The sequence below is a fragment of the Phocoena sinus genome, chromosome 7 (genome assembly GCF_008692025.1).
Source record: "Phocoena sinus isolate mPhoSin1 chromosome 7, mPhoSin1.pri, whole genome shotgun sequence".
Lineage (NCBI taxonomy): Eukaryota > Metazoa > Chordata > Mammalia > Artiodactyla > Phocoenidae > Phocoena > Phocoena sinus.
Window position 1 is genome coordinate 67689873 of NC_045769.1, and position 144179 is coordinate 67834051.

The window sequence follows — 144179 nt, forward strand, 5'->3', positions numbered from 1 at the left end:
CATGCAAATGGAACTCAAAAGAAAGCTGGAGTAGCAATATCAGAAAAAATAGACTTAAAAAAAAAGACTATTACAAGAGACAAGGAAGGACACTACATAATGATCAAGGATTCAATCCAAGAAGAAGAAAACAATTGTAAATATTTATGCACCCAACATAGGAGCACCTCATTACCTAAGGCAACTACCAACAGCCATAAAAGGGGAAATCGACAGTAACACAATCATAGTAGGGGACTTTAACACCCTATTTTCAACAATGGCCAGATCATCCAAAATGAAAATAAAAAAGGAAACACAAGCTTTAAATGATACATTAAACAAGATGGACTTAATTGATATTTATAGGACATTGCATCCAAAAACAACAGAATACACTTTCTTCTCAAGTGCTCATGGAACATTCTCCAGGATAGATCATATCTTGGGTCACAAATCAAGCCTTGGTAAATTTAAGAAAACTGAAATCTTATCAAGTATCTTTCTGACTGCAACGCTATGAGACTAGATATCAATTACAGGAAAAAAATCTGTAAAAAATACAAACACATGGAGGCTAAACAATACACTATTTAATAATGAAGAGATCGCTGGCGAAATCAAAAAGGAAATCAAAAAAGACCTAGAAACAAATGACAATGAAAACACGATGACCCAAAACCTATGGGATGCAGCAAAAGCAGTTCTAAGAGGGAAGTTTATAGCAATACAATCCTACCTCAGTAAACAAGAAAAATCTCAGATAAACAACCTAAACTTACACCTAAAGCAATTACAGAAAAAAGAACCAAAAAAAAACCCCCAAAGTTAGCAGTAGGAAAGAAATCATAAAGATCAGATTAGAAATAAATGAAAAAGAAATGAAGGAAACGATAGCAGAGATCAAAAAAACTAAAAGCTGGTTCTTTGAGAACATAAACAAAATTGATAAACCATTAGCCAGACTCATCAGAAAAAAAGGGAGAAGACTCAAATCAATAGAATTAGAAATGAAAAAGGAGAAGTAACAACTGACACTGCAGAAATACAAAGGATCATGAGACATTACTACAAGCAACTCTATCCCAATAAAATGGACAACCTGGAAGAAATGGAAAAATTCTGAGAAATGCACAACCTTCTGAGACTGAACCAGGAAGAAATAGAAAATATGAACAGACCAATCACAAGCACTGAAATTGAAACTGTGATTAAAAATCTTCCAACAAACAAAAGTCCCATACCACATGGCTTCACAGGCGAATTCTATCAAACATTTAGAGAAGAGCTCACACCTATCCTTCTCAAACTCTTCCAAAATATAGCAGAGGGAGGAACACTCCCAAACTCATTCTACGAGGCCACCATCACCCTGATACCAAAACCAGACAAAGATGTCACAAAGAAAGAAAACTACAGGCCAATATCACTGATGAACATAGATGCAAAATTCCTCAACAAAATACTAGCAAACAGAATCCAACAGCACATTAAATGGATCATACACCATGACCAGGTGGGGTCTAACCCAGAGATGCAAGGATTCTTCAATATACGCAAATCAATCAAGGTGATACACCATGTTAACAAACTGAAGGCAAAAAACCATATGATCATCTCAATAGATGCAGAGAAAGCTTTCGACAAAATTCAACACCCATTTATGATAAAAACCCTCTAGAAAGTAGGCATAGAGGGAACTTACCTCAACATAATAAAGGTCATATATGACAAACGCACAACCAATATCGTCCTCAATGGTGAAAAACTGAAACCATTTCCACTAAGATCAGGAACAAGACAAGGTTGCCCAATCTCACCACTATTATTCAACATACTTTTGGAAGTTTTAGCCAGAGCATTCAGAGAAGAATAAGAAATAAAAGGAATCCAAATCGGAAAAGAAGAAGTAAAGCTGTCACTGTTTGCAGATGACATGATACTACACATAGAAAATCCTAAAGATGCTACCAGAAAACTACTAGAGCTAATCAATGAATGTGGTAGAGTAGCAGGATACAAAATTAATGCACAGAAATCTCTTGTATTCCTATACACTAATAATGAAAAACCTGAAAGAGAAATTAAGGAAACACTCCCATTTACCAGGCAACAAAAAGAATAAAATACCTAGGAATAAACCTACCTAAGGAGACAAAAGACCTGTATGCAGGAAACTATAAGACACTGATGAAAGAAATTAAAGATGATACAAACAGATGGATATATACCATGTTCTTGGATTGGAAGACTCAACATTGTGAAAATGACTATACTACCCAAAGCAATCTATAGAGTCAATGCAATCCCTATCAAACTACCAACGGCATTTTCCACAGAACTAGAACAAAAAATTTCACAATTTGTATGGAAACAAAAAAGACCCCAAATAGCCAAAGCAATCTTGAGAAAGGAAAACGGAGCTGGAGGAATCAGGCTCCCTGACTTCAGACTATACTACAAAGCTACAGTAATCAAGACAGTATGGTACTGGTACAAAAACAGAAATATAGATTAATGGAACAGGATAGAAAGCCCAGAGATAAACCCACGCACATATGGTCACCTTATCTTTGATAAAGGAGGCAAGGATATACAGTGGAGAAAAGACAGCCTCTTCAATAAGTGGTGCTGGGATAACTGAACAGGTACATGTAAAAGAATGAAATTAGAACACTCCCTAACACCATGCACAAAAATAAACTCAAAATGGATTAAAGACCTAAATGTAAGGACAGACACTATCAAACTTTTAGAGGAAAACATAGGCAGAACACTCTATGACATAAATCACAGCAAGATCCTTTATGACCCACCTCCTAGAGAAATGGAAATAAAAACAAAAATAAACAAATGGGACCTAATGAAACTTAAAAGCTTTTGCAGAGCAAAGGAAACCATAAACAAGACGAAAAGACAACACTCAAAATGGGAGAAAATATTTGCAAATGAAGCAATTGACAAAGGATTAATCTCCAAAATTTACAAGCAGCTCATGCAGCTGAATATCAAAAAACAAACAACTCAATCCAAAAACGGGCAGAAGACCTAAATAGACATTTCTCCTACAAAGATATACAGATTGCCAACAAATACATGAAAGAATGCTCAACATCATTAATCATTAGAGAAATGCAAATCAAAAACACAATGAGATATCATCTCACACCGATCAGAATGGCCATCATCAAAAAATCTACAAGCAATAAATGCTGGAGAGAGTGTGGAGAAAAGGGAACCCTCTTGCACTGTTGGTGGGAATGTAAATTGATACAGCCACTATGGAGAAAGTATGGAGTTCCTTAAAAAACTAAAACTAGAACTACCATACGACCCAGCAATCCCACTACTGAGCATATATCCTGAAAAAACCATAATTCAAAAAGCGTCATGTACCACAATGTTCATTGCAGCTCTATTTACAATAGCCAGGACGTGGAGGTAAGCTATGTGTCCTCTGACAGATGAATGGATAAAGAAGATGTGGCCCATATATACAATGGAATATTACTCAGCCATTAAACGAAATGAAATTGAGTTATTTGTAGTGAGGTGGATGGACCTAGAGTCTGTCATACAGAGTGAAGTAACTCAGAAAGAGAAAAACAATTACCGTATGCTAACACATATATATGGAGTCTAAAAAACAAACAAAAAGAATGGTCATGAAGAACCTAGGAGTAAGACAGGAATAAAGGCACAGACCTACTAGAGAATGGACTTGAGGATATGGGGAGGGGGAAGGGTAAGCTGTGACAAAGTGAGAGTGTGGCATGGACATATATACACTACCAAATGTAAAAGAGATAGCTAGCGGGAAGCAGTCACATAGCACAGGGAGATCAGCTCCGTACTTTGTGACCACCTAGAGGGGTGGGATAGGGAGGGTGGGAGGGAGGGAGACGCAAGAGGGAAGAGATATGGGGATATATGTATATGTATAACTGATTCACTTTGTTACAAAGCAGAAACTAACACACCATTGTAAAGCAATTATACTCCAATAAAGATGTTGAAAGAAAGAAAGAAAGAAAGGTCTTAATCTAAGTGTTATGAGTTCAATTGTTTCCACACACTTTCAGAAAAGAAATATGTTGAAATCCTAATCTCCAGTGACTCAAAATATGCCCTTATTTGGAAATGAGGTCTTTATATAGGTGAGCAAGTTAAAATGAAGTCATTAGGGTCAACCCTAATCCAAAATGACTTGTGTCATTATAAAAAGGAGAAATTTGGACACAGAGACAGGTGTGCACAGAGGGAAGACAATATGAAGAGATGCAGGGAGAACACTACGGAAAGACCAGAGACAGAGATTGGAGTTATATTGTCACAAGGAATGTCTGGGCTATCAGAAGCTTGAAAGACACAAGGGAGGATCCCTACAGTTTTCAGAAGGAGCATAACCCTGCTGACACCTCGATTTAGGACTTCTAACCTCCAGAACTGTGAGACAATAAATTTCTGTTGGTGTGAGCTACGCAGTGTGATACTTATAGCAGCCCAAGCAAACTAACACATTATATATAAGACAGGAAAGATTTCAGAGGAAAACTTGTGGATTCAGTTTACTACTGGCACAAAAGGAAGAGAGAGTCAAGCTAAACTCTTTGGGCGCTGGAACGGAAGCTTGTGAAGAAGCAAGGGAACCCAACCCAACTGGGGTCTCTAATAAGGGGACCCTACATAGCTTGCTGCTCAGTAGTAGCTAAAAAGGCAGAAAGATAAGAAGTTGAAATATTCTAATGTAGCAGGGGTTGTGCCTCATTTGTCTGAAGCCCACAGAACACATTATGCTCCATGGGATGGAAACAGTAGAACAGAGATGGCCATGTGGGGTGCCCGGGACATGGGACTTATGTCAGCCAATTACAACCCAGAGTGACTCTGGAAAGTCGCTACTTGCTTGTTTTCCCTTTTCCCCTAAGCACAGGAACACAAGTTACCTGAGAGAAAGAGCTGACAAAACCTGAGGTAACTAATGGTCATGAAGAGGGGATGCTGCCATGCAAAACTGAATTGATGGTGTTTCTGGGGCCAAACAGGAATGAAGCCACATTGGTAGATGTCTGCATGGAGGGATGACGATGCCCAGGGATCAGAGAGAATTCCACACGTCACTGGATTCCCACATAGAAAAGTGGGAGGCTGGGGATCAAACTCTGCTTTTCTCCATACGTATTCCTGACTGAGATCAGTCCCCGTGAGAAGAGTATAAACCTGAAATCACTGGAGAAAGCCTCAAGTGATTCAGTCCACCTGGAATTGACAGGATTTATTTTTCTACCATTAGGCAAAATGGGTGCTAGAATTTAAAAGCTAAGTAAATAACACTCCTTGAGCACATGGCATAAAAATACGGTACCCGCTATATTTCTCTCTTCATTATACGTAAGTTCCTTGATGACAGGCACTGTGTGTTTTTATCTCTGTCTTTTCAAAGCTAATATAATGCTTGACATATACTAAGGTGCTCCATCAATATGAACATATTTAATTAATTATTGATAAACTAATGAAATTATAGTTGTTTTCTCTAAAGTAAATTGATAGTCAAATGAAATGCATAGCACTTATAGTTAAGAAATCTCTTTTAATAAACTGATAAAATCATTTTCATTTTTCTTATGTATTGTGAGCTTCAATATCCTTATAAGCCACGTTTTCTTAAGTATTTTAGCTACATAGATATAATAGTATATAACCTTTGATTGAATTATCTTATGTAAGATAAATTTCACCTGTTCCTTGTGTCATATACAGACCAAATAATCCATAAATCTAAGTTACATAGGCCTCACTTAAGTTTAAAATACTTTCCCAGATATTATTTCTCATAAATGTTTTATCAAAAAGCAATACAAAATGACTATCAGTTTTACACTGTTCTTTAAGGAGTCAGATTACTCATTCAGAAAAGAATTCATCCTGTGCAAAGATAAAGTTTTCAGAAGGCTAGAGCAGGCCACAAGAGAGATTTTACAAAATTCTACATGTAAGGTGTAAGGTAATCTAAAAACCTAATTTTCAAACAGAAATTTGGAGGGTTTTTAATTGTAGTCATTTATGGTTGAAACAACTTTGTAAACTTATAAAATTTAGAAAAATATACAATATTAGAAAATGTGCATACTCAAGTAATTTAGTATGCAAAAGAATATTTTTGTACATACTCATATGCAGGGGATAGGTTACATTTTACCTCATGATAAAGAATAATGGGGATGTTTTTCCTTTCATTCAGTTTTATGTGTCTGCCAGTAGATGGCGGTACCATGTTGAGTGCTGTCGGCTTTTTTTTTTTTCTCCTCAAAGCTGTTTTCTGATATATGTTGGGTACCACAGAGTGAATCTCAGAACAGGAAGCCGAGGCATAAGCAGAGAGGATTCTGGAAAGGTCTCTTTGTTTTCTTGTCCCCAGAGAAAGCAAAGAAAAAAAAAATTGTAGTTAATATGTAAACCTCTGTGGCCAAAAATCTGAACAACTGCAGGAGGCTCATTATACTCTAACCATCTTGGATGCGGGCTTTGTTACGCTGTGATCCATAAGGCTCTGGTTTATCAGGTAAGCTGGCAAAACATTTAATTATCTGAACCATAGAATCTAGCCACCAGATCATTTTTCTTATTTTAAAATGATCTTCATGCTTCTATTTTTAACCTAATGTTGTTTTAATGTAAATTACAGGAACCAAAGGCATCATCTGATGTGTAAACTGCTTACTATTCCTTTATCTCAAAGGAAATAGAGCCTCTGTCTAGAAATGGTGACTTATGGTACAGACTAGGCACTACTGAGCTTGTATTTTTGAAACATGTAGATGCTTATGATCCATTGTAGTCAGAGAAAATATTTTTTTATTACACAGAGCTAGCCTAATTGATTTTGTGGCTGCACCTTATCTATTTAAATGTCCAGTGTGCCAAGTATTTTTTAAACATAAATGTATAGTGAAATTGGAACTGTCATTCTCGTGCTTTGGTCTTTTTTTTTTAACAGCTTTAGAGAGGCCATGCCTATAGGGAGTGATAACAATACAGAGGTATATAGCTGTTTGAAAAACATTATCATTTGTCTCTAAAATAATCTATTCGCACCAATACCAATCATTAAAATGAGATTTAACCTTCTAGTAATAAAATGATCCCTATATACTCCAGTATGTGTTGTTTCTTTATTTTAATATATACATTTTATATTAAATATTTACCATTCTATTTATTGATGTAAAGGGTACTGTACCTTCTATGAGTTGTCTCATAAGCTTCATATATTTCTGTATTTTTTCTGTGTGTATTTAATACCTGGTTATTATTATTATTACTAATTATTAGGGAGAGCCACTTGGACAAAAAACATTTACTTTATCTATAATCTGTATTTTCTGTAGTTTTCTTTAAAATATTGTATAGAATAATCATAAATGTTTTATTCAATTAGCAATCACACAGTTAGAACAGGAAATTATTGGCAGAAAATCTATAGGTATTAATTTAAAGAAGAGTTTTAAAAATCATAAAGCTTTTTAAAAAATACAACAGGTGGTGTAATGTAGCATACGGGGACAAAGATAAAGGCATACGTGCTTATAGGAATTTGCATGAAAACATTTCATCACAATCAGTCCAAGTAGTGAGTGCCCTGTGTGGAATAAAGACCTCTGATTTCAACCTGGGTTTCTAGTTAGTACTGGTCAAATCAGCCTAAAAACAGAACTTGAGGCCTCAGCTTTAAAAGCAACTGTAATCTCTAATAATATGGAAAAATATTGATTTCTCACCTAAGATTTTACCATGGGTAGCAATAATACTACCCCTAAAAATGTTACAAAATAGCAGTTGCCTCAGAGAAATGCCCTAGGTTTTATGTATTTCAGGAGATCTCCTACCATAGGATATAGAGAAAACTGTTTCTTTGAAAGGGGTTCCCAGAAATGGATGCTAATTGGCTTGAGCATATTGTACACTCCATGTTTCTTTACAGGGGACTGAATATAACTTTGTTCTGTGTAAACACCAGAGCTGGTCTTTCAGAACTGTTTTACATTTATGAATGGATGCTTACATTTTGGCCCTGATAATTAGCAATATTTTTATCGGTATAGTTGCAAGAATCTCTTAATTTTTGTCTGTATATGTAGTCACAATGTGAAGAACAAATGTACACAGAGTTCTTCACTAAATGTGCTCTTTGAAAATTTTTAGAAATCAAACCTGTTTTGATTAAATGATATATCAAATAAGTTTGGTATCTTATTCTTTTAAAGAACTAATAGTGACTTCATTTGTAAGGTCCAGAATAATAACTATAGTTTATTGGTGTGACAGAGAAAAATAGGTTGGACACTGAGCTGGAAGTCTTGATTTCTGATGCAAGTTCTGCTACTAATAAGCTTTGTCACCTCAGAAGAGATACCTGTAAAAGATGGGAATTGGAATCAAGGATATATAAGGACACTTTTCATTTTAAAATTCTATTAATTCTAATTTATCTGGATTTTCACCAATTTATTTCTCCGCTTAATAGTAATCTGATGCATCTTTGACTTTTACTGAGTTGTTTGTTACCATTAATGGTGTGCTAAACATGAGGATAGAGAAATAGAGAGGTTTTAAAGGTCCTTGGCCAGCTTCTCTGTGGTGGAAACAACCAGAAAGCAATATGGAGAAGTGGTTAAGAGAAAGGTCTGGCAGAATAAATCCTAGCTCCACTATTAACTGACAAAGATTGAAACTTTCTGAGCCTCTATTATATCACCTATAAAATAGGAATGATGATGCCTATGTTGAAGGATTGTGTAAATAAATATTGTCTGTCCAGTGTTTATTATATATCCTGGGACATGATTAAATGCCCACCCTCCCCTCCTCCCCTGTTCCCCAACCCCTGACAAAAGGAACAGATATCATTTTAATACTGGTGATGGTAATATATCTTCCACCACAACAGGAAGAACAGAGTGAAACTGCCAAGAAATTCTGTAGTTGAAAAGGGAATAATTCTCATCCTGGAAGCATGCCCTTGCTGAAACAACAACAACAAAACATGTGCTCCCTATAATAATATCAATTAGTGTTAACATCTGGCCATTTCCTGGATTGTTTATAGAACTCTCATAATACCTTATAGAAGACTACTCTTTTGCCCAATGATATATTATCACAGACCCCACTTCAAAGGCTTGCTTCTTTTTAACGAAAATAGGAGCAAAAGACTTTATTTCACTTGTACCTTAAGAGATACACCTATTAGACAAAAGGCTTTGTGAAGATTCACAGAGAAAATCTAGATTTCACCAAGAACCACATTTATATGCCAAATAATTTCTACTATGACCATCAAATTACAGAACCTGAATCCCAGAAATCATTGCATGTGTTGGCTATGCAATCAACTCACAAACTGTCTACTGTTTAAATCATATTGATGGTCCAATGAAAGGTGGAAAGTCAAATTGTGCCTGATGAAATTGTTGACATACGGCAAAATCCCTGCTTCCCTCCAAAGGGTTTCTCTACATACAGCTTCGTGCTCTTGACAGCTGTGTGCTACTGGGATCTTGGGGAGCTAGAGCTGGGATGTCCTTTCAGCACCCCAGGCCTCCTAAGCCTTCCCTTCAACCACCCTGGGCCTCTTTAAACTGACTCAAATAACTGTGCTGTCAGTTTCATCTTCATGGCAGCCAAGATGACTTAATGGGCTCATGATTAGACAGATCTGAGATGGCCTTGAGTTTGAGAGTCTTAAAGACATGAGCAGAAGTTTTCTCAATTAGACAATGCTCTGCTTGGAATTTGTAACTAGTCCATCTCCCTGACTCTGGCTCACTCCCAGCTCTTCTGATTCCTTATTTTTAGGGGTTAAATGAAAGCACCCATGAGTGTAAGCACATAAAAACAAATACTTTTTTTCACCAAGGAATGAACATGTGACTAGACAGTGAAATTTCTTTGCATGGGTGGCTGTGCAGATTACTTTTTTCTCATCATCACTCATGTATAGGAACACTATGAACTCACTGAAGGCTGGGAATTAATGTTTAATTTGTCATCTAAAAATATTCTTTCCACCTTAATATTAATGGTTATTTTACCAGTTTTCCAAAACTATGAGGATTAATTTATCCACCTACCCCTGAAATATAATTTAAGGTATTAACAGTACACTTCTGTACTGGGGATCTGTTTTTAAATTTTTATTAACTTCAATCCTAAATTATCTTTACTTCCACTTAAATTTTATCCATAAACACCTTTAATGGCAATTCAGTGTAGAACCTGGTATACAAACTACTAGTTCTTGAGGTAGATTGTTCTTGGAGGTAGTTATAAAATTTGGGAAGGATAAAAGCCAATTTTATTGTCCCTTGGGTTGCAAGCTCACATATTTATCTTTGATTAGGAAGCTGCCTTTTCAGGTCAGCTTTACCTGATAATATTTTTCACACTGGGGTGAAGTTAACACATTCTTTGGATGCATTTTAATGGGATATAACAAGGGTAGATTTAAAAGCAGAGTAATGTTAATTTTCTGTTAATTTTACTTGAAAATAAGTTAATGAAGAGAATCTTGCTCTCTTGCTAAGCAAAGATGTGCTTTGCTCTGTGAACTGCCTGATGCGCATCAGCTCTTTGGATATCTGAAATTTGAATCTACATTCAGACATATAATTAGCCACAACAGAAGAGTTCTTTAAAATTTATATGCATACCTACTCAACTGGATAACAGAAGTTTTAATATGTATTTACTGAGTGATTCTTATAATCCTACACCTCTTTTTACCAGGGTTTGAAATGATAAAGGACCTTATAGAGAGAATATTAAAGAAATTTCTGCCCAAGATATATGAATAGAGAACAGCGGCAAAGTAACTTATAAATTTGCTTACAAATTAAATATACATATTAAACACAAATACAGTGCATATAACATATGCTAGGTGGTTGTATTAGGGAATTCTCAGGGGTTGTTTTAGTTCAGAGAAACCTTTTAAAAGTCTGGAGTTATTTCTGTAATAACTGAATTAGGTTTTCACCCTTTTGGAGCCTGCATATAGGGAGCCCTGCATGTGATTAAGCTCTGAGCTGGAGGAAAGTGAAAGAAATGATGGTCCTTAAATTTTTAAACAGTGGTTTAATATTGTTTTATTCAATGGGTGATTTCAAAGATGGGAAGTCACTCTTTAAATAACTTTGGCCATTTTCTGCCAAGAAGCTAACTTTGGGGAATTTTAATCTCCTAATATTCAGAAGATACTTTATTCTTACTTGGGTTGTACAGAACACTTTGTCCTTTTCTTTTTCCAAGAGCTTGAACTGGAATAATTCATTAAATCCCAGCTCTTGTTGTTAAGTGACATTGTGCTTCTGAACCAGAACCCCAAATATTCTTGCACAGAGCTTATTAATAGGACACGTTTTATGGGCTCAAGCCTTTATTTGAGAACTGATGACCTGTTTGTTAGCTTCTCTTTGTCCTTGATGTTTTTGCTTGTGACATTTATTTTTCTCTTTATAGGTTACTTTTGCTGTACCCAAACAAAGTATTCTGATGAGATCAGGAGCATTCAGGGTGGTATGGCTGTAGACTAAACAAAGTATTCTAAGCAATTTCTTTTCATGGAACTTATATCATGGTTGGACATAACCTTAAGAATAAATTCTCCAAGAAATAAGCCCAAATTCCTACATGCACAAAGCAGGTAAGAAAAATGAGTAAAGTTAGTCAGGCTGGGACTAAGGAACTCCATAGCCCATGTACTTTCTAAAGAGGGGCTAGGAGACTGTTGAATCAAATGATTTTTCCAATGAAGCTTAAAATCTAGATTTTTATGAGAAACCTCTCTGTTGTTAAATGTTGTCATCTATTTCAAATTATTTACAATACTGGATAGATTCAACAAAGCATACCTACAGGCAGGATATGGCCAAGGGATTTTTGGCCAGGTATTTTTTCCTTTTGCCAATCCAACCAGAAGTTTTACCAATGAAGGAAAATAAACTTCATGGAGAGGAAATGGCTTGACTGTATTTGGAGGAACTGCTACACTAGAGCTCAGATTTCTTGTCTGCTCCTCCAGGTCCAACCAACTGCCCACCATTTTTCTATCTCTTTCATTTCAAATCCTTGAATGTTCTACATATTCCCTCCCACATTTCTGTTTATAGTGCTGCTAATTACATCACTGAACTTTGTCTTCATAGATCTTTTTTCTCCCCCTTTTTGTTGCTATTAATGCTCCCCTTGCTGTGGATATCTTGTTACTGATATGTTATTTGATGAGGTATGTGATATTCCCATTTCTGCACTGTTCTGAAATGACTGAAATTTGTAGGGCAAACATGTCCTTTAGCTGTGAAAAGATAAAAATATTATTAGTAGGATATTTATATGTCCATATGGTCTCAAAGTTTTAAAATATCTTATTAAACTATCTTTAATCATAACCAATACTGATTACAGTTCAAGTAAATCCATTCTTAATATTATTTTTCAACAATTTTATTGGGCTCTATTATCAATCTTTATATATCTATAGCAAAAATTAAAGTATATTATTATATTAGCATTGGAAGAACAGACAAAAGTATTATTCACAAATATATTGCATTCTCTTTCATTGATATGAAACTTGGTAGTATTAGATAAGAATAAAAATCAAATACATGTGCCTAGAATGAGAACTTCTTGGCCGTTATGGAAAATCAGAAAGAAAAAGGAAAATGAAAAAAGTCAGATTTTTTTAAACTTCCTAATAAAAATGACAGGAGAAAAAAAAAAAACAGTTGAACGGGAATAGATATGCAAACATCTGAGAGAAAATGGAAAGAGGTAAAACATGATGAGCTTATTTAGAGAGTGGCCCACAGCTCTGGCTGCACATTAGAATCACCTGGGAAGCTTAAAAAAAGAGCAAAGCTGGCTCCACCTTAGGCCAATTCAATTAGATGCTCTGGGGCTAAGCCTGGGTATCCATGTTTGTTTAAAAGCTCTGCAAGCATAGTTCAAATAGGCAGCCAGGTTTGAAAAGCAACTGACTAAAGGAAGACAGAGAAAAATAAGAGAAGCTAATGAAAGCTTGGCCAGAGAAGTGAAAGACAACTGAGAAATGACTTTCAGAATAATTTCAAAATTCTAACAAGTGGGTGCATGTTAAGTAAAAAGACTATTATGCAAATACTTAAAATAGCAAAAAATGCATTTCTCCCTTGGTTGAAAAGGGTGGTATTTATTCTATATGTTTAAGCAGTTTTATATTTCAAATTGTTAATTTCCTACCCTTACCTCTACTTGAAAGTTGACCCAGCTGCTGGATATGGTATATTTTGCAAACTAACAATATAAACAATTGTGCACACTCAGAAATAAGCATCCATTAACTTCAATTTATACAACCAGAGATTTGCCCTCTTTTTATTCTGTACCTTATAGATTGCTCCTTTGAAAACTGTCTTAAAATCAAATAAGAGGGCTTCCCTGGTGGTGCAGTGGTTGAGAGTCTGCCTGCCGATGCAGGAGACACGGGTTCGTGCCCCAGTCCGGGAAGATCCCACATGCCGCGGAGCAGCTGGGCCCGTAAGCCACGGCCGCTGAGCCTGCGCGTCCGGAGCCTGTGCTCCGCAGCGGGAGAGGCCACAACAGTGAGAGGCCCGTGTACCGCAAAAAAAAAAAAAAAATCAAATAAGAGTGTCCATTGAAAGATACTCTTTGAATGTCCAGGTCATTCAGCTGGAAACAAAACATTGATTTGTAATTACTGAAACTTCAATTGTGGCAGATTTAGAGGAAAAGCAGATATGTAAACCAACAAATTTTTTAAAGCCAAAATTCAAGTGGCATTTCTGAGGAAGAAATGAATTAACCTAATAGCTAAGTGGAATTAATAATGAATTGAGTTTCCAAAAAGGAATTCCATTACTAAGGTGAGTCTGCCTTTTCAACTCTTTAAGGAGACATTTGCTGGGTTAACACCACAGTTGTTTTTCCATGTTGATTTCCCACAGTCCTTTCCGCGACTGGGGAGAGACTGTGGTAGCCCCTACTAAAACAATCCTCTACATCCTTCAGAGCAGATTATATCCTAAAGTCTTTCCTCTGGAGAAACATCCTTTAATATTACTACCGAACTATGCTTTCTTTGTGACCTCTACCATTCTGTCAACCAGGTCACCACAATTATCACCATGTATGAAAGATCTGTTAAATCTCAGGATAAGAATATACATATTTTGAATCAGGAGGCTGGTGATTGCACAGTGAACAGAAGGAATACTATATTATATTTGAGGCTAAGTTTATGATGGATGTCTATGAAATGGTGCTTGGGTTCTCAAACTGGGATTGGATCACTGACTTTCGAAAAAATTACATCCTAGCTTTATACACAAAGTACTTTGGTAGTCTACAATGAAAATATAAGTAACAAACCAGTAAAATACTAATAAGTATGAAAGCCTGAACCAAAAAGAATGTTTTTTGATGAAGGATCACCTTAAATTAGTCAGTGTAGAGAGCAAAAAATTTACTGTTGACCAAAGCATTCCCTCCACCAACACAGTGACAACTGTGAGAACTAACTTGATTCTTTGGGGAAAAGAATTCCAACTTGTTATTCAAAAGCATCAAGTATATTTTGCAAAGGGAAAAGGTAATGCTTAGGCGTAAATGAAAAGTGGCAGAGCACATCCAAATCATGATGCAGATCTCTATGCAAATTAGCACAAGAGTTAAAATACGCCACGGAAACCACAATAGCAAGCTATCTCATACATTTGTTAGGTTTGTTTACTCTGTCTCAAAATTATCCTGAGTCTGTGTAAGACACATTTCTTTTAAATATCCATTAAATGTACTATAATGGTGCTAGGTTTCAAACAACACTCTTTGAGACCAATTTAACCATAAAATAATACTCATTTTTTCCAACAATCCATATCCCTCAGGAAAGCTAAATTTGGGCAATTTTTATGCATGACAAAATATTTTCTATTTATTCTCTTAATTTCTTCCTGAACAAAAATTTTAAAACTAAATATCTAAGACATAAAAAGGCACACTTGATTTAGAAACTCTTTGAATTTTCTTTTTCAACATTTGATAGATATTTTATTTTTTCTATGATTTTTTAAAATTGAAGTATAGGGCTTCCCTGGTGGCGCAGTGGTTGAGAGTCCGCCTGACGATGCAGGGGACACGGGTTCGTGCCCTGATCTGGGAAGATCCCACATGCCGCAAAGCGGCTGGTCCCGTGAGCCATGGCTGCTGAGCCTGCGCGTCCGGAACCTGTGCTCCGCAAGGGGAGAGGCCACAACAGTGAGAGGCCCACGTACAGCAAAAGAAAAAAAAAAAAAATTGAAGTATAGTTGATTTACAATGTTGCGTTAGTTTCTGGTGTAGAGCAAAGTAACTCATTTATATATATATATATGTATGAATGCATATTTTTTTTTCATATTCTTTTCCATTATAGATTATTACAAGATATTGAATATAGTTCCCTGTGCTATACAGTAGGACTTTGTTAGTTTATCTATTTTATATATAGTAGTTTGTGTCTGCAAACTCCTAAATTTAGCCCTCCCTCCCCTTTCCCCTTTGGCAACTATAAGTTTGTTTTCTATGTCTTTAAACTTTCTAATCAATTTTTTGGTAAACCTAGAAATGCCCTACAAAAATAAAGTCTATTAAGTTTTTTTAAAAGGGGAAAGACAATTGAAGAATAACTGAATTCAGTGCTCAACTTTGCACAGGCAATTTGATCAGAATCCTAAATTATCCATGTCCTTGAGGAGTTAGTTCAGGTTGCACACATGGAACATTGTAGAAATGCCACAAATTCCAGTTCTGTCCTTCCCAGCATCTTCTCTATTCAGCTCTTACTTTTCTCCTCATGATCGCTGCCCTCTCTAGCCGTGGTCTTACTTGCTAGATCCTCCATCCTGGGAAGGGCCAGATAGGCTATGCCTGTCTTTTCTCTAATTAGCACATTGGTTGCTGCAATCTGTCAGAAATAAAGTTTTGCATCAAATGTAATTTCCTCTTACCTGTGGCATTCTGGCTTTCCTTTAGCCTCAAAAGAATTGAGCACCGAACAGCATTCCTCCTGCCTTTCCATGCAGAGACCCTTCACTGTGTGTTCCCGCTGCAATAAGTGGCAACATCTACACCTAAATCAGGGCAGTACACACAGGCCCCTGCTCTATTTTGGTGCCAGTGATGTGCTAAATGGCTGAAGGAAAAACATAGACTCTCTGAGTCCTGAATTCAGATCCTAGGGATGATATTTTCAGTTTCTTTAGCGACTGGTCATATTTCACTGAAAACTAGACTTCAAGTTTTGTCATTTTTTAAAAAATTATTATTTGTATAGAATTTCTCAGATGAGAAGATTTTTGATATTACCAATTTCATGAAGAAATCATGTATACAGAATTGAATATCTAAAGCTAGAAAGGATTCAAGGGATAGTTCTTTTCAGAAACCAACTCTCTGGCTATGCTCTTCTCAAGCCATTCATAGTGTTGACTCATCAAAAAACATAGTTTGAATTTGAGCAGGCACATAGTTCACTGAAGTATTCTGAATATGAAGGCAGACTTTAATAGGTATAACACAGCCAACTCCAGTTACATCACTAGTCCAATATTCAATGACCCTTTTTGTTCAGAGTATAAGGCGACTGCTATACCCTTAGATCACTGTCTCTCAGAAGGGATGAATGTTGGAATACACCGAGTGCAGAGTCCCTGCGCTTCTGAGATAAAAGAGGCACTACAAATCAACTAGTCACTTTCCTCCACTCCCTCGCTATAACAGATGTGGACACTCAACACCAAAGACACTGAGTGTTCAATATGTCACAGCAAGTGATGTCAAAGATAAGCCTAGAAAACAGGTTACCTGAATCGCAGGTACATTCCCCTCTTTCTGTTTTCCTCCCTCTCTTCCTTATCTTTTCATTAAACCTTGTTTCTAAAAAGATGGGGCAGGGCATGCTTTTCCATTATATTACACTGTCTTCTGCAGCACCACTTCAGGGTAATCAGACTCCACAGCATTATAACCACTAGCGAGGGAAAATGCTTAACAGAGAAGCCACTCAGGTGGCTGGGTTCTGGCTGGTGAAGAATCACGTGACAGCCGAACTGCAGCCCCACCTAAATCAGTCTGTGCTCCAGTGGAGTTTACCACTAGCACTAATCTGAGAGCAGATTTTACAGCTTCCCTGCTCCAGGCTAGATAAAGCTCAATCCTCTGTATTTTAAGCCTCAAAGGAGTACAGGTAACATGTGAAGTAAGCACCACCATTTTGAAGTAATGCAAGTTGTACCTCGAGTTCCCTGAGGTTGCCAAGTGAAAAAGGCAATCAACTCTTAACACCCTGTTGTGAAAACAGTGCACTGTCATTTTGATTACAGTAAATAAACAGTCTGTGGTTGCCTGGAAAGAAACTGGCTAAAGCACAAGTCACCAGCAAGCAGTAGGAGAGACGTGGCTGAGGGCAACTCAGAGGGCTCTCTATTATGGCTGAAGCAAAACTGATGTTACAATAGGAATATGGATCAAGGGTCGTTTATTGGGCTGAAAACTTTGCTTTCTATTTTCCATGATGCCAATTTACTTCAAAATAGAAGGCTTCCTATAATTCTGGTTATATTGTGATTTAAATGTGGTTTCTGCTCCTGAAACACGTGCATGCATTACACACACACACACACACACACACACACACACACACACAATGCTCACATTTGTTTCTCAGCCCAAAATCCTAGGAATTAATAACAAAATCTGACCAAGTAAAACAGGAAAATTGTCAATCCAGAGAGAGCCTGCCCCTCCCTTTTAGAGCATCTCACAACGAGGGATTTGCCCCCTTTCTTAATTCACGCATTTGTATATGGGTTTGATCACCTGGTGGAGGGTGAAGGAATAGGGGAAAGGCATACACTAGACAAGCAGTAGCCAATATAAATATAATGAGACACTGAAAATTTCTAGATGCTAACATAAAAAAAGACAAAGAAACAAGTGAAATTAATGTTCCTAATGCTTTTTTTTCAAATAAATTTATTTTTGGCTGTGTTGGGTCTTCGTTGCTGCGCGCGGGCTTTCTTTTTGTTGCGGCAAGCGGGGGCTACTCTTCATTGCAGTGCATGGGCTTCCCATTGCAGTGGCTTCTCGTTGCGGAGCACGGGCTCTAGGCCAGCGGGCTTCAGCAGTTGTGGCTCGTGGGCTCTAGAGCGCAGGCTCAGTACTTGTGGCACACGGGCTTAGTTGCTCCACGGCATGTGGGATCTTCCCAGATCAGGGCTCAAACCCATGACCCCTGCATTGGCAGGTGGATTCTTAACCACTGCGCCACTGGGGAAGCCCACTAATGCTTTTTTTTAAGCCAATATACCCAAAATATTATTTCTGATTTGGCACTAGCGACATTTTTAGTGCTCAATTCTTACATGTGACCAGGGCTACCACATTGGACAGGGTATTTGCAGAATTTGTTTTAGGTAATTATATTCAACAGATATCTAATAACGTCCTGCTTACTATGGTAAGTAAGCAATAAAATCCTTATCCTCAAGGAATTTAAAATGTAGAAGCAATAAGACACATCCTTAATAAAAGCAGAAGCCAGAATATTATAATTAGTATATGAATTCTTAAAGCAATATGTGCATGTTGTTGGAGTTCAGAGGAAGGCAAAATCACTTCTGACTCAGAATTTGGGTATGATGAGCCTTGGAGTATAGGTAGGATTTTTTTTTTTTAATTGGAGTATAGTTGTTTTACACTGCTGTGTCAGTTTCTGCTGTACAGCAAAGTGAGTCAGCCATACGTATACATATATCCCCTCTGTTTTGGATTTCCTTCCCTTTTAAGTCACCATAGAGCACTGAGTAGAGTTCCCTGTGCTATACAGTAGGTTCTCAATAGCTATCTACTTTACACATGGTAGTGTATATATGTCAATCCCAATCTCCCAATTCATCCCATCCCCCCTTCCCCCTTGTTATCCATACATTTGTTGTCTACGTCTGTGTCTCTATTTCTGCTTTGCAAATAAGATCATCTTTACCATTTTTCTAAATTCCACATATATGCGTTAATATATGATATTTGTTTTTCGCTTTCTGACTTATTTCACTCTGTATGACAGTCTCTAGGTCCATCCACGTCTCTGCCAATGACACAATTTCGTTCCTTTTTACAGCTCAGTAATATTCCATCGTATATATGTAACACATCTTCTTTATCCATTCATCTGTTGATGGACATTTAGGTTGCTTCCATGTCCTGACTATTGCATTGGGTTGGCCAAAAAGCCATTTGGGTTCTTCCTTAGCATCTTATGGAAAAACCCAAATGAACGTTTTGGCCAACCCATAAATAGTGCTGCAATGAACATTGGAGTGCATGTGTCTTTTTGAATTATGGTTTTCTCAGGGTATGTGCCCGGTAGTGGGATTGCTGGGTCATATGGTAGTTCTATTTTTAGTTGTTTAAGGAACCTCCATACTGTTCTCCATAGTGGCTGTACCAATTTACATTCCCACCAACAGTGCAAGAGGGTTCCCTTTTCTCCACACCCTCTCCAGCATTTATTGTTTGTAGATTTTTTCATGATGGCCATTCTAACTGGTGTGAGGTGATACCTCATTGTAGTTTTGATTTGCATTTCTCTAATAACTGGTGATGTTGAGCATCTTTTCATGTGTTTGTTGGCCATCTGCATGTCTTCTTTGGAGGTGAATGATATTTCAGGAAGAGGGAATGTTTTTGAAAGCCAGAGGCCAGAGACTAGGGGCTTTCAGGGAATGGCAACTAGATCAGTTTGCAGAGGAGCATACATGTAAGATGAAGCTGGAGAAGCAGATTAGTAAAATACTTTTTAGAGAGAGTCTCTGATTATTACTTTTTCTAAAGAAAAAAAGACACTGGATTTGGTGGCATGATTTACCAGCCATGTGACCTTGGACATGTTACTTCTCCTCTCTGAACCCTATTATTTCCTTACCTACACAATGAGGACAATAATCACCATTATCTCATAGGGTTATTGTGAAGATAAAATGAGCTAATCAGTGCCTGGCACAGAGCAAGTGCTTAGTCCGTGTCCTCTATTATCACCACTATTACTTCTCTAAGATATTTTGAAATGGGAAATTCTTTTAGTAAAACATTCAGTCCTCAATTTGCTTTGTTTTAAAGAGAGTCTGGTAAACTTAGCTTACTTAGTCAATTATCTTTGAGGTAAACAGGACCTGAATGTATGTATTTTGGTCTAGGTTAAATAGGACAACATAATTCAGAAATATTGTACCTATAGAGAATTTAGCTTTTGTTGTTCTTTTATGTGTTATCATCTTCATGGCTGTATGATACAAAACTGAGTTACTTTATTTACCTAAACAATCCCCTATTAGTAGATATTTCAGGTTTTTCCCAGACTTTGCTGTTATAAAATATGCTGCCTTGGGCTTCCCTGGTGGCGCAGTGATTGAGAGTCCTCCTGCCGTTGCAGGGGACACGGGTTCGTGCTCCGGTCCGGGAGGATCCCACATGCCGCCGAGTGGCTGGGCCCGTGAGCCATGGCTACTGAGCCTGCGTGTCCAGAGCCTGTGCTCCACAACGGGAGAGGCCACAACAGTGAGAGGCCCGCATACCGCTAAAAATAAATAAATAAATAAATAAATAAATATATATATATATATATATATATATATATATACTGCCTTAAATAGAATACAAGACTTTCTAAAGAGTACTTGTAGGCTGAACTTCTAAATAGTAAGTCTAAGTAAAATGTTTAAATCTTTTTGAGAAACTAAAATTAAATAATTCATTTATTCAGAAAATGTCTGTTGAGCACCCAGTATGTGCTATATGCACTGTTCTAAGCACTTGGGATTCATTGGTGAACAAAATGGACCAAAAAAGGCAAATATTCCAGCCCCTGTAAGTCTTATGTTCTACCCAGGAGAAATAGAAAATGAACAATAAACATTATAAGTAAGTAAATTACATAGTACATAATAAGGTGATAAGTGCTTTGGAAACAATAAAGTGGGATAAGCAGCTGGAGGGGAAGCACAGTAGGTCTCTTTGAAAAGGTAAACTTTTGACCAAGACTTGAAGAAATGAGAAAGGCCATCTAGACGAAAGAACACTCATGGGAGAGGGAACAGTATATGTGTGTTTGGTAGGTGCAGAGGACAGCCAGAAGCCAATTTGGCTAGGGAGGAGTGAGAAAGGAGGAGAGCACAAGATGAGTTCAGCTAGGTAACTGGAACGCCATATCATAAGGTCTGAGAGGCAATTGTAAGGAGTTTGGCCTTTTCTCTGGGTGGCTCCTATAGGCTCCTGCACAGAGGAATAACTTGATTTGCTTTCTGTTTTTCCCAAATCACTCTGACTTCTGGGTGAAAATAGGCTATGTGGGAATCAGACTGGAAGCAGGGAGATGGTTAGGAAGTTATTGCAGGCTTCTGTGAAATACTGCCATAAATCATTTCAAGGTTCCAGGTTCAGAAGAATTACACCACAGGACATTAAACAAATGAACAAATGACACTGAAGAAGCTATGACTGTCATCGTTGAGAAATCATAAAAATGAGAGCAGTATGACTGGTACATATGTTTCTAACTTCAAAACAAACAAAAAAAGCACTTCTGGAGTCTACAAGCCAGTCATTGTCAAAATGTGATTCCTGGGCCAGCATCATCAGCATCCTCTGTGTACTTACTAGAAACGCAGAATTTGGGGCTTTACCCATATCTACAGAATCAGCAACTCTGGGGTGGGGCCTGGCAAGCTGTGTTTTAATAAAAGCCCTACAGGTGATTCTGATGCTAAATTTTGAGGACCACTGCTATAAACTCTAATGGTGAAAACCAGATGGCCTGAAAGATCCTTTTCAATTTTGGGATACTGAGCTTTCCAAGCTCAGTGTTTAACATTTATTTTCATTGTAAAATTAAGTATAGTCCTTGAGAAAAGTGATTTGTTTACAAGAAGCATAGACTTATGATTAAGAACAAGTAAATCTTTTAAATCATGTATTTAGAGAAATTTAACTTTTATTTATTATATTCCATCTCTTTATAAAAAAGTTAAGTAAAGCGGTATATTATTTTTTCAAAATCCACATGCACTAGGCAGTTGAAGACAAGGAAAATGGAGAAAGTGTAGATGATAAATCTGTTAAAGATTGTGCATTAATGAAGTTACTGTTTTAGAATGTACATTTAGCTCTGAGCCTCCTGGACTCAACATTTTTAGAGTAAGGCAGAAATGAATTTAATACAACTCAAAGAAAGAAATCCCAGCTATTAAGTCAACCTAACCTAGACCCCCATTTAGTCTTCTAATGGTCAAATTTGCTCCAGGAGAATCTCTGGAGTACACAGAGAAGTAGATGCATGGTTTTGCTTCCTAGACAAATTTCCAGTTTTTCACTTCACAATATCTTGATGATTTGACCATGTGAAGTTATTTCCTTGATAAGAGTCTCAAGACTTAAAACCAAATGAGCAGCTGGTAGGATAGGGCTATTACAGACATTGAAGGGCCAACCAGCGATCCCATCCAGATGGAAGGCTGCCCTTTCCCCATGGGGAAACGCTGCCAGGGACCTGCTGGCAAAATCTGTGAGCTACTCAGTGAGCGGCTTTGGATTTGCTTCAACCCTTGCACAAAGAGCTGAGTCCCAGAATTTTACAGCCTAATGCCTTCCAGAAATGGTTTTGATCTGGAAAATTCTGAAGCAGTTACATCACATCAGCATAAAGGAAGATAAAATGGATTGAAAGGAAAGAAAATGGCATAAGTGGCCAAAAGTAGCTAATGGAGAAACTAAAGAGGCAAAATAATGGTTAAAAACAATGGAGCTGGAGTAAGACAAAAATTAAATAAACACTGGACTTTAAAGATATTAAATGATAAATCAATTGTTAGGATAAACTAACACAAAAGGAAATATAAATAAATTTATCTCTACAAAATACATTTGTTGGCATTAGTATTAAAATTATTAATAGTAAAAATAGAAATGAGTTAACAAAAATAAAATTAAAGCAACTTTGTCCAAAGTTCCTCAGCTGGTGACACCTACCCTTTTCAGAGTAAAGCTTCTATTACACTCTTTGAACAAGCACTTCCTCATTTGTGGTATAAAGAACTTCCCCTTAATTTCCAAACTGCTAAAATTCTATTAAGGTAATTTCAAAGGTAGGCTATCCATTCTGGGGGGATCTCCAGGTCCAATACTTGTATTAAATAATCTGAAAGTATAGTTTCTGAATCATCTTATCTCATCACCATCTAAATGGAATTCACTGAGCTTAACTAATTTTAGCCATCATTAGATGTCTTATTTGATTAAACCTTGTATGGGTCTTCTGTGAAATTAAATTTAAGACATCTGCTAAGCATGTTACCTAGTGTCCCTTATGATAACAAAACTTCCCTCAGTTTAGTTCTCAGAGAAAGTTTGTCTTTTTATACATAGCCTTTAAGAATTGTTTTTGGTTTTGTTTCCTAAAATAAAATCAAATACATGTGACCCAGTGTGCTTCCACTTTTTCTTACCTACTGGGAACAACAGCGCTAAATGCCAGCCTTGACTGTATAAAGTAACCATCTCATATTCATAGTAATCTCTACTCTTTTCCTTCAGTACAAACTTCTTAACTTGTAAACCATGTGCCATCTCCACCAAATTCATTTAAGGAGCTAGATTAAAATGTAGTTCCCTGGGCCTTGCCCTAGACGAACTTTTTCAGAATCTCCAGAGGTTGAACCCAGAAATCTGCAACTTTAACAAGTAGTCCAAATGATTCTTATGCTCACTGAAGTTCAGAACTGATTTAAAGCGTCTTCATTCTCCTCTTAACTCATGTAGTCCAATTTTATCTTATGATTAATCTATAAGCCATGGTCTACTTTGAAAGATGAGTGAGATAGAGATCTTATTAGGACATAATACAACTTACAGTATGAGGCCTAAATTGGAGCTGAAATCACTATTTCCCATGTGTACTTGAGACTGAAAAAATCTCTCGCATTTGGAGCCCAGGCCATGAGATATATTTTCTCTGATCCATGAATCAGTGATTTTCATAAGGGAAGGTTAAAGAAAGAGAACTCAAGCTGGCATGCTTTCTCAAACTCCACTCTTCTGTTCCTCCTTAATTTCTTAGTTCCTCTTTGATATTCAGCCCTCCTTACCCACCCCCCTCCTTGTCCTCAGAGAAAAGACTGCAAATACTTTGGAATATCTAAATTGTTATTTTGGTTATTTAACGTCACGCTCATTATATGTCAGGCTGGAGATCACGGTATTTAAAACCCAGTTATTTATGTGCTGTGAAGGGGCGAAGTAGCATTTATTAAGCTGTGGCTGTAAAGTAGAGGGAAGTAACATTTATTTAAGGACTATAAATTTATTTAACAATTTAATGGTTCAAGCTCTGATGCACGGATCTGTCTGATGGGTATTATTAATGTAATAATAGCTATAATACTATTATTACTATTATTGCTACTTCTATTACTACTAAAACCTCCAGCTTTTATGGAAAACCTACTTTATACCAGCTATTGTACAAGTGACTTTACATGCATGTGTGTGTGCGTGAGATCATTTAATTCTAACAACAACCCTCTTTCACTGTGTATTATAATCTCCATTAACAGATGGGAAACTAAAAATTGGATTGGTTAGGTAACACGTTCAATGTCAAACAGCTAGCAAGTGGCAGAGCCAGGTCTGTGTTGTTACCAAGTGAAAGGTAAGAGAGGAGAGGCAGAGGCCAGATCATAAAGGCACCGGCACACTTTGCTAAAGTGATGATAAGTCACTGAGAACCACTGACAAATTTTAATAAGGGTAAAATGTATGTTTTAGAAAGATCACTCTGATGACAGATTAAAGATTGGTAGCTTAGGAATGAGTTCTCATCTGAAAACAAAGATGGTAAAAGACTGTGCATTAAATAAAAAGGTGACATTTAATGGTTTTTTGTCATAGTAAATTGTAAAAGGAGATTTGTTAGTGAGGATTCAGACCAGTTTGACTCGTAAGCTTTGTATAAGTGAACTGAAATATTTTTTTAAATGTCGATTGCTGATTTAAAAATTACATATATTGTCCTTTTAAAAATCCTGGTTTAACTGGGCTTAGCCATTGCTAATGGTTATAGCTGGAAGGAATATGACATCAGATATTATGCCTAGGTTTAACATGCTGTTTTTTTCACCCCTGCTTATAAAATTTATTCTTAGAAGCCACTGAATAAAGTTTATTGGTCTTATCTTAGTCAGCCAATCAAATGGGGTTTTAGGTGGAGAGGAAAAGGAGCTGAAAAGGAACTGGAATAATAACCCACAACATCCATGTGGACCACATGCTCCACTGGTCTACCTCTTCGACCTTTCTGGTATTTGAAGAAAAGAAACAAAGGGGAAGTAAAGAGGGAAGAGGAAGGAAGGAAGTAGGAGGTGAAGAACAGGAAGATGCTCTAGAGCTCCAGCCTGGCTTCAGAAGGGGTGATTGAATCAGGGCTGCCAACGACGGAAAGTGAGCCCCATGTCCACCCTAGGATCCTGACAGTGGCTCCAGGCTCCATCCTTCCTTGAGCACACAAGGGCATGCTTCTCACACGGGTCAAACAACCTGTTTTGTGTCAATCCCGCTTCCTTGATCTAGGACTGTAAGTAAACAAAATACAAAAACCCAGACCTAGAACCAGAGCACTCACATCAATCCAAATGCCAAAGATGCTGGGCTCACTTCACCTGTGTTCTCTTTCTACACAGATCATGGAGCAAGAAAGCTGATGTCAAGCCACATCAGAATTCATCAGGGATGAGATACCTGTCAAGGACTTGCGGTAGAGTGGCTTACTGGAATAAAAAGAATCTCTTGTAAGACTAGTGTAAGAACAAATGAGATAATTCCCAGAAGCGGCCTGGAGCTTTTCCAGAAAAAGGTGCTGTGACTATCTAAGGTACCTAAACTGCTAATGGGTATAAATCTGTGTTTGTGGAAGGTAAACTAAAATCTTTATTAGCTAACAGTGGTAGCAGTTTCAGGGCAAAAAGAAGGTAGAAGAGTGATTTCCTACCTCTTTGCTAGTTTGTTCCTCCAAAGAGAAAAACACTTAGAGACATGGCAGAGATGACCTCAGGGAGTGGAATGATGATAAAGGCTATTGATGGAAGAAAGAGAAACTAACCCAGCTTTTTATTTATTTTTCTTTCAAAAGAGACATTCATCCTGTGTATTACCTAGGACTGTATTTACTTGAATTTTATTATATTTATGTGGTAATTGGTTCCATAGTTCACCTCTCTGTATAGGATAAAGGACAACAAAACATGTGGTCAGAAGTTGATTATAAGCTGGCTTCTGGACTGGCCAAATTTTTGAACCTACTGAGGAGTGTTTATTTATTTGGTGTATCAGCTGCAATTAACTAAAAAAGCTCTCTAAAATTATCTAAGTCAAGAAGGATGTTTATTGAACATAACAAGCGGTGCAGAGGTTGTTTGGGTCCAAGAGCTGAGCGATCCCTCAAGAGCCCAGGGGTAGATCTGTCTCTGTGATCTGCCACCCAAAGTCTGTCAGCTTTGCCCTCACAATGGCATCCATTCTGGTTGTAAGTGCCTGCAGTAGTGCCATGTATCATACCTGGATGCTAAGGTCCAGGGGACAGAGAATTCTGTCTCCTCCTCGGTCTCTTTCTTTTTTTTTTTTTTTTTTTACGGTATGCGGGCCTCTCACTGTTGTGGCCTCTCCCGTTGCGGAGCACAGGCTCCGGACGCGCAGGCTCAGCGGCCATGGCTCACGGGCCCAGCCGCTCCGCGGCACGTGGGATCCTCCCAGACCGGGGCACGAACCCGCGTCCCCTGCATCGGCAGGCGGACTCTCAACCATTGCGCCACCAGGGAAGCCCCGGTCTCTTTCTTTTGAGTGAAGAAATCTTTTACAAACACCCACTTGGCAGACTTCCCCTCATCTTTTATTAGCCAGAATTGGACCAAGTGCCTAATCCTTAACCAATGATTGGCAAGGGGCTTGGAGGAGGTGTCAAAGTGGAATGGTCACGGGAGATGAACACAAACTCTGCTTCAGTTTGCAAACATACAGTAGAAAAACTCAGGAGCTGATGAAACCAATGATGCTGATATATCTATTACAACGTTGGCTTAATTGTTGTTATTAGTGAGCAGTTGTCTCTCTAAGCTTATAGCTGTCTGATAAAGATAAAGTCACAGGGAACTTCATCTCCTAGAAGATGATTATTATTTCCAAGACAAAAATTGTTCTGAAGACAGCGATGACTTGTGCTTTCACACTCAGCTATTTTTTTCAGAGGCATGACATTAGAGAAAGGCAAAAATAGTTTTTTTTATTAAACAGTTAGTAAATCAATAATTATATTTGTGTATAGACAATCATGTGTTAAGCTAACAGGAAAGAAACAACGGTAGAGAAAGCCTACATTTCATTTGTATTTGGCCATGGCATAGTGATATCCATACTACAGTTACTTTCTCAGTAGGTTTGTCCAAACCAATAGCAATATTGAATTCCTTGACATCACACTAAGAACAAGAGGTCCATTACACAGAAGAAGCAGCTAGCCTAAGCATTTAATTTACCTTTAAATAATTCCAAAATGCTTAACATACATGTAAGCAGGTATCTAGTAGATGGTAGTTTTATTAATTCATTCCTGCTTGTTTTGTATTCTACTTTAAAACAAAGGTGAGGACTATATTGCTATATTTCTTAGGCTGCACCACCCCGTTCCTAACATGGGGCTCTATACATAATAACCTCCTAATAAGGTAGCTGACTCATCCTAATTCCATTTCTGAAAACATGAACTAAAATTCTTCTCATTTTGCAGGCTTGGGGCCCAGCTTTTCCTAAACTATCTGGGTTCAAATCCTGACTCCTTATTACTTTTGTAACTTGAACAAGTTATCTAACCTACCTGCACCTAGGTCTTTTGATCTGTAAAATGGGAATAATAATAATAGTACTAATCTCATAAGATTAAAATGACAATTAAATGAGTTAGTGTGGGGCTTCCCTGGTGGCGCAGTGGTTGAGAGTCCGCCTGCCGATGCAGGGGACACGGGTTCGTGCCCCGGTCCGGGAAGATCCCACATGCAGCGGAGCAGCTGGGCCCGTGGGCCATGGCTGCTGAGCCTGCGCATCCGGAGCCTGTGCTCCACGATGGGAGAGGTAGCCGCAGTGAGAGGCCCGCGTACCGCACAAAAAAAAAAAAAAGAAAAGAAAAGAAATGAGTTAGTGTGCATAAATTAAATGACAGTGTCTGAGACATAGTAATCATTCAACAGATGTTTATCTATTAATATTATTTAATCCTCAAAGCCACCTGGTTTGGTAGGCACACCAACAAAGTATTATTTCAAAACTCTTTTAAAACATGGAAAATAATATTTTATTCTGCCTTGGCGAGTATCCAGTGTTTATTATTATAATGTGCTGAATGCTGTGTGTATGCCTTTGATAAAATATGCTCTTGGTCACACATGCTACCTGAGGATATATAGCAAATACTCGACAATCATTAGCCCTAAATGAAAATTCCTTTGGAAAAAATTAATAACTTTCTTTAGTAGGACAGTAGTTAATTGGTCCACTTTGTCTTCTAGATTATACCCTTTCTATAATAGTCTCTTGTTGATACCAAGAAAACACAGACAGCATCCTTTCCTTAGTAATGGACCCAGTCTTTCCCTGACAACTCCCTCCCTTGTCATCAAGAACATGAAAATACATTTGGATGTTTTTTTTTCCCCCTGATCTCTCAAGTTGCATGACACAGAGCAACTTTCTATCCTTGAAGATGGCAAACTTACTGCCTCTGACATAATTTTCTTTTCATGGGAACAGACCAGAACTAATTGATTTTGTCTGTAACATGATTATAAAAATCCCTACAGAGAGAGAGACTATTGATACTAACAGGCTATAAACCAATACAATTCAACATACTGTCTTCTGTTCTGGAAAATCAGGCAAGATGAGAATTCACGGGCTAAATGACTAATGGAAAAAATACTTTGCCTTTGCTGCAATAATGCCACTGCATATCCCAAATATTTACTGTGCCACTTTTCTTAGATTCTGATTCATTAACAATTATTAGTTTTGTATTCATTTTATTTGTTGGTTTCATATAGTTTCAGCAGCTTATGTTAGTATCATAGCATACAGATATGTGAGCCTGGAAAACTGAACTGAGGTATACGAATCAATTTTTCTGTAGTTATTAATATACAGCTTAGATCTTTAATATCAAATCCCACAATAGTAAGACTCAAGATAAAAAATGTCAACAGTAGGAAAAATCCGTCAAGAACAGACTGTGTGGAAAATGTTTTGCCTCAGAGCAACAATTTGTGTTTGTCAATAGACACTTCAGTGAAGATTACTTTGCTTCTCTGTGCCTGTTCCTCATTTATTTTAAAGGCAGGAAGTTCAACTAATTGTCACATCTAATGCATACCTTTTAATTAGCATCTTGGAAATTCCTCTTTTGGCATCCATGTAACTCTTCTAATTTCATTGTCTAATATCCTCTGTGTTCCCTCTCCTTAAAATTGGTAGTCACAAGAGTCCTGCTCTTCATCTTCCGATTTTTTCCTAAATAATGTACTGCATATTCTTCAGTTTCAACTGGTGACTGCTTAATCAACATTTTCCCAGCCCAGGCAGCTTTCCTGAGTCTCAGACCCATATTTTAATTACACATCCAATTGTCTCACAGGCATCTGAAACTAAATAAAACTCAAGCATAATTCATTATTGTGCCCTATAAACCTTCTCCATGTCTCGGTTGGGTTAAATCTGTGGCTTAAACCAGAAATCTGGAAATGAACTTAACCCCATAACTCTTCTTCACCCTATCAAATCATCACAAAATCTTATTGGTCTTCTCTTCCTAATTGTGCCTTGAGTACAGTCCTCGGGCCATGGTTTGTTTTCTCTCTAACTTACTGACTGCCTACTATTTTCCAGGCACCTGCTCACCTTTAGATGCATTTTCTCATTTAAAGGTCACATTAACTCTATGAAGTATGTGCTATCATTGCTATCATTATCTTCACTATGTAGATTGGGAGCCTGAAGATTATGAAGGATAAAAAAAATTATCCAAGGTCACACTGCTAGAATGTAGCAGAGCCAGGACTTGAATGCAGTCCTAATTGCCAAGTCCATGCCCTTAAATAATAAAGCTACAGTCAAATTCTCTTGCCCTCTGCTTTAGACCACTGGTGTCCATCTGCTTCCTTTTAAGGAAGCTGTTCTCAAAGGGTGGTTTGCAGACAATGCGGTATTCCTGAGTCCCTTTCAGAGGGGCTCTGAGGTAGAAACTATTATTTTCTTAACAATACCAAGGTGTCATTTGCCTTTTCTTCGCTGTTCTGACATTTGCATTGACAGTGCTATAGTCAGGGGGTAAAACTGCTAATGCCTGAGTGGGAATCAAGGCAGTGGCGTCATACTGAAGGAGGAGTCCTTGTTTTCTTCACCACCAAACACTTTCAGTAAGAAAAAAATACCAGTTCACATAAGAACATCTTTGATGAAGCAGTAAATATTATTAACTTTATTAAATCTTGACCCTAAAGAACACATATTTTTAATATTCTGTATGACGATAGGGAAAGAATACATAAAGCATTTCTTCTGCATACTGAGCACCATGGTTGTCTCAAGGAAAAGCACTTGTGTGATTGTGTCAGGAGCCGAATACCACTTTTTTTTTCATGGAACCCCATTTTCACTTGAAAGAAAGAACTGACAAACTATGGTTATTCAGACTTGGGTATCTGGCAGATATTTTCTCAAAAATGAACAAAGGAAAAACTTGTCATTTCAGGGAAAGCAAATGACAGCATTTGTTGCCAATGTTAAAATTGGAGCTTTCAAGTGGAAATTGGAATTTTGGAAAACTTTTATCTGACACTGGGAACTTGACAGTCTCCCAATACATTATGACTTTTCTCAAGAGATCAATGGTGATATTAACAAATGTGATTTTTGAATGTTATATAATAAAATTTGTCAAAATTTGAAAAATCTGCATAATAATGTGCTATTTCCCAAATGATCCCTGCATGATGGTACAAAATCCATCCAAAGGGCAAGATCAATCCAAAGTTCACTGATTCCACATTGAAACTAATTTAAGAGAGTACCATTTGTAGAGTTTTGGTATTTATCAAAGAATAATAATCCCAATTGTCTGATAAAGAAATTAAAATATTCCCTATTTTCCAGTTACATATATGTGAGAGGATTTTCTCCTTTCTTTAAAAAAATTTTTATTTTATTTTAAAATTTTATTTATTTTTGGCTGTGTTGGGTCTTCGTTGCTGCCCACAGGCTTCCTCTAGTTGCAGCGAGCGGGGGCTACTTTTTGATGCAGTGCGCGGGCTTCTCATTGTGGTGGTTCCCTTGTTGCAGAGCACAGGACCTAGAATGCAAGGGCTTCAGTAGTTGCGGTGCATGGGCTCAGTAGTTGTGGCTCACAGGCTCTAGAGCACAGGCTCAGTAGTTGTGGCACATGGGCTTAGTTGCTCCACAGCATGTGGGATCTATCTGGCCCAGGGATCAAACCCATGTCCCCTGCATTGGCAGGTGGATTCTTTGTGTGTGTGTGTGTGTGTGTGTGTGTTTCTTGAGTTTTATTTATCATGGAAACAAGCAGTGGGAGTCAATACTCCAGGTAATTTCTAAAATGCCATGAACTTAATTTTATACTCTGCAACTTTTTGCTTTGTATATATGAGCTCTTAAGAATAACTGCATTGGGCTTCCCTGGTGGTGCAATGGTTAAGGATCCACCTGCCAATGCAGAGGACATGGGTCTGAGCCGTGGTCTGGGAAGATCCTACATGCTGTGGAGCAACTAAACCCATGCGCCACAACTACTGAGCCTGCGCTCTACAGCCCTCAAGCCACAACTATGGAAGCCCGTATGCCACAACTACTGAAGCCTGTGCGCCTAGAGCCTGTGCTCCGCAACAAGAGAAGCCACCGCAATGAGAAGCCCTCACACCATAACGAAGTGTAGCCCCCGCTCACTGCAACTAGAGAAAGCCCGTGCACAGCAACGGAAGACCCAATGCAGCCAATAAATAAATAAATTAATTAATTAATTTAAAAATCTGTTTTTAAAAAAGAATAAATATTTTTAAAAAAAGAATAATTGCATTTAGCCGAATACAACATAAAGGTAACAGTTTAAAATATCAAATTCTTAACTTCAAGATTGTTCTTGATTTTGAATTCCCATTTTCTAGCAAGAAATATTTAAATAGTTCTCAATCTAAGATTTAAAGAACAAAGAAATGTATCAACTGCAATTATCTGAAACAGAGCTGAACAGTAGAAGAAAAACAAGAACAAAATTACAAAATAACAAAAACCAAACCACTGGAAGCCCAGGTTTGGCAGGCGGATTCTTAACCACTGTGCCACCAGGGAAGTCCCGGGAGGATTTTCATCTTGTACTTGAATCAAAACAACAAATCTCAACAGATGGAACCCTGAAGAGGATGTGAGAATCTAGGTGTATTTCATTAAGCCAGACAGGAAAGGGATTTGCCCAAATGTAAAACAAGTTCATTCTTCTACTCAATTCTTTTCCTTTGGGATAATAAGTTATTTTCATTAAAAATCTGTTTTATATGTAAACATACAAGGGCTTGTTATTAAGTTAATTAAAGCATGTTTTTTAATTTTCTATTTTAATTCTTAATACAGTAAATATGGATAGATAAGCCTCCCCTTAAACAAAAGCTCTTTGAGGTCTTCTATAATTTTAGCAGTATTAAGGAATCCTGAAACCAAAATGTGTGAAAACCATTGCTCTCGGATCACTCCCTATCTGTCTGCCTTTCATACCACCACCATCTTTCCAACCTTCCAAATGATCATGCCACTCCCCACCCACAGCTTACCTTACTGTGCTGAATGAGGCCTTTGGTGATCTATATCCTGCCTATATTTCCATTCCTTTCTCTTTCCGCTCCCTTTTGGGCAGGTTGGTCTCCACCCATAATGAACTGCTTATAATTCCTCCCAAACAATCGATGCTCTCTGTTATTTCTGGGTTCATATACATGCTGCCTCCCTGCCTACCAAGTAGGTCTCTACTGATATGTCTTCCTACCAACCCTCCCCCAACTACCACCACAACAACTAGTTGGTCAAATCCCAAACTGTCTACAAAACCCACCCCAGTATCACTTCTTCAGGAAAACTTGCCTGAACCATACCTCTCTGGGCAGAATAAATTGCTCCCTTTTATGGGCCTCAGACAATAAGCAGTTACATATAATTGTATTATAATTATTAGTATAGAAATCTGTCTCTCTCAATGGATTGTCAGTTCCTTAAGGGCAGGGACTATGGGTACCTAGTCCAAGCACAGTGTTGATACATAGTAGTCCCTCAATTAATATTTCCTAAATAAATGATCCTAAGGTTCCTTCCAGGCTTGACATTCTGTCGTCCACCCCTACAATAGGATATTTTGAACCACAGTCTTTCTTGATTAACAGAAGGATGTATTTGTTTTACTCACACACATTAACACACAAAAACACTTTAGTTTTTAATCAAAGAGATCATCTCCTCAGTCTTTTATCTTTTTTGTCCTTGCAAGGACAGTTCTGGAGAAAATTTGGTATGTTAAATTTGATGTGTTTTAATAAATTATAATGCACATATATTCATTAATAATATATATTCCACACCAAGGCATCAGTAGGAATTAATTTTGTAAAGTCTGGCCCTAATAGGAATATAAAATTATGTAAGAGCTCTGTATAATAAGCTCACAAAGAACAAGAAAGAAGAGGAAAAAAATTAAAATAGAACTGCCAAAGAACTATGAGAGGTTTCTAAACAGCAATGCTGTAGATGAAGCCCCGAGAAACTCTTGTTCACTATAATCTTTTTTTTTTTTTTTTTTTTTTTTTTTTTTATGCATTACGCGGGCCTCTCACTGTTGTGGCCTCTCCCGTTGCGGAGGACAGGCTCCGGACGCGCAGGCTCAGCGGCCATGGCTCACGGGCCCAGCCGCTCCGCGGCATGTGGGATCTTCCCAGACCGGGGCACGAACCCGTGTCCCCTGCATCGGCAGGCGGACTCTCAACCACTGCGCCACCAGGGAAGCCCCCACTATAATCTTTAATGTCTCAGCCTATCCAAATATTGAACAAACCCTAGTTCCCCTTGCAGACAAAAATCTGAGAGTCTAGAACTGGCCTGTCTTCTCAGGATTTAGAGACAGCAGCATGGGAATTTCAAAGAGACTTCTTTACTTCCTTTTGACCAAAACTCAAATTTTTTATTCTAGCCCTTGATAAGTGAACAAGAAGGTAAAGGATTATTTATTTTTAAATAAATTTCCATGATTTGTGATGGTTCCTTGTTCCATGTCATCCCAGAGAAATCAAAGTCATCTGTAAAGATTACTGAAAGATTTCTACATGTTTAAACTAATTTCATTTTAAAACTTAGGAACCAGGAGACTCCAATTAAATAAGTATAATTATTTCTTTATGGCAAAGTGTTGCCTCATACATCATAAGGTACTTCGATGACCCTGAGGTTGAGGAAGGTTCAATGACAAACAGTAACAGACGCAATACTAATCTAGATCTCTGATACCAATTGCTGCATGGTTTTCATTCCATTGTCAGTAAAGAAACCAAAATCAGTGCAAGTAAATGCTCAAATACAAAAGTAACCTTTCTTCTCCCTTAAGAAAGCAACCACGTTCCACAGAAATTTTTAAAGAAAGTTTTCTCATGCTGTGTCATTTTCATTTAGCACTGGGGAAGAACCTTATCCATTTAATTCATGACAGGTGATGAGACACAGGTGGATTACACATCCCTGGGTATTTAAGGTTTGCAGTTAAGCACAAACTCTTTCCACACTGAAAAGTATAAAAGCTGTGATTATTCCACAGCAGCCTAGAGTTTGGAGTGACTATGTCGCCATTGAAATGACATAAAATGGCTGAAACTATAATTCTACTTTGTGCTGTCTACCATGAATTTAGAAGGCACAAATAGATGATTGATTGATTTTTAAGTAAAACAGAATAACTGTTCCCAAACCTTCTGATTTATATACCGGTTGATGGAGCATAAAAAAAGAGCCTTGTCCCACCACAAATCAGAAGTTCATTTTCAGAACTAGTAGCAAAAATGGCACAATTTTTTGACAAGTCTGATAATTTATAACTTATCTAGAATATACCTTCATAATAGCAGGAAATATAATAACAATGTCATATTATGAGTATGAATTCTATGAAAAGACACAGGTATTAAAATATGTTTTGTTACTGGAACAGACCAGGGAACCAGTAACTCAGATATACACTCAAAAAACATATAATAACCTATATCATTTTTCTTATGTTACTATAAGATCTAGAGTTTCTGCTTCTCTGGAAGATCAGTATATCCATGCAATCAACTGCCAAGAGTTAGAAGGCCATTTAGGGATAAACTACCATGGAGACTAGAATAAGGGCAGAGACAGGTGGGTGGTTGCAGATAGGGAAAATGTCATAGATGACTTGGATGATTATTTTGATGCTAAGGTTGTAGATCATTCTACAAGATGACTGGTGTACTCATTGTATTTTTGTTATTTTTTCTATCTTCTATCTTGATTTTTATAATGAGATTCTTGGCACAGTGCAAAATAATATTTAACTGTTAACTTATGTTTCAAAATTTATGTAGCTGATTTCCTGTATTTTTGACAGCTCTGTCACATTTCCAGCAGATAGAATGTTTTCCCTTCCCTGGGAAATTGAACATGTCCACTCCACATGTCTGCCTTACCTCCATTCCTCTCCCAGCCAGGTGGTAGGCATGAATGAAGGTGCCCCTGTACTCTGCAATTCCCAGCCCATTCCTGAACCTCCACAGTCAGTTGTAGTTCCAGCAAGTTAAGACCTTATTTAAAGAAGAGTGGCTTGAATTGTGAGGATGCTTGAAACCACAACAGAGGAAATGGCTGGAGGAACTGAAGATAATTAGGTTATGATAGTTGACACTAGTACAGTGCTTGCTAATTCCAGAAAATAGTCTAAACATTTACTGTAAATTAATTCATTTATTCCTTACAATAACCTGGGAGGTCAGTTTTCATGTTATCCCCATTTTATAGATGAAGACTGAAGCACCGAGAGGTTACATTTTTAAAGTCATGCAGCTCATCAGTGGCAGAGCCAGGGTTTAGAACAGAAGAAGTCTAGCTCCATAGTCCATGCTTTTACCACACTACACCAAATGGAAGATTCAGGAAGAAGATGAAAGTTGTCTTGGAATACTTAAAGAGCAGCAGACTGGGAAAGGAAGTAAATATATTCTGCATTGCTTCAGAAGATACCTCAGAAGGATCCAAGGTGAAAAGCTAAACAGAAACAGTTTTGACTTCTCTGTCCCTGCTGACGGTCAGACCTTGTCTGGACAACCAGTGGTCAATGATGCTGATAATCAGAACAGTGGCTAGGTTAGGCAAAACTTCTTTTCCTATCCTGAGATTTTATGAGTCAGGGATATACCACTGCATTGTCACCAGGATTTCTTTCTTTGGAAAGTTAGTAAGATGTGATAAAAGGAGGAGGGAGAGAAATCATGGGTCCTTGAGTAATTTTATTGACAAGCATTCTTGGCATTACTCTTTACCAAACATATACTATACTTTGGTGCAAAGGTATCAGAACAGACTTTTGAAGGACATATAAAGTTGGTGTATTGAAAATTAGATTGAATGATGCTTCTAAGTTAAAATTTGGAGTGCAGCATGAAAAGCACTACTTAAAGTTTATACTTAAAAAAATTACTAGAAGAAACATTAAATGACATCTTGGTTGATTTTCTTAATCCCTCTTGTTCATTTGGTTTCCTATCTCTCATGCATTTTTTTAAAATTGTAGGATATTCTTATGCAAGAAGCTAAACGTAATTAAATGTGCAGGATGAAAAGATGGCACAGGCACTTCCGGTACCCCCAGGACCTGAAAGCTTCCGCCTTTTTACTAGAGAATCTCTTGCTGCTATCGAAAAACGTGCTGCAGAAGAGAAAGCCAAGAAACCCAAGAGAGAACAAAACAACGATGACGAGAACAAACCAAAGCCAAACAGTGACTTGGAAGCTGGAAAGAACCTTCCATTTATTTACGGAGACATCCCTCCAGGGATGGTGTCAGAGCCACTGGAGGACCTGGACCCATACTATATCAATAAGAAAGTGAGTGTTGATTTTATCCTTCCAATAAGTCTTTAATTTAACTCAACTTTAATATACTTTGCTGGGGCTCATATATATACCACACCATAATTTTTCTACTGTTAAAGGTTTTATAGTTTTTATTTCCACTTATTTTTAAGCACAATATAATAAGCAGAAACATTTATAAGAAATGACGTCAAGATCTGGCCACAGTGAAGAGATATAAAGAAATGAACAATCTGTACAATTTCATAGTAATCGATACTGTCAAAATTAAAACTGACATCAACAAAGCAAAATATCTGTTATTGCCGACATATTTAAGCACACGGTAGACAACAGAACAGTAGCTATGTGAAAGAAGAGTTATGGGGTACATATAACTATTTTTTAGTTCTTATTTGGCTTGAGGTTTCTTCACAATAGATTTGTGTTCTAGAGGGCAATAAATAAGCTTTTACTTAGCATCCTCCTATAGGAAGATATACAGTGAGAAGCATGTTCACCCAAAGATACATGTTTTTGGTCCACTAACCTGGAATATGATTGGGAGCTTCTCTTAAGCTTAATTTGTCACAGGCTAGATTCTATAACACTTACATATTGTTAAAAAATCACTCCAAGAAAAAAATGTCAAGAACAGAAGGCAAACCCCCCCCGAAAAACCTCAAGTTTTTCCATCCATATATGATTTAAATCAACAGCTATGACTGTGCCTTCCTAATACTATAATAATCACATAATTCTGTCAGAATTAGCTAGTTTTTGATGTTAAACCAGCTGTACAGTATTTTATAGGAAATATAAAAAACGGATGATAGATTCTATGCTTTCTAATTGGGTATTTTGACATCTTACAACCACAATTTATATTTCACGTTCACAAGCATAAAAACAGGCCCATGTAGAAACTAAAGATAAATTAATATCACCATGAGCCACTCGCTTACAGATTAAAGGAGATATTGAGCACTTTTACTAGCCGAAGCCAGCCCTTTTACAAGGAATGGCGAAAGAAATTGCATTCTTTAAGCAGCATACAATTTATAAGATCAATGATGGTTAAAGGAACTGACAACCATTCAGACATGGAACTAGCCCTATTGCTCTAAAGGACTGCTTCTCAAACTTACATGTACATACACATCACCAGGGGATCTTGTCAAAATACAGATTCTGATTCCATCGATCTGGGGTGGGGTCACAGATCCTGCGTTTCTAACAAGCCCTCGAGTGAGACTCATGCTGCTAGTACATGGGCCATGCTTCGAGTAGCGAGCTTTAAAATGCTTTATTTAAAGTCACAGAACAAAGTTAAATAAACAGGTCCTTTCTTCTTCCTTTTAAACTAGCTTCATGAAAGATGGCAGATAATAAATATTCATATAGTTCTAAAAATAATTTATTCCAGTACTTTACCATAGAATTGATAAAGAAAATTTTGAAATTTAGTTACTGTATTATTACACATGATGATGCTAGTGAGGCATTCCCCAAGAAACTAGAAGAAAATTCTCCTCTGAAAATTATTGATTCAAACTATATATTTGCAAAGATACCTTCAAGAGACAGGGGCATGACTGATACTCTGACATGATTAAAAGTATTTTCTACTTAAAGAAAGGAAGTGTCCTTAAGAAAGGGAACTGGTAAAATTAAGGGGGAAAAAGGAGAATAATAGAGACAAACATTAGCATTTTCCCAGGGAGACAGATCTTTAGTAGTAGCCCTGAAAGCATATTCCTCCCAGATAGTCACTTCATTGTAAAGGGGCTACACTGTACTACCTAATCAAGATGTCATCAAACATATGTTTTATTTAACTAAGTCAGCTTATTTGGACTCCACCCTCAGCAAAGAATATCTTATAATTTGTCTTCCCATAGATCTGCTTAAAGAAAAGAATGTGCTGGTTGTGCTATGGCAATTATTTCAGCCCATGTGACAGTGATATAACTGGTTGTATATAAGTAGACTGGCATTCTGATTTTATATCAGGCTTTAAAGTTTGGTTAATGTGAGTCTGCTGCTGAGAAACAGAATTATTCTCTGTGTGCTGACAAAGTCAGTTTTTATTGCCTTCCTGTCTGACAGCAAGACTTGAACCCTGATTTATTCATAATGGCCATGACCCATCTTGAGAGACATCTAGACTGTTTACTGTTGTCTGCACAGCTTTCCTTTATGAAGTGTCCATAAAGATAAAGATTGAGGTGCTATTGAAGAAAAAGGTAGTTTGTGGTTCTTAGGATAGAAGGAGCTAATATAGGAAGCTAATGGAGAAGTTCTGGAATTTAAAATACAGTATAGAGCTTGTTAATTATATGAAATAATGCAGGTGAAAGGCATTTTAAAATTGTAAAGCATTATGTAACTTTGCTTCCATCAATTAATGATACAGTTTACATACCTAATTTAATCATATGAGCAACATCACAGTGTATTTTAATGGCATTCAAATTGAACAGATAAAACTTAAGAATAGTGACAGTAATAATAACAGCTAACATTTGTTATGCCCATACTTTGTCAGGTACTGTTTGAGTGCTTTAACTGGTATAACTTATTTAATATTCAAAGAACCAGTGAGGCAGGTACTATGTTAACCTCATTTTATAGATGGGAAGGTGAAGCCCAGAGAGGTTAAGTAACTTGCCCAAAGTCACATTCCATAAGTGGTGGATTAGGATTCGAACCCAGGCAGTCAGGCTCCAGAACCAGAGCTCTTAACCACTAAGCAAAACTACATATGGTGTTTATTAATATAAGAAAAGAAAATTTTTTTTAAAATTGGTTTTATAATTTTGAATTCTCTGATGTATGCGGTTCTACTCAGAGAACTTATTCTTGCCTCAAGTAGTAAAAATTTTAGTGAACCTGTAAAATGTGCATTTACCTGGAAAAAAGAAGCAGGCAGCATTCCAGAGTAGACAATAACCAGTTTAACATACTTCCGGATATAACATTCATCATCTTAGTAGCAATAAGTAGTACTATTTTTTTAAGTCACATCAATACTTATCATTTCTTAGAGGACTGATTTTGGAATTGACACTATTTATCTCTCTTCTATTTACGTGTCATTCTGTCAATTTTCAGTTTAGATATATCTCTCAATAACATAAGAGCCCCAAATTTCAAATGCCTTTCCTGAAATTTTTTCACTATACAGGACATTAACGTTTTATTCTTAATTTCTCAGAACTCAGAGTTTTCTTTGTGTTAGGGGCTGTTCTCCAGAAATAAACTGGTATTGTGTTCTTAAGGTCTGCTTTTTCCAGAATCAGTAAATTCACCGAAGATGCCCTTGGCATGTCGTTTTTAATCCTATTAGTACTACAAAGGCCAATCTTGTGGGAAGAGAAGAGGATTCCATGTTTTAAGGGACAGTTCATTCCTGTTCACTCTATTTTTGGAGAATTTTTCAAAATAAAATCCTCTCAATGTTACAAGTGGTTTTTTCAGGGATATTGTTTCAAAAAAGCATGAGTAAATGCACCTTAAACTATGGTAAACTTTACATGTTACTGCTGTCATTGAATGTTTAAATGGATCTAGATTGTTTGGCTATAATATTACATGATTTAATCCTGTGAATTCAAAAAATCCTTTAATGCATTTGTGCTTCAAGGGCACTCTTCCCAATGTCCACTGTCCCTTGTGGATAATCTCAGTGCTAGTAAAGAACAGTTTATTTGCCCTTGTCATAGAATTGTTCAAATTTATAGAGTACAGTTCATGGAAAATGGTTGGTGAGGTCCATGGTCTTGAATACAAAAGGCCAATGTGAAGAGAAGTTGTTTTCTCTACCCTTTATACTTACAATATAAATATTTTATATTTATAAAATATAAATATTATACTCACAATATATCTATTCAAACAGAGCATGTTGTCAGTGAACATGAATGTATGGGATATAGCTCTTACTTAAAGGATAAAAACATATTATTAAGTAACTGGTTATATAGAATAGATGTCTTAAAGGTAAATGGCATCTTAAAGATAAACCCACATTTAATTAAAACAAGTGTTTATTTGCAAACCAGGCTATTAAATGCTGTGGAAAAAATGGAGAAAAAGTAGTGAACAGGCTCTTTATGTTCAATGATTTATAACAACTTCTAAGCTAGTCCTCAGTGGAATGAACTCTACATGTAAATTGCTACTTGACTCTAATTACAAGCAACATGCCAATGTGCATATATTAATGTACTAAGACTTACTGGAAAAGGGAAACAATTAGGGAGTGATCAGAAGGCAGTGTGATTTATCTGGAAAGACATGGTGGAGGAGATGATCTTGATAGCTGAGGACATTCCCAGAGAGTAGGAATTTTCAATCCTTGGCTGCATATTAGAATCACGTGAGGAAATTTTTTAACATACCATTGTATGTGCCCATCCTCCAGAAATTGATTCAATTGTTCTCACGTGGATCCCGTATACTGGCGATTTTAAAATCACCCCAGGAAATTCTAACATGTAGACAGGACTAAGAACCTTTGATATAATAGTGGGTCATTGTAGGTGGGACCTTATTGTCAGGTCTGTTACGGACCTGAAACGGTAGGAAGTTTGCATTACATGACCTTTCAGGTGCCTCCCTCCTCTAGGATTCTATGACACTCATTTTCAGAATCAGAGGGAGAAGTTGACAGTGAGTGGAACTGGCAAGTGAATTGAATTGGCTGGAACAGAGATGCTTTGGTGGGAAAAAAATAAGATGATCCTAGAGAGACCTACTAGGTAATCACTGGGTAGTACAGCTTAAATGGTAAATTGAAGATTATAGGTTTCAGGGAATGCCCTTTGAAATGATGTAGTTCAGCCTAACTCTTAATGCAGTTGTTCCTTCTCAGTATTACCAGCAGATCTATAGAATGAGCAAAACCAGTTTATTCAGCCTGTTTGAACATTTTAAACTAGGACAACTACCAGAGGGAAAATAGCCTTCATAAACCTTGGAGTTAAAAGACTTGATGCAATTAAAATATTTATAAAAGATTATTTTAATAGCAGTATGTACAGAATAATCTGATAAGTTACCAAAACTGGAGACAGATGGTAAGGCTTAGATAGACTTAAGAGTCCATAAAGTTACCTTACATCTTGGTAAAAATTTTGTGTAGGATCATCAATTTGTATCAGGAAGTTGATACCTGAGAGACAGATTAGATAATAGTATATCATATCTTTATTTGTAGCTATATGTTAATTTAAGGGAGAAACATCTAACATGTTTATAGTTATGATATACAAACTGGCTTAAACAAGTTCAAACAAATCAGGTAAAAAGTTTTTTTATGTGTATAAGCTCTTCAAATAAGCCACATGTCTAATCTAGTGATTTTTTTCTCATATTTTCTTTTTCAGACTTTTATAGTATTGAATAAAGGGAAGGCAATTTTCCGATTCAGTGCCACCTCTGCCTTGTATATTTTAACTCCGCTAAACCCTGTTAGGAAAATTGCTATTAAGATTTTGGTACATTCATATCCTTTTCATGTGAATTGTCTAAATGCTGTTTCTAGTAGTTGATTTTACAAAAAATGTCATTCTTTTTAAAATATATATATAAAATTTCTTTGGGATTAATGTAACATTGTTTAATCTGTTTTACTCATTGATTTTCTGCTATTTATAACAAGATTATTGTAGAATGACTATTATGATTCTAGAAGTAAAAACGCTACCATGATAGTGAATGTGTAAATGAAACACATTGTGTAGTAGGAATAACAGCAAATCTACTTCAAACTTTTTATTAACCTCAATTAGACCATATATAACCACGACTAAAGAAACATAGTCTATGGTGCTTAGTATTATTATCTATATTACCAAATGTTCAAACTTTTGTGCCTTAATTCATTCTGTATTTTCATCACCTGGGCCTGTCCTCGCTCCCTTCCTGCCTCCCTCCTTCCTTCCTTCCTTTCTTCCCTCTTTCCTTCCTTTCTTCCCTCTTTCCTTCCTTTAGTAAATATTTTTTAAACTACTATGTGCCTATGTATCTGATTGATAATACATATTTAAAACTCATTGAACTTAAAACTACTTACAGTGATAGTCAAAATGTATATGTAAAATGACATAATAGGGGTGGATTTCAAGAAAATTCTCAACACATGATAATAAAATAGAAAGGTGATCTTCAGATGCAGTGTTCAAGAATCGGCATCTTATACAGATTCAAAACAGGCTAACATAAAAACTAAAAGAGAGACAACAGAGACAGGGTTAACCTAGAGACAGGGGAAATAGGACTGATAACCTTTTGAAGTGCATTTGAATTCTCCCATTCTATGGTTTGATACTGTAAAGTATTTACGCTTTAAAATAAAAGATTTACCTCAAAATATGTAATCATAAACTTCCTTAGAGTGAAGTCTGGATTGAGATCCTAAGGGAAATTACCATATGTAATTCTTAGGAAGGTTTAAAAACAGTGTTTGTTTAGGTATGGTGTGGACTAGATACAGGAAGATAGCTAGGTAGTCAAAGTTCCCACACTCTCAAGTGAAAATAGAAAGTTAGAAAATAATACTAGCTCTTTAGCAAAAAATTGTCTCTCTCTTTATTCTTACGTTGTAAACGCTAAAGAAACAAGTTACATCACTATAAGACTGCTAGAGTTTCTAATTACAGTGGAATTCTCAATCAGTGTAATCCTCAAATATATGGGGCTGTTCATTCTCAAGTGTATTACATTGCACCCATTAACCTTTTTTCTGTCAGTAGAAATTGTAAACGATACCTGAAGTATAACTTTTAGACTTATACTATAAACTTACTAAAGAATGGTCATTTCCCCTGCAGTGCAGTTTCACACAACTCACTGAAATGCAAAATTCCCATTTGCTTCAAACAGAGATCTCTTTCTATTGAATTCAGTTTTGTGAGAAAATGATGTAAAATAAAAAAGAATGGACCAAGAGTATATGACAGACTTTGAAGTTTCTTATTGTTTTTGCCATTGTTTTAAAAGAAATAAGTAAGGTTAATTTTACAGGTAACTTGTGTTGATTTTTTTTTTTTTGTACTGGATCATTTTTAAGTGGCCATGACATTGTACTAGCATTTATTCCTTAACTATAATCTACTTTATTCAGCATGCTTATCATGTGCACTATTTTGACCAACTGTGTATTTATGACCCTGAGTAATCCTCCAGACTGGACAAAGAATGTGGAGTAAGTAGAAATAATTTCTTGGAATGAGAAATACACACTCAAATTCTCTAGCAATCTCCTTATAGTTATGGTCTGACTCATGGTTTCCACTTTTTTGAAGTCAGGCTAAATACTTTTAAGAAAAAGTTATTTCCATAATATGAAAAAAATAGAGCAAGTTCTTAGGGGACTTTTTCTCCTATGAGGTAGGTATTTCTTCTGACAAAGGATAGTATTTGTTTAAGAAAGATTATTAATTGTATATACTAGGTGGTAAACTAAACAATCATTTAGCATAAAAGTTAAGACTGAATCACAGTTATGCACTTTAGATAAAATATAATTACCATTTGAATAATTTTATAAATAAAATTATTTTATTCTAGTATATTACTATTATTGTTATATTCTGATAAAATAGATTTAGGTGTTTAGCTCTATATTACTATATTAGGCATTTCAGTTATATGTTATATCATTGCATTTAGGAAAAATACATTTAGGTATTTAAGTTACTTTGATGTTTAGTTATATTTCGACACATAGTTTATTTAGACAGAGGATGTGTGCTAAAACACCACAGATGTGTCCTGTAAAAAGGAAATATAGAACTACCATATGACCCAGCAATCCCACTACTGGGCATATACCCTGAGAAAACCATAATTCAAAAAGAGTCATGTACCACAATGTTCATTGCAGCTCTATTTACAATAGCCAGGACATGGAAGCAACCTCAGTGTCCATCGACAGATGAATGGATAAAGATGATGTGGCACATATATACAATGGACTATTACTCAGCCATAAAAAGAAACAAAATTGAGTTATTTGTAGTGAGGTGGATGGACCTAGAGTCTGTCATACAGAGTGCAGTAAATCAGAAAGAGAAAAACAAATACCATATGCTAACACATATACATGGAATCTAAAAAAAAAACACCAATGGTTCTGAAGAACCTAGGGGCAGGACAGAAATAAAGACGCAGACATAGAGAATGGACTTGAGGACACGGGGAGGGGGAAGGGTAAGCTGGGATGAAGTGAGAGAGTGGCATGGACATATATACACTACCAAATGTAAAATAGATAGCTAGTGGGAAGCAGCCACACAGCACAGGGAGATCAGCTCGGTGCTTTGTGACCACCTAGAGGGGTGGGATAGGGAGGGTGGGAGGGAGAGGCAAGAGGGAGGAGATATGGGGATATATGTATATGTATATCTGATTCACTTTGTTATAAAGCAGAAACTAACACACCATTGTAAAGCAATTATACTCCAATAAAGATATTTAAAAAGAAGAGAGACAGGTAAAGGGGACACTTAAATATTATTATTTGAATATGCAGTTTTCTCTTTTTAAAGTCATTTTTAGAGATGACTATATCCATTATGAAAAGTCTTAGCTTTACAAAAGCTTTTGACTTACACGGTTTAGTTGGGAAACTTTGCACAGGTTTCTGATCAATTATCTCTAGTCAGTTGACAGCAAGGCAGCAGGAAAACAAGCAAAATATTAGTGGTTACAGCCAAAAAACAAAACAAAACAAAGAAACAAACAAACAAAAAACCACACAAAAAAACAGAGTGCAATGCAAAGAGAAGTCAGTCCCGACATGAAAATAGAAGTCACTGATAGCAGAAACCGTCCCTGTACAAAGAGGTAGCATACTCAGAAGGCCTGAGGACCGTATTGTATAGTGAAGGTTGTTGTGTAAGGCAAGGCACTGCTATGGACATCAAAATTACAGGGGAAAATAAAACACCTTGTAAAATGGACAGAATCAACAATATGATTAAGAGCCTAGTGGGGGTACAGCCAAGAAAAATCAAGATCCCCTTGATTCTCACTGACCTGTTCAATCTAGTTTGCTAATAGGTACATCTGAACACCCATTCTGTGCAGAGCTGTCTCAGATGTTAAGTTCTAAGACCTCTCTTCCTTGGATAGCTATCACACTCACCATACACTCCAAATGTCCCCACAAATTTTCTTCCTTTTCCAAAACAGGAATAGGAGCAGGGACTTTAATCTTGTTTCTAGTCTGTAGATAACTTAGAATTGCTTAAGCATAAACCACAGGGCACTAACCATTAATAGGATAAACAGAACATACATGGGAGCTGTCTCATGCCTTTTGCAATGCCAGGTAACTCTCCAAACAGAAATGTCATGGTGATTATATGTAATACACAAAGATCCAAACCAAAACACAAGTAACCATAAGCTTGACATTGTAAATTATGTCTTCCCAATAAAGTCAGCTACTTCATAATAAGTAAAGATAGCAGTTATACTTACTCCTCATGAAATTAATTGAATTGTTTAAAAAAGGAAGACTTAGGAAAACTAGACGTGAAGATTTCTGCATACATTTTCCTTTGATTTCTTTGTTCCCTCATAAGAGAGAAATTTCTACAGAAAAAAAAATGCGAAAATAACTCTCCTAACTTTTTTCACATATAAAATACTAGTAGGCTAGAAAAGATAATGAATTTTAATGAAAGTAAATTAAATCTTTGTGGCTTGAGAGGAGTAATCTGAAGAACAAACTTAGATTGTACTTTTAAAAAGAATCCACTGTTGAAAAACAAGTACTCTCTCCCAACTATTTTTGGAAGAAACAGAAGTAACTTGTATTGTCAACACTCAAAGCAGAGAGGGCTAGAAATTCACTACCAAACAACAAATGGAAAAGTCTTTCACCATTTTGGAGGCTGAAACTTGAATTTGAGCATGTTTAAATGATTTGGCCCAATTGCATAGTAACTGATGAGAGGTTAGATTCAGGAATTTTGGTATCCCTGAATTTTGGTAATTTTGGTAATTGTGTAAACACACACACAGAAAATACTAATGCACTGGAAGTTTTTTAATGAATATGTATATATACATATATAGATATATAGATATATATTTGGTGAATATATGTGTGTGTGTGTGTATATATATATATATATATATATATAGAGAGAGAGAGAGAGAGAGAGAGAGAGAGAGAGAGAGAGAGAGAGAGAAAAGCAGATTTATAACTTTATGCCTGAATCTTAAGGATAAAAAGGGGAAGTAGGGCTTCCCTAGTGGCACAGTGGTTGAGAGTCTGCCTGCTGATGAAGGGGACACGGGTTCGTGTCCCAGTCCACCGGGCCCATGAGCCATGGCCGCTGAGCCTGCGTGTCCAGAGCTTGTGCTCCGCAATGGGAGAGGCCACAACAGTGAGAGGCCCGCGTACAGCAAAAAAAAAAAAAAAGGGGGGAAGTACATTTTCTAGATTAGACATGTAAAATATCCCCCCAAACTATTTTAATCATTAAGAAATCTGAGTGAAATATTTTATTATAAATAAACAAATCCAAGAAATGTTATCTCTAGAGCTATAATGTCCAATGAGCTATAATGTCCAATAAGCCACATGCAGCTATTGAAACTTGAAATTTGGCTAGTCTTAATTGTTGAAAGGATAACATTTTAGATATATTGGTTTAAATAAAATATAATATGCAAACTAAGTTTACTCATTCCTTCTTACTTTATTTGGTTACTAGAAATTTTAAAACTACATATGTAGCTTGTATTATATTTCATTTGGACAGTGTTACTCTAGCAGATCAAGCTTGATAAATATCCATAAAACACATGAAACTATTATTCTAAAACCTAAATATTTAAACAAGATCAGATTCTTTGTGGAAGATATTATCTCTTCAGTTTAACCCTTTACTCAAGCTCATAAGATTAAACTAGCAGGTTTTTTTTGTAAGTGGAAATAAGGAACAAGGCCTTAGTGAAGTGAAAAACCACAAAAGGATAGGATTTGCTATATTTTAACAGTTCAAACGAAGCAGTTAATTTTTGTTTGGATGCTTTTCCTAGGTACACATTCACTGGAATCTATACCTTTGAGTCACTTATAAAAATCTTGGCAAGAGGGTTTTGCTTAGAAGATTTTACATTCCTTCGTGATCCATGGAACTGGCTGGATTTCAGTGTCATTGTGATGGCGTGAGTATTTTTGAAAACATGTTAAGCTCAAAGGAATGAAAATAGTTGCAGCATAAATCAGGTAGTTGTGACATATTTTTAAAGTAGAGTTTGCTTATAAGCCAAATTAACTATATGCCTCATATATTTTGAGAATACATATTAGAATATATATTGCAAGGTAAATATATCTGGTAAATGAGCAATAAATGGAATTACCTTCATGCCATATAGTCTTCTACTTCATCAAAGTGAAGTTATTCATTGACTATAATTTAATACCACCAACTGTACTTTGATTAGTTTTGTAAACAAACTCGTTCATATTAGTGAAAACTGCATTGAAATAAAGCAGCAATATTTTATTCCGTAAAGGCAGCTGTTAGCACATGGCACCCTGAAGTCTATAGCATTTCCATAAAACTCAAGGGGCTCTATATGCCAAACCAAACCACTTTTCATTCTTTATTTAGTATAAACTTTTCCAAAACTATCAGTAACTCTGATTTAATTCTACAGGTATGTAACAGAATTTGTAAGCCTAGGCAATGTTTCAGCCCTTCGAACTTTCAGAGTCTTGAGAGCTCTGAAAACTATTTCTGTAATCCCAGGTAAGAAGAAACTGGTGTAAGATGGTAGGCCCCTTATATCTCCAACTTTTCTTTTGTGTTATTGTGTTTGTGTGTGAACTCCCTATTACAGATATGTGACAGAGTTTGTGGACCTGGGCAATGTCTCAGCGTTGAGAACATTCAGAGTTCTCCGAGCACTGAAAACAATTTCAGTTATTCCAGGTGAGAGCTAGCTTAAACACCGAGGCTGACTTTAAATACACTGTAATAATATTGAGGTTGAAATTACACTTATAACATTAGCCTTGTTGTTTATTGTTTGTCATCTTCAAGAATGCCAAATGAAATTGCATGTTTATTTATAAAGTCAGCCTTTGAGTTTAACAGAGAATTGCATGAGGTGTCTATAAAAAATACTGGTTTTGCTCTCTTTCTCACCCACTTTTTTTTTGCATTTACGATGCAATGTTTTCTTTTTCTTACATTCTAAAAAAGCTTTGCTACCATGGCTTTACTAACTGATTTAGATTTTACCATTTACCGCAGATCTATTTTGAAAGTGGATCTCCTCTTATAAAGGAGCAAAGATTATTATTGAACAGCATGTACATGGCATGGGATTTTTATTATTTTAAAATTCTTTCCTCCTCTAAATCATTGCTACTTGGAAGCTAGTATTAAAAAATGGTTGGAGAGAAACAGCCTCATGAAACACAAAATCTGAAGGGTAAAACAACTGCAAGTTTGCCTTTACATGTTCGTGGCAGCACATAAAACCACACATTAAGAAAACCTCCTGCCTAGATATTTACACCTTTATTTTAAACCTCCAGAAATCACACTGATCATAAATAAAATCTGCTCTTCATCCATTTCCCAAACCATCTGGCTGTCCATAAAGCTTTGGTGTCTAAAGAGACAAACAATTGTTTGTGGGGAAAGAGAATGTGTATGACTATTAAGAAGACATTGTGGCTTATGACACTCTTCCTCAGCTGACCTATCCTTCTCTCTCCTCAGGTTTAAAGACCATCGTGGGTGCCCTGATACAGTCTGTGAAGAAGCTTTCTGACGTCATGATCTTGACTGTGTTCTGTCTGAGCGTGTTTGCTCTAATTGGTCTGCAGCTGTTCATGGGCAACCTGCGGAATAAATGTTTGCAATGGCCCCCAAGCAATTCTGCTTTTGAAACCAACACCACCTCCTTCTTTAATGGCACAATGAATTCAAATGGGACATTTGTTAATGTAACAATGAGCACATTTAACTGGAAGGATTACATTGAAGAGGAAGGTAAGCAAGATTGCTCCATTGTTAATCTCAGTGTTGCTGAATGAGTTTTCAACTATAAATAGTTGAGGCTGTGGGCTTGAAGCCATCTTTGTAAATTGGTGTCCACTTTGGAAATAACTGAACTAAACAAATTCTCATTTGTTCCTGATGGCAATAGGACTGATATGAAATGAAATAGTTTATTCTTTATATTAACAGGTCACTTTTATGTTTTGGATGGACAAAAAGACCCTTTACTCTGTGGAAATGGCTCAGATGCAGGGTAAGGATAACTTTTTTCTAAAGATGTAGAACACTTTGGAAAAAAAGCAAATAGGAAAAATATACCGGGGTAGCCTTACATGTGTATAATAAAGAGTGGTACTGCCTACCTAGGAAGTACCTTCTCTGTCTTAATTGGATTGGTATCAATTCTAAACTCACAGCCATTAAAATCATCCCTTTGGGTGAAGAACTGTCATCAAGAATTTGACAGTTAGGATGTACCTGAATTATTGCTCCAAGTGTGAAGGCCCAGCATCTGTCTTGTCTGTAAACCCATCAGAGCCATTTAAGAATTACAGGGAAGGAAACATAAGATGGGTACATTTTGATTGATGTGAGGATGTATTGATGGGATAAGTTTTGCTGTGGCTAGAAATGATCCAGACTGTAACATGGTCTTCAGGGTGCAAACCCAGTTGGGAAACTGCTTTGAGAGACTTAGGTATTCTTGAAATAGCATGAAATCCTGTGTGCAAGGAAGCCACGTGGCAGATGTATGTCAAAGGCATGTTTGAGTCTGCATCTGCATATTTTACAGATTTTTTTCACATTCTACAATAAGAGATGCTGTAATGTCTTAGCTATCCTGCTAGTCTCTCATACTTAACATATTTTGCCAAGAGTATTATAAATTAATTTTAAATCAGGGTAGAGAGTGAATTTCTTAGAAGCCAAGGGATAGCAATAGTAAGTGACTCTTAGATCACAGAACTTACACAGAACATATTTTGAGTCATCCTAGAAAATGGGAAACTGGTGTGTTCATAAAGGTTTAAGAGGGTTACTGAAACCATATACCAGTCACAGAGATGGAATTTGGGGGAAATTTTTTTTCCTGATAGTTTTCTCAAACTTTGGTAGGAGAACATGGTGAATAAGAGCATAGGTTCTACAGTTTATGTATACCTGGGTTCAAATCCTACCTCCACCATTTAAAATCTCTTTGACCTTGGAAAAGTGTCCAAAGCTCTCTGTATTTGAGTTTATTTATTTCTAAAATGAAGAGAGTAATATCATCTCTCCCTTGGGGCTATTATGGTGATTAATTACTTAATACATATAAATCACTTGGACTAGCACCTGGTCCATCAAAAACATTTATTGCATGTTAGCTATTGTTTTTATTATTACGGTTAAAAACCTAGATGAAATTTTGGATAAGGTTGGTTAATGCATACTTTATCCCTACTAAACCATACTAATCCCTTCCCTTTATTGAGTACCTGCTATGGGTCAGGTAATTTACATGGTAAAATTGACCATCACTCTATTGTTAAATGTCAAATAAAATTCTAAAGAAATCTATGCAACTTCAATACTTCCTATAAGACTATAGTCATTAAGACAATATGGTATTGGGAAATAGTAGCTACAGATCAATGAAACAGAGCAGACAGCCAAAAAAATAGACCACAAAAAATGTTGTCAACTAGTTTTTGACAAAGAAGAAAATGCAATTCAATAGAGACAGGAAAATTTTTTCAAAAAATGGTGCTAAAACAATTGGTGATCCATATGCAATAAAATGAATCTAGATACAGCTTTACACCCTACACAAAAATTAACTCAAAACTAATCATAAACCTAAATGTAAAATACAAAATTATTAAAATTCTTTAAGAAAACATAGAATAAAAGCTACATGACTTTGGAATTTGTGATGAGTTTTTAAATGCAACCCCAATAGCACAGTCCATGAAATAAATAATTGATAAGTTGGACTTTATTAAAATTAAAAGCTTCTGCTCTGCAAAGACACTGTAAAGGGAGTGAAAAGACAAGCCATAGAGTGGGAAAAAGTATTTGCAAAACACATATCTGATAAAGGACTTGTATCCAAAATAAACTAAGCACCCTTAAAACTCAAAAAAGAAAGCAAATAACCCAATTTAAAAATGGGCAAAACTCTGAACAGACACCTTACAAAAGAATATACACAGATAGCTAATATGCATATATAAAGATGCTCAACATCTTTTGTCACTAGGGAGTTGAAAGTAAAACAATAATGAGTTACTATATACTACTATATAGCTATTAGAATGACAGAAATTTTTTTTAAAAACTGAAAATACCAACTGCTGGTGAAGATGCAGAATAGGAATTCTCATTCATTCATTGCTGGTTGGAATGCAAAATAGTACGGCCATATTAAAAGACAATTTGGCAGTTTCTTACAAAATAAACACAGTCTTACCATACAACTCAGCAACTGCCCTACTAAATATTTAGCTAATTAATTTGAAAATTTATATCCACACAAAATCCTGATATGAATATTTATAGCAGCTGCATTCATAATCACAAGAAACTGGAAGCAATCAAGTTATCCCTCAAGAAGTGAGTAAACAAACTGTGGTATACTCATACCACAAATATTACTGAATAATAAAAAGAAATGAGCTATCAAGCCATAAAAACATTGATGAACCTTAAATGCATATTAATAAGTGAAAAAAAGCCAATCTGAAAAAGCTACATTCTGTATAATTCCAATTACATGACATTCTGAAAAAGATACACAATAGAGATGATAAAATGATCAATGTTTTCCAGGGGTTCAGGGTAGGGCCTTGACTGGTTGATGCATAGGGGATTTTGTAGGGTGGAGAAACTATTCTGTATGATTCTGAAATGGTGAACGTTAAGCATTTGTCAAATTCATAGAACTTTACAGCACAAAGACTGAACAGTATAAGCAAAAAAAAAAATCTTACGTGAGGTTTAGGGATCCCAGGTTGAAACACAGAATGTGACAAAGGTATCTAAATATATTTTAAAATATAAAATAACCTCACTGAAGGAGGGGAATAGGTGCTAATCTAAGAAACTTTAGAAATGAATGGAGCCTGTAAGACTAAGGCAAAAGGAACTGTACTCTATTTGATAAAGCTGTTTTCCATGATAATGTGGATTAACAATACTGAAACAATTATACATGTATACTGGTACTGAACAATTAATTATATAGATAGCAGATGACAGAAGCCAGGTTTCTCACTTTTGGAGTGAGGGGTTACAGATAAGCAAAGGGAGGAGGATCAATCCAGAATGATCCCATAGTAATGAAATAAAGTTGGAGAAATGAGTATGACCATATATTTAGCTTAATCTAGGCACATACAAAAATATATACATATGGTATTAGAAAACAAGATCTGGGTGCTGTGTTTATTACCAAGGCAGTGTCATTGCTTCTAGGCCCTCAGCTGGCAGAGCGAGGAGATATATGTGTATACACAAACACATACACACACTAATCATAATTTCTAATGCTGTTCTTCAATAAAAGAGCAAGGGCTCCTTGGAGAAATGGATGATTCTAGGACTGGGGCAGAAAATATAAAAGATAATCCTGGAGCATCTTGTAGTTCCAGAATGTAAGAAAGTGCTGAAAAACAAACAAAAACAAAACACACACCTCCATGTGTTGTGGCAAAGACATACAGGAGTCAAGTGAAAAAGCTCCCAATGGCCAAAACTGGAACAATTTGAGCAAAAAATTACAATAATTATATTATAAATATAATTGTATTATAATTCAAAGTATAAAATGAATATCCATGAGTATATACTTATATAAATAACTGATTGAATAAATAGATAAATGAGAGATAATAGATAAATCTCATGCAGAAGAATTCCAAATAATTTCTGTACATACTCCACTCTTAAGAAGGTGGATCATAACTCCCTGCACCTTATGTATAGGCTGCACATAATGACTTTATTCCAAAGAGTACAGTATGGAAAAAGAAGAAAAAACAAGAGTAGATTTACAGTGGAGAAACCTGACAAACACTATCTCACCTGACAAACACTATCTCAAGTCAGGTGATGAAAGTTAGCATCAACAGTGATAAGTCATACTGATAGCATGTACCCTTGATATGATGTAAGGATAATAATATTTTACGTCTGTGGTCTTCCTCCCAAAAAATCCATAACCTCAATATCTAATCATGAGAAAAACATCAGACAAATCCCAATTGAAAGATATTCTTCAAAATACCTGACCAGTATTCCTCAAAAATGTCAAGGTAATCAGAAACAAGGAAAAGTCTGATAAACTGTCACAGCCAAGAGGAGCCTAATGAGACATGATGACTAAATGTAATGTGCATCCTGGATGGGATCCTGGAACATAAAAAGGATATTAGGGAAAAACGGAGAAAATATGACTAAATTATGAACTTTGGTTAATAATGATATATCAATTTTTTTTTTTTTTGCAATACGTGGGCCTCTCACTGTTGTGGCCTCTCCCGTTGCGGAGCACAGGCTCCGGACGCGCAGGCTCATGGCTCACGGGCCCAGCCACTCCGCGGCATGTGGGATCTTCCCGGACTGGGGCACGAACCCGTGTCCCCTGCATCGGCAGGCGGACTCTCAACCACTGCACCACCAGGGAAGCCCAATAATAATATAGCAATATTGATTGAAATGTACCATACCAACATAAGATGTTAATTATATGGGAAACTAGGCATGGGATAAATGGGAAGTCTCTGTACTCTCTTTGCAATTTTTCTGCACATCTATAATTATTCTAAAATGTAAGTTTTATTTTAGGAATTTTTATAGAAGTGACTAATGAAGTAACTCATTAAGTTGTTCCCTACCTTTTGGTTGTTTTCTGACTTTTCATTTTTAATCACTGATTCTTGCTACTTTGAAAAGAAAGGTGTCAGAGGCAAAAAAATGTGTGGTTGCTGCCTCTCTGCCATTCTAAATGTCTATAAATGATTCCTCACACCTAAGTTTTCTATTGATTTTCCTAATAAATTTCATCTGATAACAGTTTCACTGTGAACAATATCTAAAGTGTTCTGGAAATGAAGGCAAGCAAATTCATCACAGACAGCAACTCTCGGTTTTGACAATTCCTATAAATTAATATGGATTGAAATAGCTATAAATGCTCTGCTGACCCCAGCTCCATTTCTCTCTCTTGCAGCCAGTGTCCGGAAGGATACATCTGTGTGAAGGCTGGTCGAAACCCCAACTATGGCTACACAAGCTTCGACACTTTTAGCTGGGCTTTCTTGTCTCTATTTCGACTCATGACTCAAGACTACTGGGAGAACCTTTACCAGCTGGTAAGTGTATTAGTCCCTTTGGGTTGCTATAACAAAATGCCATAACAGAAATACATTTCTCACAGTTCTGGAGGCCGGGGAGTCCAAGATCAAGACACCAGCATGATCGCATTCTGACAAGAGCCCTCTTCCCAGTTCATAAACTGACATCTTCTTGCTGTGTCATCACCCAGAGGAAGGGGTTAGGGATGTCTCTGGAGTCTCTTTTTATTAGGCACTCTTTTTATTAGCCCATTCATGTGGGCTCCACTCTCATGACCTAAACACCTCCCAGAGGCCACACCTTCTAATAGCATCACAATGGGCATTAGGATTTCAACATACGAATTTGGGCGGGGGGTGGGGGACACACACATTCAGAGCACAGCAGAAAGGTTCAAACTAACATGCATGAAAGTTAAATTTATGAACATATATGAAATGACTAGTATAGATATTTGTTTATAATACTCTAGAATACAGAGAAGGGTACAGCATAAAGCAAGTGTGCCTAGGATCCCAACTGTTCATTCACTCAGTACATGTATATTGAGATTCTTTGATGACAGGCATTCTGCTAGGGGCTATGGAGGATGCAGAGAATGTTCATGACTTTGAGTTTATAATATAGTTGTGGATTTAACAAGAACATGTGAAAAGATTTTGAAATTCAATTATATAAAAATTTCAAATTAAACCTAAGGTTAATTGGAGCTAGGAGAGGAGGGAAGAAAGATGTTATCTCTAGATGATGTGGAGAGTAGTAACTCCATTGAAAGGAATTAAAAATAGTGTCCTTACTTGTAATATTGCCCCACATTATAGACTCTAAGAAAAGCATTTTAGTAGTGCTCAAATACATATCCAGTATATACTAATTTGAAATGTGTATGCTTACATCAAATGACACTACAATCAAGCCTCAAATAATTTAACTATTATTTGTGTGTCTGTCTGTGTGTGTGTGTGTGTGTGTGTGTGCATTTTAACACCAAATAAAATCTTGGTCAAAATACACTGAATGCTAAAAAGCACTTGTCTTCTGACTGTCTAATGATGCTAATCCGATCTTTATTTGGGGACATTTTATAAAATATTGTTGAAATTTATCTTTTTTTTTTTTCCCTAGACGTTACGTGCTGCTGGAAAAACATACATGATATTTTTTGTCCTGGTGATTTTCTTGGGCTCTTTTTATTTGGTGAATTTGATCCTGGCTGTGGTAGCCATGGCCTATGAAGAACAGAATCAGGCCACCTTAGAAGAGGCAGAACAGAAAGAGGCTGAATTTCAGCAAATGCTCGAACAGATTAAAAAGCAACAGGAAGAAGCTCAGGTACTAAGTGATAATAAGCAAAGCTTCTTTATTATTATCATTGTTATTATTATTTAGTTTTAAGTAGGAATATTGTTGTACCATAGAGGTCAAACTGGAACTGGCTTTTCATTTGGCATACAGGCATTGTCATTAGAAAAGAAAAAGCTATTCAAACATAAAATTGTTTCCTAAGTTAGAGTCAGAGTAGCTTTTTAGATATTATAGATAAGGAAATTAGCTCAGGGTAGAAAACATATTCAGAATAAGGTTAAATATGCAATTGTCACATGAAAACTCAGGGGAGATTTTGATTTTCAGTTTAATGTAGAAAATATACATAATGGATATTTCCAACTATTCCTGTTTTACCCCTAATTACAACATTTGAAGTTTTATTCTATAGTTGATTGATCTCAAATGTGAACAAGAAAACTTTATGCATACCTAACTTTAACCATTCTTTGGAATTTCTATAGCACAACAGGATATCAGGAAGGCATCTGCTATTAGATTCCAACTTTAAATTCTCATTAATATTAAAGGACGTTTGGGCTAGGGCCATAGTGAATGGGGCATTCATGTCTTGAGGAAATGAGAGAGAAAAACAGTACTTTATTTAAAGAAAAAAACATAAATTGAAGGTGAAAGTCATGGGAAGACAAAGCGAAATCCGATTCACTTCAGTAAGAATTATAAATCCTCTATGTCTTCACCAACATTTGGTATGATCAGTCTTATCAACCATTCTACTAGGTATTTCACTGATGTCTTATTTTGCATTTTCTTAATTATTAAGGAATCTGAGCATCTTTTCATGTTTTTATTTTCTATCTGTATGGCTTCTATTGTAAAGTGGATATTCAAATATTATGCCCATTTTTTAGCTGGGTTGTTTGTTTTCTTATTATTGAGTTTGAGTAGTTTTAATATATAAATGAAATAAGTCCTTTAGTCCTTCATGATATCTATGCTTTGCAAATATTTTCTCCCAGTCTGTAATTTGTCTTTCATTCTCCTAACTGTACTTTTCCGAGGTAAGAGTTTTTAACTTTAATGAAGTACAGTTTATCAAACTTTTTTTTCCGTTTCTTTGATCATGCTTTTGGTGTTGCATCTAAGAAATTTCTGCCAAATCAAAATCATAAATATTTTCTCCTAATTTTTCTTCTGAAATTTTTATAGTTTTATGTTTTGTGTTTAGATCAATGACCCATTTTAAGTTAATTTTTGTGTAAGGTGGTGTGATTTATGTGTTGAGGCTTTTTTTGCATATGGATATCTAATTATTCCAGCACCACTTGTTGAACGAAATATCTTTGCTCCACTAAACAGCCACTGAACCTTTGTCAAAAATCAATTGTCCATATGTGAGTGAGTCTATTTCTGGATTCTATCCTATTCAATTGATTTGTTTGCTTCTCTTTGTATCAAAACTGCACTCTCTTAATCACTGTAGCTATTTAATAGCTACAGTCTTGAAATCAGATAGTCTTTTTCAAGACTGTTTTGACTATTCCAGGTCAAATATATTTTAAAAATATATAGCTTCATATGAGTTTTAGAATCAGCTTGTCAATTCAGTATAGATAGTTTCTACTGTTATGTCTTCAAATTTATCATCTTTTCTCCTGCAACACTGGATTTGCCATTAATCCCATCCACTGTATTTTTCATCTCAGACATTATAGTTTTCATCTCTAAAAGCTTGATCTGCATCTCTTTTATATCTCCCACACAGCTAACATTTTGAACATACACAATACAGTTATAATAACTGTTTAGAGTCCTAAAGTCCTTGTCTGCTAATTCTAACATCTGTGTCAGATCTTGGTCAATTTTCATAATTTATTCTTCATTTTTAGTTACATATTCCTGATTTTTTTTTGCATTTCTGACAATCTTCAATTAAATTCCGGACGTCTGAAACTTTACCTTTTGGGGTGCTGGATATTGTTGTATTCCTATAAAAATTTTCAATCCTTGTTTGGGAACATAGTTAAATTATTTATAAACAGTTTGATCCTTTCCATCTTCAAACCTTTGAAGAATTGTTAGGAGAACTTAGAATTTTATCTAAGGCTAATTATTCCCTACTACTAAGTGAAAATCCTTCTGAAAATTCTACCCAATGGCCCATTCATATAGTGTCTTAAAAACCACTGTTGCATGTATTTAGTCTGTTTTAGTGGTTGTTTCAGAGGAAGAGCAAATCTGAGCTGTTATTATATCTTGATCAGAAGCAGAAGTCCAAATAACTTTTGTGCATAGTGATTTTTTTCAGATGGATGTTTCCAAATATTTGAAGCATTATTGTAAGATAATGAAATAAGATAGCTATTTGCAGGGCAAAGAATTTCTTCATTTTGAAGCTTAAATAAATGTTATAGGAAATAATATACATGTATACATATAGATAGATAATGCACAGTTGTATTTTAAAGCATTGGATTATTCTATTATCATTTATAAAAACAGACAAAGCGATGTGCTTGAAAATACTAAACAGACATACAGTACAGGGGTAAGAATGTACTCTGAAATTCAGCCACTTTAGGGAAAATATGGCATCAATTAAAAGAGTATAATCTTTTAAATTTAGCAGTAAAAGTGCACTATGTCTAACAGAAGTTTAAAGAACTTAATTATCTCTATCCTAATTAGGTCAGCTAAAAAAATGTCAGTTCTTTTCACTTAAAAGTCAGTTATTGGATTACAGTGATCAAATCATGATTTGACTCAGCTTTAGCTTCATACATAAAAAAAAATTATACTGATTCCAGGGTATCTTATCCCAGTGTTTTAATATTGACTGGGATGGCACAGGACTAAGTTAATTTTACTTCCTTATTGACAATGCAGTTGGTAATGACCAATAAATAGCCAGTGTTCAAGGAGAGGAGGGAGTGGAGGCAGGTGGGGGGGTGGACTTAGTCCACCCATGAGATCACTGGTGCTCCAGTGTAATGTGAGTCTTGCTAACCACCTCTGACTCTTCAAAAGCTACTATCTAGCTAATGACTTCATGAAGCCTAGCATCATTTCCATTTTTATTTAATAACTGTTAAAGGACCTCCTAGTGCTAGTCATTGTTTAGACATGAAAAAAAATTTTCATATTCAGCTCAGTGGATTCACAAACCAAGTACAACTTTAAAAGACAGAGAGAGAAAAGCCAACAAAGAAAGAAATGCTTTGTCCTATACCGTCATATTTGTGTTTGGCATTTAATTTGTGATCTTTAAACATCTAATAGTGCCCAACATAGCATATTCCATAGCAGTATATATTGGTCTGATAGGAAAAATTTAGGAGTAAGCTTTGGGGCAAAATTAGAAATAGTGGCATTTAAGAGATCCAATATAATTAGGGGTAGAATTGTAATAAGTATAGTTAATGTCTTGTAGTTTTAAAACTGGGGGATTTTAAAACTGGATCTTATGTTTACAGTGAAGTATAATCACACATAGTCATGTGGTTTTATTTTTTAAGGACACACAGATATAGTAAGTTATAGAGCCTATTTTGAATCACACAGAAATGATATAAGAAAAAGCAAATGTTATTCCCTGTGGAAATATTAGCACATATTTGTTATTTGTTACAAGAGGAATTCAGCAAGGCAGTTGTGAAAGTAACCCTATTAGTCTAAGTAAACAGGACACTGGCCATGTCACAGAGATGGGTATAAACAGGTACACAGACATGGGAGGTGACAGGAAACATCTGCCTTTGAAAGGGAATTGGCAAATCCCTGGAAGTGGAACAAGTGACAAATTTGAGTTAACGAGTGACACAGAAAATGTGTTGTGTTGGGAGGTTACCGTTGTTGCCTTACAAATCTGTATGGTTTTGAGTTACTCCAACTGTTACCCATGATAGGTAGGGAAATCATGTCTTATGCAAAACAAATTCCAGAAGTGATTTAAATGAACTGAGTTTCAGAATTATGGCAAGGGAATATTACCACCACTTCCACGTCCTTTGCTCCTGACGACAAACAAGCCAATAAATTATTAGCACTATGTGTTGTGTGTTTCTGCCTATACAAAATGGAAAGGAGAACTGACTTTATTCGGATAAAAAGAAATATATATATATATTCATTCTTTCAAGGAGTGGTGTATATTATATATCTCCTATGTATCAAGTACTATGCAACCATATTTAACTTGCTACAGATTAGTACTTCATTTATCCACTTTATTTTACACATTTATATTAAACATTCATATTTATAAAGGGCCCTTAATATTTCTCATCTTTCATTACTGATGATATTAAAAGTGATACTGATGATCAAGAATTCAATAAAATAATCTGGTTATCTGATTATATGCAATTCTGTAAGTTCTGAATTAAAGTTTGATTTAAACGTTAGGCATTGTCCTATATCGAGTCTTAGATCTGGGTTTCCATGATGAATATAGTATTCAATATAAAGATTTTATGTGTTGCTTAGCCTAACACACATATTTAGTACTATATGTAATGCTATAGTTCCCATCCCTGGTGTCATGTTAATCTCAGAGAATTCGTATCACAGCACCTTTAGTTTTAAACCTTTTTTAAAATCTTTAGTTGAGATGAGATTCAGAAATGGAAGCTACTTAGGAAGGTTTGCTTCTCAAGAAGGAGGAAACGTAAAGCACAACATGTTGTCAAAGCATTCAATATGAGTTTTATCTTCTTTTCTAAAATATGTTTCTATTATACAGACCATTCTGACACATAGTTTTTATGAGATCTTAAAAAGTCAAGTCTAAGTATGTCTTGTTCTTCCCCCACCCTCACTCAGTGTCTAAGACAACTGATGTAACAACAACTGATGTCTTTTTTTGCCTTAATTCACCAAATACTTACTGAGTCTTTTTTTATGTCAGGAGACAGAAGAGGCAATGTGCACACAGACACACACATACACATACACACACACACACACACACACACACACAAATGACAGAATTCCTAACTAGCTTAGAGTCTAAGTGGAGAAGATAGAACAAAATGGTAGCTATATTAGACTTGTTTGTATTCAGTAATGACATATGTAAAGAGTTGAGCCAATATTCTCATAATTTAATAATTTATGTTTATAAACAGGAATATACTTAATGAGAAATCAGCTTTGAGTTTCATATCTTCTCCAATTTGGTTAGATCAATTCCCATCTAAAACTACTATTCATATAAATAAAAATACAAAACATCTGGCATGCCATGTTTCACCTCAGACCTGCTGTGTTTCTTTAGTAGGTACAGAAATTCAAAATGCTTAAGTATATTTAGTGATGAAATATGAAAAGAAAGTATTTCAAGAAGTATTCCTAATCCCTTGAATGATTATTTCAGGTACTTACTGACTGCTATGTTAATCATTTGTTACTATATATAATAATAATAAATAATATATAAACATTTAAAATTTAAAGCTAAAAGTGCTATCTAATAAATTAATCATGTTAAACTGTGAGATTAATATGACCCCAGGAATGGGAACAATAACACTGAATGTGATTCAAATAAAGGAAGAGGATCAACTAGCCAATACATTCCCACTACTCCCATCTAGAGGTAAAAGAGTAGACACTTTAAATGCTTTGAGTTCACAAAAGAAGAAAAGAAAAAGACTTTTGTCCTAGATTTAGAAGGAAAAAATACCACTAGGTTGTTCACAATCACAAGTGGGAGGAATAAACCTATGGATGGAATTGGAATAGTAATCAGACCAAGAACCACCACTTAGAGAACATTTGCTTTTAAAGTGTAGAAGATATTTTTAAGAGAGCAGTTGTTCCCTGAAATGAAGCTAATCTCAACAGAGTTTTTAAAAAAAAGACTCTTCAGAAGCTGTGCCAAACCAGACTTTTCTAGTCTTAATGCATAAGCTAACATATTGCTTTATACTATTTAAAATTGTTATTAAGTAAACTCTCTTGTAGTAAAACACAATGAAATGACCAGAAGACATCATTTTCACATATAGCTAATAGTCTTAAATAGCAACATTTGTATCACTTTCAACTGTTCCAAAGTAGTATGTTCTAAATAATGCCTGGTTTTGTTTAAACAGGCAGTTGCAGCAGCAGCAGCTGCTTCAAGAGATTTCAGTGGAATAGGTGGGTTAGGAGAGCTCTTGGAAAGCTCTTCAGAAGTATCAAAATTAAGCTCTAAAAGTGCTAAGGAGTGGAGGAACCGAAGAAAGAAAAGAAGACAGAGGGAGCATCTTGAAGGAAACAAAGGAGCGGGAAACAGGTTTCCCAAATCTGTATCTGAGGACAGTGTCAAAAGAAGCTTCCTTTTCTCCATGGATGGAAATCGACTGACTAGTGACAAGAAATTCTACTCCCCTCATCAGGTATGGTTTTCTACTAAGTGCTCCAGTTTGTTTTGTCATTGTTGTATTTTGGTATATTTTTTGTAATACCTGATTTAAATGAGGGACAGGGAACTAACATTTAATACGATTATTTAAATTTATACCCTAAATTGTCTTTAAAAGGGACTTTTATTAAATCATTAATAACTTTTATTTTAAGGTAATCAGTTTTAAGCATTGCACTATTTTGAGACCATTTTCTTAATCAGCTTTTTTAGGAAGTGGGGGAGTGAAAACTATCTATCAGATTTTTTTCTTCAGTGAGAGAGTTTTGTAATCCCTTGTTTACCTTTTCCATTTTGAGACCTCAGATGAACCTACTTTTTTTGCATATGGGTTTCTGCCTTTATTATCTGAGGTTGTGATGCAAGATATGTATGAATTTTGAAAAGAAATATCTCTGGATTTTTGCTTTTATCTTTTTTTAAAATAAATTTATTTATTTTATTTATTTATTTTTGTTTGCATTGGGTCTTTATTGCCACACGTGGGCTTTCTCTTGTTGCAGCGAGCGAGGGCTACTCTTCATTATGGCACGTGGGCTTCTCATTGCAGTGGCTTCTCTTGTTGCGGAGCTCAGGCTCTAGGCACGTGGGCTTCAGTAGTTGTGGTATGCGGGCTCAGTAGTTGTGGTGCACGGGCTTAGTTGCTCCGCAGCATGTGGGATCTTCCTGGACCAGGGCTCGAACCTGTGTCCCCTGCATTGGCAGGCAGACTCCCAACCACTGTGCCACCAGGGAAGCCCTGCTTTCATCTTTTGATATGAGAACTGTACTCTCATGAGCTTCCATTATGCTGATATGGTGTCATGCCTTGATACATTAGAATGAAGTTATGACCTAAATGCTCTCGAAGAGAACTAAATTAAAGACAGTCTGTTTTTGCTCTGATTTAATGCCAAGTACCCAATTCTTCAGCATATTTTCAAGTCAAAGAGGGAAAATAGTTTCAACTCTTTGTTTATAAGTTTTATCAGTTGCATAATGAAGAGTAAATAGTTATGAAATCTGTGATAAGTACAATTATGGCTTTGAACCCTATCTGGTTCCATCAGAATTTCATGGGCTATGAATTATTAACTCTTCTAATTATATTAATCTGGGTCAGAATTATGTCCTAAAGATACTGCTTTGAGAGACACGCTATATAATTAAGTTAAATCAAAAAACTGTACCTCATCCAAGGGGTCTTATAAAAAACAAATATTTTTGAAAAAATGGAGTGATAAACACAAAATTCAGTATAGTGTTTAGCTCTTGGCTGAGGAAAATGCATATGCTAGTTAACAATGGGTGTTTATTTTATAGTTTATATTGAATATGTAAGTAAGAATTTTAAAAAGAAATAAACTCTATATTAATAACTTATAACTTGAATTTTCATATTAGGACAAAATATATATGCACACACAAAAATTTATAAGACAAAAACCATTTCCCTACAGATAATGCCAGTATCAAGAGATCCAACTATTACCTTGCATAGTACAAATATAAAGTATGGTATTACATGAGTATAATACATTTGGGATTAACCTGAGGCTCAATAGGCCAAGTTAATTTCTCAGATTAGATTTTTTGGCTTAAACTTCACTCCTGATATTTTAGCATTATTAAGACCATTAGGAGTCATTAAGATTAGGAATATTTGACATTATAGCATAATGACTGAAGGCTTATGTTCATATCTCCACTCTAAATTAGTTCTGTGACCTTGTTTGAGTCACTTGTACTTTGTAAAATTTCTGTAAAATGGGGTAATAATGTCTACCTTAAAGAGCTGTGGGTTCTTAAAGAGTTCTATATATTAAGCAATATATAGAAACCCTATGTGACAAATAGTAGAGCTCTTATTAAGTTAAAATGGGTCATTGAATTACAAATTAGGAAAACTAAAATTTTTTGAGTAGTTTCAGTTATCACAAATGTATACACATAGTAGTAATAATTACATGAACATATTTAGGTGTTTTGAAAATAGCACTATTTCCATCATTGTTTCATAATATAATGCTCAAATAAAAGCTTGTGGATTAGTTCACTCAGCCAAAAGCTTGTGGATCAGTTCACTCAGCCAATCCACAATGATCACCTACTATGTGGAAGAAAGAGTTCTAGAAAAAAATCTCAATGAACAAAACAATATAATTCACTGACCTCATGGAACTTTATACTAAAGGAAGAGATAGACAATAAACAAAATAAGTTATAGACTATGTCAGAAAGTGATAAGTGCTATGGAAAAAAAAATAAAGCGGGAAAAGGGGATTAAGAACACTAACCGGTGGTAAAAAAAGAATTTAAATAGGGTGGGTTGGGAAGCCCTCACTGTAAAGGAGAAATCTCAGCAAAGATTTCGAGGAGGCAAGGGGAGAGGCTATCTCATCAAAGAGCATTTCAGGCTCACTGAAGAGCAAGTCTAAGGCCCTGATGTGGTAATATGCCCAGAATGTTCAAGAAGCAGCTGGAAGGCCTCTGTTGAGTGAACCACAGAGAGGGAACAGCACAGGGAAGTTAGCTGAAAGCCAGAGTTTAAATACTAAAAACAGAATTGGCATATACATACGTTATATGTAGTTCATTTCATATTTGTAAATAGACAGATAGTGACATACGCAGACGTAGATAGGGAGAGAGAGAAAGAGATGATAGGATGATAGACAGATAGATAGATAGATAGATGAAATAGATAGATAGTAGATGTTGCAAAAGAAAAAGAAATCGCCTATTAGCATTGATAATTACATATCCCAGTAAAGACAGGCAGAGAGCATTACCACAACTCACAAGCAAAAATATACCAGAAGCACTTTACAGTGTCTGGTTGTATAAACAAACTCTCTAAAAGGTAAGAGAATCAGTGGAGGTAGTGGGGATAGGAAGCATAAGATGGACATGGCATAATGTTCAACACAAACATATCTTCTAACAATGTTAAAGCCAAGAAGCCATAAATAATGGGTACCCTGTCCTCTACTAACATAAACTTTACATGTTATTTTATATTTATTATATTATTTTATTCTTAAATAGATAATACATGTTCATAGACAGCATGAAAAAGTACTTAAAGGCATACAGTGGAAAGTGAATCCCCCCAAAGATTTTATCTATGTTGTCTGGACATGAGGAGACTATTTTAAACCAGAATCTTTATAGCTAGAACCAAGTGTAGCTGTTGACTTATTGAAAACATTGATAAGCTACATATATTTAACTTGAAATCCTATTAAGTGAGTATTTCCAACAAATACTCACTTTACATGCTTCTACTAGAACATCTTCAAATTCCCTGCATCTTCCATTTTGACATCCCATTCCACTTCAGGTTCAGTCCCTACATGCAGGATTGTGTCTTACACACCTAAATTCTTCTATTTTCCCTTTTGTTACTGAAAATTAAGAAAAAGAGTTCAGATTTACCTTCTTGAAACAAGGCAAAAGAAAAAGATGCCTGGAATTTATACTTTGGCACGCCTGAGGCAAAGAAAGATGGCCTTTAGGTCCTCAAAACATAAAAGCTTGTTTTCCGTAGAGAAAGAGCTGCCACAGCTGTGGGTATTCCCTCCACTCTGCTGCATCTTCTAGTGTGTTATTTTTGGTTTATTTTCTCTCAATACTATTTTTGCTATCTTCTTTTCTCAGTTTCTGTTGCCTTGAAAGCTGTGCTCACACCCATTATTATACTTTCTAAAGAGTGAATAGAAGTTTCAAATAAACCCAAGGATCTGGAACGCCTTTGAAAACAGCCTGACATAAAAACATGCAAATTAAAGGCATGTACCAGATATGTTATGGATGTACACACATACCACATACTCCCAACCAATACTGTGTATACAGATTTTCAGTTTCCAAAGACAGTATTCTAACACAGGTATATTAAGATGATTGTATTGAGCCATCCTAGGAATTAGTGTAAGACAATGTTGGTATTCCTCTTAGTGTAGGGTGAGGTCCACCTGCATTAGAATCACCTAGAATGTATGTTGAATACTCAGAGATTCCAGAGTCCTACCCCCTGTTTACTGAATCCCAATTCCAGAAAGCTGGGACCTAAAACTACACACTAAGGTTTCAAATATGAGTCTGAACATACAAATATCATATTGATCATTTAAATTGAGTCTGAAGAGATTAAAAACATTACCATTCCTTATTACTGAGGGCTGAATTAATGTCTTCACAACGTCTAATTTCTTGATCACTTTGATGACTGGAAAATCAGTCTAACTACCGACTGACATGGGGTAAACAAACCTGCTGCATGAACTGAATATCACATACACACAGTCTCAGGCTAGATAAGCTGGGCAGTCAATAATTCCTGTGAATGTTTCTAACCAAATCCAAAGCAATAGCACATTTCTCAACGAATAGTATCTTTCCAGAACATCACTGAGACAGACGGCAAAGAGATTATTCTAGTGCTTTGCAGGCAGGGAAAAGCCATAAAAATAAAACTAAAAATGGGGCCTAAGAAAATCAGCATGACCTAATTAGGCAGAGGGACCAAAAATAAATTTGAGGGAGTCTGCCTTTCTTACGTTTTTTTCCACTAGAATTATTTTCTTTGGTTTTACACCGAAGCTTGGAGGGAGAAAGGGAAAGTCCAGGCATGTTTCCTGCTGGCATATGGATATGTATACATATGTATGTGTATGTATGTATATACGTTACCCTGGCTATGCAGAGAGATAGAACAGGCCATGAGAAACTGCTGGGGGTGAGGGGAATATTGGAAATGTCATTGTTAATGAGGAAGGTAGTAAACAAAGATTCTGCAAGAGAACAGAGATGTTTTTGAAAACTCACCAAGGCTAAAATAAACACAGAATTATTTGATGCTGCTGATTTAAAGTCCATTGAAAAAGTGGAAGAAAGGGCTTCATGCTAAATCCTCATTTTCAAGTACCAGAAACTGTTTGATTTATTCACAAACAAATATAATTTTAAAAGTTTCTGAATCATCCAGTTCCTTTTAATAAAGTTAAATTGAGATTAGAAGGATAAGCTGTCTTCTACATCACCCTTATTGGTAAAGTCATGTATAAATGCCTTACTTTTTTAAGGCAGTGTTAAATTTTAAGTAAGAATAGTAATTTATACAGCAATTTAGGCATTCTCTCTGTTGTGTTTGCTATGACATATATTCCCTCAAAACAGGTGAATCATTAGTAGCCATTTGGGAAACTGTTAGCAAATTTAGAAGACAGCATCATAGGTTAAGTTTTGTGACTTTTATGCCCATGTGGATAGAGACAAGCAAGTCCAGAAAAAAAAGAGTAATTTCCTTTTAGAACTCAAAATAAGAGAATGGAGAGATAATGGTTTTGTTTTTAAATCATTATCCAAAAGTAACATATTGGTACAAATATTTTAAATTTAAGCCAACAGTCTCACTTGAACCATAACTTGTTTTCCAAGTTGTGTACCCTTTCAGACCATAGCATTTAGGAGTGAAAGCCACCTACCAAAAAGAATCATTTGTCCTCTCCAGCATCAGGTTCTGCTCCTAGAATATTACAGTAACAAAATCCACCTCACAGTACTAGAGTGAAGATTAAATGAAGTGGTCATGCACTTAGTAGAGTGCATATCAGAATTCTTAATCAGAAAAACTACTCTTTTATACTTAAATTTGCATTGTGGTCTTTAATAAAAATATCAAAACATATGAGTTCTCTGTAAACTTGATTACCTGTGTTTAAGAGCAAGACTATTCTAACCCAAAAGCAAATAGATTCTGTAATATTAAGACTTTTATTAAATAGTTGTGTCCCCCATCCCAATTCTTTTCTTCCTTGCTCTTTCCTCAGTCTCTATTAAGTATCCGTGGCTCCCTGTTTTCCCCACGACGCAATAGCAAAACGAGTATTTTCAGCTTCAGAGGTCGGGCAAAGGATATTGGTTCTGAAAATGACTTTGCTGATGATGAACACAGTACATTTGAAGACAGCGAGAGCAGGAGAGACTCACTGTTTGTGCCACACAGACACGGAGAGCGACGCAACAGTAACGTTAGTCAGGCCAGTATGTCATCCAGGATGGTGCCAGGGCTTCCAGCAAATGGGAAGATGCACAGCACTGTGGATTGCAATGGTGTGGTTTCCTTGGTGGGTGGACCGTCAGCTCTAACCTCACCTACTGGACAACTTCCACCAGAGGTGATAATAGATAATAAATTAGCTCTACTGACATTATATACCAATTTAAAATAACCAAGGCCTGGGCATTTTAGCCTGTTATACCAACCTGCTTCCCCAAACTGAAAGTCCTTAAAAATAATATATGATTTATTGAATGGAAAACAATAGGATCTTTAGAACCAACTAAATTGTGTGGGACCATTAACTTCCAAATGCTTTAGGTTAAAAGAGCCCAGTTTTTAGAGACTGGGATGAAACTCGTATCTGCAAATTCAGTCGACCTACCAGCACAAAATAATGGGCGCTTTGACAACCAAATTGCTATTATAGATGTTTGTCGACCCAGAATTGTATAATAATCTATTCATATTCTGGAAATTTCATATACTTAAAATTAAATATTGTAATGACCAATATACTGATAATGGGCACTTTTCATACAACTGTCAATATTACAGTGACTCTAAAATGTTTTGATGTCTATTAAATGACTCTAAAGTGTTTTGATTTCTTACAGGATGGCATATAGAAATAACTAAAGAAATCTCAGGAAAGCACACACATTTCATTGTACATCTGTGTTTGTGCATGGAAAAAAATTGGCCCATATATGTCAATATTTTCAATATAGCCTCAAAGATAATAATTCAGCCTGAAGACTATATAATACTATTATTTGTTTTGGGGGAAGATTGATCTGATTATTAATCATTGAGATAAGTTAAAATTCCTTGCATTTGAATGAAATGGAATAATATATGACTTTGGCATGCTTATGAAAATTTTCCCTGAAAATTCCAACAGGTAAACTAAAGTATTTCTGCAACGTAATTGCCTTATATAATTGCATCCAACTAGTAAATTCTTGTTTTAACCCTTTAGGGTACCATCTGTGATTTTTTAAAGTATTTATAACTTAATAATAAATTTAGTATTTTACTATTACTTGAAAATTGTGACTTGGGAAAACTGCATGTAGCATGCCTTTCCAGAGAAATGCTACGTTGTGTTGTATTATTCATTGAAAAGGGTTGTTTGAGCCAGCAGTGTTTGGTTTGCAGGGTACCACCAATGAAACAGAAGTCAGAAAGAGAAGGCTAAGTTCTTACCAGATTTCAATGGAGATGCTAGAGGATTCCTCCGGAAGACAAAGAGCCATGAGCATAGCCAGCATCCTGACTAACACAATGGAGGGTAAGAAGAAGGTCATGGGATAGTCAGCTTCCTATGATTATATACTTTATGGAACTATTATTTATTCCCATAGAATTATGAAAGTCAGTTACCCAAGATCAAAACTGTATAATAGACCTAAGTAGATAATATATGGAATACACTATTATCACATTGATTACAAAAACTAATATTGTCCTTATTTCTTTTTGATTCTGGTTCTCATCTGAAGAGTGATATTTCACCACTTGATACCTCATCAGTGAGGATTTATCCTTATGTTATATTATCCTTAAGCAATTAGACTAAAAACTTGCCTTTTTAAGTTTTAGAAGCACAAGAAAACATCTCTTTCAAGCTTCAATCTGTTGTCCAGGCATGGAGGTAGTGATGGGTTGGGGAGGTATATGAATAAGTTGGAGGAATCAAAACCTGTGCTCCACTTCGACAGGGACCCTAAAAAAAGATTTTTTCCTCCATCTTCCACATACACAGAAACCATTACATTCCTCCAATGAACAGCTGACACAAATATTTGTTGATTTTGATACACAGGAATGGGCAGCAACAATTATTTCCTTGTTCATTCATTAAGTCCCCATTTCTTCAAGTTCGGAGGAATATTATATTAGTACTGCAATTTTATAAATCATTTATAAGTCATATCTAATATGAATTCTTTAGAAAACTTCAATTACATGTATCTTATCCCATTGGCGTACTGGATATACAAATGGGCATATAATAATTATAATAGGTTTCACCCATTAAATTACTAGTGCCTTTTTAATATATTAAGCTAAAATTCTGAAAAATATGAGTAATTATGAATAACAGAACTAGATTTGGGTCTAAATCTATATTAAAAGGAAGGGCATACTACATTCTCAGTGTGTGGAAGATCAATGCTGATGTGGAGAGAGAGAGGAAAGAATGGGTCACACACATTAATAAGGATCACAGCTTTAGACAGTATTCTTAAAAAGGTCTTTCAAAAGAATAATTGTTTGATATATTTAATAATTCTAAAAGCTTACTTTAAAATTCTGTTTTGATAAAGAAAATACAGCAATTTAATGACCCATTACCTATTTAATAGATAAGTTAGTTTGAGGCAAAATATTAAATTCTAAGTATTTATTTTCTGTTTAATTAAAGGAGAAAGTCTATTTACTTGACATTTTTTATGAATATATTGTGAAAATATTTAATGGGATTGTCTTCTCAAGTCTGTTAAACTAATATGAACTTCCAACCCCAAGTAGAAGCATCAATTTTATCAAATAATGTATAATCTGCAACAACAATAATTTGTTTTTATTGTTATTTACTACTTTTACTCTTTATTGTTCCTCCAGAGCTTGAAGAATCTAGGCAGAAATGTCCACCATGCTGGTATAGATTTGCCAATGTGTTCTTGATCTGGGACTGCTGTGATCCATGGCTAAAAGTAAAGCATCTTGTGAATTTAATTGTTATGGATCCATTTGTTGATCTTGCCATCACTATTTGCATTGTCTTGAATACCCTCTTCATGGCCATGGAGCACTACCCAATGACTGGTCAATTCAGTAGTGTGTTGACTGTAGGAAACCTGGTGAGTTCATTTGATGTTTACTTATTTACTTTGTCAGGGATGGGGCAGATAGACCAAAGAAGAAATCCATTTGTGTGTGGATTATACCATCTTTCTTCATAGGAAGAAATATTTAAAGGAATATTGAAGGTATTCTCAATGATAAGGTATAAATGCTGACTATTGAGACCAACATCTGTGCTGACTGATCATGGTGTCTTACCCTTTGTAAACTTGTTAAAATCTTTACTGTCATTCTTGCTGGAAATATAGGCCCAGAGAAACAATGACGTCTAATTCTGGCTCCACAAGCATGCAGTTTTAGCACACATAGCTTCTGAAGAAATCATGTTCTCTGAAGGGAATACATAAGGATTGATTTCTGAGCAAAAGAGGGCATAGCTGTTTCAAATTGAACTTCTTAATAAAATGCTTCAGTAGAATTCACAGAAGAGAAGAAATAGTTGATAAAAATGCATTTGTAATTTAGCCACATTTTTGGCTCAAGTTACTTGGGCAGACATCTGTGTATGTGTATGCTGACTTGTACATTTCCTCCTAAATGTATATGAAGAATCTGAAATGGATGAACAAGTAAGAAAAGAATTTACATAGTTTATTAATCAAGACCTTTTTTGGCACAAGACAGAAACAGAACTCAAACTAGCTTAAGAGGAAAGTAAAAAGACTGACTCATGGAATGGAAAGAAAAAGATGAACTACCAAAACATATGAAGGGTAATTTTGCAATTGGGCTTCAGGATGGGCTTCAGGATATCCTTTAACCAAGGAACTGGATATAGCCCAAACATTCATTGCATCTTTTCTCTGTAGGTCAGGAACATGATCAGCCATAGCTCATTGGTTTTACATCTTGTAACCTCTGCACTGGAAAAAGACTGGGTCTCTTTTTCAGTTCCAGCTCAGACTCTCGTGATAGGATTCTATTCAGCATAACCTGGGTCAGATGCTCACCTGTGGTTTCATCAGCATTGGTGAGGGTGGAGTCATGTGAAAATGGCAGTCCTTAGGAATTACACAGGTGGAGGAACTATTCCCAACAGAAAGAAGAAAGCGCATACTGGGCAGACAGTTGCATAAATGTCTACTCCAATAAGAGAACTCAACTTCACTGCATTATAGAACACCCACCAGATTCCTGACACTTTCTTCATCTTTGACACCTGTGATACTGATTTTTTTTTTCCAATTTCTCCTTCATCGGAAGGAGATGATTTCTCCTTCATCTTTCCAATCACTCTATCTCTGCGTCCTTGTCTGGACTTCTCTTCTTTTACCTATTAAGGCTATGTTTTTCACTCAATATTACTATGTACTCAACAACTCTAGGTATTATCTACAATTATAGTGTAAGTTGTGCTCCATTCCTGTATTTCCAACAGTTACAGATCATTGCTCCAGGATAACTTTAAACACAGTATGTGACATCTGAAATATCATCTTTCTCACAATTTACTGAAAGCCCTAAAAATCTCAATTTAGTCTTGTATTACCTCTAGTAGTAGCCTTCCAACTTCAAAGAGCCTTCCAGCTTCGAAGATAGCCATTTGACTTACTTCCTCTTTATTTCTTATATATTTATACAATTTTATATGAAGATCCATTATTTCTTTTTTCCCAGGTATCAACTTTTTTACTCTTGTAACTACTATTAAAATCATATTTCTAGTACTCTGCACTCAGTATGCTTTCATCTTGCTAAAGGATCTATTGCCTATATTTGTGGTTCAACACTCTTACCTGGTTTTCAAAACTCCCTATCTGATTCCATCCTTCCTATACCAGCTTATTTTCCTTTGGTTCCTAACCAACCACCACCAGCCTTATCAGAACAGCCTTGTCACTATAACACACAAATGTTTATATGCTTACATATGGGATAGTATATCACTGTTCTCTACCTTCACATTTAAAGTACTCCAACTCAAATCACTTCATCTCAATTCTTCATATTCTTCAAGGTCCAACTGAAGCCTCATCTCCTCTAATATGATACTCAGCCCATATCAAACACACTTTTTCTTAATTCCTAATGCATTTGTGAACAGAACTTAGTTGAATATTTTTAAAAATCCACTATAAATTACTCCATGGCAGAGCTCACATCCCATTTTTCTTTTGTATCTTGCAGAGCGTTTACATGATTGTAGCTCAATAAATAACCAACTGCTTGTTTCCTACCCAAAAAGGCATCATGCAGCATCTTTTCATAAAAGAACATGGGTTTGGAGTCAGGTGGAACTGGGTTTGACCTTACTAATAATGAAGCATCTGGACAAGTTTGATAAAAAATCTGAGTCTTTGTTTTCTATTATTGAAATGGATATAATAATACTCATCTCCCAGAGTTGTTGTGAAGATCTAATGAGATAATGTGAAAACACGTAGCACTGTGCCTGGCATCTAGCACGTGCTCAATAAACAATTTCCTTCCTCTTCTGTATGCTATTAACCTTTCTTTGAAATACTGACGGAAAATAGTTCTGCTCTAGCTGCTGTATTTTTCCCAGGATATTAGACAGTTAGGGAAGTTGAACAGTTAGGGAAAATTTTGGAAATTTGTCAGAGTGAAGCAGGAAACTGAGGTTTTATAGAATTTCAATGCTGAAGCAACTGAGTATGGAGGGACAGGATAAGAGACATTGGATTATAGGACAATCAAATGGAAAAGCACTAGACTAAAGCACCAAATCTGGGTCCAAATCCAGTTGTCCATGCTAAATATCTGGGTGGTCTTAAAAAAGTCACAAGTACTTCCTTCTCATGAGCACAATGTGTTGGACTAGATGTCCCTCATTCTAAAATCTCTAACTTTGAGTAGTGATGGAGATAATGAAGTAGGGAAGTGGGGTTCTACCACTGGTTGACTGTTTGTGGTAGAACCATGCATAAGCTGAGCTTAGTGTTGGGAAAACAAGACTCTTGAAGACAGAGAGTGTAGACGACAGAGAACAGACTTAACTATTTCTAACCTTAGGAATAAGAGAATGTGTAAACTGACTGTTACTATTGGCTAAAAGCTCATTGTGAGTAGTAGTAATAATGTTGTATATCTGTAAAGTATTTCATAGTTTTGCATATCTTATTTTATACCCATAACAAGCTTTATAATAAATATTTATATATGAAAAATTATATATATATAATATATATATATACACAAAGAAAAAGAGAGAATATATTCCTTATAGCATGGGTACTTAGCTGAATTTGGATTTATATTATACTCCATGGATGGATGTTACATCGCATATTCTGTGGGGAGTTTACAGTTTTCTCATTAAAATAAATTTAAAATTTCTATGGACTAGTTTATTACTACGCAAATGATTGCATATTGCCTTATAAATAAGGACATCGAGTTTTTTGGTTGAATTGATAACAAAAGAATGTTCCATAAAAGAGTTGTGGAACTTCCAGTCTTTACTTAGATCAATGTGCCTTTTTGTTTCCTCTTTCTGGAGCATATAAAAATTACATCACTTCCTTTTGATTCGATTGATCAAATTTGAGTATCAAGAGACCTCAAATCTCTATTGAGTTTCTCTAAGATGCTCTGTTTTGCTTTCATTTTTAAATTTTGTTTTAACCATTATAAAACCCATGCACTCATCTTAGGGATTCTATAAGCAAGGAATCTTCCATCAATCATAGTAGGTTAGATAACCTCTTCATCATACAAACATTTCCAACTAACCTGTAACTTTTTCTTCAGGGAATATCGATAGAGATCTGTAGCTCCTACACTAATTATTTTTCTTACTATAACTCTCCTAACCAGTGATTAGAGGTCCATGATATCCCTTTATTCTGCTAGACCTAGATGGGAACTTAGAAAATGGTACTTGTTCTAAAAAATCTTACAGGCTATTTGCAAATAAAAGTCTAAAGAAACATAATTAGCAAAATTATTTTAATTAAATGGTGTGGTGTAGGATATGAATTCAAAATCTCAGGAAAGGGACATGATAAATTTTGAAGGAAAAAAATGGCTCGTTTATTGAAAGATAAAACCCATGGGAGCCAAATTCTAGACCTCACCTGTGAAGCCTCTCTCATCAATGAAGAAGTGCTATTTGGCCATCTAACTCCTCTCCTAGTGTAATATAAAACTGCCTTCTCGTCTCTTTCTAACAACTACTAATAAAGCTCTTGTGTAACAATAATTGTGTGTACACTACAGTTTGTAATAAAATTTGCTAAGCAATACTGATAGAAATCCAAGAATATTAAACACAGACCTGATGAATCATCTCACTATCCTCATTTGACAGATGAGATAAAAGAAAATCATAAATGTTAAATGATGTCCCACCATTTTCCTTTAAATATATTTCAATTTCATCCTTCAAAAAAGAATCAACAACAACAACAAATATTTAAAGATACAAATCCAAAAGGCATGAGGATGATAAAACTAAAACCATTAAAACAAGAAGCTAATAGTAATGGAGCGAAAGGTGGCTACAGTTATGTCAAATTCACTACAAAAGAGTGGAATGTCAGTCTGGACAAGAAGAGGTTCTGTGGAGCAAACTGATCAATATTCAAACTTGAGCCTTTAGAACTAACATTTCTATCTTTTTAATGTATGTATCAACAGAACTTTCCTCTCTAAGTAAACACTCAGTAAGGAAACTTTCTTATCCCTGAACTGAGACCTTAAGCCCTAACATTTGATCATCCAAGCCCCGTGCCCCCCAAAACAAAATGCTTGGAATTTGTTTACTCTTGGTCCAGACTCCCAGGCTGATTCTTATCCCTATCTTTAGCACTTACACTTTTGCTGATTGTCTTGTGTCATCACGTACAATAGGTTAGAAACTTTTCACTGAACTTATCTCCTCATTAAAGAAGCTGGCTTAGGAAGCCTATAGATGTATTGTCCATAAGAAATTTATCAGCCTAAATGAATTAGGTTTATGCATTCTCAGTTTGTATATCCTAATTAGTACTGCATTTTCAAAGCCTAGTACAACATCTAGTAAGTACTCAGCAATTTTTTATTAATGAATGAATGGCTACAGAAACATATAATCCAAAATTTCAAAAAACAAAAAGCTCCTTCAGAAGACAAGATATATTATAATTAGGCTAAGTCCAAACAATAAACATTCAGTATGTTTTTATTAATTGTCTTAGTCTTAAAAATTCTTCATGATAAAGAAATTCAAAGGCAGCAGAATGTATGTTTATAAACCATACACGGATTTATGTACATAACCATATACATATCCAGGGGTTGCAATTCTCTGTGTTCTTAGCATTTTTTGATGGAGTTTTAAAATTTTATAAACATAAGCATCATGATCAATAGCCTCAGTTGACCTTTGCTAGAATGAGAAAGATTTTTTCAAAATTCTTAATCATTGACAATGCTAAACTAGACTAAAATGTATGTAAAACAATCCCAATGATTTTTAGGGCCTAAATTGAAAGCATTTAAAGAGATAAATAGCTATGACATTAAACTGCAAATTATAATTAAAATGTTATTTTTAAAGAGAATTTCATGCTGGGATTAAATTTTAGATGAAAGAATGTAAGTTTAAGGTATGGGTTTTTAAAATGCAGGACATCTTCTAGTCATTTCAGAAGAGCTGAAAAGTTCACCTTATGATTTTCTGTAGGAAGAGATATTTGTAGATCATTTACCTGGATTGTTTCTAACTCAATTTAACTAATATATTTCTATAATCAGGCTGTTTATTTCAAATAGTAGCTGCTCCTAAAACTTTATATAAGAAATAAAATTCATATAAATGAGAACTTATTTTACATTCACCAGGGAAAAAATACCCCAGGGTAAGTCCTTCTATAAATGAAAAAAAACACTTTTTAATGTGCATTCCAGCATATCTGGATTTTCATATACTAAGCTTGCTTGAATTACATTTTACTTCTATTTGAGTGAATGAATGATGAACTGAAGTTAAGCTATCTTTTCTGGTATGGGTACTTCCCTTAGGTCTTTCTGTGATTGGGAAAATGAGATGCTGGCTGCAATTATACTTTGTAAGAGTAGAACAAGATTTCCTTTAATTAATATATTTTAGGAAACCAAATAATTTTGATACTGTTATTTTGACAAAGTTCCTTCAAGGTAAAGGCTGATTTACCTCGGTAAGTGGTAAGCTTGACTTTAGTCATAATATGCAGCTTTTACCTATAGTTAATATAATTGCTTTAAAAGATTTTTCGCAAGAGTAATTTCATAGCTCTTCATGTCCTTGGGCATCTTAGCCTGTGGTTTTGAATTAAAAAACAAAACCATTTTCAAATAGACATTCATCCAGCCACTCAAATAATTTATTAATCCTAATTTTGGGTGTATGCATACTGAGAATGTTCTCCTGATGCTTTCAATTAAATCTGCAGTTCCTTGCTCTACTTATCCATTAACCTTAATTCTGAGGCATAAATCCAGAAATAATTATTATAAAACATTTGTGGCAAACTCACTCTTATTTCAGGAATGTTTATAAAATTATAGAAATAAGATGGTGTCCCTTAAAAACAAATAAAAATGAAGAACAAAATATGTTTTATACCAATCTGAAGTAATTTTTGAGTGACTTCCAATAATACATAAATTGTTCTTATTGCAATACTTAAAAAAAATTGGTTGTGATTATGGTAGAAACATAGGGTACCAAAAAAGGCAATAATTCAGTAGCTATTATTTAGTATTGGATTTCAAATGTGGACAATGAAATGTTTTCAAATCAGCATTGTCTTGGAAATCTAGCAGATTCATTAACTAACACAAATCCACTTAAAATATTCCCCTGAAAAAACTGCTAAACTTGTATATCCATTTGTCACATTTCTTCACTTTAAATTTTAGATATTTTTACTCACAACTGTTTAACCTTCTTTACAAATTCTTAGAGTGTCAAAACTTTTTCAATGCTTGAAGTACTGATCTCTATTTTACTGTAGGTCTTCACTGGGATCTTCACAGCAGAAATGGTCCTCAAGATCATTGCCATGGATCCATATTATTATTTCCAAGAGGGCTGGAATATCTTTGATGGAATTATTGTCAGCCTTAGTTTAATGGAGCTTGGCCTGGCAAATGTGGAGGGACTGTCTGTACTGAGATCGTTCAGACTGGTATCTGCATAGACTATGTTTATATTCTATCTTTCATTGGCAAAATACTTATTTCAAAAATGAGTCAATGTGTATAGTTTTTATAGCTTCTTACCTCAATGATATTTTAAACTTAAACCAGTATGTGTGATATTCTAAGAAAATATATAAATGTTCTCTTTAAAGCTGAGTGTGACTGTTTATCAAGAATGATGAAAAATGGTTGAAACACTTCATAATAATTAACTATGTAAGGCACATTTAAAAACACACATGTGCTTCTAAAATTATGTTTTAAATTCATTAAAAAAATTTTTTTGCTTTAAAGTCTCTAAAGAAATATAAATAAAAACTTTATACCCAATTAATCTTATCTTTTTATCAACCTTACTTATATTAGTGGTAACTACTTTAAAGGAATATGTGGGAAAATATTTGATCCCATTAGCACTTTAGACAATGGTATAACAAATTTTTTTGAATTTAGCAAGAAAAATTATTTTAAAATATGCAAAATTTTATTGGAAATTAAGTAAAATGTGTATTTTTCAAATTGAAAAGAAGCTTTTCCTTAAGTTTATCAAATTAATTTATTTTACTTTTATATTATAAATGTCCATTAAAAATATATAACTCAGGGCTTCCCTGGTGGCGTAGTGGTTGAGAGTCCGCCTGCCAATGCAGGGGACACGGGTTCGTGCCCCGGTCCGGGAGGGTCCTGCATGCTGCGGAGCGGCTAGGCCCATGGGCCATGGCTGCTGGGCCTGTGCATCCGGGGCCTGTGCTCCACAGCGGGAGAGGCCGCAGCAGTGAGGGGCCCGCGTACCACAAAAAAAAAAAAAAAAAAAAAAAAAAAAAATATATATATATATATATATATACCTCATACTTTTAATATATCTTTTTACTCTCTAAAATATAGTTGGAGGTGACATTAGCTTGCTAAATTCACAAATGTCTGTAATCAAAGTATTAATTTGTTTTCATGGATATATCTGTTGATGAATCAGAAATGTTTTATCATTTCTGAAATATTTTCTCTCTCTTATATTTGCACTTAAATGATATTATGATTTGATTTACAATTCCAGTATTATTAACACTTTTTTCTGGATTTGAATTTTAGTATAGTTTGAGATTTTATATTCCTCAGAGGTGGGACTACAATATAGTATCATACTGATAAAATGATGTCTAACTAACTTTTAAAATTATATTGTGACTACTACTAAGAGTATATTTTCACTTGATTACAGCTCCGAGTTTTCAAGCTGGCAAAATCCTGGCCCACCCTGAATATGCTAATTAAGATCATTGGCAATTCAGTGGGGGCTCTAGGTAACCTCACCTTGGTGTTGGCCATCATTGTCTTCATTTTTGCTGTGGTCGGCATGCAGCTCTTTGGTAAGAGCTACAAAGAATGTGTCTGCAAGATCTCTAGTGACTGTCAACTCCCACGCTGGCACATGAATGACTTCTTCCACTCCTTCCTGATTGTGTTCCGAGTGCTGTGTGGAGAGTGGATAGAGACCATGTGGGACTGCATGGAGGTCGCTGGCCAAACCATGTGCCTTATTGTTTTCATGTTGGTCATGGTCATTGGAAACCTGGTGGTATGTATGTATTACAAATGCTCATAATTAAGAACAATATCAGACAGTGGCTAAGAAGGTGGCCTGATGCAGCAGACACATCTGGTTTTATCATCAGCAACCTAGACTCAAATCCCAGTACTAGCACTCTGAGCATGGGCAAGTTGCTTAACTTCTCTCAGCCTAAAATTCCCCGACTATGAAACTATAATAACAAAACTGAAATCTTATGGTTTATGTGAGGATTACATGAGGTATACCCGTGACAGTCCAGGGACAAAAATATTAGTTTTTAGTTTTCCTTCTTCAAAAAAAATGTTTTTATCAAGACTAACTTTGTCCTAATATTATTTTTTATGGCCTGAATTATTTTTATTCTATTATTATTTTGATGAGATTATGATCTCCAGTAATTCTAAACAAAAGACTATTGAAACTGTTCTTTACACATACATAGTTCATATTGTTTGCTTACTCAGAGGCATAAGTTGCATATTACCAAACTTTGAAGACAAATTTCAATGAAATAGTGCATTATATTTTAGCTATGTATTGTAATTATCCAAACATCTTGGAAATATATTCTTCCCTGAATTTGCTTTATTAAAGGAAAATAAATTATTGAGGTTTAAGTTATGCACATGTATAAACACTGACCAGATTTAAAAGACTTACTTTTAGCTCTGACTTAAAAGCACTAATATAGAAGCACAATTTGTATGTTTATGTGTTTTAATGCTTACATTTTTCAATCGTGTGGTCAGAGTGTTTCTTTATGCTATCATACTGAACCTTTCCTTTGAGAAGTACATTTCAAATGAGACTGCTTAAAAGAATGTTTGTGGGATACCTGTGGACATGCAATTTTTTCAGAATAGTAAATAAGGAAGCTCTAGATTCTGAATAAATCTGATATAAAAATAAGGCAACAAACTGGGGTTCTGGCTTAGCATGAGTCTTCCTACCATGTAACATATTTTGAAACTCAGTAACTACATTTCAAGCTAAAAATATTACTATAAATAAATTTTATTTTGCATCAGCTATAATGAATTCTTCTTCTATTATTCATATTTTATCAGTTAATTGGGTAATATTTTTCCCCATGTATCCAAATGATACACTGAGATTTCTTCATGTTTTCTGCAAAAAAAAAAGTAAAAAGAAAAGTAATTTACATTATATGGGTCCAGCCTAAACCCTGGAATAATTTTAGACTTCTCTCCATCTGTTGAACTATTTGGACACATATATTTCAAAGTATACTGATGAGAAATGTGTTAAACCTTTTATAATTCGCCTTTAGTAATTTCTGCTGCTATAAAAGTTTGTGGTCATGGGACAATGGAATTTGTATTTCAAGTATGTTGTTTTAACACATATCCATCAGGCTATTAAACAGATAAATTCATTATTTACACACATGAAGCTAGACATTCCCTAGACAAACTGGTAAAATTCAGTAAAATGACTAAAATGAAAATATCTCTTTTTTTTCTCATTGGCCAAAACCACAAAAATGGGATTTTTGTCTTTTCACTGGCAACCCTGAGTAGACACAATTTAAATCTTAGAACCTCCAATTTCCTGTTGTCCTTCTTGGTTTGAAAGGAAGGGTGCTTGTTTTACCATTTTGTCCTTAGAGCAGGTAGAAGATTTCAGGTTCTTTAAATGGTGTGTGATTAAGACAAGGTTTCTGAAATACAGTAAGCATTCAAGAAGCAGCTGTTGAATTAATTTTAGCAAAGATCTATGAGTTCCCTGTTTAAGCTATTATGTTTATGCATACTTCAATATTAATACAGCAAAATTTTCTTTTTTTCTTTTAGGTTCTGAACCTCTTTCTGGCCTTATTGTTGAGTTCATTTAGCTCAGACAATCTTGCTGCCACTGATGATGATAATGAAATGAACAATCTCCAGATTGCAGTAGGAAGGATGCAAAAGGGAATTGATTATGTGAAAAATAAGATACAGGAGTGTTTCCAAAAAACCTTTTTCAGAAAGCCAAAAGGTATAGAAATCCATGAAGGCAACAAAATAGACAGCTGTGTGTCCAATAATACTGGGATTGAAATAAGCAAAGAGCTTAATTATCTTAAGGATGGGAATGGAACCACCAGTGGTGTAGGTACTGGAAGCAGTGTTGAAAAATATGTAATCGATGAAAATGACTATATGTCATTCATAAATAATCCCAGCCTCACTGTAACAGTGCCAATTGCTGTTGGAGAGTCTGACTTTGAAAATGTAAATACTGAAGAGTTCAGCAGTGAGTCAGAACTAGAAGAAAGCAAAGAGGTAAGAATGCTTTTAAAGCTTTTCTTGCATTTCCTATAAAAAACATGCACAAGTTACTTAGTATTTTTATTGTGCTTATATGCATTATTAAAAAGTGTATTGAAAGTCATATATAAAGTAATGTTGGAAAATTATGAGATATTCTTTTTTGAGAATTCCATCCATTGAAATTCTAACTTTCCACAGAAAATCATCATTCTGAATAATTAGTATATTCATCTTCTTGATAGTTTGAAAGTCTGATTAAAAGATGTGGCCTTCAAAAAAACAGATTTTATTTAATATATTCTATTCTACATTCTATTATGCTCTTTAGAAAAAATAACAATGAACCATATTTTATTGATCATTGTTAAAGTGTTATCTCCTTACTTTCTATAATATATTAAGTTTTGCTATGATTTTTTTAATGTGAAAGTTTTGTGTACTTTTTGTTCTCCTCTAAACCTTTTATTGCCTATGATAAGAGTATTATTCATTTATTAAAATTTTACACATATTAGGAAATTAAAAGTAGTACTGATTACATTTTGCCCAGTCAAGGATGAGCAAATCTATAAGGTCTTCCAGATTAACTTGGAAATAGTAAGAACTATTTAGAAAAACTCTACTTAAGGATTACAGTTAAACTGTAGACTGGAAAGCTGTTCTTACTGTCATATTACTACTTACTTAAAAGAAAAGAAAGGAAATTGTTCCTCCTGTAGGATTAAAATTCATAGGATCCTATGATAGTAGCTTAGTGGTATTAATTCTGCAATTCTGCATTGTGCAGAACAGGACTAAATTTTTTATTATTACTTATTTATAGACTTCTGATATACCAGTAGGAAGCAGAAAGTTAAGTCTAGCACAGGCTTATAAAAGACAGGTTTTAGCATGAGGGTATAAATATTGACACCACAGGAATCAGACAAATGATGTCTGATTCTGTGAGCATATTTGCATATTTTGGAACTTTCTTTTTTTAGTAATATGTCAACGGATTTGTATAAGTAGTAAGTAGCTGACAGTGTCAAAACTGATACCCTCCCGATCCTTTTTTTCAGGCATTTCAGAGCTTCTGAGATATATTATAATGGTAAATTTGAAAATATTTTGAAAAAGGTAAAAATACACACAAAATGTGTATTCTTTCTCCGAAAATTCTTTCTTCGAAATTCTCCGAAATTCCACTCAAAGTCTACTTAGAGAGTTCAATTCTAATTTATGTGTTGCTCATTCTGGTAAAATAAGAATTCAATTTAATTTTATTTTCCATCACTTGACATAGATTTATTTAAGAAAATCATCAATTAATTAACAGGCATTTATTGAGCACTTTTGTGAATTCACCACTCTGCTGGATACTAAGGGTAAGGAAGAGTTAAAGGAGAGATTCATAACATAACCCCCTTCAGGGAAATCTCAGCATCTTTGAGGAAGCTAATACTAACTCACAAAATTATTAAAAACCTATTAAAAAGTTTAATCCTGTAGGACTGAATACAAGATTATACAAGTATTGAGAACAGCAAGAACATAGCAAATTGTTAAACGGAAGAGATAAAATTAAAGTAGGCCTCAAAATGTGGGTCAAATACATGAACAGAAAGCAAAAAGCAGAAACTTACTAAACAAAAGCCAGAGTTAGAGTGAGCTTAGTATTAAGGTGCAGTAGTGAAATAATCAGCATGTATAAAGTATTGGTTGAAAAGACTGGAAAAAATATGTATGGGTGAGTAAGGTAGTTTCAGATTATACAGTCTTTGAAGTAAGTCAAGGAGCTTGGAATTGGCTGCATAGTCAATAAAGTGCTAAGCAGGTGAAAAGCAATAGGAAAGTGATGTTTTAGGAAAATTTATTTGATAGCAATAAGTAAAACCGTTTAGAGTGAGAACTGTTATCTTGGGGAATGTGGTAACAGTCATTTGATAATAATGAGGTGACAGAATTCTGGGCTACGGTAATAAGTATGGGAACTGAGACTAACTGGCTTTTGACCAACCTAGTAAAGAATCTGAGAAATTGGGAAAATGGTGATGCAACTGTCTGAAATGGCCTTTTTAAGAAGGTTACCAGGTTTATGGGGGAAGAGAAAGAATTCAATTGGGACATACTGAATTAGAAGTGGGATATAGTGAGAACAAGAGACTGAATGAGCAGTCAGGGTTTAAAAAATAGATTTAATAACGCAGATTTCATAATTATCTGATTCCTTGAAAATAGAGGAGTTCCCTAAAGAAGTAATTACAAAGAGAAAATAAGGGAAGACTAGGGACAAGACTAGCTTGGGGTCAAGAAGAGATAGAAAAGCCAAAGAGGCAGAGAAACATTTGCTATGTTAACATCATAGGTTTCATCTCACTGCACTCATGGAAATGATATATCTTAATTTCTTTTTACCAAAAAGTTGGTTTCCAGAATACTTCAAAAACTCACTTTGTTATACAGCAGAAACTAACACAACATTGTAAAGCAGTTATACTCCAATAAAGATGTTAAAAAAAAAAAACTCTATGATGTCCACAGATATTTCAAATTATTGCTTTAGGAGAATACTACCTCATTGTCATGTCCTTTTTTTTAATGACTAAAAAATCATAAACTTGGAACAATGAGATACAATGTCTTCATTTTCAAGTCCTTGAAAACATTTTATTATCTGAACAAAAATTCTTTATTGGGTGGTTTTTTAAAATAATCATCTGTCCTCTTCCAAGCTAGTTTTGGATACATGGAATCCAATTACAGAATGTAATAAAATTGTTTAAAGTATACAGATATATTAGAGGGAAAATACTTAAAAGTAAATATAAAATTAAAACTTTTATAAAGCTAGGATAAAATTTCAAATTATTTTGCACAGTAAAATTAAATTCAGCAGTAAGTTTTATGTGGATGATTTTTTAAATTAGTACCAGAAAAACCTTGGAAGAATAATAGGGCAATTCTCACGTATGCTCACACAAAGTTTAAAAGTACAGTTGACCCTTGAACAACACAGGAGTTATGGGTGTCAACCCTACATCCAGTTGAAAATCCGAGTATAATTTACAGTTGCCCCTCCATATACATGATTTCGTATCTGCACTCCCACATCTACAAATTCAGCCAACTGAGGATCCTGTAGCTGTAGTATTTACTATTGAAAAAAATCTGTGTGTAAGTGGACCTGCACAGTTCAAACCTGTGTCGTCCCAGGGTCAACTGTACACTGTTTTCAAAAATAAAAGTAAAAATCAGCATTATAGAATAGATTTAAATAAATTCCAGCGAAGTTCAGTTTTGATCTGAAATTTCTGAAAACTGCTGGCATTGAACACAGGTCACATATCAGATTCACATTTATGTTGGCTGGGTTGTTCTTTTTTATTAGCTATTGCACACACACACTCATACACACACACACACACACACACACACATTAAAAATAACGTATCCATAAAGTGGCATATTGGTTCACACTTCTTAGTTTTTTGAACACAAGTAGATAAAGAACATTGGGCTGTGCTTTGGGGGACACAAAATATCCTTTCTCTTTGCTGACAAAGTGAAAAATCATACAAGTTAAACCTAACAGACCGATACATTTCAAAAGAAAGGAAGAAAGAAAAGAAAAGAAAATTTGCACCACATTTCTGCTTTAAGAAGAGGCAGTAAATTAGTCATTAATTTAGATAGTATTTGAAAACTCTAGCCGCTCTGTTCCTTCCATTCATTTTCAAAATATCTAGCTATACCACAGTTGGGGAGAAATGATCTCTAGAAGTTTTTAGAGATAAAAATATGAATTGCTGTTATTATATTATGTAATACATATTTTATATATGTGTATCTATTATATGCACCAGTAACATAAACAGACTGGTATGGAAATGAACATAAAGTTTTGCATGAAAAAAATTTTAAGGAAATTGAAGGCATGAATTTCAAAATAGTGATCCTTTTATTTTGTAAAACCTTGGAATTGTATATATCTTATGACAAGATATAATGTAGAATTTTGTTTTTATATAAACATGATTTCTTGACATTTTTATATAATTATGGATTTTTTACAATTTAGTTCTTGAAAGGTTTCATTGTCTTCCCAGGTGAAGGATATAGAATAAATGCTCTTAAGAAGCATATTTGAAGTTGAATTCCAAAGCTCAATCTAGGAATATCATACTGTGACCTTCACTGCTTACCATTCTTACTTCTCACAGGGGTAAAATCAAGCTGGAGCCTTCAAGAATGAAACTCTGGTGTTTTTTAACCAGCCAGAGGCTCGTGCCACCACTTTTACCCAGGTTACCCAAGCAAGTTGTACATGTACAATCACTTTCTAAATAAATTTTGACTGGCCTGCATGCTACTCAGCTACGTTCCTTCCCCTGCCATGGCAAGGAAGTGCTAGACGTGCCCAGCTGCTCTCTGCTGAATCGTGTGACACATCACAGCATGGTCAGGCAAGACGGGCAGTCCCAACACCGTTTTTGATTCTGTTAATGACTTTCCAGTTTAGTCTGTTTAGGCTTTTAAAAGCATAATTGCATGCTCTATAGGATTTATATCTATTTTAAAACATGATAGAAATGTTTAAAGTTCAAAACAGTTAAGAACTTGAGAGGATGCATTTTTTTTCTGCTTTTATTTCATTAAAATAAGACCACAACTTTTTGTTGTTGTTGATTCAGCCCTTATAAGTAAACTGTATTACCAAAATGAGCCTCACAGGGTTTGACAGTGTTGCCATTTTCAGATCATTATATTCAGATCTGTGAATATAATTTTCAACCCGTCCAATTCATGTGCTCCAGATAGAAATGTTTGCTTTCATGTTTTGGGGGAAAGCCTCCATTAAAAAAAAAAAGAGTAAGGTGATCATGAGATTTTGGATATGAAGGGCCATAGTCTGTATACATTTGGGCACCACATATCTTGGATTTTCATGTAGTTTGGGGAAGTTGTTAAGTCATGTGTCTGCCAAACCCTAAGTGATCACTGTAATTAAAAAATGAAAAGCATCATGATACAGGATAGGAAAATTCATCGCATCTTAATATTAAGTAATTGGTTCAGTGTACCCATTTTTTTAAATTTCCCTGATCCACATTAATTTCTCCCTAAATGTTCTACCCAAAACTGAGCAGGCAAAAAAGAGACTTGGAAAATTTCCTTCTTTGGATTATTATTTATTGATTATAGTTTTATGAGGAATAAAGGATATCTCCAAAAATTGCTGTAGGTTTGTGGATGAAATAAATCTTTAGTTTATTCTCTTGACTCAACTTTCTCCTGTTACTGGAATCACAGCCAGAGTGAGTGTTCTTGTTTGTTTGTTTTTGGGCACACCACACGGCTTGTGGGATCTTAGTTCCCTGACCAGGGATCAAAGCCAGGTCCACAGCAATGAAAGCCTGAGTCTTAACCACTGGACCACCAGGGAATTCCCCAGAGTGAGTGCTCTTGAAGGCAAATTAAAAAGCAAAAAGTGAAAAGTTCATGAGTATTAGCAGTTTTCAAGGCTTTTGGTGAAAAAAAAAAAAACCTAATTAGAGCTTGGGGTTTGTCTGTAGGTTTAATTTATACATACTCTCTTCTTCTTTAGGGATAACTGAGAATTAGCTGTAAAATGAAACAAATTCAGACATAAAATTATAAATAAAAAATTTTCTAAAATACAGCCCCTGGTGATTTATGTAATTTTACTTAAAATGACTTTTTAGTTTTAGGAGTAGAACAAGATTATTAGTCATCGAAGAAAATCTGATTATTTTTTCTTCACAAGCAGGGCAGAATTAAATGGTACTGGAAAATTATCTTTTACACCATGTTTATAACAGGATTCCCTCTTTTTCAAAGTCATTATGGAAACTTTGAAAATGATGCTTGACTAAGGTCCCAAGCACGTACCCTTCTAGAAAAGGCCCTGTGCTCCGTTTTCAGAATCTGGAGAGCAATGGGAGAATACCTCTAGCTTCCCATTTCTGTTACGTTCTCAGTGTCTTCCAAATGCTCTCTGAGAAACTGAATGTGACACAACTCTTTCAGAGGCACAGATGGGAGTGTGAAAAGCCATTTTAAACCTATCTCGACCTTTAGAGAAAGGTTTTGGTGCTTCAGTGTACTTCTGCTGAAATAAAAATCAAGGCAAGTTTAGATGGAAATTTTTGTATTATCTTCTTAACATAAACCAGCTTTTTCTTTTGCCTGCTGGATGTCCTTTTACCTTATTCTTCAATTACCATATAATTATTGTCAGTTTCCTATATTATGTTCGTAGTAAGGCCCCTTTAAAATAAAAGGTGCATGAGGGGTGTTACACATTTAAAATATGTTAAGGCCAAACTAAATAGAGATGGTTTATATTTTTAACCATTCAATAAGTGGTCCAGAAAAAAAAGAGCTATTGGTTTTAGTCGTGTTCTTCCTGCCTTGGATATGCAGCCCAGTGACCTCACTGTGTGGCTACCTGTCCTTCAAATGAAATATAAGTCAAGATATGGATATGCATATCCAAAAGATCAGACTAAGGCCCTGATAGATTGTGTAACCAAAAGATTTTCTTCTTTTACTTTCAAGACAAAACCCAGAAGTTTTGAAAGAAATGGCTAGATTTTAAAGGCAGTCTGTAATGGCTGAATCTTTTATTTTTGCCTTTTGAATCATATAGCAGTTTGTGAGAGTAAAACATTTGATAGCTGACTGAAAATAAATGAAATGTGAGCGCATTTCGGTGGAAGTAGGCCAGTTGCTAACATTCTCTTCCATTTCTGAAAGTTAAATTTCACTATTTAATTGGATAAAAATTGAGCAATATTCGCCATAAGGGGGGATTTCTATATAAGTTCATGTTATCAGGGGAAAATGGCCTTTCTGGGTGCTGATTCTGTCATTGCTTACAAGTAGTATTTGCAGCTAACCATGAAAACTTCACATTCATGTACCATGTCTTTGAGAACATGGTTCTTGGACCAGCGTGCGGCTTCCACAGCATTGCGCCGGGCTTCTGCTTCAGCCAGGCATGCTTCCTGTGGCTGAATTAGGCCTGGAGAATGTTGCATCTTCAAACCTGCTTTCCAGTGTGCATTTGTAGAGCATAAGTCATCATCCCTCTGCAGACTCAGTAGTTTCTACAAGGGATGGAAGAATCTAGCCTTAAGTGCCATAAAATATTGGACGGATAGGGAGAAAACAGTACAAGAAAACAAATGATGAGCTTGTACTATGTGGTTTTATATGGAAGCTTTCTACTGTTATGCCTATATACCTAATTACATTTTTATAACTACTTCAGAACAAGTATTAATTTTAGTTATTTAGTATAGTCATCAAGTTCCTTAATGTGGAAAATTTCATTTCAGGTATCTTTTTTTTTTATAATTTTAGTAGCACAGCTATGGCAATTTAAAGAAAGTAAGTTATTCTTTGTATTTATCATCAGTCACCTGCTTTTAAATCAGTTATGTGTTTTTAAATAAAATTTGGAAGTCATTTTGGTATGGCTATGATAAAATGTATGACAAACTACCCTCTACCAGAGTATGAATGCCAAAATGTTGAACTTAATTAGAAATGTTTAGATTATGAAGATAGTATTATATCCATGTATAGAATTTTAAATGCTTAAGTAGTTTTCTAGGATATAAATTTCAAAATTTTAAAATACAGCAGTAAAATTCTTTATGTTTCCAGTGACTAAAGTTTATCAGGCAGTATATCTTAATTGGTAAGTTGTTGTAACTTAATAAGAACACAGTCTAAGCTTTAATTTATAAATGTAGGTAAATTCACAACTTTAAAATGTTTATGTAGTTGATACAATATTTTTATAACTTCATAGGATAAAGTATATGTACCTTCTTATGACAAAAATGTGGCCTATGAAGATTACACCATGAATAAGCCTGACTCTCCAACTAGCAGGAATTAACTTTATGCCAACTTTCATAGGAAAAGGAGCCTCCCACAAAACACTTTCAGTGGCAGAAACACTAGCCTACCAACTATTTTTTAAACCTTGATTCATCAAGTCTCTGTCTAAACATTCCTTAAGGAGTTTTGCAGAGCATAAGGTTAATGAGCTTATCCTTATAATCAGAAAAACTCCTGGATAACGGTGAAGCAATTCCGCATGTAAAATGGGTTCTGCTCATTTGAGAAGAGCAGAATACATGCAGAGATTTTTTCCTTGTCTGTTTTCAAAAGACACGCTATGCTTCATAATGCCAGGCAGATAGAGGTAAACTAACTCACACACGGACCCTCTCTGCTTTACAATGTACATTACCTCCACAGCCATTTAGAAAATTGAAATTATTTGTATTTTAACATACTAAACACATTCACAAAAGTTTACAATCTAAAGACAGTACCAATAACAAAGACACATCCAGAGGTCAATACTTGGTAAACGGTGGATACAACTGTCATTCAGATTAATGGCTACCATCACTTGTGCTGTAAAGGATTTGCTTTAAATATTTGTATTTAAATATAAGACACTTGTGTAATACATGGCAGAGAATTATAATGCAAAACATTGAACATTTCACAACTGTATTAACAGTGGTAAAATAAGAAGTGAAGGGTGAGTATATTTTCTAAAGTTTTCAAATGGAAAAGTATATGTGTATTTGCGTGTGTATACATATATACTTATTACTTTCTTCCTTCAGATTTCTTTATTGAATGTCTGCCAATATTTTAGAGAAACATTTTGGAAATATGTGTTTTTACCACTAAAATATCATTAATAATTCCTATTCATTAAGAAAATGCATTTTCTAATACAACTAAACAGACTTCTGCAAAGACCACAATTGAGTTACATATCAAAATGAAGAGATCAAATTATCTAAACACTATAATTCTCTCTATAAGTGTAATAACAAAATGCATTCAATTTTTCATAAATTCAACATTACCATTTAGTGTCTATTCTATGCTTGAATCTTTTGGTGTATAGATGTATATTTGTGTATGTGTGTACATTTTAATATATATGTATATATGTACATAAATATACAATTTTATGTATATATATAATTTATATATATTTATGAGAATATTTGGTCAAAGCAAACAAGTATTATGGGCAAAACGTTCTATAAAATTTAGCATGGAGAAATCATAAGAAAGAAAGGCTTCATGGAAAAAGTGGATCGTGACCAGGCTCAGAAGAAATTATTCAGCTTGGATTGGCCAAAAGGAAGAAGAAACATGAAGCTTTTTATAACTAACCTCAAAATAATTTGGTTTCTTACTGGTTTTATTTATACAGTGGATATTATTGCTGCCACTCATCAAATGTCAGAGTGTCCAACCCATAAACCACCAATGAAATTGGAAGGGAAGAATTATCTAGTATTTTCTTGGTTATACCAGAAGCTGCTGCAATTCTATCCAGCAGTAGCTTTCCTGGGATTTTCTTAAAAGAATAAAGATATTCTGGCTGTAAGAAGCAGAAAAATCCTGAGAGAATAAAATATGTCTTTACCTTCCACCTTTCCAAAAAGTAGAGGATTTTAATGGTAAAAATTCTTGTACTCTAATGATCCTAAGAACCATAGGCCATAATCGATGGCCTAGTCTCTCTTTAGCATACTCCAGACTAGGAGATATTTTATTATAGAATTATATTTTGACTTAGGGTAACTTTCATAATATATTTAATTGGACATGGTTAACGTCACCCTCAAAGTAATACCACAGAAAATATCATCTGGATACTACTCTTCCATGTTCACGTTATAAAGTATTAAACTACATTTGCATGGTGAGTTCAAAAAATCAAGAATTTTGAGCCAAATTTCCTCCAATATGACTGATGCTTAAGGAGTTATCCAGGTATTTTTCAGTAACACATTAACTCTTCCAGAGGGTTAGGGCAGAGTGACCCTATCACTCAGCTACTAAAGTTAATGGGGCCTTTGAAACCATTAACATGTCCATGTTCTTTCATTCTAAAAGTTTTACATTCCCTGGGTTGTGCTGTATGTCATATCTTTGCATCACTTTTCATAAAGCATTGCACATCCATAATGTCATCCCAAGTGGTATCAGAGTACTTATTAGATATTTATTCTTGCAACACTAAAGTGGCTCTTCCTAGCCACGTGGCATATCACAATAATTTTTTTAAAGGAAAAATTCACAGCCTGATCACATGTTGAATTCGGAATATGCTCCTAATGAAAGTCTATACAGATTTTGAACAATGTCATTTATGAAGAAATTTCCATTTCATTTAGAATTCTTTGGCAAGTATTGAATTCATTTAAGCAGTTCAAAAAAGGGAGAGAAAGAGAAAGAGAGATCTATCATGTTTCTGCTAGTAAAGTAAAAAGAAAATTATGTAAGCCAGAGAAAAATATAGCTCAAAGTTGAACTATAATGACTGTGACTAATGTTAATGTGCCACTCTTCCTTTCTAAAATTACAGAAACATGGACAGTAGTTACAGACAACTGGTAATGTTCTTTGCCCTCTGAAAATTTCCATTGAAGAGTGGAAATTACAATTTGATTTGAAGCATTTTAATTAATATAATCAATAGTGAATGTCAGCATACCAAACTTTTATCAAACTATTCTTAATTTGGCCTGAGTGTTGATGTATTAAATTATTTTCATATGGCATCCATAGACAAATAGAGATCATAAACAAGTTAATCAGTAAAATCACTCCCTTCCAAATCAACCACATTGAATGCTGTCTAACCATTTTTTGTCTGAATCAACTTAGTAGTTACATTGTTTTAAACAATAGGACTTCAAGTATGTTAAATTATTAGTACACAATTATCAGTACTGTTAACAGAGTCAAATGCTATCACTACCACCATCATTTTTTCACACCATCACAGAGCATTTCCAAATTAGCTGAATAAAAGGGGAGAAAAATCACATCTTTGCAATGCGGTTTTGTTTCCAGAAATTAAATGCAACCAGCTCATCTGAAGGAAGTACAGTTGATGTTGCTCTGCCCCGAGAAGGTGAACAAGCTGAAATTGAACCCGAGGAAGACCTTAAGCCAGAAGCTTGTTTTACTGAAGGTAAACAAGCTCTAATATGGTTAAATGTAATCTCCCTTCTTTCCTTACAGAGACTAAATATACCTCATTTGAAGGAAATATTTCAAAGAAATGGTGAAGGCATATTTATCTTTGTTTTCCTCTTTTCTTCCAAAAAGTTAATTTATCTGTATTTCCTGATTACACTATAGCAGCTACTGTGCCTGGACAATTAAGATAATTTGACAAGTCCTTTTTTCATCCTCCAGAACGTGGAGAAGTGAACCCTAGAAGATAAATGGCATTCTGGAACACCATCTCATTATTGATAAAGCAATCCCTTCAGACCTCATTGGCAATGTTGTGATTTGATTTATAGATGCTGCAGTAATTACACTCCATCTCTAACAGTTTCAAATGTGGTTAATTTGGGCTGTGACCAGAGCTGTTTGGGGATATAGATGTGCTCTAGAGCCTTGTCAGGGAGACCAGCAGTTATTCTCACAGTGACCAGTACAGTGGCTAGCACACAAATCAATAAAGGTTTGCTGATTCCGTGTGATTGGACTGAATCCCATAAGTAGTAACTCAGAGCAGAAGAGTGGATGGAAGTTTAGAAATAACATGGAAGCTAAGAGCGGGAGGACAAAGGAAGAGAGATACTGACTGACAAGATGAGTCATAGGTGTGACTAAGAAAAGCACTGAGGTTGAAAATAAATAGCTTGGGAAAACTGACAGTGGATGATACCTTGGGAGACGGGAATTTTCTGTGTGAAAAGAAGTGTGTAAAAATCCAGGATCACATCAAAAAATGAATAAACAATTTGAATATGCAGTTTTTCCCCAAACCTGAGAGATGTTCTTGTCCATGATTGGCCTTGAGGCAAAGAGAGATCCTAAGCAGGGTTAAAGAATGGAACCATTTATACTCAAGCAGCTCTTTGATTCTAGGTAGCTGGCTGATATGTAAGTCTGAGAATGATTCACTATACAGGAGGGATGCTGAAGATAACTAAGGGATGAAGTAGCCAGTTGCTGTATAAAATGATGATCTGAGACTAGGATTGGGGAGGGAGGAACAAAGTTTATTTCTTCCTATTTAAGATTGAAATATATTTTTCTAATTTATTATATTTAATGTTATCTTTTAGGATGTATTAAAAAGTTTCCATTCTGTCAAGTAAGTATAGAAGAAGGCAAAGGAAAAGTCTGGTGGAATCTGCGGAAAACCTGCTATAGCATTGTTGAACACAACTGGTTTGAGACTTTCATTGTCTTCATGATCCTTCTCAGTAGTGGTGCTTTGGTAAGTGTAACGCATTATTGGCAAGAATCAGGTTCTAGTGAAATAGCTTACCTCCAAAAATACCAGAAGCATACACTTAGTTTAAGGAGCAAAACAAGAGGTATATTTGTACCTTGCAGAGCTTGGCACCCAGGGTTTAACTATGCAAAATTCATTACAGAATAAATTAGAACCATGAGCAGCCAGATGCAATTTCTCATCTGGTGCTTTTCTAACAGATGTTTTCCTTACTGAGACAACCATTTCCAGGGACATTCTGTAACTACATTACCTTCCATGTCAAATCCCATCCAGTTCTCCCAAATAATCATAGTAATATTTATGGACTAAAAGTGTATTTTTTTATGTCTAATCAATTTATTCTTTCAAAATGAGCCAGATCATTCAGAGAATTGATGAAAGTAAGGTTGGAATAGGCCAAGTCTATCCCTCGTTAACAGAACTTCTAGATATTTTCTGAGTTCATATTACTTCTCTAAAAGCATGTTTTTGTAGAAGTAATTGAGATACAGATTTGGGGGTGAGAGGCAGAGAAGAAAGCACAAACTAAATCAGTAAAGATACTGACATTTTCTTGCCAACATTTTCCATTAGTTTTAGTCTTTAGATTTCGTCTGGTTCCACATTTGTCTGATACTAGCCAATGTTTATCAAATTAGTGCTTTGTGCCAAGCATTCTACTAAGAATTTTATCAAGTATTTGGGTGGAGGCAAGCCATTCAAATAAAATAAAAGCATTCTTGATTCACAGGCTTTTGAAGATATATACATTGAACAACGAAAAACTATCAAAACCATGCTAGAATATGCTGACAAGGTCTTCACTTATATATTCATCCTGGAAATGCTTCTCAAATGGGTAGCTTATGGATTTCAAACCTATTTCACTAATGCCTGGTGCTGGCTAGATTTCTTGATTGTCGATGTAAGTATCCTAAGTGATTTTTATGAAATTATTCTTAAAAGAGGCAAGTTTGACATTTCATATATTTCTACAATTAAAACCTTGACTTTAATTAGACCTTAGTTTCACCAATTCTGACACAATTATGCAATTATCTTTTTTAAAAACTACCAAAAAAATGCAAAAATGAGGTAAGTCTCAAGGGAAAGCAGCAGAAAAGGTCCTAAAAATGTGGACAGTGGTAAGAGAAAACAGAGAGAGTTGTTCTAGGCCACAGGCAAATAGCTCTTCTTTTTCTGAAAATTAAGGATCTCAAGGTAAGGAATAGCTAAAAATCTGTTAATTGACAGATCTAGCTTATTAACAGTTCAATTGAAAAAAATTATCTCCAGGAGGCAAAATCAAGACATATTTGGGGCCAGGAATTGTCAGAATTGCACTCTAATCCCTTATTAGAGTGTATGTTACTAAATAATGTTAAAATAACCTATTCACTGTATTCATTCAGCCACAGAAACAATAAAATGTATTTCCATTCTTAAATCAGTAGTTAGATACCTCAGTAGCTAATGAAATATTTACCATGCAAAGAGATAGGTGTAGAAGCCCTGTTCTGAATCTGATTACCCTGAGGTGAATAGTCACAGGAACATTGCCAACAACAAGACCTGTCTGACTTGCAGCCTACTTTTTTATTCCAAGCAATGGAGAGGCACTGGGGCAAAATGAGAGTCAACTGGTCCTTTGTAGTCTGTGATGTTCCATTGCACAAGGCTTCTCAGCCTCCTCCACCTCAAAAAGGTGCTTTAAGCACTATCTCTAGCTGTTTCCCAGCAATTATAAAGCACTTTATTTTTAGTTCTAACGCTTGCCACTATGAATCAATGATTGTCATTATGTGTGCATTCATTCTTTTTATCGTCTTTGACAAGTGTGGGCCTATCTAAATTCTACTCCCCTTCCTCCCATACATACATACTTGAAGTTCTATAACCAAAATGTGTTCAACCCTTTGAGTTGAGACGAAATCTGGTGCCAAGTCACTATTAATAGATCAGAAATGACTTCCAACTTCCCGTGTCTGGTCTTTAATGAATAATAGAGATGAATCTCAATACTGTCCTGAAAAGCTTCCAAACAGGGAAGTTTAATATTTTCATATTCTGCAGATTGAACGGACCTTAAAGAATATCTACGCTCTATTCTACACAGTCTTCTAAACAATTTATTGTAAACTAAAGCCTCAGTTTGAAGAATTTTCCTTAGATAGCACAACTACTTAGTAACAAAGTTGAGATTAGTGTCCTAATTTCCTAATTCTCAATTCAGTGCTCCTTTACCCTACAGATTTCTTATCTAACTCGTACAAATGTTATATTTATATTTTCATACTGGCTTTGGAATTCAGCATGTATGATCTCCAGCTTTTCCCTGAAATGATGGGACACGAAACACATAATATTCTCTGGTTCGAAAAACTTTTGTCATGTATGAAGATCACTTAAAAATGTGATAGAGCTTCTCCAGAAAATTCTGAAATTTACTAAGATATTTTCATTTACTGAAAAATTTACATTCACTGAAACACTTACTACATTGTACTTAAGTCCGTGTATTTCCCTCATACAGAAGAAATAAATGTGATGCAAAAATCTGTCAAGGTTTTGTATCATGTTTGAATCCTTAGAAAGCTAATATAGACACTTAGTTAGCTACAGAATAATGTCAAAGAATGGTGCCCCCCAAATTACTTCCCTTTTAGTAAGTTTAAATTAGTAAAATGGAACTGGGTACCTTTGAGCAAGTTATGTAATCTTAAATGGATCTATCTTCTTTTCCCAAAGCAGGGACTAAAATATGTGAATTCATGTAACCTCAACTAATAACTTGTTCTCAGACCACTGGGTCCAATAAGCTAAAGTAAACATAGAGTTAAAACACTTTTTGAAAGTACAAGTAAAACATACTTAAAAGGGTTTCACAGTCCATAAGATAGATTGCTATACCAACTAAGCAGTCACAGAAAGCTCAAAACAAAACAAAGCAAAACCCCAAAAACTGAAGTATAAGTGAAGTAACTTCAAACCAGAAGAAATACACTTTTAAACCTGGAGAAATTTATCTATATAAAATTTATCTATCTTCAATTCCCTACCTAAAAATAAAGGTATTGGGTTATCTCTCCAACCTCCGTTAACATTCATTCATTGATCTAATAAATATTTTGAGCACCTAATAAGGGCCACATGCTATTTGAGATAAAGAAGATATGAACAAGACAAATCAAGCCCTGTTAGATCTACAGGATCTAACACTCTAGGAGAGACTGGGACAGTAAAGATGTAAACAAATAAAATCCAAAAATAAGATAAAAGCAGATGGTGATCACTGCTATGAAAGAAAACAGGATAACAGGATAGAGAATGACTGCAGAGTGGGGAGCAGGAGAGTTTTACCCAGAGTCTCTATGGAAGGTGTCTTTGATGAGGTAAATGATGAGAAATAGTGTCTCAGTACCTGTGGGCTGCTGTAACACAATACCATAGACTTAGTGACCTGTAAACAACAGAATTTATTTGTCACAGTTCTGGAGGCTGCAAAGTCCCAGAATAAAGCGCCAGCAGATTCAGTGTCTAGTGAGAGCCTGCTTCCTGATTCATAGGCAGCAGTCTTCTCGCTGTGTCTTCACATACAGGAAGGGACAAGCAAGCTCTCTGGGGTGTCTTTTATAAATAAGGGCACTAATCCCATTCATGAGGGCTCTGCCTTCATGACTTAATACCCTCCCAAAGACCCCACCTCCAAATACCTTCACACTGGGGATTAGGTTTCAACATATGAATTTTTGGGGGGACATAAACATTCAGTCTATAACAATGGGACAGTTATTTGAAGACCTGAGGGAATAGAAAAGAACAATCTCAAGGCGCCGAAGTATGAGCCAGGGACACTTAAGAGACAGAAGGAAAACTGTTGTGCTTGTGTGTGATGAAACACGGGCAAGAGTAATAGACATTAAATTCAGAAAGGCACCTAGAGGCCATGGTAAGAAACTCATGTTTTACTGTAATTTAATGTATATTGTACATATTATGTAATTTAATGTATATTGATTACGGTTCACAATGGGAAACTCAAGGGAGAAAGGGTGAGCAGGGATCTGTTCTACTGTTTTTAAATTATCACATCTGGCTATGGTGAAGGAACAGCAAAAAAGTCAAAGCAGGGAGACCAATTAGGGAGCTGTGTTAATAATCTAGGAAAGAGAAGATTATGTCTTAGACTAAGGCAATGAGACTTACTGATGAACTGGATGTATGACATGAAGAAAAAGGAGAATTCGATTAAACAGAGTTTCTTTCAATCTGAACAAATGGGTAGAAGATGAAACCATTAACTGGAATAGATAAGATCAGAAAACAGGCTTGACAGGGCAAGCAGATGGTAGGTGGAAGAGGGATGTACTAAGTTTGAGATGCCAATTAGACATTCAAGAGTACACGGTGAGTTTTACCCAAGTCTCGAGTTCTGAAGAGAATCTAACACCTGATTATGGATTTGGCAGTCATCAGGAAAGAGATGACATTTGAAATCATGAACCTGGGCAGAGAATGCAAGCTGACAAACAAAAGAGCCCAGACCAAACTCTGGAGACACTTCAACATTTAGAAGTTGGGCAAAAGAGAAGGAACCAGTAAATTAGATTGAGAAGTAGCAATTAGAAGAAAAAGGAAAACAAAATATACATGGTATCACAGAAGCCCAGAGGAGGATAGTTGGGTTTTTCCAAAGGAGAGGTGATCAATTTTGTGATCAAAAGGCTGCAAGGAGGTCAAGTGACATGAGTACTGAGAAATGACACTTAGATTTGGCAGAATGGACGTCATTGCTGTCATATTTAAGAGATGTCTCATGGAAGTATGGAGATAAAGTACTAGAAATATTGGTAAGATTGAGGAAGAATGGAGGTGAAGAGATAGAGACAGCAAGTATGATAATTCAGGTTGGAATCAAGTAGGACAACTTAACCCATGCCTTTGTTGTCAGAATCGCACACTAGATGGACCAACTCTGTATAATTATTTTCTCCTATCCAAAGGCAAAAGATACTATATTCATATGAAAACCAAACTATCCTGTATTATAACTATACAAGCTATACTTTAGATGCTATTATTATCCATAGACTGAATTAAGCATGTGATCATAATTTATTGAAAAAAATTCACATTTCTTATGGTCCTTATGGATTTTTGCATAAGTGTCATCCCTAAGAAAATTCATTGAGCATCTATCATGACAACTTCAAATTTGGTTCTAAATTACCCTAAGGTGCTAATGTTTCCAAAACACACTCTTGGTAAAGATTCAACCATCATGAAATATTTATTGGCCACAGTGATTTCCACTTTAGAGACAGCACAGGTTGCTGATGTGGTTGAAATGAGATGCTTGATGTCTGCTACTCAGACATCCTGCTTGCTCAAGGGCTCCTTAGAATCCTCATCAGCTGCTCTGCTGAAGTGAACAAAAGGAGAATAGGGACATTTTCTGATTCTAATATGTATTTACAATTGCCATCAACCTCTAGAATCAGGTGATCCTGGCTGTTCTTGACATTTATTTTTGACATATCAGCATCCTCAATAATGAAGCCAGAATTGTTATTAATATTAGTAGCCACAATAAGATGCCTAGCACTTCCTGAACACTTACTGTGGGAAGAGCACTAATTCAGAGCCTTACCTAATAATAAAAAAAATTGGTAACCCTGATTTAATGCTTACTGTGTACAACAGCTGCTAAAATCACTTTACATATGTTAATTCATCTAATCTTCAAAACTCTATGGTTAGAAACCATAATTATTCTCATCTTGCAGATAGGGAAACTAAGACAAAGAAAAGTTGTTACTTGTAAACACAGTAAATAAGGAAGAGGCTAAGCAGGATTTTGTAACCAAGGAGTCTGGCTCTAATGACTGTGCTTCCTAACCCCTACATTACCAACCTCATTATCAATATCTCTTTTTAATTATACAGTATTTATTAATCCTCTTAACAATCCTGTTATGTAATTCTTATTTTTATCTCTATTTTGCTACTGATAAAATGAGGTTTAGAGATGTCACACAGCTATTAGGTCAGAGGTACCTCTGTCTAGCACTGTGCTCTTTCTTTGCCCCATATTTTTCAACAGAGCACAGATATATGTAAAATGTCATGTTGCACTAGTCAAAGAGTTCCCACATTACACTCTGAAGGTGGCTGCCTTTGGTGGTGGTGAATGAAAACAATAAGATGCCTTGCTAATATGTGCACATCTGCCTTGAATTTCACCTGGAGCTCTTGTGGAAATATTTGATTAAATTTAAAACTTTGAGGTAAAGGAACTGAATTGCTATAAATTATTGTCATTTGATATCAATTTCTGATCTCTCTTCAAACATACTTCCATGTAAACAGTCTAGTATGTGCTTCGGCTTTTTCTACAAATGTCTCCTAATAGGAATGACTCACTTTGTTCCTTTTCAGGAAGAATTTAATTCTTTTAGCATTATCAATTTACTAATAAGAAAATTTTTTCACTGGCTAGGTTAAAAGAGATAATCCTGTTAATTTAATAGCATAAAGTCTATATTCCAGTTTTTAAAAGATTATGACTTTTAGCCAATACTGGTCTTTCCTTAAACCCCAATTCACATTTCTAATTGCTTCCTAGATAATACTACTTATCCTCTTCCTGACTGAGTACATTCATTACTTTTTCCCTCCAGTCATGCATTTCTTCCTCAATGTCCTGTTTAGTCTGGTAGTGGTATATTTATGAAGCTAAGCTAAATGTCATCTTCAGCCTCTCCCTTTCTTTCACCCCTCACAGTCAATCAATCAGCAAATTCTACTTCCAATTACCAACTAAAAAATGAATTGGAGGTCTGGACCCTCCTCTTCAACAACACACCAACATCACAATGACTAACTAGACCAAGCAATGGCTTTTTTTTCTTTTAACATCTTTATTGGGGTATAATTGCTTTAAAATGGTGTGTTAGTTTCTGCTTTATAACAAAGTGAATCAGATATACATATACATATATCCCCATATGCCTTCCCTCTTGCGTCTCCCTCCCACCCTCCCTATCCCACCCCTCTAGGTGGTCACAAAGCACTGAGCTGCTTTATAAATGTTCTCCCTGCCTCTAGTCATGACCTTGTTAAATATCTCCCTTAGGAAGATCCACATGTCTCTTTCTTTTTCTAAAAGCCTTCCCATGGGATATCATACCAGCTCATCACTGCTAAGATTCTAAGCAGTGACACTGAAGGCAGATAAGGGCTCTCATGTATAATATTAATAACGATTAACCTTTGCTTTAATTCATTTAATCATCACAACAACCACTGAGGTATCCACTGTTATGATCCCAATTTTGTAGATGAGGAAACTGAGACACGGAGTAATTACTTAGCTATTAAGTGACTATATAACATATGTTCATTAAGTAAAATGTCAAAAACAATTCCTATTTTCCTAGAAAAAAACAATAATTAAACCTAAGGACAGATTCACAATTACATACCCCATAAGTAATCATGCTCACTATCAATCAGACTAGCACTTTTACTAGTATTTTACCAGTAGAGTACTTGATTAAAGATGATGCCTCCATTAGTAAAGATACTGTGATTTATCTTCTCAACATGAATAACATATAGCATTATATTGCTTTAATCATCTTGAAATTACTGAATTATGGAATTCCAGGCAAGGAAGTAAACTTAGAAATCACCTGATTCAAAGTCCTCATTTTTAAAAAAATGGTGTCTGCAATATTTCAATGAAATTCCTATGGAACCCATGGTGTCTACATGCCACAGTGCAGTCCCCAGCGATGCACCACCAGAATTTACTCATCCATTCCCCAGGAATGAGCACTTAGATTATCTCCAGTTTCCCTCTGCCACAAATACCATAATTACCAAGATGCTCACTTTACATGTCTGGTGAGCATTATGAATTTTCTAATCATGTAAAAAGTTATAGACAAATAAATAAACTATAAAAGCCTAAGATAAAAGTAGGAGAATGTCAAAAGCAAAGAGGCAGCCTTGAGTTACAGACCTCCGTTACATAAAAGTGTAAGGACTTTCATTTCTGACTGACATTGCATACGAACTGCTCTTCACTTCTCAGACACTGGATGGTCTTCACTCCATTCCTACCATAAATATTACCCATCCCAGCTGATCAAATCCTGCCATCTCCAGTATCCCCAACCTCCCATCTTCGTTAAGAGCACCACTTCCATGAAAGATTTGTACCTGTTCCCTCACCATCACCTGAGCCCCATTTTAGAAGCTGCTTAGCCGACTGTTCTGGAGTAGAAGGAAGGAGGTATGCCCTTAGCAATCTGAAACTCTAGGTGCCCTTCTCTAGGAAATACTGAGTTAGTCTACATGCTATTTAAACCCTATGGTACTATTAATGGAAAACCCTCCATTGCATGATGTATTAAAGAGGCTTTTGTGGTCTCACAAGGAAACCCAACCACAATGTGGATTATTGTTGCTACGTTCTGACCTCTGTAACAAATACAGATTTTACTTTGTAAGCCGTGAAGGAGTATTACACCATTCTGCTCTCTGGCAGGGCTGGAGAAAGGTGGGTGAAGGGACTCAAGAATGTCCAGCTTTCCTATACAGAGACTTTGAATCGATTCTGTTTTCAGTGCCATCCATTACCGCCTGTCTTAGAAGAACACAGGGCCTCCATGTCCAGAGCCTTTTCAGAGTCCATTGGAACAATTTGACTTACTTCAGGCACTTGGGTTTCTGCTGCTGCTTTTGCTCTGCTGAGAAAGTAATCATTCCGGTGTGCTTTATTTTTTCAAACTCCAGAATTTTTTTAGAACTCTCTTTCTTCTTGTCTCTTCTTGCATTCTCTTTGTATTCTTTTGCTTTCCTTCGAGTTAAATTTCAATAAGGAGTATAAATAAATGTTGTTCAAACAAATATATTAAAATGAAAGTTTAGATGGAATTTGTATGTCTTACTATTTGGTTAATGACCTTTTTGTTACTGATTTGTAGGATCTCCTTTTACATTAAGGAAATTTACTATTTTGTCACATGTGGTATGACTATTTTGCTGATTGGGCTTTTGTCTCTTGAGCTTTTTTTTTGTCACGTGAAAATGTTTTCATATTGGTTTAGTCAAATTTACCAGCCTTTTTCTCCCTTTTTGGTTTTTCTCATGCTTAGAAGGCCATTTGCTTTAAAGATTATTAAAACATTTTGTCATGCTTTTTCCCTCAGCTTTACAGTTTGAGTTTTGTTTCTTCATCCATTTTTATGTTTGAATTTTGATCAGTCTGGAACTTATTTTGGTGTAGGTGTGAGGTGAGACTCCAATTCTATCTTCCTCAAATGGTTCTCATTTTAGTTGTTTCTTTCACCTCTCATTTAAAATGCTCCCTTTTCTATGTGTTAAATCTTGGTATGCCAGTATGCCTTGCGTCTAATTTGGGTTTGTTTAATTCACTTCTTTGCCTACTAATATGACAAGCTTTAATTATTGTAGATCTATAATTAGCTTTAATATCAGGTGGAATTTGTCCTTTCTGATTGCTCTTCTTCTTAAAACAATATTTTAGATTATTCTTATACTTTTATTTTTCCTTGTTAATATTTTAAAGTTTGTGTAGTTTAAAAGACACATATAAACTTTAAAAAATTAATATGAAAAAATATATTACAACCGAAAATAATATATTATTGTTTACAATAGTTTTTCACTTTATTCCCCTGATTTTTTGAGGTCAACAATAACTAATATGTAAATAATGGCTTCTTCCACTTTTCTAATTGTTATAGCTCTTATTTCTTTTTCCAGAAAGTGTTTAAATAAATAATGTTGATAGTGGACATATTTTTTTATTCTGGTTTTTAATGAGAATGCTTCTAAATTTCTCCATCAAAAATTATGCAATGTCTTGCAATGAAATGTATATCTCGATGTATGGAGGTGATCATATGGTTTAATCTTTTTAACTGCTTATACTGAATTTAAAAAATTATCTTTAGCCCATTTTAAGGAAATAAATTCATATCACTTAGTTCATTAAACAATCACAGGACTTTCCAGGGTCTTCTTCAGAACCGTCAACCTCCCTCCTGCATTATTCCCTTCCTTCTCAGTCTCAACTGCCACAGGACTGTGAAGGGTGTGGATGACAACTAAACCACCCCCTGTGGTTTCATATATTTTCTGGGTAGTAAGGTATCTAGAATCATGTAAATTTGTACTAAAAATTCAGTTTTTGGCAAAGAGTTTCTGTACACTTTGCACACATTAGGAAGAATGCCTTCTGTGTTTAGCATAAGAGACTAAGATTAAAACACTGTGTATTGAAAGGTCGAGGACAAAGTTGCTGAGATGGGAAACACACTGGACTTGAAACAGAAATTCCAGTTATGCGCTTGCCCTTGCTACCTTTCTTGGACTAGTCATTTGACTACTCTCAGACACAGATAATGAGTGAAAAAGATCACTGTAAGTTTTAAAGCACCCTACCAACATAAGGCATCATCTTTCAATTTTAAGTATGTTGAAAATCTTTAAATATTTATTTCAAAATTGCCTTAAAGCATATTAAGTTTTCACAATACTTAACTCAATAAGATGAGTTTTTGTCCTACACAAAATGACATGAAATCCATTAAAAGAGGGCAATTCACTAAAATGCAGCTTCTCTAGCAACACACAGAGCCGCCCCAGTGTGCAAGTGGTACCTCTCAGCTTTGAACCCACAACTTGCTATTCTTCCAGAACCTCCTGGTTCTGACCATTACCTTTCTTTTCCTTTCAAAGAGTGAGCTTCCTTACATCAGGGTCTTGAGAGATTTGCAGCCACTTCCCTTTAAATGCCCAAGTCTGAGGACTTGGTTGGGAAGATGAGGGAAGTCTTCAGAAAGCAGCTCCAGAAACTTAAAGAAGCTGTGAATGCTTCCGGAGGCAAATAAGCCCAGAATATAGAAGCCTGTGCGTTCTCTGATAATAACTTTCCCCATCTTTCCACTCTTCTGTAGCAGCGAACACTAGACAGAAATGAATAGCTTGATAAATTATACTGCCACTAGTGAAGTTTACCATTCAAGTCATTTATTTTTCTGTTCAATTCTGCGAGATGAATGTTAAATTAAATAATGAGGGGACAGTGGCTCCATTTGCCTGTAAAGTCTCAGTTCTGGTTTTGGTGTCACCTTTACACCATGACCCTTAAGCCATCCAGTGGATGTAGTAAATTAACCTCTCTCCGATGCATCAAGAAGAGGACTAGTAATATAAAATCCTTGCAAGAATTGAGAAGATAATCATACAAGTCATTTTCTGTGTTCTGTGGTTCAGATTAAGAATGAATTTTTGATAATGGAGGAGAAAGGTTGATATATGGTTTTGAAGTCAGATCACTTGGATTCTAACTTCACCTCTTTCTACCTGTACCTCCTTTTTTCTTTTTTTTTGAAGGGGGGAGTGTGGGGGAAACTCAACTTCCTCACTGGTGAAAAGGCAAAAGTAATAGTACCTATTTCTTGAGATTTATACATGTAAAACACTCAGAACAGAAACTAACATATAGTAAATTTTCAATAAATGTTATTATATTGAAAGAAAATAGAAGCAAATAAAGTCTCTTCCTCCCAAAAGGAAGGGACTTTAACCTTCTTTAACCTTTAACCTTAACCTTTAACCTTTAACCTTCAAAAGGAAGGGACTTTAACCTTTAACATTTAACCTTCTTTAACCTTTCATATATTTAAGTAAAATTTAGCATTTGTGTAAATATCAGAAAGATGTATTATCATTCTGAATGAGAGGTACTGTATTTTAAATTGTAAGTCCAGTAGTTTAGATAAAATATTTTTCATTACTATGAAACTATGTGGTCTGATAAAATGTTTTTCCAGGTTATATTTTATTCTTTTTTTATTTATCCAACATATATTGACTAAAACATATTCAACCAGCCATTATTAGGAACGTTAAAAGAAAAATGCTTCATCTCAGCCCATAAAAAGTTAATGTGACCTAAAAGGGGAGAGAAGATATCTAACCTATTGACTCTATTACATGGTCAATGCCTCCAATACACATAACCAAGATATTACATAAATTTGGAAGCAAAGCATGGTTTCTAATCAATGATATTAAGCCCAGATCCGTAGAGCATATGGCTTTTGAATCAAATTCCAAATCATCAGTGGTGTATGCACAGGTTGAAAAGGGCTCCATGGGTAAAATATCTAACTGGAGGGGTTTACAGATGTTTATATAAATGGGCAAAGACTCCAGTTTCACTGATACGAAAAGCAATAATATGATATGAGGCTGGTAATGTAAGATGATCACACTATGTGGAATATAAAGGCTGCCAAGGTATGTCTGAAGTTTTATTTGGTTGGCACTAAAGAATAGATATATTCTTGGTGGACTGACTGATATCTGTTCTTCTCTTAGGTTCTTTGGTTAGCTTGGTAGCCAATGCTCTCGGTTACTCAGAACTTGGTGCCATCAAATCCCTACGGACATTAAGAGCTTTAAGACCACTGAGGGCTTTATCCCGGTTTGAAGGCATGAGGGTAAGAAAAATACAGGTTCTCTGATGATTCATGTCAAATTTAAATGTAAGGACTTCCCTGGCAGTCCCAGTGGTTAAGACTCCAGGTCCCAAAGCAGGGGCACAGGTTCAATCCCTGGTCAGGGAACTAAGAACCCACATGCACACAGTGCGGCCAAAAAATTAATTAATTAAATAAAACATGTTGTTGAAAAAAATTAAGTGTAGGTAATGATTTAGATACAGAGGGCTGCCATTACTCTTCTGATATTTATTTCATAGAATTATAAAATTTCAAAGCAGAAATCCTAAGGATCACTGAGCCTAGCCTCCTGAAACTAAAACAGGCCCTCAAAATTGTTTGTGGCAGAACTAGAACTAGAATCCAAGTCTTCTGGTGACAGTTCAAGGATATTTCCACAAGTAAAACCTATGTGTTGCCATTTATTTCTTTTCATTGCTTATGCATTTTATAATTATTTACTACTGACATTCATCCTAGGAGGAGATTTTCTTCCTCTCCGTAGGTAGTCTGATTTCTAAAAAATTAGCCAGTAATGAATGAAAGATAGAATGGTTTTTGTGTGCTCTACTTCTTCAATTAATATCAGTAATAAAGTTGTTGTACAAGAAAACAACACTAATTGTAGCCTCTGACAAAATCTATATATCCTAAGCAACCAAGGTAGGGGTTAGGATAATTAACTAAGCATTGAAGGCAACCCCTGGGGTTTGTTTTATAGATCTCCCTTTTAAGTGAGCATTCTGAATGAGGTTCACTTTTTCCATTAGCACTTGTATTTTCCTCTCCAGCTCTCTTTCCTTAGTGTGTATTTTATGCATCTAACATAAAATACACACTTATATACACATCTACTTGCCACGCCCCTCAAAATACTATTTAGCACAAAGGCCAGCTTTGTTTAATCCAGCTTGCAAATGCACATGGATACTGAATTTCTTCTATGCCATGGGGCTTTTATGTTAGGAGGTGGTTTGTTTAAGCGATAAAAACACTTCAGTTTTGACTTTGAGATTCACTCACCAGGAAGAATGAAACCACTCTCCAGATGCACTGTAAGCAAAGAAATACTTGCTTTTACATTATAATTTTCTTTCATTGCTACTTGATAAAGTCACAAGACAAGATAAAATTAATAAAAATGATTATGTAATTTCAGGTTTTTTCCACACCAATCTTTTACCATCACTCACATTATTTAAGCCTTCATCTGGCTGCATGGTTTCATATTAATAATTCTTTTTTTTTTTTTTGCGGTACGTGGGCCTCTCACTGTTGTGGCCTCTCCCGTTGTGGAGGACAGGCTCCGGACGCACAGTCTCAGCGGCCATGGCTCACGGGCCCAGCCGCTCCGTGGCATGTGGGATCTTCCCGGACCGGGACATGAACCCGTGTCCCCTGCATCGGCAGGTGGACTCTCAACCACTGCGCCACCAGGGAAGCCCTAATAATTCATTTTTGAGTGGAGACAGCAATTGAACAAAATAGAAAACTTCCAGGTTTGCTCTAATCTGAAAACTATTCTAGCTTGGCATTTTTAATTTTGTCATCTGGCAGAATTAACATTCTAGGTATAAAATATGATAAAAGGTATGCATTTATTTGATGATAAGAGAACTTGTGGGAGGTCATTTTACACACATTTTAGAGCCAAGAAAACCCGGTTTCAGTAGAATATATATGACAATTTCTAAATGAAATAAGATTCAAGTAGCATAAGAAATTTTTACAATTTTGGATTTCAGGTTTTGATATTAATTTAAAAATTCTTTGGTGTTGATTTCTAAAATAATGTTTCAGTATTTTAAAATAAAACAATCGTTTCATTTAATATAAGTGCCTAACAAAATAATCCCAGTATGAGCTAGATTAATTAGATAAGAAAAGATACAAATCACTAGAGATTTGAAAATACACATTAATCTCTTCTGAATTTAGAGAAAGATGACTGAATTTCTCCTTCATGAAATAGGTTGGCCTGGGTTGGTGAAGTAAAATGTGCCCTGAAGTGAACATTTAAGAGATTTGGATCAATAATAATGGGAATACATTCAGTAATTTATGTCCAGAGATAAATTTCCTAATTTAATATACTTTTTTAAAATTAGGAATTATCAATATGGGGAAAAAGGACCTTGTAAATTCCTTATACCATTCTTCATCTTCATCAAAAGTTAACTTGATCTGGTGATACAGATTTAAGGCATTATTAATACTTGTTTATTTGTAATGGGTTTGTTTAATCATGTTTTCAAATCATCAATCATTCATGAACACACCTGAAAGTTAACAGGTATTGTTGAATGATGATTATTTCTTGTTGGTATTTAATACATTTTTTTTTCTTTTTATCCCCAGCATACAAACATTTTCTGATTCCATCTTACTATATCAGGTTTTTGTTTATTTCTTTTCACACTTTGGCATATTTTGCTCTCTTTAAATCCTTTAGCTCTTTAGTGTGTCACTGTTTGTTTTCCCCTACCGAATATGTCCTAGAAAATATCAGAAGAAACAAACTTGTCCACCTAGATTTTTATTTAACTCATTTCACACCCATTTTATATTGAATAAATAATGGAAGAAATGGTTTCCATTTTAACAATTTGTAAGCTGCCTTATCCTTATCTCCTCTTCTAGGTGGTTGTGAATGCTCTTGTTGGAGCAATTCCCTCTATCATGAACGTGCTGTTGGTTTGTCTCATCTTCTGGCTGATCTTTAGCATCATGGGTGTGAATTTGTTTGCTGGCAAGTTCTACCACTGTGTAAACACAACAACTGGTAACATGTTTGAAGTTAGTGAAGTTAACAATTTGAGTGATTGTCAGGCTCTTGGCAAGAAAGCTCGGTGGAAAAATGTGAAAGTAAACTTTGATAATGTTGGCGCTGGCTATCTCGCATTGCTTCAAGTGGTAAGTGCCTACTGTATGAGTTTTGAATACGTTTTCAAAATGTTTCAAGTAAAATCATTTCTCTGATGTTCTTTGAGTGATTAATATCTGATAGCATGAAAGTAGTTGATGATAACACCTGTACTATTAGCGTGACTTGACTAAAGAAGATGTTTTGCAATGATTTTAAAATGTAGTTTCCCCAGTGTTCAGTTGTTAATATGTTTTAATGTGATTTTATATTTCTGCTTCCTGTCTTTTCTTACTCTATTATTGAGTGTTATTGTGCTATTACCATTTTTAATTTTCTGTAGCAATAAATGCCAAAGAAGCAATTATATGTATTAAAATAATAACGTATCTATTGTAGTGATTAATTAAATGTATAGATTATTAATCTATGTATTAATCTAAGTATTAATTAATTAACACACAGATACAGATAATGTACAGATTAATGTACAGATAATTGTACCAAGATCTAAGGAGTATAATTCTACTATGTGTGGAAATGCAAATCTTATGGAGTGGATTTCAAAATGTGTAATATTTAATTATTTTGACTTAACTGACAGTATATTAACTAATCAAGAATTTAATGAAAACAGTTGAGTGTTTAAACACACAAGAGGTTTGAATCATAGAGCTTACCTTTTGAAAGGGATTTGAGACTGAGATGAGAGTTTCACCTAGTTACATGTTAGTGTAGAAAAAAACAAAATACCTTCCATGACAAACAAAGAAAAAGAGTTCCAGTTTTGAAATAAAATCTTGTTCTATTTCAATTTCATTTCTTCATTCAATCCATTTCAATCTCTTTGTAGAATATTTCATAATATTGTACAAAAAGTTATATTTAATAACACTATCATATTTTCATATGGTAAAATGAGTATTCTTGGATTAGGTTTTTATGCAGAATTCAAATATATGTTGTTTACAGGCCACATTTAAAGGCTGGATGGATATTATGTATGCAGCTGTTGATTCACGAGATGTAAGTTTCATTCAAATACTATTTATAGCTACTAGATTTTTCCATAGTGATAATTTAACTGAAAGGCCCAGAATTTTATATTAGAAGCAATCAGAACATTTATAACTGCATATAGAAGTTCTCTTTTTAAGCCAATTCACTTCAATATAAATGATATTTTGGTTAACATATGTCTATTATAGATCTAATATGAAAGGATATCTAACTGCATGGATTAGAAGAATCAGATTGGTCCAGTAAATGAGACTCTTAAGATTGGGAAAGCTGCTCAGTGGGGAAGTAATTTGTCTCTCCCTATCCCTGGAGAGTATGATAAACCAGAGTCTGTGAAACAGCTTCCAAAAATATGATAAAAGCAAGCAAGTTTCAGGGAAACTCAATTTAGAAAATAGGAATAAAAATAGTTCCTCAGAATATATCTGTTTACGCTGAATTTTTCTCTTAGAATTTGATGTTCTGTTATTAAAGCCTTATCTCCAAGAGCTAGCATTTACAAACCCAAGGAGAAAATATTGCAAAAAAAATTATAGTAAGACTAATAACAGGTTCAAAATGTTTGCCTTGTTTATACCACTGCTACTTACTCTAAAGAATAGGTACAGGTAAGCCACAATGGGAAAATAGATTTAAGAACAATCGTAAAATTACAAATTTTCATTATATTAGGTCATACTAATTTGAGAAAAGAATTGCTTTTGCAGAACAGTATCTCAGGTCAAGGCAAAAATAACTCTATAGTAAGTAACAACACTCACCAAATTTTTAATTTAGCTCAAGTATTTATTGTGTTTTTAAATATTATTTAATATTTTCAATATTATTTAGGTTAAACTTCAGCCTGTATATGAAGAAAATCTGTATATGTACTTATACTTTGTCATCTTTATCATCTTTGGGTCATTCTTCACTCTGAATCTATTCATTGGTGTCATCATAGATAACTTCAACCAACAGAAAAAGAAGATAAGTATTCCTCAGCTCTCACCTTTCTCCATTCTGAGGTTCTGTCTGTTTTACATCCAAATAACCAGGACACTCATAGTCATGACGGAGTTAGATCATTTTTAAATTGTCTTCCATTCACTATGTGGTCAGTTCAGCTGCAGAGGAGTCCAGCCTCTAACTGGTGGCTCCTCTCCAGATTCATCCTCTGCAGATCTGCTGTAATGTCTTTCTGACTCAAAAATATGACCACTGCTTCAAAACATCCAGTGGGCCTCAATGCTTTACCCTTGCTTACAGAGGCTTTTAGGAATTATCTCCACCCAGTCTTCCTGCTTCATCTTCTTCCACACCACACTTTCTATATGCACTTCCCTACTGCTCAGGTACCCACCATTAACACTATCACTTGCTACATACACAGCTACATGGATTTTCTGCCCTTTTCTGAACAAGGCATGCTCTTCTCCCTCCATGACTTCACATAGGATATTTTCTCTTCCTAAAGTGCTTTGCCTAGCAAACCCTTAATCATCCTTTAAGGTCTAGCTTAAGGGTACTCCCCTATATAAAGCCTGTTTCTGAATCTTGGAACAGATTCAGAAACAGATTATTGTTATCTCTGCAGTACTGGGTTGTTTTTGTTTGTTTGCATATAGACACTGTGTCTTATATATCTATGTAGTTCTGATACTGGGTGCACTGTCTAAGACACAGGAAGTGCTCAAAAAGTGTTGAATAAAGAAGTAAAATTGTCAACACTGAAATGACTAAGGTTTTTTTTCTTTCATGAAAATATATTTGAGACTCCTGAGCCTCCTTCTAAATGTAATATAATCAAATTAGAATCCTGTACTAATCAGAGTTTTATGTGATTATGGGTTTTACATAATGTTAAGGTACTCAGAATTTCACATAAAAAGGAAAAGCAGGATAAATCTATATGAAGCAGGATAATATCCATTTAAAAACTGAAAAAAAAGGATTAAAGGAGAGACTCAGAAATACTTTTGTAAAAGTACTGTTGTAATACAGGTTGGATTGTAACCAGTTTTATACTATGTCTTTACTTTGGAGGTCAAGACATATTTATGACAGAGGAACAAAAAAAATATTACAATGCAATGAAGAAACTTGGGTCCAAGAAACCTCAGAAACCCATACCTCGGCCTGCAGTAAGAATTACTCATCTTCTTTAACATTCCAAAGCCCTATTTCCATATGATGAAATTGGGCAGTGCTCTGCATCAGAACATATTAGGTGATATCATCAATATATAATATGACCTAATTGTAAAGTACATACTGTGTAACACAATTTGCAACTACTACACTGTAAGAATTACTAAGTTCTTAAAAATGAGGCAATGTTCTTTAGTTTGTCAGTTGACAACCTCCAAGTCAGGGTTCCCAATAACTGCTTCCAAAGCCAGGTTCATGCTCCTGCTGCCACCTACTGCTGCCAACAACACACCTGGTTCCAGCTCCTCTGATCTTGTTACATGGTACCCTCTTATCCTTTTAAGTAGGTGGAGTTTTCCAGACTTCCCATTCTACACCCATGGGCTCCCTCTATGCTATTCTCTCCATTGTTATGACTAGGAAATATTTTTAACGTTTTTAGAAAGGAAAAGGGTATATCAAAATAGTTTGTTTCAGCAAATACACCCACACACAAAAGATTTATTCAGAATGCATACTCTGTAGAGCTTCATTATAGTGGAAAGTCATAAAGATGGTGGACTATGTTCACAGAGCTGTATTCTAAATCACCTATCCTCTTAGATGGGTAAGGAATAAGGAACTGAGACCCAAAGAAGGTATACACTGTACGTAAAGTCACAAAGCCTGTAATCGCCAAAACTGGGACTTGACAAGGTCTCATGAATCCTATAAATGACTTCACTTTGCATTATTTTTAAGAGTAGTTGGAGTAGGTGCAGGCGGGGGGTGGGGAGGGGGAGGGGAAGCAGGGCAGAGGGATGATGTAAGGGAGGGCACACAAAAGGGCATATACCTACTTTACTGAATGTCATTTAAATATTATAGTTAGAAGAGGCAGAATTAAATAGAAAACAACTGACATATTTTGAGGGATGGACAGACAGAAATAAGCTATAATTCAAAATCCCTAAAGCATTGATAAATGAATTGGCATATTCATCCATCTAAAAGTCTGTCTATATTAACCTACTTTGTAAATCTTCATTATTAGTTGTCATTATTTTTTGTAAAAATTATCAGTTATTAAAATCAAGCAAAGCCCATGCACATTATCAACCAGTTGCCACCAATTTATGTTTTATTCAGCTTTGTCTTCCCATGGGACCTAAATAAAACAATTATATTTTGTTTTTGTCATATGACATTTTTCATTTATTGCTCTTTTTTTAACAAATTTGTTTGCGGTAATGTGAGAAGGGTGCACATCCCATGGGCCATACGTAGAAGGACTTCATCTGCAATTTTATGGATCAATATTTATGAAATATGCATATTAACCTTCTCCTTCCTCTCCTTCTAGAACAAATTCCAAGGAATGGTCTTTGATTTTGTAACCAGACAAGTTTTTGATATCAGCATCATGATCCTTATCTGCCTCAATATGGTCACCATGATGGTAGAAACTGATGACCAGAGCAAATATATGACTCTAGTCTTGTCCCGGATCAACCTTGTGTTCATTATCCTGTTCACCGGAGAATTTGTGCTGAAACTTATCTCCCTCAGATACTACTACTTCACCATAGGCTGGAACATCTTTGATTTTGTGGTGGTGATTCTCTCCATTGTAGGTAAGAATGGTTTATTTACAGAGAAGTGCAGTTGTTGGAAAAGTCCCCAAAGCCTATCACCTGTGTAACATGGAAATTAGATCTGAGAATCATAATGTGTATAGATCTAAAGTTCAACACTCTTGTTCATTTTCCACTAACTGAAGAATTTAACTATTCAAAAAAAGAAAACAATATATTTGAAGATTTCAGAAATAGTCTTTGTTTGCTGTTGGCACATTTCATATGCGAGGATAACTATTCATAGTAATTGGGTGTATATAATCTTAAAATGCCATACCACTATGTGAGATTATTTAACTTATAGGATTTTGCAAGAGTCCATATTGGTTTATGACATTATAGAATTATTAAATAAAACTCTATAATCTTTCACTGGTAATATTAGGAAGTGGATCCAAACAGTAAAGGTTTATACTCATAACAAATTTGTTGTTTTCATTAACCTTGCAAAGAAAAAGCATTCATATAAGCATAAGACACTCACTGTTTAGCTGTTTTCTGTATTGTTCCATAGGTATGTTTCTGGCTGAGCTGATAGAGAAATATTTTGTGTCCCCTACCCTGTTCCGAGTGATCCGTCTTGCCAGGATTGGCCGAATCCTGCGTCTGATCAAAGGGGCCAAGGGGATCCGCACGCTGCTCTTTGCTTTGATGATGTCCCTTCCTGCGTTGTTTAACATCGGCCTCCTGCTCTTCCTGGTCATGTTCATCTATGCCATCTTTGGGATGTCCAACTTTGCCTATGTTAAAAAGGAAGCTGGAATTGATGACATGTTCAATTTTGAAACTTTTGGCAACAGCATGATCTGCCTGTTCCAGATTACCACCTCTGCTGGCTGGGATGGATTGCTAGCACCTATTCTCAACAGTGCACCACCTGACTGTGACCCTGACACAATTCACCCTGGCAGCTCAGTTAAGGGAGATTGTGGGAACCCATCTGTGGGGATTTTCTTTTTTGTCAGTTACATCATCATATCATTTCTGGTCGTGGTGAACATGTACATCGCTGTCATCCTGGAGAACTTCAGTGTTGCTACTGAAGAAAGTGCAGAGCCCCTGAGTGAGGACGACTTTGAGATGTTCTATGAGGTTTGGGAGAAGTTTGATCCTGATGCCACCCAGTTCATAGAGTTCTCCAAGCTCTCTGATTTTGCGGCTGCCCTGGATCCTCCTCTTCTCATAGCAAAACCAAACAAAGTCCAGCTCATTGCCATGGATCTGCCCATGGTCAGTGGGGACAGGATCCACTGCCTCGACATTTTATTTGCCTTTACAAAGCGTGTTTTGGGTGAAAGTGGAGAGATGGATGCCCTTCGAATACAAATGGAAGATCGGTTCATGGCATCAAACCCCTCCAAAGTCTCCTATGAGCCCATTACAACCACTTTGAAACGCAAACAAGAGGAGGTATCTGCTGCTATCATTCAGCGTAATTTCAGATGTTATCTTTTAAGGCAAAGGTTAAAGACGGTATTAAGTGAGTATAACAAAGAGGCAATCAAAGGGAGGATTGACTTACCTATAAAAGACGATATGATTATTGACAAATTAAATGGGAACTCCACCCCAGAAAAAACAGATGGAAGTTCCTCTACCACCTCTCCTCCTTCCTATGATAGTGTAACAAAGCCAGACAAAGAAAAGTTTGGAAAAGACAGACCAGAAAAAGAAAGCAAAGGGAAAGAGGTGAGGGAAAATCAAAAGTAAAAAGGGACAAAGAATTATCTTTGTGATCAATTGTTTACAGCCTAAGAAGGTAAAGTTTATGTGTCAACTGGACTCCCAGAGGAGGTCTATGCCAAACTGTTTTAACAAATACTCATGGTCAGTGCCTATAACGAGACAGTGACCTCTCCATCACTACAACTCTGTGAGTCAGGGTATCAACACTGACAAGAGGTTGCTGTTTTCATTACCAGCTGACACTGCTGAGGAGAAACTCAATGGCTACCTAGACTGTAGGGATAGTTGTGCAAAGTGATCATTGTAACTACACCAAACACTTTTAGTACAGTACTTGCATCCACTCTATTTTTAACTTCCATATCTGCAATATTTTTACAAAATTTGTTCTAGTGGATTTCCCTGGTCACTACTTCATAGTTTATTCATAATACTATGTCACTATTTTTGTAAATGAAATTTAAGTTGAGAAAAAAGTATATAAGAGCCCTGTGTTCCTACTCCACAAGTTTCTCGAATAATCAGACAAAGGGTTTTGTCCAAGAGATGAAATTCTTGCTCAAAACCAGAAAGAAAAAATCTAATAACAATTTCAGGTACTTCCATTTTCTAGACGGCTTTAATTTTGAAAGTGTTTTAGTCTATGTTTGTTTATATCTAAACAGTTACGTGCCTGTAAAGTCTCCTCTAATTTTTAAAGGATTATTTTTATGCTAAGTATTCTGTTTCAGCAAGTGCAAATTTTATTCTAAGTTCCAGAGCACTATTTTAATTTTGGTTAAATGCTTTCCAAAAAAAGTAATCTAATAAATCTGTTCTAGAAAAGTATATCTAAAGTATCGCTTTAGAATAGTTGTTCCACCTTCTGATGCAGTGTTGCTTTGCCATCTTCTGCTCTCAGCAAAGCTGACATTTTATGTCAATTAAACACACCCTCTTTTATGTAAATAGTTATTTTATCCTGTGGGGCATGTTTGGGAATATATATATATATATTTATGTGTATATATATATATATATATCTCCTGATAAACAACTTCTATTAAATCAAATATGTACCACAGTGTATGTGTCTTTTACGAGCTTCCAACGGGGTTGTATCCTGCACCATTCATTAAACATAAATAGTTTGAAGACTACCACTAATGCATGTTAATTACCTATGCTGCTCTATTTTACTCAATCCATTCTTCACAAGTCTTGGTTAGAAGTTGTCACATGTTGGTAGTAGAGTGATTTAACCAGCTCTATGTCTAGTACATCAAGCAGAATAGCTTGCAGTTATTTAAAAGCACCTTTCCTTTTGCATTTTTAATTCAACTTGTGTCATATGGTGTCTCTCTAGATTTCAAGGAAACACACTGCATACTGCCTACTGTCAAAACCTATACTTCATATTTTGCTAAAATATGTCCAAAACTTGTTTAAATATAAATAATGTAAAAATATAATCAATTTTATTTGTTGCATTTTGTACATAAGAAAATTATTTTCAGGTTGATGACATGCCAATTTATTTTACTTTATGCTTTTTCTTTTTATTTTTAATCACAACTCCAAACTTTTAAATCCATAAGAATTTTCAATGGATAATTTCTTAAAATAAAAGTTAAACAATGTGTTTTGTGGATTTCTTTGTTATATTTTCTACCATTCCAGTAGGAGAACATTGGTCAAAAATTGAAACCTAGATCATTTTCTACCAACTATGGTTGCCTCAATATAACCCTTTATCCATGGAAGGTTTTTTTTTACTCAACTTTTGTAGTATTTGCTTATGCAGACTAGTCTTATTTTTTTAATTCCTGTTGCACTAAAGCTATCAGAGATATAACTTGGGCTCTGACCCTTTTAGCCATGAACATAGTGGCTAAGCTGTGCAATTACCTAACATGATATAAATTTTTGTTTTTTGCACAAACCAAAAGATTAATGTTAATTCCTTTTACACAACTATTTACTTGTAGTGTATTGATGAACTGCATGCAGGGAATTGCTATTACTAAAACGAATGGTGAGCTATGTCATTATTGAGCCAAACGAATAAATATTTCATTTTTTATTGTATTTAATTTCCTGGCTTCTGGTTTTTTTATTGTTGGAAGTTTAAAACATATATAATTAATGAAACCTGTACTTGATCTGACATTTGTATACATAAAAGTTCACATGAATTTTATAACAACCTACTGCATGATCCACCAAGCAGTACTATAGAATAAAGTCTATTAAAAGCAGTTTTTGTGAACTTTTCTGTGTGCAAAAGATCAAGCTCACATATTCCAACTTTCAAGTTCAACAACAATAATAGTAGCCATCTATAATGGTTATCCATTTCAATTAATTCCCTTGGCTATAAACATTGTGACCTCAACTCCTCTCAATGTAATTATTGTAATCTCCAAATTTCTTGGCACTAAATAAATGTTATATTACATAGTTTGTTATTTAAATCCATTTTATGAACTCCTATTTACATATAAAATATTAATGATGCAGTGATTGAAAATTTATATTAACTTTTTTTTCAGGGTCCCTTGGATTTATGTCAGGTCAAAACCAAATGTTTCTTCTCAGTAGAAAACTCCAGTTATAATGCTTATATTTTTGATGAATTGGATCTAAATACGCATTTCATAATTTCCCCAACATAAACGGTATGAGGTGACTTAATTGGAATTTGTTGCCTTCTTGCTGTTCAGGTAAATTTTCAGATCTTGCCAACACCACAGAGAAGTCAAGTATTACTCTGCAAAGTCCTTAACCTTTTTATGCATCCTATTATATAATCATTAGCCAAGCAATCTATTAATTGATATGCATTATATCTAAATGATCTTATGTTCAGAAGAGTCTCAGCTGCAAAAAAAAAAAAATACTTTAAAAAATATACCTAGCTAAAGGATATTCGGAAAAATGTTCAGAATACAGGGTTGCCAATACAATTTGACAGATTTTTGAAATAACTACTTTCACAAGAAAAATCCTTCTATTATTAAACTTCATGATAGAATTTTGTAAAAAATAGAATTAATCAAGTTGGACATAGAAATAACAATACCATGAAATTAAAGAAACTTAAATTCACCAACAAGTGATACTAAATCAACAATAAGTGATACTAAATTACCAATAAGTGATCCTTTAGTAAAGAAAAACCATTTGTGTGGAGAGAAAAATGAGAATTCTGCATTTCAAATAATGTAGCTGAAAGATAATGTCTATATAAATTTACGTGTTTTACTAATTTTCAAATAACTAGAATACAATAACTTGAAAATCATTCTTGTGCATTTCAAACTACTCAATACTAATCATAAAGAAAGTTCTTACCAATTTTGTGGAAATGAAAAATGTAAAAAGAACTGGACCAAGAGTTCTGACACTTGGCTTTTAGTTTCAGTTCTGGTATAAAACTAGCAGTGTAATCCAGGCAAACCAAATTCTGGCCCCTCAGATTCCCCCTTTATTTGAATGGGGATGCTGGATTAGGTATGCTGTCTCTAGTAGTACTTTAATTCTAAAATTCTATGTTCAAAATCAAATTGCCATTCAAAATGAGTAATTTCCTTTATATGAATAATACTTAATTTAAAAAAATGTGCATTGTCAATACACCATTTAAAACATTACTCAGATAACTTAAAATAGAAATGCAACATTTGACCTTGACTTTAGCCCCACTAATGAAGAAGTCTTCTTATCCTCAAAGATTTTATATGACAAAGTTGAAGAATGTTTTAAATAATTGAAAGGATGGCTATTATTTCTCTTCTATGATGTTACAGATTTCTAAAAGACAACACCTGATATATAACAGAAGAAATTAAAACAAAGAAATCATTAGTTATTTGTAAAATTGTCTCGAACTACAAGAGTACTTACTCCTTCTGTCATTAACATTTGCCACAAAACTTAAGGAAGTTGGGCTTAAGTCTTATATTCCCTAGAACACTATTTTTACTGAAAAAAGAATAAAAGATGTACATCATTCTCTTATGATAACACCTAAAATGTTTTATTCTTTCACAGAGAAAGACATTTATGATTTGATGCAACCAAACTTTTGTTGTAACTGTCTCCTTCCTATGTGTCCTTCCATCTGCAGTATTTCTCCTCTCCTCTTCTCTCCAGAGTCTCTCCAATATTCCGTCCAGCTGGCATACTGAAATACACATCTGAAATCTTCTAAACCTGATGGCATCCCATTATTCAGAGAATCCATTTCCCTTTCTTATGACAGAGTTTAAAAAAAAAAAAAAACCCTGAATAACCTGTCCCTCACATATCCCACTACTATCCTCTGTCATTGGCCATCACTCCACAACTCATGCCTCCTCCCCACGGAGTCACATAGTCTCCAATTACACAATTTTTGGACATCTCTCCTGTCTTGGCACATGCTACAGTCTTTGCCTGAAATGTCTTTCTCTTTTTTTCCCTGACAAATTGTTGCTCATCTTTCAAAAACTGGCTCAAATATCATCTTTTCAAAGCTTCCTCAGATTTCCCCAAAACATTTCTCCTCAGACTTCTTAATGTACATCTAGGATTTTATGTACCCTACCGTGCTGTATTACCTCCTTTGCACTTATCTCTTCTAATAGATTGTAGTATATCCAAGGTATGGGATGCATCTCAATAATTTTCTCACTCTTTTATCCTTTATCAGCAATGACTAACAGGGTATGTGACTACCAGTTTTCAGATACATGGCTAGAATTGAGTCTTGCAGGAAAACACAAAAATACTTAAGTGCCAAACAACACCACCAGTAAATTTTTTCCAGTACTTACTGAGAATGACTCTCAAATTTATTAGCATCTAAATTCAGATAAAGCACTACTATAATTACAAAATATCTCAGAAATACAGTACACCTTGTAACTATAGTTTACAAGCAATGCCTATTGCCTAGCAAAAACTACTGAAAAAAAATAATTTCATTTCATTAATTCTGCCAGTGAAAGAATAGTTTTACTTAGTTGTCCTCAATTAGATGTATGCTGCATGGATAAAAAAACATAATCAGGTTTTATTTCACTACCTTAATCATGTATATATTCTTCACTTGAATAACTCATAGGTACACTGGTAATACACTGATAACTAGGATTTTGCTTGATGAATGTATATTTCCAGCATATAATGGGACAATTATCCTAAAACTCTTGTCACAAAATATCTAAAAACAGAATAAAATATTTTTAGAAGATCATTTTAATGTACGGTTAGCCTTACCAGAAAACAAGGGAAATTCCTTAGGACTGATAGTGAAAGGTAAGCTAGCACTAAAGTCAGAGGCTATTCTGTGGGCTTCTATTGATCCCAGTGACCTATAGCTTGGTTTTAATTGCCTGCGTACAGAAAATAGAAGACAAAGATTAACCCAATATGGGTTAGAGATCCTGAATAAATTCAAGATCCACAAAAAGCTACACACTTAATGAAAGCATTTTTAAAAATCAACCTTGCAAAAGCAGATAGAAAGAAAACCTTAGCAAGGGAACACTGTCTTGTCTTAGCTCTAGTTTACAGAAAAAAGTCTCCCAAGATTCATAGTCATAGACCCAGAATTCAGAGTCTAAATAAAACAGAGAGATCATGCGTGGTAAAATTCATTATTAGAAAGTCATATATACAAACTGAGATATATATTATCTCACATATACATATAATGTAAAAAAAATTACATCATACACATGTATGATGTAATTATTTTCAATGCAATCACAACAAAAATCTCAAATCCAAGCAAACTTTTCCTTTATAGAAACTGATGACCTGATTCTGAAATTTATATTGAAAAGCAAAAGACTGAGTAAGGCCAAGATAATCTTGACATAAAAGAACATAGTTGGAGAATTTACACTGCCTGAAAAAGAAAAAACAAAGACGATGAGTGAGAGATACAAAATTATGAGGCATACTTGAAGGATATCATGCTATTTACAGAAATAAAGAATGTAATGATTGAAATCAAAACAAAATGGGAGACTTAAAATCCACCTTCCTGAAACAGGGCAGAAAAGGCACACTGAAACTGCACTTCTCCTACCATCCCAGCGCATGCCCTGGCCTGAACTGAGCACCACTTAGACCCACTTGCTTCAGGACACAACTCCACACAGGGCGAGGGCTGCTGTGGCCGAGGGGTGTGTCGGCTGTAAGCACAAAGATGGCTCAGACCCAGAGCAGTGTCTTAGTAGGGCAGGGACAGACATTACAGGCACTTACACAGGCAGCACATCAGAAGCAGTCTGTGTCCCTGACTGCAGCCACATGGCCACAGCCCATGCCCCAACCCACACCTACCCCACCTGCTCTGCAGCACAGCTCCACACTACCACCAGGGTAAGTCCTCTATGTTATCACCTATATGTGGAATCTAAAAACCAAAACAAATGTATATATATAACAAAACAGAAACAGACTCAGATACAGAGAACTCGTGGCTACTGGTGGGGAGAGGGATGAGGGGGCAAGAAAGAGGTATGGGATTAAGAGACACAAACTACTGTGTATAAAGTAAATAAGCAACAAGAATATATTGTACAGCATAAGGAAATACAGCCATTACTTTGTAATAACTTTAAATGGAGCATAATCTATAAAAATACTGAATCACTACATTATACATCTGAAAGTAATACAATATTGTAAATCAACTATACTTCAATTAAAAAAAGAATTCTAAGGTCTTCGTATTGTTCAGGAGTTTGGTAAAGATATTAACTTTAAATTTTGCTTAAAATGCTTACTAAAATCTTAAGGATATACATGTAAAGACAAAAAATGGAATAAAAACATTAAAACTATTATAGGAAGAAAATGGAAAACTTGATATTTAAGAAATTCAAAGGCACAAGAAGGAAGATAAAAGTAGGGAAAAATAAGACAAATAAAACCTACAAAACAACTTGGTGGAAATTAACAATACTCAACATGTAATGACTGCTTATTATGTTCTAATCTAGTCATTTTCAAATACTTTGCATGGTAATCCTCATTAATCCACATTAATCCACATTAACCCGATGAAGATAAGAACTATGAAGAGATTGAGATACATGTAATATTCTTAACTTGCCCAATGATGCATTGCTAGGAAGAACCACAATAAAGATATTTATCCAGGAAAACTGGCTGTAGAGCCAATCTCTTAATCACTGCAACATACTGCTTTATTATCCAGGATAACTGTGTTACACAACTCCAGGGGAAAAATCACACTGTATTCTATAAAAATGGTATACTCTAGAGAAAAACTCCAGCATAGAATACAATATAACACCACGGCATTGGTGATATCTATAAAAATATGTCAGTAATATGTTAGTAATTACCAGTGAATACATTGAACTGCCCAGTTAAAAGGCAAAGAAAATCATGTTTATTTTTACAGTCTAGTTATTTAAAATAAATAAACCTAAAACACAAAAATACAGAAAACTTAAAAGTAACAGGTTGAAAATTATCAGGCAAATACTAACATAATGAATACTCACATATTTGTATTATTAGAGACAAAATAGGTTTAAAACTCTGAAACATATACACTACCATGTGTAAAATAGATAGCTAGTGGGAACATGCTATAAAGCCCAGGAAGCTCAGCTCAGTGCTCTGTGATGACCTAGATGGGTGGGATGGGGGTGGGAGGCGGGAGGGAGGCGATATAGGTATACGTATAGCTGATTCACGTCATTGCACAGTAGAAAATAACACAACACTGTAAAGCAATTATACTCCAATTAAAAAAAAAACTCTAAGACATAACGATTTTAAGCTGGATGCACTTATTGAAATTATCTTTAAAATATATAAAGCAAAAATCTATTCAATCCCAAGGAGAAACAGACAAATTTATCATACAATGAAAGATTTTAACATTTTTGCTGAATAACTGATAGCTCAAGTGGACAGGAAGACCTATAAGGATATGTAATCTTTGATTACAATTAGCTTTACCTATTAGACCCATAAAGAACTCTGCAACAACATTTGAAAAAGTCTCAGTTTTTTTTTCCAAGTGCAAATGTTGCATTTACTAAAAATGCATTAAATGACAGATCAAAAAGCAAGTGTCAAAAAACTTCAAAGTACTGGTGTCATACAGAGCACACCACATTTTCTGATTTGGATACAATTAAATTACAAATTTAACTTTTAGGAATATATTTGAAGGCTTAAAAATGAACTTCTAGTTTCCTCTCCTGGAAATGATGAGGTAGATAATATCAGACCAATGTTCTGATAAATAAAAACTGTAGATCTTGAACAAAATACAATTATCTTTTGGTATAGGGAGTGACTCCGAAAAGCCAGAAAACTGGAAAAAGGAAATGGCACTGGATGAGTTTCCTGTTTATTACTGTTTTCATCTGAGTTCAGGATCCAGTCAGCACTGAGCTGAAATCTTGATAGAAATTTACAGTCTTACAATTTGAGAAATCAGAGCATAGAGTTTGAAACAACCACAGCAGCTGGAAAGTGACAGAACCATACAAATCTGGTTGAACCCTTAAATTTGCCCATGTGCAACAGATTTAGAGCTGCCATGCTAAGTCTTAAACATCCAGGGTTTTCAGCTGTTGCCCACTGCAGGGAAGATAGTCTGGAGTTGAACTCATCTGATATTTTTCAGAGGAACAGAAGAGAAGCCAGAGAATCTGCAAGATACCTTTCACAACACTCAAAAGGAAAAGCAGGGCTTCCCTGGTGGCGCAGTGGTTGAGAGTCCGCCTGCCGCTGCAGGGGACACGGGTTCGTGCCCCGGTCCGGGAGGATCCCACGTGCCGCGGAGCCTGCGCGTCCAGAGCCTGTGCTCCGCAACGGGAGAGGCCACGACAGTGAGAGGCCCGCGTACCGCAAAAAAAAAAAAAAAAAAAAAAAAGATGAATCTTCTACCATGGCTGAGTAAGAAACTCAGAGAACTCTCTCATCAGTAAAACAACTATTTAAGTGGTCAAAATTATTAAGACCAATTATTTAAGGTCTCTGGAAATTGTCCTAGGGGCATACAACAAATGGAGAAACACTTCTTCAAGAAAATCTACTAAATATCAGGAAAAACAGTAAGGGTATGTGGCATTTGAGCCACAACTCACTGTCTTCCCCTGCTGCCAGTTCCATGTTACAGGAGCTTTATCCTGGGCACTCTGAGAACGCAGGACTCCCTCTGCCCCTAGTGCTCAGTCCCAGGAGAAACAGGCTGCCTTCACTTCTCATTCTCATCCCCATCCCCACCCGCAGCCACATACTGCAGGAACTCTATTCCAGACAGGCTTTCCTGAGAGGACCAGGTGTCTCTTGCCCCACCCAGTCTCCACTTGCATAGCACAAATTCTACCCACGGCCTGACAAATGAAGAGTACTTGGGGCCCGAACTACACCCACCTCAGCTCACTCAGAGGTCAGAGTTTCCACTACAGGAATGCCATGTCTAGACCAGGGGCTACCACCCACCATCGAGTACCCACTCGAAGGATGTCACTGAGGGAGAGGCAGGACTCTGATTCGGTTGCAGTGGTGTGGGGCTCCTATCCAGAGAAGGCAGGCCAAAAGGAGAAAAAACTCTAAAGCAGTTCGTGAGAAGACTGACTTTATTTGGAACAGGAAGTGCAGAACTCCATGTCTAAGGATGTTTTTGAAAACAAGAGTGATCTAGGTGGACTTTAGTCGAGAGGAGGCTAGTAGTTCCACAATACAAGCAGAACAGCAGAGCAGTCATTAGTTTAATAGAGTGAACTAACGAATGAGAAAGGCAAAACAGCCCTGTTGAGGTCATAGCCAATTCTATGGGTCAAGAGGACTGTATACACGCACTAGGCTTCATCCACTCAGGAGAAATCTGAAGAAGACATGGGGCAGACATTAAAGCACTCCTTGAACTGCAGGCAAACCCATCAAAATAGGACAGAAGGCTCACTTGCATGAAAGGCTTAAACCCCACCTCCAACTAAACACTGACTGAATAATAAACTTTTCTGACCCAGAGGTGACTCCTAGGTGGCCAGGATTAAAAAGAAATTCATACTCATCCCCGGCAGTCTGAAAGACTGTGTTCATGTCCAAGACTGTACTCCCTCAGGAGCAATCAGAGAGGAAAACTCCAAGCTACTAGTTCCTGGCTGAAAACCAAAAACCAAAATCCCTGGCCTGGGATAACAGCCTCCAAGCCACACACACATCCAATGGCAAAGTGTAAAAAAATTAACTGGCCTAGAGGGCTCAAGCAGAACCTTTGACAAATTAAGTAGCTAATGCTGATCCCAGGGTAATACCAAGGTATCCAGGCTAAGAAAGAAAAATAAGGGAAAATAATCTGAGCAGGGAAATTAGAGGCTGCACTAAGGAAATAGACTTTCCAAAATTAGTTCACCCAAATCACTAAATAAATAAAAATTAAAAGTTAAAAAAAAACCAAGCAAGTAAATAACAACAACCTAGAGTTTAAAAACACAATAACTACAGTGGAAATTTCATTACAGGGGTTCCACAGTGAATTTCATCTGACAGAACAAACAAGTCAACAAAGCTGAGGACAGATCAATAGAGATTACACAAAACTGAAAAACAGAGGGAGGAAAAAATGAAGTAAAATAAACAGCCTCAGGGAAATGTGAGATACCATTAAGCACACCAACATACGTGTAATGGTTGTACCAAAAGGAGAGAAAAAAAGAGAAAAAGAAAACATCTGAAGAAACAATGGCTGAAAACTTCCCAAATTTTATGAAAAGCATTAATCTACACATCCAAGAAGATAATAAGTACTGGCAAGCATGTGGAGAAATCGGTACTCTTGCACAATGCTGGCAGGAATGTAAAATGGCGTAGCTACTATGGAAAACAGTATGAAAGTTCCTCAAAAATTAAAAATAGAACTGCCATATGATCCATCAATCCCACTTCTGATTATTTATCTAAAAGAATTGAAATCACAATCTCAAAGATATATCAGCACTCCCGTTTTCATTGCAACACTAGTCAAAATATTCAAGTTATGAAAACAAACTAAATGTGCAATGACACATGAATAGATAAAGAAAATGTGGTATGCACATACAATGGAATACTATTCAAGAAAGAAGTTATGCAATATGAGATAACATGGATGAAACTTGAGAACATTATGGGACGTGAAATAAACCATTCACAGAAAAACAAATACTGCATAATGCCATTGATATGAAGTATCTAAAGTAGTCAAATTCATAGATTCAAAGATTGCAATGGTGATTGCCAGGGGTTGAAGGAGGGGGAAATGGGGAGTTAAAACAGGCATAAAGTTTCAATTAATCAAAATGAATAAGCTCTAGAGATCTTCTGTACAGCATTGTACCTACAATTAACAATAATGTTTTGTACACTTAAAAATGTGTTATGAGGGGCTTTCCTGGTGGTGCAGTGGTTGAGAGTCCGCCTGACAATGCAGGCGACACGTGTTCGTGCCCCGGTCCGGGAAGATCCCGCATGCCGCGGGGCGGCTGGGCCCGTGAGCCATGGCCGCTGAGCCTGCGCGTCCGGAGCCTGTGCTCCGCAATGGGAGAGGCCACGGCAGTGAGCGGCCCGCGTACCGCAAAAAAAAAAAAAAAAAATGTGTTATGAGGATAGATCTCCTTAAGTATTCATGTAATAAAATAAAATTTTTTAAATAAATTAAATAAAATCTTGCTGAGATTTACTTCAGAGATGGCATATAGTCTTTTTCAGTAAATATTCTGCATGTCTTTGAAAACAATGTCTATTCCGCAATTGTGAGGTACAGGGATCTACATATTTAGTGTTTACTCATCTCTGTATTGACGTTTTGTCTGCTTATTCTATTAGTTACTAAGAAAAGTAAGCTAAGACCTCCCATATAACTGTGGACTTGTCACGCTTAAATTTGGTCGTGCTTCACGCACCTGGTCCAGGATTCAAAGAAGCCAAAAGCGAAGATTCCGAGAGTGGGTAGCCTGCCAGAGAGGCTGGCCCCCCGCAACGCGAAGCCGCACGCCGGCCTGGTCCACGACCCAGGTAAGGAGAAAAAGATCTGGCGGGAGCTAGGCGAGTCGCAGGCCCCAGTGCTGCCCACAGGACAGGCAACCACAGCCACATTCTAGCACCTGACTTGCGACCACGCGCCACCTCAGAGCGCAAATATGGCAGCTGCTCCGGTTCTGCGTGTGCACGTCACTAAGCCGAAGTCGGACCGCAAAGGGAATTCTGGGAAACGTAGTTCCCGCTTATCTGAATTCGGTCCACCTGCAGCCCCCACCCCAGGGTAAGGAAGGATCCAGCCCCCAAGACACTCTTGACACAGTAATTCATTTGATTCAGTATGCTAGTTGAAGCCACAAACTGGAAGAGACGCCTTGAGAGAAAACGTAGAGAAGAGAGGGAAGGTTATTGTACCAGCCCAGTACCATTACCAGATAGAGCCACGGGGCAAAAAGAATAATTTTTTTTAACTCATTTTCTTGGAACAGAGCTTATTTAAGGGAATAAATATATATGTTAAATATTGCTGAAGATTTGTGGCAAATGTAAATCAAATGCTCACCCCCTAATGAATTAATCTGGTAAATTTAGATTTGCATAATGTATATGGCACACATCTCTTGTCTAAGGATGAAATGGTTTTTTTGTTTGAGCTACATTTTTAAATTATACTAGTAAGTCTGTTTAAACAAAAAGCAAAGAAAGAAACATTTTTTTCCTTTCAAATATTCATAATGTATAGCAACAATATTCCCAGGCTAAGGCAGTGTTTGGCTTTCCAATGATCATTAATATTTAAATCATTTCAGGGAATTGGGGAACTAGAGATAAAGTTAACACAAAACGGGAGAAGAGGATGTGAAACTATATGCCAGATGCTAGAAAAATCCCTGTGATATGGCCCTTTGTTTATGAAATAAGGTTTTGGGTGTGTGGCTTTTGGGTACAGCGTTATGCAGAGACATAATGCGCTGGTAAGAGGGTAAATGAGGTGAGATTTTCCTCAGAAACGGCCCCTCTCCCAGCTCTCAGAAGGTCTTTAGCTACAAGCAGCTTCCCAAAGGACACATGGTTGTCATGGAGACAGGAGAGGCCTCATCCTCTGTCCTCGGAGTAGAAACAGCAGGGCTGGTTGGTACTAGCTTGGGAACACAGTGGTGAACCCTTTTGCTGCTTGCTGTGAACATCAAGCAATGACCTAGTACATTGAAAGAGAGAGGGAAAAAAAAGGAATACAAACAAATCCACCCCCTCCTTTACCCCTGCCCCACACAGACCCAACACAATGATATTAGGGACAATAAGGATACTCTTTGATCACCTGTATACTTAGCTAAAATTTAAATAGATCAAAGAGCTGATTTTAGAAAAGCCATTTATTTCTTCTAAGGTTTAATAAAGGCAAAGCTATTACTACTCTAATGAAATTCAATCTCATTGGAGTAGTAATAGTTATTACTAACAAGATAAATAATATAACAGAAATATACAAATTCTCTAAGAAAGTTATATACCAGTTTAGTAACTGGAATCTTTCATTAAATACCACTAATGTGTACAGAAAGATAAGCACAAATAAATATTTTTAAATTTAAAATGACTAAGACAGACATAAATAGAAATATGAAATCTGGTACTTATAAAGAACCTCTTCTTTTATAAAAATGTCCTATTTATATTATAAAACAGAGCAAATTAATTCAACTAGAATTAAAAAGTAAAAGTGAAAATGTGAGTCAGTGATATTTAATAGTATTCTTTATACATCAGCTGTCTGAACAGACATAAATAACATTTCTTCCTTTATTCTGTAGTCATTAAATTCTAAGCACAGCTACTTTGTCTAGAAAATCTACAGTCACGTCTTCAGTTTATGTTGACATCCTGTATCCGTTAGCAGAGAATGCAAACCTGAAAAAGGAGTATGTAAATGAAAAAGGTAAATAATAAAATGAACAATAAATTTACATGTAAACTATTTTATTATTTAATTACTGCAAGCTACTTCCCTTGAATAAAATTCTAAAAGAAAATGAACTCAATCACATTCTTGGATTTTAAGTCCTTATATAAAAATGCTGTGAATGTCTTGTTTCATATATGGTTCATGAACTATATATAGTACTAAAGTTACCAATGTATTTTTTTTAAAACTTAGATGGTGGATAATATGGATAGAGTTTTTGACCTTTAAATAAGGAAACAGATATTTATTAAAAAGACTTTATCTCTCTAGATTCTGAGAGCACAATCAAGCATGTAAACACAGGAATTTATAACATAATTCCACCCCAATCCTTTCTGGAAAGAAAACATGGAAAAACAAACCAAAAATGGATAAATGTTATATGCAAATGGATCTTAAGCTATATGAAAAGGCAAAATGCACTTCTCGGGGGATACCCATACTTGCCTTACTTTCTGAAAAATGATGTCATGATCATATTTAAGCTCTTCATGACTTTGGGGACATTACATACTCTGACAATAATGTTAATCATAACAAGAAAAGATCAAAGATAAATAGAAATAATTATGGGAATTTATCTTCAGTAAATTAGCTGATGTTCCTGGACTTTTATGACTACTCTGGCTTTTCACTTTGAAACTTGAAACAATTGAAAAATTTCCTTCTGTGCAGTACGCCTGAAACTAATACAACATTGTAAATCAACTATACTCCAATATTAAATAAAAATTAAATATAAAAATTTTTTTTAAAAAGAAAAATTTCATTCTAATTTCTCCTTATTCTCTCCTTCCCCCTTTCTCTCTCTCTCATAAGGAGTATGTGTGTGTATGTATGTATACATACATACTTATGTAAACTTTAAAGATAAAAAGATGTGTGTATGTATACATATGGAGAAAGATTAAATTAAAAATGTATTAATAGTGTCAGGCAATATAACATACACACGTACACACACACACACACACAAACACACGCTCCTCATGTTTTCATAGAGGAAATTTCCAACCCATTCTCCCCAAGGGCAAAGTGTGGAAAGAATATTTCCAGGCTCTGTTCACCTCCTTACTCCTCCCAGGGGAGGAGAAGTAATGTCTCTGATAGGGGTTTTAGTAGAAAAAACCATGAAAACTTGGCTTCCACCTGCTGGGGTCTATTTCTGGGTCTTCTTGCCAGAGAGACATTCAGATTTGCTGTGAGTGGCAGTAACCCTTGTGGGCTGGCTTTGCTCCAGTAAAGACCTGAGATTATGCAGCTGTGTCTGTGTTTGAGCAGAGTAAATTTGGCTTCCTCCAAATCTTAAATATATACATATAATGTGTGTGTCCCTTTCTTACTTTTCAAATTTTACTTCAAGAAGTTAACCCAGATTCAAATATACAATGATTTCTCAATTTGTAGTTATCATACAGAGAATAAAACAGCAGAACTTAATCAACTCTCCCAGACCCTATTTTTTAATGAATTCTGAAACAAAGGATGTCATAGAAATCTTAACTCTAGAATTAGCCTACATTTTTTGCATGTACTATGTGCAAGATTATTTTGAGTTATAATTACCTCATTTGCATGTAGATGTAATGACAGTTCAAGAAACAGATTTTAAAACAAGTCATTCCCAATTTCAGTCTCTACTCTGAATAACATGATTTTAATACTGCTTTTACAAAAATAAAAATACACATTTTAAAAGATTTCTTTTCAAGTTTAATATTGTGCTTTGAAAAGCATATCACAGGAGCAATCATTTCCTTTAAAATAAAGTGACATATCCTGCATTCCAGTTTAAAGTGGCCAACTCTCCTTAACTTAAATAAATACTTTCTACAACTCATTTTGGAATTGGCATTTTTTAGTGGCCAACTGATTAAAAGCAGGCTCTATGCAGAATTGTATCCTCTTCACACTCTGGTCCAGTCTCCAGATTTCTCCATCTCTGGAAGCTGCAACATAGAATTCGTTTGTTTACTGCAGGCACTCCTATGTACCCACAATTATAAAGACCCAGAAGCTTTTACTTGCACTTAAAAGTATGTCTTTTTTTGTAGAAGAAAAGAGCCAATAAATATGCAGGCATAATATACAAATGTAAAGAATCTCCTATTTATCTTAAGAAGCCTCTTAAAGGTCAGAAAGAAAATAGTAAAACAACTATAGACCACTGTACTATGTGCCTGGTGTTTATCAAATTTTATCTTATTTATCCCTTGTAAGACTCTAATTAGATAAGTTTTATTAATACTTTATAAAAATGGAGAGAGAGTCTCAGGACCACAAAGTCAGTGGCAGAGCCAGTGTTCAAATCCAGATCTGGCTGGTGCCAAACCTGTCCAAATGCAAGCCCTATTTAGTATACTGCCTCTCTAAAACTATCAGACATGTTAGCTATTCCACTGCTATCTTTAGTCAATATTTTCTCTGAAATCACATTTCATATTACTTAATATTTATTGAATAGCTTTTTATATAGAGAATCAGAAGGTGTGAGAGAATGGAAAACTCTGTAGTTCCTGCCCTTGAGCTTAAAATAATTTAATTTCAGAACAAGTTATTTCAAGTCTACAGCCTTGATCACATGAACTGTTCTGTTCTGGACATGGAAAAAGATTGATTAAATAGACAGTGTCTTACCCAATTAGGGTCAGGCAGCACTGACACACAGAGAAGAAATAATTAAACACAAGCACTAAAAAGTGAAGCAAAAAATATAAATAGGAACAATGGAGAAGTCAAAGCAAAATTCAGGCAAAATAATCATTGATTCATTTAATATATTTGTTGATAACCCACTATGCCTGGCACTGTGCCTGGCACTGTGCTAACTACTGGGGAAACAACCTCAGCCAAGAATATACACTTCTATTGGTGGAGTTAACCAGCTAGTATGAGGCACAGAGAAGCAAACAAGCAATGTCATGCTGTGTGATAAGTCTAAGAAAAGGGGGTCGTACGGGCTGCTAGGGGAACAGAAAAGTGGGCACTTAACACAGTCTTCACTGGTTTCCTGTACAAAGGGATATCTAAGTGAACCTGAGGGACAAAAAGGAATTAACCAGGTGGCAGGCTATAAGCCACTTGAAGGAACTGACCATATAATACCACAGGGCCTGGCAGATTCCCAGCAAAGAGTAGATAATAAACATTTTGTGACTCACTAAACTGACCGAATGAATGAATGAAGAGGGAGATAATCTTGAATCCAACCAAGGAAGGAATGATAAACCAGTGTTAAAAGCTTATGTTTAAGGAGAGGCTCCTAACTCTACTTTTGATATTTTAAATTCAAAATAATTAGCTACCCCTTTCTTCTATTACAATGACACAATGATTAATCTTGTACATATGTGATGTTCTTTTGCAGAATATCTGTAGAGTAAATTCCTGGTAGCAGATACTGTCAAATAAGAAATGGCAGGGTATAAATTAATATTACTGTATGATCAGTGTCTGGCAAACAAGTGCACAAATAATTTATGCCTTTGCATCATAGAAACATATGCACAAGTATAAACACACTTGCATGTAAGGATATTTATGGGTAGGAGTTTAAAAGATATTGGTAATATTAGCACCAATAGGTTAACAATGTTTATTTCTTTATTTTCTCATGTTTATTTCATGTTTCTGATTTTTTAAAATTCCTATAATAAGGTTCCTTAAGAAACACACACACACACACACACACACACAGAATATATATTCAAATATACATGCTTAATTTGATAAATCATTATGCACAATTTGCTAAGGAAGAAACATACTCAGGGCACTTACTTTTATGGTTTAGTTAAATTAAGTAATATACATGCCTCTTGTTCTGACAATGATTATTGTAATTGGTATACAAGAAAGAAAAAATTACCCCTTACAACTGTGTAGAATTGGAGGTATTCCACCTTTAACTTCAAAATATCTGAGTGTTTTAATTTTTGTAAGATAAATATCCAACATTTATAGGCCTTAAATTCATATACTTTGTGCTTTGCAAGAATTATGTCAGGTAATTTTCCCAACAACCCTATTAAAGAGGCCACTATTTTTAGCCCCCCTTCACAGATGTGCAGACTGAGGCTTAGGTTTAGAAATGGAACCAACGTCACACAGCCACTAGAGGGCAGGTATTTAAACCAAGGTGACTCCTGAGCCCACGGTTTTAAGTACCAGGCTAAACTGTACCTTTCAACTTTCTCATAATGCTGTAAAATTTATTTGACAATATATAAGGTTAAACAAACTATGCTTGGAAATGCATAATTTATGCCTTCTAAGATAACCTCTGCTTTTATTTCTAGATCTTAATGAATGTACATTAAAATAATGCTAATTAAATATGAAATTTTAAAGGGAAATATAAGATAAAATTTAGTATTTTTAAACAAAGACTAAAATTCTGATTACATCAATTTGATTCAATCAAATTGTCCCTGTATGTAGAGTACATATGTAAGGTTACTATGCCAACAAAACAAGATTTTTTTCCTTGGTTATTTTCAAGTACCTAGTCTTAGAAAACTGAAGTTATCTGAGGTCTGTTATATATTAAATGGAGACCAAAACATATTCTTAGAAGATAGTTGATAAGATAGTCTACTAAGAAATAGAAGCCATCTTCTAAAAGAACACTTGCATTTGCTCAAGTTCATTACCCCTATTATCCTAATTAACAGTTTCCCAAGTATGAGGGATCTCTTGGTAATACTTAAATGCCCAAGAGTGTGAGATGGCAACAGAAATGGGATACACACCTACAGATGGTTTCTGGCTAATTGTGAATGTCAGAAGGTTGGCATCTAAATAGGAAAAGATTTATTAGCTACTTTTCAAATAGTAGAAGACAGTATTATAACTGGTGAGGCTGTTAAAAAGGAAACTAAGATTATATATTCTGGAAAAATATTTTTAAAGGCACTTTAACTGATGGGAAGGGTTTTTTGGGTTTTTTTTTAAAACAATTTCGGTTGTCTTTCACTACTTAAATAGGGGCACATTTGAAAATTAGAACTACTATTAATATTAATACATACAAATGACATTCTCATTAAAATTCTACTCCGGGAGAGAAAATCTTGCAGTAGAGGCTGGGTGCTTCCTTGCCAGCTGGCAAAAAGTCAAACATTTTAGCCTCAGAAGTAAGTATTGAATGAGACCTGGAGAGGATGGTGCTTGTTAAACCTCACTCATCTCTACCAGTTAGACCAAGGTTGGTGAAGATACATTGAAGCACATTTTTATAAAGGTGGCAGTACACTTTTCTTCAACACAGGTTCTTAATTGCTTATGAATTATAAATGTTGTAAATGTATACCCCTCCTTTGTCTCTTAAAGAAAGAAAAGTTACAAACTTACTGTATTTAGAGATGAAGTACTCAAATTTACAACTAAAGTAATAAAAGTGACTTATCTAGCAGAGAAAGTTTAAATGGGTCATTTCCTATGTTTTGTCAGTTTGGGAAAAACCATTTATATCACTTCTGGCTTGTCGTTCGCGTGTGGTGCAAGGATTTTTTCACATTTCATTTTGGAGTTCTGTAGTAAAAGTTAAAAAGCAGAAAGTGGCTGCTGAGCTGTGGCTGTTAGCATCACATGGTGAAATGCCATAAAATATAAAAAATATAATAATAAAAAATTATTAAAAAATATAATAATAAGGGCATCCTTGGAAGTGTTGCCCCAGGAGAGCAAGAGGCATCACACACAAGGTCTACCAATATATAACAGAGTTTATGATTTGAAACCTGACCTGAGCATCACGTCCAGCTCTTTGAGCAGTTTTTGGATGGCAACCCACCTGCAAGCTCATCAACAGTGAAATACAGCTGGAACGAAGCCTATTCTCTGACACAGTGCAGCACTCTCTATCTCCACTGCAAAAACTCCTATGGAAAGCTGATGTGAATATGATAAGCAAGCAAAGAAAGAAAAAGGTTATTTCCAAGAAGCTCAAACTGGTGAAATTCTAAAAGGATAAGCTGAATTGAAACCATAGCAAATATTGGCTAATTTTTGCCTACTGTGAAGTAACAGTATAAAAATAATATACAGTAAAAATGATTATACTATCTAACATTGAGTGAGCTCTACTGTTTCGGAGGCACCATGTTAAGGGTTGTATAATTGGGTCATTTAATTCTCATGGAGAAGATGTAAGATAGGATCTATTGTGATTTCCATTTTACAGACAAGGAAAAGGAGATTTGGAGAAGTCTAAGAAAGTGACTTCTCTAAGATCACACTGTTTGTAGCAAATTAAAGATGGTGACAAGTTACTTTCACTTTTCCCATACAGAAGTGGGTCTATTTTCCCCACCCTTGAGTCTGGATGGGTTCTGTGACTGCTTTGACCAATAGATTTCAGTAAAAATGACACTGCCAAGTTCTGAACCAGGGCTCTCATTCCTGTCTCTGAGAAAACTCTCTGGGAGAAACCAGTTACATGTGAGAACACCAACTAACCCCAGACCATCATGCTGTGAAGAAGCCCGAGCTAGCCAAGTGGAAAGGCCACATTGAGAGCGGGATGTCAATCATCCCTCAGCTGTTCCAGCCCTATTACCACAGGTAGACATGTGAGGGAGTATGATGGTTAATTTTATATGTCAACTTGATTGGGCTGAGGGTGACCAAATAGCTGGTAAAACATTATTTCTCAATCTGTCTGGGAGAGTGTATCTGGAAGAGATTAGCATTTGAATCAGTAGACTGAGTAATGAAGATCCCCTCACTCATTCGGGTGGGCATCATCCAATCCATTCAGGGCTTGAACAGAGCAAAAAGCTGAAGGAAAGGTGAATTCGCTCTCTCTGCTTGAGCTGAGACATGCATCTTCTCAGACTTTGGTGCTTCTGGTTCTCGATCTTTTGGGCTAAGACTGGGACTTACACCATCATCCCACACACATCCCACACACCCCTGCCCTCTCCGATTTTCACAGACTTTGACTGAATTACAACACTGATTTTTCTGGTTCCCCTATTTGCAGATGTCAGATCATGGGACTCCTCAGCCTCCATAACCATGGGAGCCAATTCCTATAATAAATCTCTCTTATATATTAACTATACGTGTCTTAATGATTTCTCTGGAGAACCCTGACTAATACAGGGAGGAAGCCTTTAGATGGCTCTGCCCTAGCCACTGACCTCAACTGCATTAGAAACCTTAAGTAAAAGCCACCTTCTGAAGTTAACTAATTCACAGAATTATGAAAGGGAATAATAAATTGTTGTTTTAAGCCACTAATTTTTTAGGTGCTTTCTTACGTGGCAATAGGTAAAGAGAACATGGTTATCGAGTGGTGGAGCCAGGGTTTAGACAGTAGCATGCACGACCTCTGCAGGGGGTCTACTATTTTCATAATAATACCAGTTGTTAATATCAATGTATTAACAAGATGATATGTGCCTTTTTCACTATGTTGACATTTGCATTGATGGTGCAAAAACATTGCTAGATAAAACGAGATGTCTTAGTCTGAGTCAAGGGAATGACAAGAAACAGTATGAGTAGGCATTAGATTTTTTTTAAATCCAATTTTACTTAAAAAGTATGTTAGATGAAGCAGTAAAAAGTATTGATTTTATAAAACTATGACAACTGTGTACATGTATTTTGAGTTTTGTGTTACAAAATGGGACTACACACACCAAAAATCATTCTGCTTTATATCTGCCATTTTAAGGAAAAGCAATAGGTGGTTGAGTTTGGAGAGAAACTAGCTGCATTTTTCATGGAACAGCATTTTTACTTGAAAGAACAACTGACAGACAAAGCTATGGTTATTCAGACTTGGGTATCTGACAGGCACTTTCTTGGAAACGATCGAAATAAGCCTGTCACTTCAAGGCTGACACTATTTTGCCAGTGATAAAATTTGAGCTTTCAAGCAAAAATAAAAATTTGGAAAACTTGTATCAGCTGCAGCGAATCTGACAGCTTCCCAATACTTAAAAACTCTTCCGATGAGTTCAGTGATGATATTAACAAATGTATTTTTTTGTACTATATAATGAAATGTGTTGACATTGGGAAGATCAGCGTAACTCAGTGAAGCATTATTTTCCAATTGACCGATCTACGATGGTAAAAAAAAAAAAAACACATAGGAGTTGATATCCATTCAAAGTGCAAGATAGAGCAACAGATTTTGAATGTCACAGAGTATCCAATGTTATTGACTTGATTTTAGATTGCACAATGCAACTAATTTTTAAGAAATATCTACTTGTTGAGTTTTAGTGTAGTATCAAACAACAAAATCCACAGCATATCTGAATATATTTGAAAAGCTATTAACATTCTTCTTTCTTTTCCAATTACATATCTATGTGAGGCCACATTCTGTACATACACTTCATCCAGAACAATGTTTTTCCATAGATTGAATGCAGAAGCAGGTATAGGAATCTAGCTATCTTCTATTAAATCAGGCATTAAAGAGATTTGCATAAGTTTAAAAGTGTCAGTCTTCTCATTAAATGTCTTTTGTTTTGAAAAATAGAGTTGTTTTTCACACACACAAATGTTATGTTACCAGTAATAATTTTATTGTAATTTTAAAATAAATTAATATTTTTAATTGCTTAATTTTAATTTCTAATACAGTAAATAGCAATACATATAACTCACATTAAAAAAAGCTCATTGGAGTTCTCAATAATTTTTAATATAAAGGAGTCCTGAGATCAAAAATTTGTCACTGCTCTAAAATAAAACATTACTTCACATACCACACACACAAGCATTGATCTGATTACACATTTATTATGAGGTAAGAGATCATATGGTTCATGCAGCAAAGAAGTAGGCCCAGAATCAGAAACGGGTCTATCAAAAATCATCCACAGATGGCATCATAAGAGCAATTACAAGTGTATTCAATGTAGAATGGTCTGATGGTCATATATTATAGACACATCTGTAATAGTGCTTTTTATTATTGCATTTGACAATGCTATTTAAGGATGACAAGCTCTTTATACTAATTATACACAAGGACTTCACAATTTATATTTATACACAGAAACACAGTATTATGTCATAGAGCTGTTATCAGATGTTAACATAGAAATTTTATCTTTTGTTGGGTTTTATTATCACTAAGCAAGAAAGCTGGATAATAAACCCCTGAATCCCACTTATAGCAACAACATTCTGGGGTTGACAGCATGTCTTCTAAAAGAAGTGTCACTGTTAGTATCCTGGATGGAAAGTTGTTTTACTATTCCCTGGGTTCAGGCACTTAACACTCTGTAACATCCTTAGGACATTTTTACAGTCTTATTATTGTATGAGTGGCAGGATTAAGTCTACCAGTATGAAAAAAAGACTAAGTCATTAGGGAAAGAGATTAGAAAATGTGCAATTCTGTGTTATGCTTGGATTCTTCTTTAGGAAAATTTCAAACACAAATTTTTCATTTGAAGCTTTTCTGGAACAAGGCCCTTGGTGAGAATGGTGTTGCTAACTCTGCAATTTATTTTAAGTCTGAATTACAGATAAACCCTTTGTTCTGTTTACAGCCCACACACTCATGAAACATGAAACATTCCCTCTTTTCCTCACACAAGAATCAGTTGCTGCAGTGCTCTGGAAACAGAGTCATGTTGTCACTACCAGAGCATGACTCATTTCAATAAGGAACCCAAAGCATTTCATCAAGATAGCGTTGCCATGGCAAACAGATACAGTCTCTAGTTCTGTGTGAATCAGGGGGAATAGAATTAACACTTCAAGTGTATACTCAGCTACATTAGTATAAATGCATACATGCATGCTAATTCAAATGTTACTGGAGTGATGTCCTCCTTCTCTGAGAGGCTTACAGGAAATGCTGTCAAATCTTTTTTTTTTTTTTTTTCTGGTCGCATGAAGAGTGTCAACTGGTTTCCAAAAAAGACAAAATAACAGTATTTTAAATATATGTTTTCCTAACTCCTTTTGGCAAATAAAGGATATTTCTCACTAATGGCAGTTTCACTGATATGGAGAATGACATACCTTTAAATAATTTATGCTTCTTAAAAATTCCTATGACTACATCATCAATTCTGTTTCAAATGTGTACTTACTTAAAGAACCTAAGGCTTTAGGCTAAGAGCTATACTAATTTAAAAAGTGTTTTCCATTTTTTTCATAAATAGGAGAATGCAGTTGAAGTACTGACTAGATTTGTGTGCAAAAAAACTGTATATTAATTACAGAAATGTTATTATATATAACCTTAATGTTTCTCTGAGCTCACTGTAAGTATGAGCCCCTCCTCCCCTCACATCTACTCCTTACCATCTATACACAGACACTGGAAATTAAATTTGGTTCCCCAGGAATGTTAAATAACTCTAACAGTGACATGGCTCAGATTATCTAAGGAAGTAACACCTGAAATAATAAAACCCAAAAGAGTAACTTTCCTCATTAAACATATTAATTTTAATGTAAATTAAATTGGCAAAATTTTAAATTAAACTTTATCAAAAATTAGAGAAGTAACATAGCTCTTGATTCACTGGGATAACGGCTGTGAGAGAGGTGGAGTAAGAAGGTATATATAAGACTGGATTGGAGCTAAAATAAAGATAGATTTAATGCAAATATATATGGCTAAAATGACATACAACATTTCAGAATGCTTTTACAGCTCAATAAACATCACACCAAACAGTAAAAATAACATGGTAGTTTAAGAACAGTCAATATCACATAAACTACTTCAAAAAATGGCCAAAAGTTTACTATCTACCAAATATATTCTGTCACCATTTTTCACTTTTAGGCTGTTGGTTTTTTTGGTTTTTTGTTTTCCACTTTAGTCCCAGGTAAATTATCTTTCTCTAATCCTTTCTCCAGAGCCTAATCCCTCCACCTTGACTTGGCAGTGTTTGTATCCACAGTAACACAAGCTCTCCTTTGCTTTCACCATGCAGTCAGTCCGAAGCCGTCTCAGAAAGAATATTGGCAAAGAGCAGGAGCTTCTGAGGTACTAATACAGCATCCATTGACCACTCTGTAGTTTCAAGTAATAGATACATTTTAATTAGCTGATGATTTTGGTTCTTAATTTTTAAAAATGTGTCTCTAGATTAATGGAGTTGAGCCCAAAATAGTCCATTCCAGTTCACTCAGCATTTATCGAGGGCCCATTATACGTCATATCACTGGCTTCAGTGAATTCATAGGTGAATAAGTGATCCACACAAGAAAATCAATGATTTTAGGTAGTATATTTCAAGTTTCAAAATTAAGTGGTTTTTGTTTGTTCTTAATTTTGTTTTCTTTCAGTTTTTTTTGTTTGTTTTGTTTTGTTTTTTGGGTTTTTTTGGTTTGTTTTTTGGTTGTCAAAAAAGAGAGACAGAGTTTAAGCAAAAAAAGGGAAATTGATTGGAAACATGATGAAGTAGCTTATAAAATTCAAACGTGCCGAACAAGCAAGTTTCAGAAAGTAGAGAAACTGGGCCATCCTAGTAACTTCCTCAGGAGAAATTTGTAGATCTCCCTTTGAGTTGGCTGTCTCTTCCTCTCATAGTTCAAAATACCCCACTTCTGAATGGACAGAGACAGGTTGTACAAGCACAGCTGTTGAAGGCTCATCTGGAAGACCTGGTTGTATCTGGGTCCCACACCTGGATGTAAGTAGCATATTTAAGATAATAAGAACAAAAATCAACACACAGAGAGGAGACAAAAACAATTTATCCTGGGAGCAGGGCCTAGTGGGAGAGGAAGTAGTTAGAAAAATTACTGAGTTTAAAAATACTACTGGTTGAGGGCTTCCCTGGTGGCGCAGTGGTTGGGAGTCCGCCTGCCGATGCAGGGGACACGGGTTCGTGTCCCGGTCCGGGAAGATCCCACGTGCCACGGAGCGGCTGGGCCCGTGAGCCATGGCCACTGAGCCTGCGTGTCCAGAGCCTGTGTTCTGCAACGGGAGAGGCCACAACAGTGAGAGGCCCACATACTGCAAAAAAAAAAAAAAAAAAAACTACTACTGGTTGAGTAGTAGTTAGCTTGGTGGTTCATGGTACAGGAAAAGAGCATTGAAAACTGGAAAATATAGCATATCTGGGAAAACTTGGTTCATTCTCTCTATATGGGAGACTACTTGTTAAATACAATGGGAGATAATTAAAGGCAAGGATTTGGAATGCTATGAAGGGAGTCAATTTTATCTGCATATCCTAGTGCACTTGCCTGGGATATACTTGAAAGAGTCCTCTGACCACATCTTCTTGGCAAACCCCATCTGACCTTTAAAGACCCAGCTCAAAATCCTCCCACAGTGCAAGGTCTTCAAAGACAAGCAGTCTGCTACCTCTGTGTATCATCATACCTTTGATTGCACTTATCACATTATGTTGTTATAATTTTGTCACATGTGTATCATAGTAACTATGGATGTGTGAATGGCCCAGCGCCTGACAATTTCTGGTATACAGAGGTATTCACCTAAAGTTCTTTAAAATGAACCAAAAGCAAAGGGGAAATCAAAGCATTTTGAGCTGTATTTGACATAACAAGATTTCTGGGATGGTTCTGTGGTCACAGATTGGAGCAGGACAGGACTGGAGACAAGGGAAGAGGTTAGTGGAAAGTCCAGTATAAAAATGCTGTGAACTGCAATGAATGTGATGGAAGGGTGGGGAGTGGGAGGGTGTTGAAAGAGAGAGAAGGATTAATTGTGAATAAATAGTATTAGAAATTGGGAGATAAAGAAATGGAGGCTTGAACAAGAGTTTCAGATTTCAGAGTTGGTGGCTGGATAAAGATGGCAGTACTGATGTTTAAGATAGCAAATACAGGTAAGGGGGCATGTTGGTG

At 35.5% G+C, this 144179-nt stretch overlaps 1 protein-coding gene across 5 annotated transcripts; it reads left to right on the forward strand.

Annotated features, from left to right (window-relative positions):
* The first annotated feature begins 6366 nt into the window (after positions 1–6366).
* On the forward strand, positions 6367–119481 carry SCN3A (sodium voltage-gated channel alpha subunit 3). 5 transcript variants are annotated; one of them, XM_032637752.1, is made up of 28 exons: positions 6367–6544; positions 25803–25993; positions 37007–37320; positions 42678–42796; positions 44408–44497; positions 48352–48480; positions 49162–49253; positions 50052–50324; positions 50523–50586; positions 55546–55687; positions 56796–57002; positions 63053–63337; positions 69177–69524; positions 70568–70700; positions 72038–72276; positions 79219–79392; positions 80628–80984; positions 82793–83263; positions 94166–94286; positions 95398–95552; positions 96304–96479; positions 107974–108094; positions 110735–111007; positions 111930–111983; positions 112809–112946; positions 113996–114100; positions 115450–115720; positions 116238–119481. In XM_032637752.1, exons 3-28 carry the CDS (start codon positions 37057–37059, stop codon positions 117431–117433), a joined length of 5997 nt encoding a protein of 1998 aa, XP_032493643.1. In that variant the 5' UTR covers positions 6367–6544; positions 25803–25993; positions 37007–37056; the 3' UTR covers positions 117434–119481. The 5 variants fall into 5 exon arrangements, with proteins under 5 accessions (XP_032493643.1, XP_032493645.1, XP_032493646.1 ...); XM_032637754.1 differs by having other exon boundaries at positions 69177–69473; positions 116238–117433; XM_032637755.1 differs by having other exon boundaries at positions 69177–69377; positions 116238–117433.
* Positions 119482–144179: the final 24698 nt, after the last annotated feature.

Bases quoted from the DNA above. Each gene is read 5' to 3' on its own strand.
- SCN3A (XM_032637752.1), top strand. From the start codon at position 37,057: ATGGCACAGGCACTTCCGGTACCCCCAGGACCTGAAAGCTTCCGCCTT. The intron at 48,481-49,161 runs GTGAGTATTTTT...TCCCTATTACAG, and splicing joins TTCAGTGTCATTGTGATGGC to ATATGTGACAGAGTTTGTGG. The intron at 94,287-95,397 runs GTAAACAAGCTC...GTTATCTTTTAG, and splicing joins AGAAGCTTGTTTTACTGAAG to GATGTATTAAAAAGTTTCCA.